General features: G+C 49.0%; 6 protein-coding genes across 10 annotated transcripts in view; 4 read left to right on the plus strand and 2 right to left on the minus strand.

The window, feature by feature from the left end:
• Positions 1–14,030, plus strand: part of LINGO4 (leucine rich repeat and Ig domain containing 4) — a 24,697-nt gene extending 10,667 nt beyond the window's left edge. For both annotated transcript variants that reach the window (XM_080986025.1, XM_080986026.1), the window contains exons 3-4: positions 7,444–7,551; positions 11,743–14,030. In XM_080986025.1, the coding sequence (XP_080842151.1) occupies positions 11,756–13,543 (1,788 nt within the window). In that variant the 5' untranslated portion in view covers positions 7,444–7,551; positions 11,743–11,755 and the 3' untranslated portion in view covers positions 13,544–14,030. The remainder of the gene's footprint in view (positions 1–7,443; positions 7,552–11,742) is intronic.
• A 15,948-nt stretch (positions 14,031–29,978) lies between these two features.
• On the plus strand, positions 29,979–60,618 carry LOC308465785 (semaphorin-7A-like). Of its 2 annotated transcripts, none has more exons than XM_080986019.1 (14): positions 29,979–30,414; positions 39,528–39,667; positions 40,870–40,932; positions 41,952–42,047; positions 42,569–42,677; positions 44,229–44,327; positions 49,123–49,265; positions 50,934–51,112; positions 52,140–52,248; positions 53,808–54,012; positions 54,868–54,983; positions 55,256–55,428; positions 57,287–57,342; positions 58,364–60,618. In XM_080986019.1, exons 1-14 carry the CDS (start codon positions 30,330–30,332, stop codon positions 58,699–58,701), a joined length of 1,911 nt encoding a protein of 636 aa, XP_080842145.1. In that variant the 5' UTR covers positions 29,979–30,329; the 3' UTR covers positions 58,702–60,618. The 2 variants fall into 2 exon arrangements, with proteins under 2 accessions (XP_080842145.1, XP_080842146.1); XM_080986020.1 differs by having other exon boundaries at positions 29,980–30,414; positions 49,126–49,265.
• Positions 60,619–61,255: 637 nt separating this feature from the next.
• TDRKH (tudor and KH domain containing) lies at positions 61,256–87,015 on the plus strand. 3 transcript variants are annotated; one of them, XM_080986008.1, is made up of 14 exons: positions 61,329–61,791; positions 65,096–65,238; positions 67,246–67,352; positions 68,483–68,672; positions 69,390–69,523; positions 70,630–70,942; positions 72,529–72,692; positions 73,499–73,680; positions 76,938–77,002; positions 79,020–79,171; positions 79,757–79,879; positions 81,044–81,140; positions 84,882–84,979; positions 85,330–87,015. In XM_080986008.1, the coding sequence occupies exons 1-13, from the start codon at positions 61,505–61,507 to the stop codon at positions 84,944–84,946; spliced, it is 2,022 nt and encodes a 673-aa protein (XP_080842134.1). In that variant the 5' UTR covers positions 61,329–61,504; the 3' UTR covers positions 84,947–84,979; positions 85,330–87,015. The 3 variants fall into 3 exon arrangements, with proteins under 3 accessions (XP_080842133.1, XP_080842134.1, XP_080842135.1); XM_080986007.1 differs by lacking the exons at positions 84,882–84,979; positions 85,330–87,015 and adding an exon at positions 82,892–84,071 and having other exon boundaries at positions 61,256–61,791; XM_080986009.1 differs by lacking the exons at positions 84,882–84,979; positions 85,330–87,015 and adding an exon at positions 82,892–84,068 and having other exon boundaries at positions 61,647–61,729.
• An 832-nt stretch (positions 87,016–87,847) lies between these two features.
• On the minus strand, positions 87,848–94,759 carry OAZ3 (ornithine decarboxylase antizyme 3; the record flags this gene model as incomplete). Its single annotated transcript, XM_080984363.1, is given in 6 exon segments — positions 87,848–88,112; positions 89,057–89,142; positions 90,343–90,518; positions 93,180–93,254; positions 93,256–93,316; positions 94,740–94,759. Coding segments are annotated over 6 exon segments (627 nt in total). The 3' UTR covers positions 87,848–87,903.
• A 3,299-nt stretch (positions 94,760–98,058) lies between these two features.
• On the plus strand, positions 98,059–108,791 carry MRPL9 (mitochondrial ribosomal protein L9). Its single transcript, XM_080986119.1, has 7 exons — positions 98,059–98,229; positions 101,742–101,901; positions 102,668–102,792; positions 104,029–104,079; positions 105,879–105,980; positions 107,174–107,257; positions 108,347–108,791. The coding sequence occupies exons 1-7, from the start codon at positions 98,137–98,139 to the stop codon at positions 108,464–108,466; spliced, it is 735 nt and encodes a 244-aa protein (XP_080842245.1). The 5' UTR covers positions 98,059–98,136; the 3' UTR covers positions 108,467–108,791.
• Positions 108,792–114,550: 5,759 nt separating this feature from the next.
• On the minus strand, positions 114,551–122,439 carry RIIAD1 (regulatory subunit of type II PKA R-subunit domain containing 1). The gene is made up of 4 exons (XM_080986126.1): positions 122,283–122,439; positions 118,248–118,324; positions 117,609–117,655; positions 114,551–114,903 (listed from the first exon to the last, which is right to left on the minus strand). The coding sequence occupies exons 1-4, from the start codon at positions 122,418–122,420 to the stop codon at positions 114,830–114,832; spliced, it is 336 nt and encodes a 111-aa protein (XP_080842252.1). The 5' UTR covers positions 122,421–122,439; the 3' UTR covers positions 114,551–114,829.
• Between the last annotated feature and the right edge of the window lie 17,330 nt (positions 122,440–139,769).

Genomic DNA, 139,769 nt, shown 5'->3' on the forward strand with positions numbered 1-139,769 from the left:
GCTTGCAATACATGCTGAAGAGGCTCATTTATGTTCTGCAAATGATTCATGCTTTTATGTAGCTGTGCTGTTTTATACTTTCTGCATGCCCCATAATCATATTATTAAGCTGTTGTGTTCTACGTTATAAATCAAGGCTTGTTGGGAGTTGATTCTTTTTGTTTTCCAATGTGTTTCTTATCAATATTAATAATAATAATCAGTTTGGCGCCAGCAAACTTTTGTTCTGAAAGAGAAAAGTTTGACAGCCACTGCTGCAAAGTGTCGTTTTTGCAAATCTAATGAAGCCAAATGTTTGGGAGATCCAGGACAGGCAAAATGAAGTACTGGGGGAACAGTTAAACCAGAGGTCAGCAAACCTTTTCAGCAGGGGGCCGGTCCACTGTGCATCAGACCTTGTGGGGGGGCCAGACTCTATTTTGGAAAAGAAAAAAACAGAACAAATTCCTATGCCCCACAAATAACCCAGAGATGCATTTTAAATAAAAGCACACATTCTACTCATGTAAAAAAACACCAGGCAGGTCCCACAAATAACCCAGAGATGCATTTTAAATAAAAGGACACATTCTATTCATGTAAAAACATGCTGATTCCCGGACCGTCCGTGGGCCAGATTTAGTAGGCGATTGGGCCGGATCCGGCCCCCGGGCCTTAGTTTGCCTACCCATGAGTTAAATCATGGGATCCAATCCCAAAATTGATGCTCAGCAGCCTGAACAACCTTAGAAAGGGTTAGAGAAATTCATGGAGTGGGCGACTTTCCATGGCTGCTAGCCATCAGGGCTGTCTCCTGCCTTCAGGCTCAGGAGCAAGAAGACGTTGTTGTTGTTGTTTAGTCATTTAGTCGTGTCCGCCTCTTCGTGACCCCCTGGACCAGAGCACGCCAGGCCCTCCTGCCTTCCACTGCCTCCCGCAGTTTGGTCAAACTCATGTTTGTAGCTTCAAGAACACTGTCCCACCATCTCGTCCTCTGTCGTCCCCTTCTCCTTGTGCCCTCCATCTTTCCCAACATCAGGGTCTTTTCCAGGGAGTCTTCTCTTCTCATGAGGTGGCCAAAGTCTTGGAGCCTCAGCTTCAGGATCAGGCTAATAAGAACCATTAATTTAGATATTTCTACCTTCCTACCCACAATTCCCGATATTTCTATACCAATCTGATTCCAAAATTCATTAACTAACGGACAATCCCACCACATATGAATAGTAGCCATGTATAGCGCTCTCCTTCTCCGTGAATTTGTCCTTTAAAGCCATCCAGCCTGTTGGTCATCACTGCATCTTGTGGGAAAGAGTTCCACAGTCTTTAACTCTGCGCTGCATGCCAAAACCCGTTTCCCCCCCACCTGTACTGACTCTTCCAATATTCAGCTCCCAGAGATATCTGCGAGTTCTGGCCTCCCCCCCCCCCCCCGGAGAAAGACAAAGATTTCACTTTATTCATTCAATCATTCGTCTCTCTATATATTTTTTCCAATTTTAGATTTTTTTTAAAGACATACAAATCAAATAACTTCCCAATAAACACACAAATATGTATATATACAGAGAGAGAAAGAGGCCCTTTCCTTCATCCCCTTTGAGGTTTCTTATAATGCTAATTTTTAACACCGCATTTCCTATGTTATTCCATTTATTAGCTACTTCCCTGATTTTTACCTTAATCCTGCTAATGAACTTAATTGTGTACATTTTTTTAAAAAATATAACTTTATTGAATAATACAAATTTCCAGATATATCTGCAGAAACACAATTATTTACATATTTGCCAAACATAAACTGCGAAAGAAGATAGAAAATAAGAAAAAACGGGGGGAAAGAAGAAGAAGAAAAAGAAAACGCTGTTTTCCATAAACAGTAATTCCAGAATTACACTTACGTACATTATAAAATATAAATCTTAATTAAAATATAAATCTTAATTAAAATTTCTTAAAAGACTTCCACCACACTTCTTTTGTTATTTAATTCTCCTTTATCTCTGATCTTCACTTCCAGCCCTTTAGATCCCTTAGGATCTTCCAAAATTTGTGGAATACTGTATCTGAATAAAAGAAAATTGTACACAGTACAAAAATACTACAAAAATACTGTCTACAATTTTTTTATTCAGATACAGCATTCCACAAATTTTCGCCAATCGCCCTGAACTGATTCAAACGTTCTAGCCACAGGCTGAAGAAAACGGGAGATGATTTCTCCTTCCGCCATCCTCTGGTCTCAGAGGGGAAGGACAGGATTTTGAGCAGCCTTGCAGGAAGCGCCGCTGCCTGTCCCAAAATGCCTGCGTCCTTTTCCAAACCCACCTCAGCCAGCACCTTATGCCTCTCTCTCGGCCTTTTTTTTTTTTTTTTTTTTTTGCTTATAAATCATCTTTGATCCCTCCCTTTTAATGCATCTTCTGGAGTCGTGCCAAGGGGACACTTAGAATAAATTGAGTTCTGGTTCCCAGGCAGAGACGGCGAGGCTGTGTTGTGCTCCGGCCAGTCAGAGACATGGAGAGCCTTCCAGAGCAAGGAAGGGATGGCTGCAAGATGCTCTGTGGATCCCATCAACGCTAGAGATTTACCGTATTTTTCGCTCTATAGGATGCACTTTTTCCCCTCCAAAAATGAAGGGGAAATGTGTGTGCGTCCTATGGAGCAAATGCAGGCTCCTTGGCTTCAGCGATAGCAACGCGAAGCCTCCGAAGCGCAGAGGGAGCGCTCCCTCCACACTCCGGAGGCTTCGCGTTGCTTTCGCTGAAGCCTGGAGAGTGATAGGGGTTGGTGCGCACCGACCCCTCTCCCTCTCCAGGCTTCAGGAATAGCCACCTGAAGGCTTTGGAGCGCAGCGTGAGTTCCCGCTGCGCTCCGCAGGCTTCGGGTTCCTTTTGCTGAAGCCGAGAGAGCAAGACAAGAAACACAATGGGCAGAGACAAACAGTATGTGCATCGCAATTAGTGTGTCAAGCTAAGTAACCTGGGAGAGCAGAGTTCGAATCTTCACTCAGCCCTGAAGCTCGCTAGGCTCCCAAGATGCTGTGGTTACTATTATTATTATTATTTATTAAATTTGTTAGTTGCTTTATCTTTCCCAAGGCAACCCTTCGGATCCTTCCCATTAGTTTATCAAGTTCCGCATATTCCATTAATTTCATCCTCCATTCTTCCATTGTTGGTAATTCTTCTTGCTTCCATTTTTGGGCCAATAGCATTCTTGCTGCTGTTATTGCATATAAAAAGAGCTTATATTCCTGTAATGGATTTAGGAGTTGCTCGTGCGTAAGTTGCCGCCACTCCTGGCGAGGTTACCTGGTTAAATGCTTTCTGACTGAACAGCTTCCAGCATCGTGACTGTCTCAGTCACTGGCAGAATCCGTCAGTGGGCGTTTCTTAAACTTCTTCCAGCACAAAAGTTCCTTGACGCCTAGTCTCCGCCTAGACTCCCTGCGCGGAAGCCTTCTGCGCAGGGAGGGTGTGGGCAGCAGAGGACCCGTACTCTCTCCGCTGGTCTCCGGCGAGGAGTCTTGGAGCCTCCTCTCTGATTCCCCCATCTGCCCCCCTTCTCTACTGGTGTTACGCTGATTTCCTTCCCCAGCGGACGGGCTGCCTCTCTCCCTACTGGGACCCTCTCCGCCATCCCTCTGGAGCCTTCCCTCTGCCTCTAGCTCCGATGGCAGTTCCCTGACATCCATCTCCCCCCCAGGACCCCCCCCTCGGCGTCAATCTCTAGCCTCATGGGCTTCTCCAGATCAACGTGCAGGAGCTGCTCTTCCGAAGCGAACGCCTTCTTCAGTCTTTCAAAGGATTGCTGGGCACTTTCTGTCCAGGCGAACTTCCTTTTGCTACTGAGACAATCTGTGATGGGCGCTGTCAAGTGGGCGAAGTTCTTGATGAACTTCCTGTAGAAGTTGCTGAACCCTAGGAACCTCTGCACATCCTTCCGGGTTTTGGGGGCTTTCCATTCCAGCACTGCCTGCACCTTGCTTGGGTCCATAGCTAGTCCCTTGTCTGACAACTTGTACCCCAGAAACTCGACTTCCCTGGCGTGAAACTGACATTTTTCCAGCTTGACCCACAACTGGTGCTTCTGCAGCCTCTTTAGCACTTCCCTGACGTCTCTGACATGTTGCTTCTCATTGTCTGAATAGATTAAGACGTCGTCCAAGAAGGCTACGCAGTTCTTGTACAGCAGGAGCCCCAACACGTGGTGCATGAATGCTTGAAAGCAGGCGGAGCCCGATTGTAATCCAAATGGCATGACTAAGTACTCAAAAGCCCCCAGGGGGGTGAACATGGTGGTTTTCCATTCGTCCCCCTCCCTTACCCTGATCAAATTGTACGCTCCCCTGAGGTCCAGCTTGGTAAAAATGTTCCCCTGCCTCACCCGTGTTAAAATGTCGTCAATCCTGGGCATTGGGAAGGTCACGGGTTCTGATACCAGGTTTAACGCCCGGTAATCTACGACTAGACTGGGCTGATTAGTCCCTCTTTTGTCCACAAAGAACACCGGACTGCCCCCCACCGCCTTTGATTCCCTTATGAACCCCCTCTTCAGGTTCTTGTCAATAAACTGCCGTAACTCCTGCATCTCCCGGTCCGACATGGCATACAGCTTACCCACCGGCAGCTGAGCCCCTGGGAGTAAGTTGATTTGGCAGTCAAAGGGCCTATGGGGGGGTAGTCTATCCGCCTCCTTCTCACTGAAGACTTCCTTTAGGTCAGCGTATGGTGGTGGCACCTCTCCCTTTGTTTCCACCGCCAGCCCAGCCACCCTGGCCACTGTCATTCTTGGGGTTCCCCCCCCCATACAGTGTTCCAAACAGTAAGCTGACCCAAAGGTGACTGACCGCTGATGCCATGACACTACTGGATCATGCAGTGCCAGCCAGCTCATCCCCAGTATTATTGGGGGTCCTGCCAGTGTGGCCACGTGAAAGGCAATGGTCTCCATGTGCCTGGAAACCCTCATTCTCATTGGCGGGGTCTGGTGTGTCACTTCCCCTCCCAGAAGTTCCCTGCCATCGATGGTGGTCACTTGCAAGGGAAAATCCAGGGGTAGCAAGTGTATTTGGTGCTCCAAAGCGAAGTCCCTGCTGAAGAAATTGCAGGAGCTGCCCGAATCCAGCAGCCCCTCAACTTTGACTGGGTGCCCATTCGGGAGTTCTAGCACCACTGCTATGGCTATAGCTGCCCTGGGGGGGTCAGGCTGGGGCACTTCTATTGGTTGCTGGCCTGGCTGCTGGCCCCTCTGGTTGGCAGCCAGGCGTTGTCATTTCCCTGCGCCTGCCCTTCCTCCCCCTTCTCCTCACAGCCAGCAGCCCCCACCATCCCTTGCCAGGCCTTTCTTTGAGGGCAGACCCTGGCAAAATGTCCCGGCCATTGGCAGAGGAAACACTTCTTGGTGGTTTTCCAATCCTTCCCCTCCCTCTTGCGACCTTCACTGGAGTTTGAAACCTCTCTCGCGCGCGCGCCATCTATTTCCATTGGCTCAGCCGCCTGGGAAAGCTGTCTCGGTATTTCAGGAATGCGGTAGTCATGGCAACGTTCCCCTCTCACTTCGCGTTTCTCCTGAGCCCGCGCTTCCTGCCGCACTCCAATCGCAAGCACAGCCTTGGTCAGCTGATCCATCGACTGTGGGCGGGGCGCGCGGGACAGCTCGTCCTTCACCGTTGGGGACATCCCCTCCTCAAACAGCATTTGAATAGGTTCAGAGTCCAGATCCCACCCGAGCCGGTGGATCAACATTGCAAAGTGCGACCAGTAGTCTCTAACTGACTGGCTCCCCTGCTTGCACCCCATCAGTTCTCGCCGAGTCACACTTTGCTACACTTCACTGGAATACATCGCATCCATTGCCTGAAAGAATTTCTTAAGGTCCTTCAATGCATGATTTTGCGTCGCCATAAGGGGCCTGATCCATTCCCGTGCCCCATCCTCCAGATGCCCCACAATGTAGGCTACCCTTTGCCCATCGTCAGCAAAGTCATCATGCTGCAGTTCCAAAGCGTACTCTATTTCCGTTCGGAACGCATTGTAGTCCTGGGATTTCCCCCCAAACTTGTGTACCAGCCCCGGTACCTTCCTTGCGATGGGGGTGGGTCTGACCTGAGCATCCTGAGCTCGTCTTTCGTCCAGCTGCGCCGTCAGGAGAGCTACATGCTGTTCCAAGTCTCGGTTTCTCTCTACCAGACCTTGCACCCCAGCTGCTTGCTCCGTCTCTCCGGCTCCTCTGGTCTGGCTCATCGTGCTGCCTCTCTGGAGCTGCGCACAAGCAACGTCGGGGACTGACGGATTGCTGTAATGGATTTAGGGGTTGCTCATGCGTAAGTTGCCGCCACTCCTGGCGAGGTTGCCTGGTTAAACGCTTTCTGACTGAACAGCCTCCAGCATCGTGACTGTCTCAGTCACTGGCAGAATCCGTCAGTGGGCGTTTCTTAAACTTCTTCCAGCACAAAAGTTCCTTGACGCCTAGACTCCGCCTAGACTCCCTGCGCGGAAGCCTTCTGCGCAGGGAGGGTGTGGGCAGCGGAGTACCCGTACTCTCTCCGCTGGTCTCCGGCGAGGAGTCTTGGAGCCTCCTCTCCGATTCCCCCATCTGCCCCCTTCTCTACTGGTGTTACGCTGATTTCCTTCCCCAGCGGACGGGCTGCCTCTCTCCCTACTGGGACCCTCTCTGCCATCCCTCTGGAGCCTTCCCTCTGCCTCTAGCTCCGATGGGAGTTCCCTGACAATTCCTTTCTATTTATATCACTCCCCACAATGCCCAGTAAAAATGCTTCTGGTTTCTTTATAAATGTATATTTCAACATTTTTTTCAATTCATTATATATCATCTCCCAGAAGCATTTCACCTTTTTACATTCCCACCACATGTGATAAAATGTTCCCTCTTTTTCCTTACATTTCCAACATTTGTTACTTACTTTATACATTTTTGCTAACTTTACTGGTGTAATGTACCATCTATACATCATTTTCATCACATTTTCTTTTAGCGCATTACATGCAGTAAATTTTAAACCTTCTTTCCATAATTCTTGCTTCATTATATAAGGGGCAGCCCAATATATAATGCACAAGGTCCTCTAATTCAGGAAATCCCCTAATGCAAACACGTTTGTGCGTTGCTGTGCTGAAGTTTCTGAACTGTCTCCAGAGGCAGCTAAACGCGAGTTCAAGTGTCACAGCAAGATCTTATCCCCATCAATTTTCTCCACATCTGTAGCGGCACATGTTCCTCATCGCCAGCTTCAAAGATTTGTTGTCTTTTTCGAAAGGCACAGGGGAATTTGCAACTGCAGGCCGTGGCTAATTTCGGCCTCGACGGGTTATGCGAGTCCTTTGAGCTAAATGCCACGTTTAATGAGGATCTAACTATATGAAACGATGATTCACCTCAAATTAGGTTCCGCCTGCAGTACAGTACTTTTTCTGTTTGTGCTTTTTTTGTTTCCGAAAGGGGCGGGCGCAGATAAAAACCGTATAAACAGAAATCGGGTGCGTTCGTAGGAACTTAAGAAAAGAGTCGGGCGCCTTTTGAGGACGGTTCTTCTTCGCACAACTATACGTAAGTAAAATCGCAGAGATTCTTTATAAAAAGAAATTGCAAAGTGGGCATGAGTCTGGTTTAGGGCTGGGGGGAGGGGAGAGAAAGAAATTCTATGCAGTTCGCATTTTAATGCAAACTTTCCCTCGTACTCCGTTCCTGAGATAATCTGAGAAACCGATATCCTTTGAAACTCACACCAGGGCAGTTCTTCAGCGAAAATAGGTGTGCAACAATACACATTTTAAGGGTTAGTGTGCATTAAAGTGCATATATATATATATATATATATATATATACACACACACACAGTGGTACCTCGGGTTAAGTACTTAATTCGTTCCGGAGGTCCGTTCTTATCCTGAAACTGTTCTTAACCTGAAGCACCACTTTAGCTAATGGGACCTCCTGCTGCCGCCCTGCCGCCACCACACAATTTCTGTTCTCATCCTGAAGCAAAGTTCTTAACCCGAGGTACTATTTCTGGGTTAGCAGAGTCTGTAACCTGAAACGTATGTAACCCAAGGTACCACTGTGTATATATACACACAAACACACACACACAGTGGTACCTCTACTTACAAACGTGATCCGTTTTGGGGTACAGTTCACACCCTGAAAAGTCCCTAAGTAGAGCGTCGCTACTGTGCATGTGCAAAGTGCGTTCGCAACCTGAAAATCCGCAACATGAAGCGAACGCAAACAGAGGTATGACTATATATAGTTAAGTGTTTGGGGGTCCATTTGGATGAACCCCTGGTTCTATAAGATCTATAAGAGGAAGCCAGCCAAAGTAGCTCCTTTGACAACGTAGCGGCTTTCTCTGGCTAGTTAAGTGCCATGATTTAACATATCCAAAGAAATCGCTCTGCCACAGGAACAATATCTGAGGGAGACTTTGTGGATATTTAAGTTATAATTAGAAAACTCTTAATAATTATTCATAAAGGAAACAGCTTATAAGAAGTAAATAAGGAGGCTAGATACAGGAGAAAGGAAGACTTTTATTTGGTTGTTTGTATTGCTGTATGTTATGCTTATTGTATATTATGTTCACGTTTAATGTGGGTGGATTTCTGTATTGGGGGGGGTTATGTTATGTTGTAAATAAAATTTCCAAATAAACAACAAATGGGTGGGCTCTTCTGTTTGTGGGTTTCCCTAGCTGGCCACTGCGAGAACAGAATGGTGGACTAGATGGGCCACTGTGTAAGCTTGAAGTTGTTCGTTTTAAGCACACAAACTGACGTGGAAATGTGGTTGTCAGGGAACTGCCATCAGTGTCCGAGGGAGAGAGCAAGCTCCAAAGGGAGAGCGTCCCGGGAGTGGGAGAGGCAGCCCGTCTTCTGGGGAAGAGAATCAACGTAGCTCCAGTGGAGAAGGGGGGCAGATGGGGGAATTGGCGAGGCGGTCCCATGTCTCCTTGCCGGGGACCAGCGGGGAGAGTAGAGGTCCTCCGCTGCCTATGCCCTCCTTGCGCAGAAGGCTTCCGTGTAGGGAGAGTAGGAGGAGACATGGCGTCAAAGAGCTTCTTTGCTGGAAGAAGTTTAAGAAACGCCCACTGACGGATTCTGCCAGCGATTGAGACAGCCACGGGCGAGTGGCTGCCCGGACATGAAGACAGGGGGAAATTGAGAAGTCCGTCCCTGATCTGAAGGGTGGTGGAGAAGGGAAGGCAAACCCTCCCTCTGCCAGCCGAGAGGGCGGAGGCCCTTGCCCCTGTTTTCCTCCACGGGCTCCAGGCCCCAAACCATTTCATTTATTTTCCTCTATTCACGTAATATCTTTCTTCGGTTGTGAGACCCAAGATGTACAGTGGTACCTCGGGTTACAGACGCTTCAGGTTACAGACACTTCAGGTTACATACTCCGCTAACCCAGAAATAGTGCTTCAGGTTAAGAACTTTGCTTCAGGATGAGAACAGAAATCGTGCTCCGGCGGCATAGCAGCAGCAGGAGGCCCCATTAGCTAAAGTGGTGCTTCAGGTTAAGAACAGTTTCAGGTTAAGAACGGACCTCCGGAACGAATTAAGTTCTTAACCTGAGGTACCACTGTACCTGAAAGTACTTAACATTTGCTCTCTTCTCATATACAAGATTGGATCCAAAAGCCAACAGAATATGCAGAATTAGACGGTCTAGCAGAAAAAAATAAAGAATAAATCAAAACAGGAATTTGTTTCAAAATGGGAGGTTTTCAAAGGATATTTGAAATATAAATATTGTAGTTTAAACTCGGTTGCAGCATTCGAGGAACTTCAGTAACAGTTGAAAGAATTAAGATATATTAAGGAAAAGTTTAATGATGATAAAGTGTCTACTGGCAATAAGTTATATGGAATAGCCGGGAGGTTCGGTCTTTAGTGTTAAGGCCAATTTACGTCTCATTGTTTGTTAAGAAAATTCAGTATCTATGTTATTCCTGTGTGTAATTTGGTATTTGTGTTTTCTCTTTTTTTCTTTACTTGCAATTAAAAAGGGGGGGGGGAGAAAGTACCATATTTTTTGCTCTATAAGACACACCAGACCACAAGACACACCTAGTTTTTGGAGGAGGAAAACAAGAAAAAAAATATTCTGAGTCTCAGGAGCCAGAACAGCGAGAGGGATCGCTGCGCAGTGAAAGCAGCAATCCCTCTTGCTGTTCTGGCTTCTGGGATAGCTGCGCAGCCTGCATTCGCTCCATAAGACGCACACACATTTCCCCTTACTTTTTAGGAGGGAAAAAGTGAGTCTTATGGAGCAAAAAAATATGGTACTTAACATTTGCATCTTGCTCTTTGTGCAAAGAGTGGCGCAAGGCAGCGCTCTTTCTCTCCCCCATCCTGGTCTAGTTTTCACAGCAACCCTGAGAGGAAAGTTAGGCTGAGAGACCAAAGTCGCCCAGGGAGAGTTTTGAGGCCAAGAGAGGATTTGAAATCAAATCTGCCTAGTCTTAAGTCTGACTTTGCAAACATAGCACCACCACCGGCTCTCTAAGAAGTAGTTTTCGGATTTTGTGGTCAGTGTTTATTCTCTCTCTCTCTCTCTCTCTCTGAGTATCATAGAATTCTCCAAGGGAACCCAACAGCCATCTAGTCCAGCCCCCTCCAATGCAGGAAATCTCTCTCTCTCTCTCTCTCTCTCTCTCTCACACACACACACACACACACACACAACTCCCACACTCTTTTTCTCTCTCTGTCACACATAACACAGAGCTTCTCCATCATAGACATAAAAATACATTTTATTTCTCACATGCTCTCCCTGTTTCACACACACACCTCAAATTATAAGTATTATTCTTTTTTTATAAATTATAATTTAAATTTTATTAGTATTTTCCACACAACACTAAAAATATCGAAAAATAACAATACACAAAACACAAAAACCAGCATACAAAAAAACCCAAATCCATACCTTACAAGTTAATAATGTAAACACTAAAAGGAAAAACAAACATTGACTTCCAACAATCCCACAGCACCTCCTTTACCTCTCATTGTGTCTTCCTGTTTCCCTTATCATCTCTATCCTAGCATCTAGATACAAATCCCTCTTTCTTATCCTTTCACTTCACAAGGTTATTCCAGACTCAGCCAGATTTCTGTCCTCAAACCTCAGCTTTTAAGGTATTCATTTGGACACTCCCGTTCCTTTTTCACTTCACTTTTTGGTTTTGGCTTATTATATCTGTCAATTTGGCTAATTCTAAATATTCTGAAAGCTTACATAACCACTCTCCCCTAGTGGGTAACTGATTCCCTTTCCAATACTTAACCACGAGGATTCTTGCTGCAGACGTCGCGTATAAGAAAACATTAGTTTTGTCTTTTGGGATTATTATTATTATTATACCTCACCCATCTGGCTGGGTTGCCCGAGCCACTCTGGGCAGCTACCGACATATATAACTAACATAATATTACATTAAACTTTTTTTTAAAAAAAATCTTCCCAATACAGGGCTGCCTTCAGATATCTTCTTAACGTCGAATAGTTGTCTATTTCTTTGACATCTGATGGGAGGGCGTACCACAGGGCGGGTGCCACCACCGAGAAGGCCCTCTGCTTCGTTCCCTGCAACCTCAACTTTCACAGTGAGGGAACTGCCAGAAGGCCCTCAAAGGCGGACATGTCTCCACACGATCAGGGAGCTGTGCTTTCTCTCTTTCCAACCCTCTCCCTCTAACCGCAAGGCTCTCTTGCTGTCATTACTATCTTCAGGAAAACAAGCAAGATGGAGGCTTCCCCCGGGACAAAATGGCGGCCCCTGCTGCTGCTGCTCCTTGCCGTCATCCCAGCTACCATCTTGACGGGATCCAGGCACACCTGCCCTTCGCGGTGCAGGTGCTTGTCCCAGGACAAGGTTGTCTTCTGCAATGGCCGCAACCTGACGGCGGTACCGGGCCGGATCCCTCCGGATTCTGAGCTCCTGGACCTGAGCCAGAACGTCCTCCGCACCCTTCAGCAAGGCATGTTCTCCCGCTTGCAGGCTCTGAAAGAGCTGGACCTGAGCTACAACGCCCTCTCCAACATCGAGCCGGGCGCTTTCAACAGCCTGAAGAGGCTGATGACCCTCCGTCTGACCGGCAACAAGCTGAAGATGGTCCCCTCTGGCGTCTTCACGGGGCTTCCCAGCCTCGCCGTCCTGGACATCAGCGAGAACGAGATAGTCCTCTTCCAAGACCACAGCTTCAAGGACCTCTCTAGCCTACGAAAGCTGGAGGCCGGAGACAACCACTTGATCTTCGTGTCATCCCAGGCCTTCAGCGGCCTCCAGAGCTTGCGGCAACTCACTCTGGAGAAGTGCAACTTGACCGGCGTCCCGACGGAAGCCCTCTCACATCTCCGCCATCTTGTGGAGCTGCGGCTCAAGGTCCTGAGCATCGGCTCCGTCCCCGACCACTCCTTCCAGAAACTGCATCGTCTGAAGGTCCTTGAGATCCACCGATGGCCTTCTCTGACGGCACTGACGCCTCACAGCCTCGGGGGCCTGAACCTCACCGCCTTGTCCGTCACCAGGTGCAACCTCCGCGAGGTGCCTTACAAAGCCATCCACCACTTGGTCCACCTCCGGTTCCTCGACCTCTCGCACAACCCGATCACGGTCCTCCGTGGGAAGAAGCTGGCTGAGCTCTCCCGCCTTCAGGAGTTCCACCTCACGGGCGGGCGGCTGGCCACTGTCCAGGCCCACGCCTTCCACGGCCTCGTCCACTTCCGCGTCCTCAACCTCTCGGGCAATGGCTTGCGGACGCTCGAGGAGGGCGCCTTCCACTCGGTGGGGAACCTAGAGGTCCTACGGCTGGACGGAAACCCCCTGGCTTGCGACTGCCGCCTCCTCTGGATCATTCGCAGGCAGCGGAGGCTGAACTTCGAGGCCCGGCAACCCGTCTGCGCCACCAACTCAACGGGCGAGGGGAAGGTCTTCCGCAAATTCTCCGACATCCTTCCCGGGCACATCACCTGCAGGAAGCCCACCATCGAGAAGGAGACCCCTCCTCAGAGACTGAGCGTGGAAGAGGGCGGCCGGGCGATGCTGACCTGCAAAGGCGATGGTGACCCGCCCCCCACCATCTCCTGGGTGTCTCCCCACAACGTCTCCCTGGACGCCAGCCGCAGAGGCCGGCTCGCGGTCCTTCCCAACGGCACGCTGAGGATCCACCATGCCTTCCCTCAAGATGGCGGGGCCTACCTCTGCGTGGCCCGCAACGCCGCCGGCAACGACACCATGTGGGCCCACCTCCGCGTCTTCAGCAACTTCTCCGTCAGGGTCAACGCCAGCGCCCTCAACGCCTCGAGCGCTGCCCTCCCATTCCTCCTTGACATCGGCACCTTGGCGGGGATCCTGGCCATTGGGATTGTGCCCTTTCTCTGCTCGGTGGCCATCTGCTTCGTCTTCATCTCCCTCTGGAACAAGGGCAGGGGGACCACCAAGCACCACATCATCAACGCCGTACCCCGATATTCCCGGGGCTACAAGGCCGTAACGAACAGGCACAAAAGGGTGGCCCAGAAACCCAGATGAGGTACCAGCTCAACGTCTGAAGGACGCCATGTTGGTTCTCTTGGAATGCTAGTGCTTTACGAACCAAAGGAAGACATTTTGATTTTCATAGTTTACACGGAATTTCTCCTGCTTCTTTGGCCCCAGGCAGTGTAAAGTTTGCCAAAGAAAGGTGTAGATTCCCTGCCCCTGCTCCCAGATAATTTTAGAACCAAGATGGATGCTTTTTAGTCAGAGGCAGTGATCATTCTGAATCCCATTTGCTGGAAACCACAGAAAGGGAGAATTGGTCTTGTGTTTGAATCCGGGTATCCGGTTGGCCCCTGGCAGAATAGGATGCTGGACTAGATGGGCCAATGCTCTGATCCAGGAGGCTCTTATTATCATATGAGAATTATTATTACTTTTCTTAACTGCCTATGACCATAAGAACCCAGGGCGGGTCACCACAATTTGAACTACGATATCAGAAACAAATTAAAACAAACTGCAATCGCAAGGCTAGCATGAGTCAAAGGTAAGGAGGGTGCGCCTTCCGCGCACGACGAAAACTGTCTAGTGAAGGTCCCAGGCGCACCTCTGGGGGGACGGAGTTTCATAGCTGAGGGGCCACCACAGAGAAGACCCTCTCCCAGGCTGCCACCCCCGAACCTCTGAGGGGGGAGTAAGAATGAAGGGGGACTCCTCTGGCAGGTTGGCACCTAAGAGGCTTAGTAGGGAAGGCAGTGGTCTTTCAGGTATTTGGGGGCGAAGTCATTTAGGGCTTTAATAATAATAATAATTTATTATTTATACCCTGCCCATCTGGCTGGGCTTCCCCAGCCACTCTGGGAGGCTTCCAACAAAATATTAAAATACAATAATGCATCAAACATTAAAAGCTTCCCTAAACAGGGCTGCCTTCAGATGTCTTCTAAAAGTCTGGTAGTTGTTGTTCTCTTTGACATCTGGTGGGAGGGCGTTCCACAGGGCAGGCACCACCACTGAGAAGGCCCTGTAACATCGCTTCTTGCAGGGAGGGAACCGCCAGAAAGGCCCTCAGAGCTGGATCTCAGTGTCCGGGCAGAACAATGGGGGTGGAGACGCTCCTTCAGGTCTTCTGGACCGAGGCCATTTAGGGCTTTAAAGTTCAGCACCAACACTTTGAATTGTGCTCGGAAACGTACTGGGAGCCAATGTAGGTCTTTCAGGACTGGTGTTATGTGGTCTCGGTGGCTGCTCCCAGTCGCCAGTCTAGCTGCCGCATTCTGGATTAGTTGTAGTTTCCACATCACCTTCAAAGGTAGCCCCACGCAGAGCGCATTGTAGTAGTCCAAGCGAGAGATAACCAGAGCGTGCACCACTCTGGCGAGGCAGTCCGCAGGCAGATAGGGTCTCATCCTGCGTACCAGATGGAACTGCCCTGGATACAGATTTGACCTGTGCCTCCATGGACAGCTAGGAGTCCAAAATGACTCCCAGGCTGCGCACCTGGTCCTTCAGGGGCACAGTTACCCCATTCAGGACCAGGGAGTCCTCCATACCTGCCTGCCTCCTGTCCCCCAAAAACAGTACTTCTGTCTTGTCAGGATTCAGCCTTAATCTGTTAGCCGCCATCCATCCTCCAACCGCCTCCAGGCACTCACACAGGACCTTCACCGCCTTCACTGGTTCTGATTTAAAGGAGAGGTAGAACCCTTTAAACACTAAAGGGTCGTGAATTAGGCCTGAGTAATGAGAATACGACACCTAGAGAGGGAAGTTTAAGCAGCAGGCGGGAATGAAGAATTGAGAGCCCCCCCCCCCAGGCTCAGAGCGGGCTTCCGGTTCTCCCCTAGCTCCTGTGCCTTGAACTTTCCCTCACCTGAGAGGAAACACCTGAGGTCGTGTGATGTGGCTGACGTCACAGGGTGCCCAGTGACTGACAGATGGGCTTCTACCTATCAAAGTGGCCCTGGTTGTAGAGGGCTTGCTCCCTATTTGACCCAAGCCTCTGGCCCAAAATGGTCCCATTCCCCGTACGTTGAGTATTCCAATAAAAAGTAAACAGAGACTATATCTGTCACCAAACCTGATAGCTCAGTGGTTGAGCATCTGCTTTGCATGCATAAGGTCTCTCCTGGGAGGGGGTGTCCCAGGGCTTTTTATCTGCTGCTACCTCCCGTCAAAGTTGGGGTCCCTGTGTTAGAGGGGGCGTCCCTCAGAGGGCATTGCCAAGGCCCCCGATCAATGCTGTAACTGGTTCCATGAAAGCAAATCCACTCTCCTTCTTCTCTCGTACCTGAATCAGCCACCGCTCACTTCTAATGCCAAACCAGGTGGCCAAGTGCCTTTCATTTTTCGAAGTGAAATGGAGCCACCCCCAAAAAGGCCATGTTTTCTCCAGGCTCAGATGTCTCCCCAGGGATGTAAGAGTTATAGGTAAAGGTAAAGGGACCCCTGACCATTTGGTCCAGTCGTGGCCGACTCTGGGGTTGCGGCGCTCATCTCGCTTTATTGGCCGAGGGAGCCGGCGTACAGCTTCCGGGTCATGTGGCCAGCATGACTAAGCCACTTCTGGCGAACCAGAGCAGCGCACGGAAACGCCGTTTACCTTCCCGCCGGAGTGGTACCTATTTATCTACTTGCACTTTGAGGTGCTTTCGAACTGCTAGGTTGGCAGGAGCAGGGACTGAGCAACGGGAGCTCACCCCATCGCGGGGATTCAAATCGCTGACCTTCCGATCGGCAAGCCCTAGGCTCTGTGGTTTAGACCACAGTGCCACACGCGTCCTGTAAAAGTTATACCAGTTGCAAATGGACAACAACAAAAAAGGGCTCGCCCTCTGTCGCTTCCAGGACCTGAGCGCCTGGGTGGGATGAAATTCTGCACTACTATGCATGTTTCCCTGGGAGTAAGCCCCACCGTCTGCCCAGGGGCTGTTTCGGAGGTGAATGGTAGCGGCTGAGGGACCGCCACCTTCACCCCCTGCCTCGCAAGCGTCTGGTTGGCTGCTGGGAGAAGCAAAATGGTGGACTATATGGACTCTTTAGTCACATCCATTGGAAGCTGGCCTATTAGGGGCCAATGGAGCAGGGCCCCAACGACTGTGGGAAAAGCGGGTGGTGGGATGCCATATTTTTCAAAAGTAAAAATGCGGACATCTTGCCTATTTCCGCCCAGACACTGCTTTCGACCACAGTATTCCGGGGAATTCTGGACTTATGGCAACCCTAGTGGAAGAGGCTGTTTTCTGGTGGGATTCGATTCCATGCCAGCAAATTCAGGGTTGCGCGATGAATGCTGGTTTCGCCACGAACATCGCCATTTTTTTGCTTTAAGGAAAGTGACGGTGAAATGCCCTGAGGTGATACTTGCTTGACAGAATGGCACCCAAAAATTCAGAATAAGTGCTCGATAGCAGCATCTATAGCTCGATAGCTCGATAGCACCGCGAACAAATTGGGGCGAATGTTCTTTAAAAGTGTTGTCCGGAGGCAACCAGAGAGAGCTTTCTGTTCCTCTCTCATAACACTGGAATCTGAACGTTGGAAGATTCGGGACGGAGAAAAGGAAGGATTTCTTCCCAGAGTGAAGTGTTAAACTGGGGAACTCCCTGCCACAGGAGACTGCCATCAACCTGGGGGGCGTGAAAAGAGGATTGGACAAATTTGCAGATGAGAAGACCATCAATGGCTTCTTTTATATATATATATACACACATTTTTATTGATTTCTTAACATATCAATTCCAACAGTCATACAACATATCTTCTCATCTTATGCAATGTTTTAGACTTCCGTCAACACCTCTGATGATTTCCCGTTCTTTATCACTTATTCTGCATTTCTTGATTTCTATATTGCATTTAATTGTCCTTAACTAATAATTCTTTTCATAGTCTTTCTTGTAACATTTCAAGATAGCCCACCTTACACAACTTCTTGCAGTTCTACTAGCGTAATCTGTTCATTCCAATTGCTTTTCAAATAGTTCATATATTTACTCCAGTCTTCTGAGAATCTCTGGTCCCACAGGTTTCGAATCCTTCCTGTTAATTTATCTAATTCTGCATAGTCCGTCAACTTCATCCTCCATTCTTCTTTCGTCGGTAATTCTTCTTGCGACCATCAATGGCTTCTAGCCACAACGGATAGGTTTATCAGCTGCCGGAGGCGAGGTGTCTTTGAATCCCAGTTGCTGTTGCTCTCAAGGTCCTGTTTGTGGATTCTTGTTGAGGGATCATCTTTGGTCATTTCCACACGCAGCGCCTTCTGCTCCCTGGAAGTGAGACGGGAATGCCATAAATCCACCTCACAGGATGACGTCAAATTTGGGAGCTGTGCCGAAGAACAGGGTCCACGAGGAAAATGACTTCAGTACAGTACACGGCAATGGTATTGCCTTCAATTCCATAAGCAAGTTTCTTAGGGCGCTCCTCACAGACGAATGTCAGCAGCAAAGATCTCAGCAGTGCTGGGTGCGAATTCTGACGGCTGAGCTCCCTGCAGTGACAGTTGCAGAGGAAGAAGAGGCGTAATAATAATAATAATGTTCTCCTTGGGATCTGAACCCTGCCTTGAGATCCCTTCTGCCTATGATTGGTGCTCAATGATTTCGAATCAGCCTGTACATCTATAAATAAATATGATTCATTTTTTTTGCACATGAAACTCTCCATCTCTGGTGCCTTTTCTGTCTGGACAGAAATGATCCGTGCTGGGTTATTGTAAGAGATTAAAGAAAAAGAAAAACCACTGGTTCCTAAGACTTAAACATCCTAGGATCCTTTAAATAAGTTCTGGGCAAAATTGGCAAAAAGTAGCAAAAGTTTATTGAAAGGAAAACATCATTGCAAGATGGGTGACCAATACAGCGTTATATCCATAGCTGTCAACCGTCCTTTATTTGGCGGGAAAGTCCCTTATCCCAGTGCCGTGTCCCGCTGCTGTCCCTTATTGATGATGTCCCTTAAATTTCCTGGGTTTCAAAGCAAGCAGCTCCTCTCCCTCCTCCCTCCCTGCTGGCCAGGGAGGAGGGAGGCTCCAACTGTGTTGCTTGGCTGCGTTGCTCACCCAGTAAGGAGGCTAAGAACGACTGGGGGGTGGAGCTTGCATGCCTTGTGCCAATCAAATTGGCCGTGTTGCCTGGGGACTCGCCTTTGCTCTGCGCTTCCCAGCAGAGAGGTGATGGTGTTTTTCCTTGCTGCATCCCCTTTGCCGGGTTGCTGCGCTGTGGGAACCACCGCTTGAGGCTTTGTTCGGCTGCTGGCTGGGCTTTCTGCCTTTGGCTCGGAGGGGCTCAGAAGTTGAACATACCTGTGCCCGGAAAATCCCTTATTTTGGCTGCTGATTCCTTATTTTCGAGGCTGCTGGTCCCTTATTTTCAAATCTGTAAGTTGACAGCTATGGTTATATCCTTTTCCCGAGCGCAAAAGTCCCTCCTCTACATGCCCACCTGGAAGGGGCGTGCAAAGTTTACAGCGTATCACGTCCGCCTTATTAACATATGACCACCCCACTTCCCCTGTTAATCATTGTGCAAATATGGTCAAAGCCCCCTTCTATCTGACGTATGCAATATACCGCAATTTGTCCCAGTTATGTGCGGTAACCACATATGCAGGCACAAACTAGTTTCTCATCTGATAAAGCTAAAAGGCAAACCATAATTTGCCTACCAAATGATCCAGCCCCGGGTGCAAGAGGTCTCCATGTCTGGGTCTCTGACCACAAGCTGCGTGTCTTATGAACATTGTAACCACGAGTTCTGCTAAATGTATATATCTGTCACCTTGAAACTGTTTGTGGTCATCTACCAGATATATATGTTCTCAGCTTGTGGTCACCTATCAGTTATACGTTCTCAGCATTTGCAACACTTATCAGATTCTATCTTGGTCCTCAAACTTAATCTGTTCCGGAAGTCCGTTCCAAAACCAAAGCGTTCCAAAACCAAGGTGCTATTTCCCATAGAAAGTCATGCAAAATGGATTAATCCGTTCCCGACTTTTAAAAACAACCCCCAAAACAGCAATTTAACATGAATTTTAATATATAATGAGGCCTTGATCCATAAAATGAAAGCAATAATCAAGGTAAAGGTAAAGGGACCCCTGACCATTAGGTCCAGTCGTGGCCGACTCTGGGGTTGCGGCCTCATCTCGCTTTATTGGCCGAGGGAGCCGGCGTACAACTTCCGGGTCATGTGGCCAGCAGGACTAAGCCGCTTCTGGCGAACCAGAGCAGCGCACGGAAATGCCGATTACCTTCCTGCCAGAGCGGTACCTATTTATCTACTTGCACTTTGACGTGCTTTCGAACTGCTAGGTTGGCAGGAGCAGGGACCGAGCAACGGGAGCTCACCCCCTCACGGGGATTCGAACCGCTGACCTTCTGATCGGCAAGTCCTAGGCTCTGTGGTTTAACCCACAGCGCCACCCACGTCCCATTTATAATCAATGCACTGTACTAGAAAATAAATAAGATGGTACTGTAGATGATAAAAATCAAAATTATTATTTTTTCTTACCTGCACTGATGATAGTCGTTGTTTGGATGGGGGGCTTTTATCTATTTCCGCAGTCACACAATCAATCAATCAGTAGCTGAACTGGGTTCCACACTGTCACAAAAACAAATGAACCGAAAAAGCCTCAAAAACAAAAATGCAAAAGGACCAAACTTAATCCATTCCGGAAGTCCATTTGACTTCTGAAATGTTCAAAAACCAAGGCACAGCTTCTGATTGGTGCAGGCGCCCCGGAAACAATAGCCGACAGCCAGATCAGATGTTTCCGAGAAACGTTCGAAAACTGGAACACTTACTTATGGGTTTTCGGCGTTTGGGAACCAAGGCGTTTGAGAACCAAGGTACCACTGTATAATAAACACATTATAAAATTATAAAAACAATTTCGGTTAATGGGCAAAAATAGGCCATAACTTTATTGGTTACAGATGTGAGTGGTTTGACTTAAGCACTGGGTGAAACCAGACTATATCCCAACTTCTGCCCATCTGCAGGGAGTCTCCTAAGGGTAAACCACTGGAAGGGGGAGCCTTATGATTGAAATAAAAAAATTAAGGTCCTATATATATAATAAATGTTCATAAATGTACCAAGCAAACATGTACATAAATATATAAGCCACATGTCTGAAGCAGCACAGAAAAAAAGAGCCCAAAAACCATTTTGACTCCCAAACTGAGCAAATGATTTCTCTGCAAGGTGGAAGGAAAATGGAAAGGCCTCCCCATTGTCTTTTCCTTCACAAATCCTGTCTTAAAGGTATGTCTGTGTTTGAATAGGGTGAGCCTGTGACCTGGCTCAGGAACTAAGTATTTGTCATTACAAAAGACTGGCCAGGCTCCCCAGGGTATCCAATCAAGTGAGCATTAACAGGTAACTTGCCAGACAGAAGGTAAACAACGCACTCAGATTTCTGTTGTAGACCGCCCTTTCTGTGATGTAGGTATGATGTTTCTGGGGGCAGTCTTGGGCTCCAGGGTGGGCAATTTAAAATGTCTACATATAAGGGCAGGCACACCTTTGTTCTGGGTCCTCCTCCTTTCCTGCGTGTGAAGGGAGCACCCTATTGCAACAGATCAATAAAGATCAGGCTTACTAGCTGCTTTGCTACTCAATATTTTCTGGTTGGCCTCTGTTCTTTTCTCCGACCAATGGAGAACCTACAAAGGACTCTATAAGGGCTCTTGTGTCCCCCATAAAGGAATAAGGGCAGATTTTCATTTATTACATGATATACATCAAATCAGGGTGCCCCCAGGGTCGCCGGTGGGTCATGGCATGGCCCTAGCCCTTGACCCGGCTTTGGACAGGATCCACACCCCCTTTAACGGGATAGGAGCAGGCTACCATCCCCCCTCCCATCACAAAGGCTTACCTAACTGCACAAAGTTGTGACGATTGCTACAAGCAAGGCAAAAACCAAATGGCTGGTGCCAATTTGCCAGGTGGGAAAAATTCCTACCTGGACTCACCAATATGGCGGCCGACATATGTCCATAGAAAGGTCGAGTCGTTTTGTTGTTTAGTCGTGTCCGACTCTTCATGACCCCCTGGACCAGAGCACGCCAGGCACTCCTGTCTTCCACTGCCTCCCGCAGTTTGGTCAAACTCATACTGGTAGCTTCGAGAACACTATCCAACCATCTCATCCTCTGTCATCCCCTTCTCCTTGTGCCCTCCATCTTTCCCAACATCAGGGTCTTTTCCAGGGAGTCTTCTCTTCTCCTGAGGTGGCCAAAGTATTGGCGTTTCAGCTTCAGGATCTGTCCTTCCAGTGAGCACTCAGGGCTGATTTCCTGAAGAATGGAGAGGTTTGATCTTCTTGCAGTCCATGGGACTCTCCAGAGTCTCCTCCAGCACCAGAATCCAAAAGCATCCATTCTTCGGCGATCAGCCTTCTTTGTGGTCCAGCTCTCACTTCCATACATCACGACTGGGAAAACCAGAGCTTTAACTATACGGACCTTTGTTTCTGGAGGAGGAACCGGCAAGCCACTCCAGTATCCCTGCCAAGAAAACTCCATGGACAAAGACAACAGGTTGAGTCATACTGAAGCTTAAAAAGAGGGTGGGTGGGCTGGGAGATCCGGCGAGGAGGCAAAAGGAGGCCGCGCCGCAGTTTAAATGTCCTGTGGCCACGCCCCCGGCCACCCCAATTGGTCAGCTAGGGGCGAGATGCGGTCAGGAATCTTGGTGACATTGGCGGCAGTCCTCCGCCCCCAATCCAGGTCACTGGGGGTCCCAGATGCCAGTTTGCAACACAGCCCCCCCAGGGAAGGGGAACAGATTTTGCAACTCCTGTCAAATTCTACACACACACACACTATTGTCCTACAGACAATTGCTTAAGAACATCCTTGTTGCTTGAAAACATCCTTTAAAATGGCAGAGCTATGGATTGTGGTCTTCAGACCTGCTTTTATGGGAAAGCATTACTAAAAGCATCCTTAAAATTATAAAAACATGGAAAGGCAACATATATCTCACAGTTGTCATCCCCTGAATGTCCCAATTGCGCAGCCTTAGTTAGTACAACCTTGTGCTTGGCATCTTCCCTTAATACTCCAAATATTAGCTAAATAATAACATTTACTAATTAAAGAATTTAGGGGGATCTGCCCACTCACCCCACAAACTTATAACAGTCACCTTTGAGTTCTTCTGTGATTTCTAGACTCTAGGCCTTTAAGAGCATAAGTATAAGAAGGAAATAAACTGAGTCATTTACATTCCACTGCTGTGTGTGTTTTGATGTTTTCTTAGCATTCTTAAGTCTATTTCATAGTTCAGCAGAACAGCTTGCAATGCTTTGAATGCTGGAAAGATATTTAGCCCAGAGGCATTTGAGAGGAGCTCAAATTGAACTAGGAACTTAACTAGTCTGTTTCATAAAGGGTCAAACATGAACTGGGATAAGTTCCTTTTGGGGGCAAGTTGGACTTGAACTGGGATTTCCTAGCTGTTCCAGAGACCTTGTGTGTAGGATGGCAAAATGCAAAGAGTGTTGGGACCCCCGGTGCCAGAATAAAGGGGATTTTCACAAGCTTCCTTTGGAGATAGGAGAGAGGCTGCTCAAGCACTAAAATCAGGCATAACCCTTTGCCAGTCTTCCAGCGTGAACTTTGAGTCACCAGGTGTCATAGGGGCCCTGCCCATCTGTTTTTTTTTTTTAAAAAAGAAGACTCACAGTAGGTGGACTGGTTTTGGATCTGGCCCTCAGGTTAAAAGAAGTTCCCCAACTCTGATTTTTTTCTTTTTAAGGCACAGCACAAAAGGAAAATGGATTGGGAGGGAAGAGAAAGAAAGCAAACTCAAGGTTCTTACCTGCAATAAATTTATATATGTAGATTTGTCTCTTTTTAGGACTTCTGTGGGGGCATACTAAAAGGAGTCAGGGACCACCTGTTTGGGACTCCAACTACCGCACAATTACACTCATTTCACACACTAGCAAGGCTATGCTTAAAATTCTACAAGGCAGGCTTAAGCAGTATGTGGACCGAGAACTCCCAGAAGTGCAAGCTGGATTTCGAAGGGGCAGAGGAACCAGAGACCAAATTGCAAACATGCGCTGGATTATGGAGAAAGCTAGAGAGTTCCAGAAAGACATCTACTTTTGCTTCATTGACTATGCAAAAGCCTTTGACTGTGTCGACCACAGCAAACTATGGCAAGTTCTTAAAGAAATGGGAGTGCCTGATCACCTCATCTGTCTCCTGAGAGATCTCTATGTGGGACAAGAACCTACAGTTAGAACTGGATATGGAACAACTGATTGGTTCAAAATTGGGAAAGGAGTACGGCAAGGCTGTATATTGTCTCCCTGCTTATTTAACTTATATGCAGAATTCATCATGCGAAAGGCTGGGCTGGATGAATCCCAAGCCGGAATTAAGATTGCCGGAAGAAATATCAACAACCTCAGATATGCAGATGACACAACCTTGATGGCAGAAAGTGAGGAGGAATTAAAGAACCTATTAATGAGGGTGAAAGAGGAGAGCGCAAAATATGGTCTGAAGCTCAATATCAAAAAAACAAAGATCATGGCTACTGGTCCCATCACCTCCTGGCAAATAGAAGGGGAAGAAATGGAGGCAGTGAGACATTTTACCTTCTTGGGCTCCATGATCACTGCAGATGGTGACAGCAGTCATGAAATTAAAAGACGCCTGCTTCTTGGGAGAAAAGCAATGACAAACCTAGACAGCATCTTAAAAAGCAGAAACATCACCTTGCCAACAAAGGTCCGTATAGTTAAAGCTATGGTTTTCCCAGTAGCAAGAGCTGGACCATAAAGAAGGCTGATTGCCGAAGAATGGATGCTTTTGAATTCTGGTGCTGGAGGAGACTCTTGAGAGTCCCATGGACTGCAAGAAGATCAAACCTCTCCATTCGGAAGGAAATCAGCCCTGAGTGCTCCCTGGAAGGACAGATCCTGAAGCTGAGGCTCCAAGACTTTGGCCACCTCATGAGAAGAGAAGACTCCCTGGAAAAGACCCTGATGTTGGGAAAGATGGAGGGCACAAGGAGAAGGGGAGGACAGAGGACGAGATGGTTGGACAGTGTTCTTGAAGCTACCAGCATGAGTCTGATCAAACTGCGGGAGGCAGTGGAAGACAGGAGTGCCTGGCGTGCTCTGGTCCAGGGGGTCACGAAGAGGCGGACACCACTAAACGACTCAACAACAAAATTTGTGGGGACATACTAAAAGGAGTCAAGGAACACCTATGTGGGACGCTTTAAGCCCAGAGTGATTGGGCTGTTCTCCCAAAGAAATAACACCCATCTGGGCTGAAGCAATGTAGCTCAGCAACAGATCCGCCTTGCCCTCTGTCGTTTTGTGGGGAAATTTATTCCAAGTACCCATAGCGACCAGAAATCAAAAGGAATTCGGGTGCCAAAAATGGCAGATCCCTGTTGACTGAAAGCCGTGCTGATGTAACATTGCTCATAATTTTCAGGCATTTCTGTAAATCACTCCAGCAAACGCTTTGCAAAATTATGGGGTTGTGTTATCTGACATTAATTCCACTCAGAGCAAACTACATAACTCTGGTCCATCCATTTCAATGGGTCTCCTCTGAGTAGCTTTTGCCCTGAGCACAGCCCACGCTGTTTAAGAGAGGAGAGAGGGGCAGCTTAATTCTGAATACAACCTAATACATTTTGTTCTAAAAACGACATGTTAATAGGCTTAGATTAAAAAATGTAAGCAATAACCAAACAAAGAAAGAAAGAAGGAAAAATCAGAATTTAACAGAAATAATTTATTATCGAATGCAAGGGGGGAAAGGTAGAAAGAAATATAAAGAAGTCAAATTGCTGTGGAGGGAAGTAGAGGGTAGGAGGTGGGTTTTATATTTAAGTGTATAATTATGCAGCTGTTGTAATTTAGATATTATATTTTATGTGAGGGAATCTTTAGGAATTCTGGTTATTATGTATATATGTTAAGTTTCAATAAAGATCTTTGGGAAAAAAATTAAAATCTGAATACAACGTGCATATTTTTGCATAGTCACACACACCCGCGCGCAAAAAACCCGGACATGACTTAGATCCATTCATTTCAATGGGTCTACTCTGAGCACTAGCGCTTACCTGCCCACCTTATTGCTGGGGAGGGCGGCGAAGATGGGCAGTTTGATTTCGGATACAAAACCCCCTTTTTACGCACGCGTTAAGGAAATAAATAAAAGAAGCGCTTCCCCCCTTCCGGCTCCCTTTAAAGATGCGTGACACAGCAACGTGGGATTTTATTTCTTCATTTTGGGTGCGCCAGGCGGCTGCAGTGCCCAGGCGTGACCAGAAGAGGGCGCCGCATCCGAGACGGTGGTGCTGATGTTGGTACCCAACCTGCTGTTCCCAGAAGCGATTAAGGCTTCAGGCACCAGGAATAGAGATGCTTTGGGAGGAGGAGAAAGAGGAGGCCGGAGGCTTTCTGCTTGTGATGGGCAATACTAAATGGATGTCCTGCCGGCTCCACTTGATCCCTCCTCACCAGCGCTGCCTCCTGTTTCCCACGCCCTCCCCAATTGATCTGAAAGTGCTTTCCCTTTTTAGTTCAAGCTGTGCCAGAAGAGCATCTTCGTTCCCCAACTGGTGCGATGCTCCCTCTCCTCTGGCGAGACTCCAGCAGGCAGAGAGAGAGAGATCAGGTCCGGCTTCCCGCAGTGCAGGGGCGGGGTTGGGATGGATGACCTCAGGGGTTCCCTTCCAGTCCTGCGATTCCTTTGGAAGGAGAGCTCGTCTAAGGCTTGATTTTGCCTCCGGCGGGGAATTCGACCCACAGGATCAAGGGGGTGGAGCGTCTCCCCTGTGAGTAAAAGCCTCTGGGATTTTTTTTTTTTAGTTTGGAGGAAAAGCAATTTATTTATTTTTTGCACTTGATTTATTTATTATTAATGTTGCAATACATATATGAAATCTTTACATATTGACACATATACATTATATTCGTAAATTCACACTTTCACATTTCATTATGTACCAACATTTATCCATTTCTTATTTCTTGCCCTGTGTCTTCACCCGACCTTGTTATTATTTTGTAACTTTATTATTGAGATTGTAATTTTGTATCTTAATAATTGAACATTCAATCTTAATATATCTGCTTAGCTTAACTTAACTTTGTGAAATCAGTCTATACATATCAATAAATTCTTGTTGGAGCATCTTTTGGTCATGTATTCTTCTACACATAGGAAAAGCAATTTTTTAAATAAAAAAAAACATCATGGGAGTTTTAAAAATTATGCTTGACCTGGTGGAAGCGGGCAGAGGAAAGCTCTTCCTCCTCTCTCGTAAGACTAGGGAATGTGGACATTCACCGAAGCGAAGATCCAGCACAGTCCTTCATAGCTGGACTATGGAACTCCCTGACACATGAGGCGGTGATGGCTTTAAAAGAGGATTCTTGGTGGCATTGTAGGAGATGATATTAACAGACAGGACTGTAAGCTGTTTTTATATGCAATGACAGCAGCAAGAATATTATTGGCACAAAAATGGAAGCAAGAACTACCGACAAAAAAAGAAGAATGGAGGATGAGGTTGATGGACTATGCAGAATTAGATAAATTAACAGGAAGGATTCGAAACCTGTGGGACCAGAGATTCTTAGAGGACTGGAGTAAATATATGAACTATCTGAAAAGTAATTGTGATGAACAGATTACGCTAGTAGGACTGCAAGAAGTTGTGTAAGGTGGGTTATCTTGAAATATTACAAGAAATACTATGAAAAGAATTATTAGTTAAGGACCATTAAATGCAATAAAGAAATCAAGAAATGCAGAATAAGTGATAAAGAATGGGAAATCATCAGGGGTGTTGACGGAAGTCTAAAACATTGTATAAGATGAGAAGATATGTTGTATGACTGTTGGAATTGATATGTTAAAAAATCAATAAAAATGTATAAAAAAATATAAAAAAGAGGATTATTGGGGAAGAGGGCTTTTTATGGCATGATAGCTGTTCAGCCTCCGCAGGTGCAGGCAGAAATGCTTTTGAATATTGTTGTTGTTGTTGTTTAGTCTTTTAGTCGTGTCCGCCTCTTCGTGACCCCCTGGACCAGAGCACGCCAGACTGTCTTCCACTGCCTCCCACGGTTTGGTCAAACTCGTGCAAACTGTCCCACCATCTCGTCCTCTGTCGTCCCCTTCTCCTTGTGCCCTCCATCTTTCCCAACATCAGGGTCTTTTCCAGGGAGTCTTCTCTTCTCAGGAGGTGGCCAAAGTCTTGGAGCCTCAGCTTCAGGATCTGTCCTTCCAGTGAGCACTCAGGGCTGATTTCCTTCAGAATGAGAGGTTTGATCTTCTTGCAGTCCATGGGACTCTCAAGAGTCTCCTCCAGCATTCTGAATATTGGTTGCTGGAACCCACAGGAGGGGAGGGAGAAATCTTGTCCTGGGGTGCTGCTAGCAGGCTTTCCGTGGAGGAATCTGTTTTGAGAAAAGGATAATGCACTCTGGGAGCCTGCCTTTGATCTGACTGAACGGCCAGACGCTCCTTATGTTCACTCAGTGCTTTTTTTTCTTGTGGGGACGCAGGGGTACACACACCCCTAAACATTTTGTGAATCTAAGTTTGGCCTAATCGGGGGGCAGTATTACAATATGAGTAGGAAAGTGAGAGTACCCCTAAACATTTTTTGAGGGGAGAAAAAAAAGCACTGTGTTCACTTATGCAATTACTGTAGAAAGCTCCCTACTTGCCCTGCGTGGGAAATTTTTATTATCTTGTTCTGAGCCAGTACATGCCAATCGTTGGTGTCCTGGGAGCACTTATACCTGTGCTAACGGAACAGAGTGTCCATGTTTTATTTATTTATTTCATAAAGTTTATATGCTGCTAGGTTGTTTATATATAAAAAAAACCTCAATGCAAAAAAAAAAGATAAAGCAATAAGATTTGCCGCTAGGGAAAATTAACAGCAGGAGTGAAAGCCCTTAGGAAATAACAATAGATTTAAAAGCAGGTGAAGACCTGCATTAACTTTCTAAATGTCTGGGTAGGCAGATTTCCTTGGCTTCAGTTGCCCATGCTCTGATGACCTCCTGCCTGGACTGCTGTAATGTGCTGTCTGTGGGGCTACCCTGGAAGACTGTCCAGAGGCTGAAGCTCATATGGGACTCGGCTGCTGGGCTGTTAAAGGGCAGGTGCATGCTCTCCAAAGTAAGGCTTTCCAAAGTAAGCATGAAGGTTTCCAGAGAGATTGCTGCCATTGCAGTCCAGGCAAAACACTCAAGGCTTCTTCTTAAGTTTCCAGCTCATGGTTTGCCTAGAGGAGACAAACCATGAACCTGGGTTGAGATGACACACTAAATCATGGCATGCTCAGAGCAGCAGCAGCAGCACCAGAGAAGGACAGCTGTCAGTTTTCTCTCCAGGAACTCTCTAAGGCATGGTTTGGCTTAGTGTCATGTCAACCAGCTCACTCCAAGTAATAATAATAATAATAATAATAATTTATTATTTATACCCCGCCCATCTGGCTGGGTTTCCCCAGCCACTCTGGGCGGCTTCCAAAAGAATATTAAAATACAATGATACATCAAACATTAAAAGCTTCCCTAAACAGGGCTGCCTTCAGATGTCTTCTAAAAGTCTGGTAGTTGTTGTTCTCTTTGACATCTGGTGGGAGGGCGTTCCACAGGGAGGGCGCCACTACCGAGAAGGCCCTCTGCCTGGTTCCCTGTAACTTGGCTTCTCGTAGTGAGGGAACCGCCAGAAGGCCCTCGGTGCTGGACCTCAGTGTCCGGGTAGTAACTGATATATAAAGGTAAAGGTAAAGGGACCCCTGACCATGAGGTCCAGTCGTGGCCGACTCTGGGGTTGAGACACTCATCTCGCTTTACTGGCCGAGGGAGCCGGCGTACAGCTTCTGTGTCATGTGGCCAGCAGGACTAAGCCGCTTCTGGCGAACCAGAGCAGCGCACGGAAACGCCGTTTACCTTCCTGCCGGAGCGGTACCTATTTATCTACTTGCACTTTGACATGCTTTCGAACTGCTAGCTTGGCAGGAGCAGGGACCGAGCAACAGGAGCTCACCCCGTGGCGGGGATTCGAACCGCCAACCTTCCGATCGGAAAGTCCTAGGCTCTGTGGTTTAACCCACAGCGTCACTGATATATAAACTGATATATGAACGAGCATTTATCCCATGAACACAACCCCTTCACTCTTCCCCCTTTGTGTCATTAAAGCAGGGATTCTTTAATTAACCATCATTGAAAATAGCCAGGATATTGTACATTGCGGCAGCCTTTGGCTATGTGCAATAAAACTGACCGACTGACTGACAATGTGTCCATCGTAACCCAGGAACTAAGGGCCACCTCTGCCCATCACTCAACAACAGAGCCGGCTCTGAAAGCATCCCACCCCTTTCTGGGCTGGCCATTTTCCCGCAGGGACATTCCCCGAGCGACCAAATTGGATTTCTCCCCATTTTCCTTCCGCCACCTTGCAAATCTCTTTGCTGTGCGGTTCTCTTTCGCCTGCGACTTAAAACAAGGGGCAGGGCAGACAGTGATGGTTGGTCATGGTCCACCCCACCCTCCTCGAGGAAGCTATGCTGACGTTTGTTTCTCCTCTGCCGGGTTGGTGGGGATGTAGTTATTTATTTATTTCGAAGGGGCTATAAATTAGGATAGCGAGAGCTGGGAGGAGAAGTGCACTCAGCTCTTGACAGAAGCCGGAGGAAAAACAGCGCCTGTGGAGTTTTCCTTGCTGCAGACATCCATCCTTGGGAAGCAGACATTCTCTCTTCCTCCCCACACAGACACCCCCCCCCCAAAAAAAGAGATGAGAGGCCTCCGTTTTTACCTGCTCTCCATCCTCTGCCTCGCCTCCTCCCAAAAGGTGCCCAGGCTGAAGCTCAATCTGCAAGGTTTGTGAGAGAACTATTTTTTTTATTATAATAGTGCCTGCAATTTCTTTTTTTTTAAAAAAAGCCAATCTTGCATTCATCTTAGATGATCTAACCAGAAACATTCCCTCCCCTCCAAAAAAAAGGGGGGTGTATATACGATAGCTTTTAACTTTATTTAATGCATGGTAGTTGCAGGAGATTGGTAATAAGAACAGGTTAGAATTACCTCTGTTCAGCTTTCTGCATGAGAAACTATTTGCAGATTTGTGTTCAGGACATCCTAGGTGGTCGTTCTGCGTTTGTTGGGGAGTCAGGAGGGGCTCACCCCACCAGCCTGAAAATTGGGGGTCTGCTAATCCTTTCATGGTCAGGGTCCATTTGTGGGTGTCGTCCCCCACCCCAGCTTTGAGATACTCGGTAGAAAAACAGATATATAACCTAAGATGTTATGCATTCCTTTTGCACAGAGGCATGTTGGATGAGGAGGAGGAGGCGGTTGCCACGGAAACCTGTTTATCATTAAGCACATTTTAGAGAGGACCGGGTCTGGCTCAGTCACTCTGAGCCGACCAAGCTGCTTGTTTTCATCTCTCGATCTCAAGTCTGACAGGGAGAGATTTCACTTGTGGGCAGGATGGGCAGCCCCATCTGCTCAGAGTAGACCCATTGAAAGGATTGGTTTCGTTGGGTCCACTCTGAGGACGCCTAGCACCAGAGACAACATATGAGAAGCTGCCTTTTACCAAGACAGACTCATTGGTCTCTGGAGCACAGCATTCCCAACACTGACTGGCAGCTGCTCTCCCGGGTTCCAGACCAGAAGTCTTTCCCAGCCCTGCCTGGGGATGATGCCTCTGGGGATTGCATGCCTTCTGCATTCAAGGCATGTGTCCTGCCAATAAGCCAAGTCAGAACTTCGATATCCCCTGCCCCATTGCCAGACAAAAGTCTGTTTTGGATGAAGCCAGTTTGCAACTTCCAAGGAAAGCAGTCAGGTCACAGGGTGGGGCAGCAAAGGCAGTTATTATTATTATTATTATTATTATTATTATTATTATTATTATCCTTTTGCTGGCTACAGCCTGACACAGCAAAGTGCATTCGAAGCGCACCCCTCCCATCTGCCCGTTCCTTTGGGTCAAGACGTTTTGTTTTGCCAGACCCGGCGGTGCACATCTTTCTTGCTGGAACCAAATCTTGCTTGCAGTGCGATGCAGATGTCTGGGGAGAGGGACAGATGTGGCTTCCAGACAGATAATTCCACTGCCAGATCAGAGATGAAAGGCAGGCGATGTCCCTGTGTCACTAGACAGCATTGGGGGGGGGGTTTCCTTTATCTATTTGCACCAGAGCTTCCTGAGCAGGCGCAGTCTATCTGAGCAGCTAGAATCCTGATTTTCCGAAGCAGTGCAGAGAGGGAGGCCCAACAGGCTTCAAATATTGTTGTTGTTGTTGTTTAGTCGTTTAGTCATGTCCGCCTCTTCGTGACCCCCTGGACCAGAGCACACCAGGCACTCCTGTATTCCACTGCCTCCCTCACGCTGGTCTCTTTGAGAACACTGTCCAACCATCTCGTCCTCTGTCGTCCCCTTCTCCTTGTGCCCTCCATCTTTCCCAACATCAGGGTCTTTTCCAGGGAGTCTTCTCTTCTCAGGAGGTGGCCAAAGTCTTGGAGCCTCAGCTTCAGGATCTGTCCTTCCAGTGAGCACTCAGGGCTGATTTCCTTCAGAATGGAGAGGTTTGATCTTCTTGCAGTCCATGGGACTCTCAAGAGTCTCCTCCAGCACCAGAATTCAAAAGCATCCATTCTTCGGGGGTCAGCCTTCTTTATGGTCCAGCTCTCACTTCCATACATGCTTCAAATATTACATAAGATAATGACAGGTTTTTTAAAAACATATCTAGGGTTGGTTGGAAGATTTGGAACACACGCCTTCCTTAAATCACTTTCCCAGCTTTCAGGTGTGGTCCTTGCTAGTCTGCAACAGGGAAGGCACATTACTTGGTGGTAGGGAATCTGCCTGGCTTGCAGAAGGTCCCGGGTTCAAGTCCTGGCATCTCTAGGTAGGGCTTGGAAAGATCCCACCCCCACCCCCGCCTGAAACCCTGGAGAGCTGCTGCCAGTCAGTGTAGGCACTTCTGAGCTAGGTGAAGCTCTGTCTGGGTGTGAGGCAGCTTCCTCTGATCCTATACTGAGCCACGAGCTCAGTGGCAAAAGGATCCTGAACATCATAAGGTGTCGTAGTGATGAGTGCTTTGAACTCTGTAAATCGGTGGTGATAGGCAATCAGGGATGCTGCGGTGCAAACAATTAGGGACCAAACTCATTTGTGAGCTTCTCTGAGTGATCCTAGGATTAAGCCTCACCATCGCGTGGGACGAAGTCGACCTCCACACCCTAAATTTAAATCACATGACTTCCCACCAGTCGGGAATCCTGGGAACTGTAGTTGACTGCCCACCAAACTGCAATTCCCTGCACCCATGAACTACAGTTCCCAGCATTGGGTTTTAAATATAGGGTGTGTCCGAAGCCGAATTGTTTGTCTATGAAATGCCATCGTCGCCTTTCAAGAGGCATACGCCTTCCTAATGTACTGTGCATTTTATAATTGTGAAAACACCCATATTCGCAGTTAAAATCATTTGAACTTCAGAGGCAGGAGTCTCTTTCATTTCAGAGAATGGAGAGGGCTGTGTCATCGTGAGAGCGGCTTCCACTTCTGCGGAATGATTTCGGCAGAACTTGCTGGGGAAACCGTAGTTCAGGGGTAGAGCATTTGCAGAAGAGTCCAGGTTCCGTCCCCGGAATTTAAAAATAAAAATAAAAATCAGATTAGCAGAGGAAAGTGGATTTTGTTTCCCCCCCGGCCTCAGATCCTGGAAAGATGCTGTGACTCAGAACCGACAAGCCTGCTCCAGACAGACAAATAGCCTGATCTGGTAGGAGCTGGGTTTCCTACATCCCTAATCCAAGACCCCCACAATTTTTCCTGGACCCATAGACATCTGGGGCGGATGGCAAAAGGCCTCTTGGCTTATCTCACCCTTGTGGTTCACAGATACGTGATTTGGAGAGGCGAATGCATCTTCTAGCTGCAGATCAAGGAATTTCCATCTTGATGATGTTGGGCAGAGCAGCAGCTCTGGGGCAGAACACCTGCTTGGCCCCACTTTCAATCTCCGCCCCTCTCCCTCTGAGAACCCAAAGAGCTGCTGTCAGTCAGTGCAGGGAATACTGAACTGGATGGAGCCTGGCTTGCACAAAGCGGCTCTCTGCGTTCCTCTTTAAATAAACATGAGGACTAGGAACTTGGTTGTTTTTAGAGGAAGGAAGCAGCCCAGCTCAGAGGCTAGAGAGATCTGCTTCACTTGCAGACGGTCCCGGGTTTAATCGCTGGGAGAGACCCTCCGTCTGAAACCCCGGAGAGGCACTGCCAATCTGTGCGGACAATACTGAGCTAGATTGACCAAGGGCATAAGGCCAGCTTCCTGAGGGCCTCGTGCCACTAAATAGGCCATTTCAGCAGCGAATGAATCAGCGTAAAGGTAAAGGGACCCCTGACCATTAGATCCAGTCGCGGATGACTCTGGGGTTGCGGCGCTCATCTCACTTTACTGGCCGAGGGAGCCAGCGTTCAGCTTCCGGGTCATGTAGCCAGCAGGACTAAGCAGCTTCTGGCGAACCAGAGCAGCGCAAGGAAATGCTGTTTACCTTCCCGCTGGAGTGGTACCTATTTATCTATTTGCACTGGTGTGCTTTCAAACTGCTAGGTTGGCAGGAGCAGGGACCAAGCAACGGGAGCTCACCCCATTGCGGGGATTCGAACCGCCGACCTTCTGATCGGCAAGTCCTAGGCTCTGTGGTTTAACCCACAGCGCCACCCACATCCCATGAATCAGCTTAGCAACCCTTTAATAGAGGGGCGAGGCAAATTCATGGAGGAGAAGCCGATCGTTCGCTACTATCCACCATGGCTATGTTCTCCGTCCTCGGTTGGACTCTGGAGGCCAGTCGCTGAGTACCACAAACGGACAGGGGAGTTCTTGCACTCGGATCCTGCTGGAGGGCTTCTCATTGGGGTACCGGGTTGACTGTTGTGAGAACACGATGCTGGACTAGATGGGCCCCTCTGTGCCTGATCCAGCAACCGGGCTCTTCTGAGATTCTTGTGGAACCTCCAGGTCCAGAGGCAGTCTATCTGGACTTCTAGGTAACTGGGGGCATTTGGCTGCTGCGAAAGCAGGGAGGCTGGACATTGGGCCTGCCCAACATTTTCACTCCGGCTGGGTTGTTGTTTTGTTTTACTCTGGGGCTAAGGCCTCAAATGCACAAATGCTTTGGCTTTTATTTATTTCTTGCTATTGCGTTTATGTTCCACCTTTTTCTTCTACGGAGCTCAAAGCGACGCACACGGTTCTCCTCCTCATTTAATGCCCACAACAGCCCTGTGAGGTAGGATAGGCTGAGAGGCAGTGACTGGCCCCCAAGTGGGCGAGTGCAGATTTGAACCCTGGACTCTCCCAGGTCCTAGTCTGACACTCTAGCGACTACACCACATGGGGTCTTTTGGGGGGACGGGGATGGACATAAGGACAGCCCCGATGTTTCAGACCAAGGGAAGCCCACGCATGAGGTCTGAAACCACCAGCTCTCTTCCTTAATGCTGGATGGCGAGGCTCTCCCTGTGTCCTAATGAAGGGGGTAGACTGCCTTTGTAAATGGGGGTTCCATTCTGAACGACCATGGCTAGCAGGAAGAACCCTCTGGAGCGGGGTCCATCTGAGGGGGTCTGGCCTAGACAAGTTCCCCGCAATGGCCATTCAGATGCTCCTGTGAAGCCCTCCGGTAGGCCACCATGGCAACAGCCTTCTCCTGCTGCATTGCTACAGGTAGACTGCCTCTGCATCTGGAGGCTCCATGGGGGTCTTCATGGCTAACTACAGCCATTAAAACCCCCTATGCAGCCCCTCTCCATCAGTTTTCCTGCCTTTTGCCAAATCATGGCTCCAAATTCCATAGCCATCTAGGAACTGGCACAACTGGGGTCTAGACCCCACCCCAGTCCTTTCCCCTAGGTTCTGAGCAATGTCTAGTAAGTAGGAATAAATGGCCTTTGAGGAGGCCAAGCAGGTGTTTGTCCCCTTTACTGCAGAAAGATGCACTCTGCACATCCTCAGAGAATCTCTGCACATCGGGTTTTTCTCAACGCTTTGTGGAAGGTAGGAAAGGCACTCTGCACCTCCTCAGGGGATCCCTGCACACTCGGAGGTTTCCCAGACCAGATAGTGCTGCTTTCAGGCATATCTGAGACCTGGGCATGACTTTCCCCTTGGCACCAGAGGCAGTGCCACACCTGAGATTGGATTGCAGGGCCTGGCTGGGAGCCAGCAAGACAGCCGCTCTCTTCCAGAAACAGGAGGCTTTTTTTTGCAGAGAAACAGAGGAGGAGGAGATTTTATAGACTGGGTCAGGCTAGACTTGGCACTCTCTGCAGTGCGGATAAAAAGAGAGCTGCGAGCTCCAAGAGGAGGGGAGGCAGGGAACACAAAAACAACGCCCCAGATTCGTTCTCCGATACGCAGTTGCCACCCGCAGGGCTCGCCCTCGCAGACCCAAACTGCACGCTGCTCCTCATCAGAGAAGACAGCCTGTGGGTTGAACCAGCATTTCTGCAACGAGAGAGAGAGAGAGAGAGAGAGAGAGAGAGAGAGAGTCTCTCAGGGACCAGGTGGGATGCTCTGGTTTCCTGCCCTTTGAATTCCCATTCTGGCTTCCCAGTTCAACGCCCCCATTTGCGGATGACGGACAGTTTCTAGCCAAGAGTGACCTTAGGGGAATTTCCCCATAAATGCTCTCCCCGCTCCTCAACCCCACTGCAATGTTGTTGTCTAGTCATTTAGTCATGTCCGCCTCTTCGTGACCCCCTGGACCAGAGCACGCCAGGCCCTCCTGTCTTCCACTGCCTCCCGCAGTTTGGTCAAACTCATGCTGGTAGCTTCGAGAACACTGTCCAACCATCTCGTCCTCTGTCATCCCCTTCTCCTTGTACCCTCCATCTTTCCCAACATCAGGGTCTTTTCCAGGGAGTCTTCTCTTCTCATGAGGTGGCCAAAGTCTTGGAGCCTCAGCTTCAGGATCTGTCCTTCCAGTGAGCACTCAGGGCTGATTTCCTTCAGAATGGAGAGGTTTGTTCTTCTTGTAGTCCGTGGGACTCTCAAGAGTCTCTGCAATGTTAGCACAGGGCAAAGGAGCTAGGGAAGTTTGAAGCATAGGATTGCAGAATCGCAGACCTGGAAAGGATCCAGAAGGATCTAGTCCAAACCACGGCATTGCAAGAATCAGTGGTCCCCTAACCTTTGCTCCATAAGGTAAAAAGGTAAAGGGACCCCTGACCATTAGGTCCAGTCATGGCCGACTCTGGGGTTGGAGCGCTCATCTCACTTTATTGGCCGAGGGAGCCGGCGTACAGCTTCCAGGTCATGTGGCCAGCATGACTAAGCCGCTTCTGGCGAACCAGAGCAGTGCACGGAAACACCGTTTACCTTCCTGCCGGAGTGGTACCTATTTATCTACTTGCACTTTGATGTGCTTTCGAACTGCTAGGTTGGCAGGAGCAGGGACCGAGCAACGGGAGCTCACCCCGTCATTGCGGGGATTCAAACCGCCGACCTTCTGATCGGCAAGCCCTAGGCTCTGTGGTTTAACCCACAGCGCCAACCCACCCCTAATGTCCCTTTCCCCTATAAAAAAGCATTATTCAGAATAGCAGTTTGCACAATAAAAACACGATCACATTCAAAACATTAACGGTTAATTGCAAATGTAACCAAAACTGTTCAGATAAATTAATTCAATGAACCTGTTCTGGTGATGCCAGCTTTTCGGAGTCTGGTGGTCATTTACACCCCCAGTGGCCCCCCACCGCCTCTTGGCACCCCCTAGGTAATTTCACCACCCTCCAGGGGGCGCTACCACTCACTTTGGGGAACCCCTCATTTAAACGTTGAGCAAGGCAGTTTGCTAGGGACTTGGAAGGGATGTTCTGGGTCTGCCAGTGAAGAGGTTGGCCCATCAGGGTGAATGGGGCAGGGCCCCACTGGCCTCACTCTGCTCCCAGGCAGCTCCCTACCAGCCGGCCGGCTCACAACCAGTCCGGGGGAAGGAACCATTAGTGGGCTTCCTCCTCCTCCTCCTCATCTTCCCCAGCATTGCACTTTTCAGAAGGAGGAGGAGAGATGCAAAACTAGAATTAGTGAGTTCCTGCCTGCCATTGGCTCTCTGGCGCCACCTACTGCTGGGCTCCCTGCCTGCCACCCAACCTGCCCCAATGGGCACCATATATCAGGCATCCCCAAACTCGACCCTCCAGCTGTTTGGGGACTACAACTCCCATCATCCCTAGCAAACAGGACCAGTGGTCAGGGATGATGGGAATTGTAGTCCCAAAACAGCTGGAGGGCCGAGTTTGGGGATGCCTGGAGTAGTATTTTGCACATACAAGACAACGGCAAGAATCCACCAACAGCGTACGAATCAATATGGCTAACCTGATCCAAAACACCCACCCCACTCACATATGAAAATAAAATTTGCCACAGCCAATCACAAACAAACAACCACACCCTAGGGCAGGCATAGGCAAACTCGGCCCTCCAGATGTTTTGGGACTACAACTCCCATCATCCCTAGCTAACAGGACCAGTAGTCAGGGATGATGGGAGTTGTAGTCCCAAAACAGCTGGAGGGCCGCATTTGGGGGATGAGTGCCACAGATGGATGGATAAGATATAAGATCAATCCATGATGAGGAATTTCAGGTTCAGAGCCAAGGGTGGCCTTCCAACCCTGTTTCTCCAGCCCTGCTCATGGGGTGTAATTAAAACAGGGCAGGTTTATTTTTAATTGTATATTTTTGTAAAGAGCCCACCGCCGCTCTTGGTTTCTGTGCCGCCATGTTCAGTGTTCTCCTCTGCCCTTTCTCTGCCTGATTTTATTTTTTAAGCCCATGTATTATGCATTAACCGCATTAATATCGCCGCCCTGGAAGAGGAGTTCTCTGGACAGATGAGGCAGCAGAATGGAGCTTGTTCCATTGTACTCGAGCTTAAGTGGAAGCCGGTTATAATAATAATAATAATAATTTATTATTTATACCCCGCCCATCTGCCTGGGTTTCCCCAGCCACTCTGGGCGGCTTCCAAAAGAATATTAAAATACTATGATACATCAAACATTAAAAGCTTCCCTAAACAGGGCTGCCTCCAAAGAGAGAAAGCAGAATCTTTTTTCCAGTCTGAGGGCCACAATCCCTTCTGGGCAGCCTATCTGGGGGCCACAGAGGTGGCAGACCAACAAATGCAAATCTTCCCTCTGTGTAATCAGACAGCTCCTCTACACGCCTGCCCCCTTCCTCCAAGGAGACCTCAGGTCCCAGATCCATTCAGGCTCCAAACCGCCGTGCTGGTGCGGACAGGACGTTAACATTTCGAAAGACGGCTTTATCCCTTGCACGCCCAGGAGATCGCTGAGGTTCGTGGGAGAGTCTCTCCTGCAAGTCGCAAAGATCTCCGAAGCCTGCTCTGTAGGAACTCTGAAACCAAATAAACAGAAATCTTATAAATCTCTGAAAGTCGCTAAATAATAACTTTATGACCACTCACACCTCCACCACATATGTACAGTGGTACCTCAGGTTAAGTACTTAATTCGGTTAAGAACAGTTTCAGGTTAAGAACAGACCTCCAGAACGAATTAAGTTCTTAACCCGAGGTACCACTGTAATTATACAACCTTTAGAAGACATCTGAAAGCAGCCCTATACAGTGGTACCTTGGGTTAAGTACTTAATTCGTTCTGGAGGTCCGTTCTTAACCTGAAACTGTTCTTAACTTGAAGCACCACTTTAGCTAATGGGGCCTCCCACTGCCGCTGCGCCGCCAGAGCACAATTTCTGTTCTCATCCTGAAGCAAAGTTCTTAACCCGAGGTACTATTTCTGGGTTAGCAGAGTCTGTAACCTGAAGCGTATGTAACCTGAAGCGTATGTAACCTGAGGTACCACTGTATTGTTGTTCCTATTTCTCCACCGCATCTCCAACAATGACCAATATGACCCCCTCTCCTTTCAGATGCCCAGAGGTTCAATTTCAGTGAACGTGAGAGACCGGCGGCCATGTTCCACGAGCCCGGCTCCAACCAGGTCCTCATCGGAGGCCGGGGGAAGCTGTTCCTCTTGACGTTTACGGACTCCGAAGTCACTCCGAAAGAGGTACAGAGCTTCAGGTGGCGCAGTTAATCTGTGGAACTCGCTTCCACCGGAGGAACAGATTGCCAGCAATCGGAATGGTTTTAAAAGAGGGTTACACAAATTCATGGAGGAGAGGCGCATTGGTGGCTGCTAGGCCTGATCGCTGGGCTCTGGAAGCAGTGATGTTTCTAATGCCAGTTGCTGGAAAACTGCAGCTAGGGAAGAGTTGCTCTTGAGTTCGAATCCTGGTTTCCCTTTGGGGCAGCTGGCTGGCCACTGTGAGAACAGGATGCTGGACGAGACGGGCCATTGGCCTGATCCACCAAAGCTCTGTATGTTCTGAGGTCAAGGCTCAGAAAGGCTTGGGTTACTAGGGAGCACGTTTCTCCCTAGGAGGTGTCTGTGGTGCTGAAATGAACAACCAGGGAAGGGATGTACTGGTAGCTCAACTGTAGAGTTCTTGCTTTGGTTGCAGAACGTCACAAGTTCAATCCCTGGCTTCCCCAGGCAGGGCTGGGAATCTCCCTTTTCCGAAACCCTGGAGAGATGTTCCCAGTCATTGTAGATAATTATTTATTTATTTTTATTTATTATTTATACCCCGCCCATCTGCCTGGGTTTCCCCAGCCACTCTGGGTGGCTTCCAACAAAAGATTAAAAATACATGAAAACATCAGTCATTAAAAACTTCCCTAAACAGGGCTGCCTTCAGATGTATTCTAAACATCAGATAGTTGTTTATTTCCTTGACATCTGATGGGAGGGAGTTCCACAGGGAGAGCGCCACCACCAAGAAGGCCCTCTGCCTGGTTCCCTAGAACCTAACTTCTCGCAGTGAGGGAACCACCAGAAGGCCCTCGGCACTGGATCTCAGTGTCCGGGCAGAACGATGGGGATGGAGACGCTTCTTCAGGTATACTGGACTGAGGCCGTTTAGGGCTTTCAAGGTCAGCACCAACACTTTGAATTGCACTTGGAAACATACTGGGAGCCAATGTAGGTCTTTCGGGTGTTATGTGGTCTCGGTGGCCGCTCCCAGTCACCAGTCTAACAAAACTTCTGACTCAGTAGAAGGCAAATTCCTGGGTTCCAATCCTGATGTCCTCTTTCTCTTGAGCTGCATCCCGGGACCAGCATGGGGCGAAATAGCCTCCTAGTTTTCGCGGGGGGCGTAGGGTTGGCGTCCCCCAGTTTCCTCACCAGGGTCTCTCTCCTTGCTCCAGGTCCCCCTGAAGGCTGATGAGAAGGCGGAAAAGGACTGTAAAAGCAAGCCCGGAGCAGCGTGGGTAAGGAGTTGTGGGGACCTGGATCAGTGAACTACAAAATGTTTCCTAAGTAAAAGGAGACAATGGTGGGGGGCGTGTCTCAACTTCCTGCCCCACTTGTGCTGCAGCGCCACCAGTGGCTGGAGGGGGTACTGCAGCGCCAGCAGGGATCACGTGGCGACGCAAGGAGCCAATAGGATCCTAGCTGGCCCTATTACGCTACCGCTACCGCTGACTCGGGTCTCAGTCTGCGCAATGCATCTTTTAGGGGCCACCCTGGCAGAACTCCCGGCCTCCATGTTTGTTGAGGACCCTTCACAGATGTTAAGCCACCAGCAGGCGCAGACCATTGTGTAAATCTCCTGGGATCAGCACCTCCACAGCCAATCTGGGCGCCTGTTTTGGGATGCATTTTGCATTTTGCTGTATAACCCACCCAACCCTTAGGGCTAGAAAGGCTGCATTAAATTAAATAGTTGGCGCCCCCTAGTGGCAAGGAGGGCATGGTTCATCAACTCATGCTTGCTAGAAATATGTTATTTTACATACACACCCATATATATATATATATACACACACACACCTCTATTTCTTCTCTGTTTTCTGTATCCTCCTCCCCTATTTCCTAGAAGAAAGTTTTTGCTGTTTTGTTTTTTTAAAAAAAATGCATTTATTGCACTGAAAATGTTAAATGTAAATATTTCAAGAGTGTGCATGCAAAATGCAAACTCATGTTTTCCAGCAGCATGAGGTTATCAATGGCAAGGGGAGGGTGGCTTGAGGAGAAAAGGGTATTTCCCTACAACTTCCCTCCAAGAGATAACTTTTTAACAGAGTAGAACTGTCCCCTGCTCTAACAAATATACATTGCTGCTTTTATTGAGGTTTGTGGGGTTTTTTGTTGTTGTTTTACAAATATCGATGGATCGGTTTTATTGAAGCCACCTTGAAGGATGCCATGGAAGTGTGGGTCATAAATGTTAAAATAAATCAATACGCTTGTGTTTTTCCTCTGCCCTCCCCATCACCTTTCCTCATAGGACGACTGCGATAATTTCATCCAAGTGATCGAGAAGCTGGACAACAAAATGATGGTCTGTGGAACCAACGCAGCTTCTCCCAAGTGCTGGTTTCTGGTGAGCTTGAGAAATATCAGAGTGGTGGATGGAATCTGCAGGTGTTTTGCCTATTTTCATTTCATAAAAATTACCGTATTTTTCACTCTATACGACACACCAGACCACAAGACGCACCTAGTTTTTGGAGGAGGAAAACAAGAAAAAAAATATTCTGAGTCCCAGAAGCCAGAACAGCAAGAGGGATCGCTGCGCAGTGAAAGCAGCAATCCCTCTTGCTGTTCTGGCTTCTGGGATAGCTGCGCAGCCTGCATTCGCTCCATAAGATGCACACACATTTCCCCTTACTTTTTAGGAGGGCAAAAGTGAGTCTTATAGAGCAAAAAATACGGTATATGTTGTTTGATTGGAGGTGGGGAAATCTACCCTCAGAGCAGTTTTAAAAAGAATAAAGCAATGAAATTATCTTTAAAAACAATTTTAAAAAACGTGGCAGGAAGTCACATGAAAATCGAGAGGCCGCGAGTTCAGTTGATATATCAAAATGCATTCATTTTTCTTTTTTGTCTCTTTACTCCAAGGTCAACACCACGACCTTCCAAACGGACAAGCAAGGCCGGAATATCACCGCCTCAGGGGAAAACATCTCACCAGCATCACCATCCCAGAACGCTGTGGTCATCACTGTAGGTACGGAGTAAGGAAAGGCGCAGAGGGAATCTTCCTGGCTGGTTTTGTTCTGCTCAGATTTTGGGTTTCGAATGTTCAAACGGCAAAATGTCTTTGTTAAGTTGTGGGTGAACGTATCAGACGACACAGCGATTCTTCAAACAGCTCTTGTTTGTTCACAGGCTAGAACAGAACTGAACTGAAGGGTTCAGCCAGCCTGCTTATATAGAGCTCCACTAGAACGCAACAGTAACCATTTTCTGTAACTATCCAATCACTGAATGTCACTTTCAATCCCTTATTTGCATATGTGGACCTGAGTGAAAACTATCTACAGTATCCCCCTGCTGGCCCAGGGTGAGAACTTCAGTACATAACAGTCTTGGTTCACAAAGGCAGGGCCCGATTTAGGTTTGATGAGGCCCTAAGCTACCGAAGGTAACGGGGCCCTTTATATGTCCAGCTGTCCTTTGTCCACAACAAATTGTCACTGTTTTTTGTGTTGAATATATGCTACAGTCATACCTCGGGTTGAAGTAGCTTCGGGATAAGTATTTTTGGGTTGCGCGCTGCGGCGACCCAGATGTAACGGAGCATGTTACTTCTGGGTTTCGCCGCTCGCGCATGCGCAGACGGTCAAAATGACATCACGCGCATGCGCGGAAGTGGCGAATCGCGACCTGTGCACGCGCAGACGCAGATTGTGTTTGCTTCTGGATGCGAATGGGGCTCCGGAATGGATCCCGTTCGCATCCAGAGGTACCACTGTATATGGTAATTGATGGATCTCATAGGTATCGAAATCCATTTGCACATGTTGCCAGGCAGTCACTCCATGAAGAATGTAGGCACCCTATATATAGAAAGGAGCAAACCAGTGATATTTTAGGGAGCAGGCGGGGCCCATGACTTACATCCTAGGAGCCTACACAACACAAAACACTGTTGCTGTATGTAGGTTTTATTTTATTTGCTTTTTATCTTATATTTTGCAAATGTACATCCAGGTATTTTTTTCCCTTTAAATTTTTTGGGGGCCCCCACGAAGTGAAGAAGAAGAATTTGGATTTGATATCCCTTTTTATCACTACCCTAAGGAGTCTCAAAGTGGCTCACATTCTCCTTTCCCTTCCTCCCCCACAACAAACACTCTGTGAGGTGAGTGAGGCTGAGAGACTTCAGAGAAGTGTGACTGGCCCAAGGTCACCCAGCAGCTGCATGTGGAGGAGCGGAGACGCGAACCCAGTTCACCAGATTACGAGACTATTGCTCTTAACCACTACACCACACTGGCTCCCAAGAGAGTGGGGCCCTAAGCTATAGCTTGTTTAGCTTATACGTGAATCCGGCACTGTACAAAGGGCTCTTGTCTGTCCCACTAATTCTTCATGGAGTCAGTTGCACTGATGTAAAATTCTAGTCCACATGGTGGAAGAAATATGTAAGTTTGTTAGTGTGATCACAAGCATCAGGAGTCAGGAAGAAGGCAAGTCTATGTTTCGGCTCTCATAATTTCGAAGTTTGCAATGGGCGACTCACATTTTTTTCTTCCCCGGCATGTTCCAATTTCAGAAGACACCCTTTACTCTGCATTGTCTGGGGGGAAAAGCAGCATCCAGAGAAGCTATGGGAAGAAGAAGGGGCTGAAGACAGAAAACAGCTGGCTGCCCCGTAAGAAACTCTCTCTCCCTCTCCCATCCCTTTGTATATGTCTTAAAACTCCTGGTTTTTATTTATATTTTGGTTGGTTTTGGATCAACCAGGGGCAGCTTACAGACCATGCATTTAAGGCATGTGACTTCCCCCAAAGAATTCTGGGAATTGTAATATGTTAAGGGTGCTGGGAAGCATAGCTCTGTGAGGGGCAAACTATAGTTCTCACGACTCTTCTGCATGGGAGAAGCTATGTGCGTCAAATGGCTTGTTTTTGAACATTTGCTTTCACTGGCATTTTTAGGAATATTTTAGATAAACGGCTCGGAGGTTTTGGGTCATTGGGCAGTATGGAAAACCTGTGAAATAAATACATTAAAATAAATAGAACATCGTCTGCAAGTAACAAAGGCTGGGAGTGGATAAGGAAAACACCATTGGGGTCCCTGGCCTTTTGTAATTCTGAGGAAGTGCTGCAAGTGCAAAACACAAAATGGTTGCCGTGGAGTCTCGACGTAGCACAAAATGGCTGCCCTGTTTAAGAGGGCAGGAAATGGGCATGGCCACAAAATGGCACCCATCAATCACCCTGTAATAAACAAAAATCTGCCCTTATTCCCTTATGGGGAACACAAGAGCCCTTATAGAGTCCTTTGCAGGTTCTCCATCGGTCGGAGAAAAGAACAGAGGCCAACCAGAAAATATTGAGAAGCAAAGCAGCTCGTAAGCCTGATCTTTATTGATCTGTTGCAACATGGTGCTCCCCTCACATGCAGGAGAAGGAGGAGGACCCAGAACAAAGGTGTGCCAGCCCTTATATAGTGTGATGGGACGATGAGCTGCTTGTGTGTAAAATGCCACACAATTCTTGTAAAGCAAAGGCCCCAGGACGTGGTTCATAAACGATTGAAAGCACGCGGAGCCTGCTTGTAAGCCGAAGGGCATAACTAAATATTCAAATGCCCCCAAAGGGGTGAACATGGTGGTTTTCCATTCATCCCCCTTCCTTATTCGTATCAGGTTGTACGCCCCCCTCAGGTCCAGTTTAGTAAAAATCTTTCCCTTCCTGACCCTTGTCAAAATGTCATCAATTCTGGGCATCGGGAAAGTCACTGGTTCTGACACTGCATTTAAGGCCCTGAAGTCCACTACAAGCCTGGGTTTGTCCGTGTTTTTTTTATCCACAAAAAACACTGGGCTGCCCCCCACCGCCCTGGACTCTCTGATGAACCCTCTCTTCAGGTTCTTGTCAATGAACTCCCTTAGCTCCTGCATCTCTCTGTCTGACATGGCGTACAGCTTGCCTACAGGGAGCTGTGCCCCAGGGAGTAAATTGATTTGACAGTCAAAGGGTCTATGTGGGGGTAGTTTGTTTGCCTCCCTCTCGCTGAAGACGTTGCTCAGGTCGGCCCTTCTCCGTTACTTCCGTCCCTGCTAGAGTGGCTCTGGCCCCTCCTTGAGCCTCCCGCTCTTTGCAGTGTTCTAGACAATGTGCTGACCCAAAGGAGACCACTCTCTGATGCCAGCCCACTAGCGGATCATGTAACGCTAGCCAGCTCATCCCCAAAATAATGGGAGCTCCTCCCAAGGTAGCCACATTAAACGCTATTAGCTCAGTGTGTCTTGCTACCCTCATTATCATTGGGACGGTCTGCTGGCTGACTTCTCCTCCCAGCAGCTCCCTTCCATCGATCGTGGTCACCTGCAAAGGGTTACTTAAAGGCATAGTCTGTATCTGGTGCTCAGCAGCAAACTCCTTACTCATGAAATTGCAGGAGCTGCCTGAGTCCAATAGCGCCTTTATCTTTAGTGGGTGTCCGTTAGGCAGCTCTAGTAACACCTCTATCACTAGGGCGGGTTTAGGAGGTTCCGGCGTGGGCACTTTCACTGCTCTTTGGCCTGGCTGCTGTGCCCTGACGGTGGCAGCCAGGCGTTGGCTTTTACTTGCTCCGGTACCTTTTCCTCCCTCTCCCCAACAGCTCCCGCCATTCCTTGCCATTCCTTTCTTTGGGGGTAGACTCTGGCAAAATGACCTGGCTGTTGGCAGAGATAACATTTCTTGGCGCCCTTCCCCTCCTTCTTCCGCTCTTCACTGGGCTTTGAAACTGCGCGCGCGCGCGCTGTTCCAATTTCCATCGGCTCTCCCGGCGGGAACAGTGGCTCTGGAATCTCTGGAATGCGAAGCTCCCTCCAACGTTCCCCCTTCCCTTCCCGCCTCTCCAAGGCTCTCGCCTCTTGGCGCGCTCCTATGGTCAGCGCTGATTTGGTCAGCTGGTCCATAGACTCCGCCCTGGGCGCCCGGGAAAGTTCATCTTTCACAGCCGAAGAAAGCCCTTCTTCAAAGAGCATTTGAATGGGTTCCGCCGATAGATCCCACCCCAATTTATGGATCAACATGGTAAACTCAGTCCAGTACTCATGAACAGATCGGCTCCCCTGTTTGCACGCCCTTAACTGTCTGCGTACCACTCCCTGCTCAATATCGCTGGAAAACATCAGATCCATGGCACGAAAAAACTTCCTCGTGTCCTTCAGGATGTCATTATTCGTTGCCATCAGGGGCCTCACCCAGTCTTTCGCCCCCTTTTCGAGATGCCCAATCACAAAAGCCACCCGCGATTCCTCGTCGGGAAAGTCATCAAACTGCAGATTAAGGGCATATTGCATCTCTGTCCTAAAGGCATGATAGTCCTTGGGCTCCCCCCCAAACTTCTGTACCAATCCTGGCAACTTTCTGGCGAGCGGGGTGGTTTTCCCCTTCTCTGCATCTTGAGCCCTCCTCTCCTTGAGCCTCGCCGTCTGCAGCGCTAGCTGGACCTCCAACGCCCGGTACCTTTCTTCCAGGCTTGGACCCGCTCCAGCTCCTGCTTCTCCGGTTCCGGCTGGGTTGCTCATGATGCCTTCTCCTGCACAAGCTGCTCACGGAGTCTGTCGGAATGCTGTGATGGGACGATGAGCTGCTTGTGTGTAAAATCCAAGTCCCTCAGAGTTTGGTCAAGTTTGCAAACCTCTGTCTGTAACGGAGCCCCTTAAACATGGCTCCGTCAGTCGCTGGCAGATTCCGACAGTGGTTGCTTTCGGAATCGCTTCCAACATAAAAGCTCCTTAACGGAAACACGTCTTCTGGACTCTCTGCGTGACAGTTTCCGGCGAGGAGTGGGTGTCCCTACAGGAGGTCCTGAAACCTCCCCACTGTTTTCGCTGGAAGTGTCTCTGAGCCATCCCTCCAGCTCACTTTCCCTCCGCTCACCTCCTCTCCCCCTACTGGTTCCCTCTTCAGCTGCTGAGTCTCTCCCAACCTGTGTGAGCCCTTTCACCTCCCTTCCTTCCGATGGCAGTTCCCTGACATATAGACATTTTAAATTGCCCGCACTGGAGCTCAAGACCACCCCCTCCACCAGAAACATCATACCTACATCACAGAAAGGGCGGTCTGCAACAGAAATCTGAGTGTGTTGTTTACCTCCTGTCTGGCAGGTTACCTGTTAATGGTCACTTGATTGGATACCCTGGGGAGCCTGGCCAGTCTTTTGTAATGATAAATACTTAGTTCCTGAGCCAGGTCATAGGCTCACCCTATTCATACACAGACAAACCCTTCAGGCAGGATTTGTGAAGGAAAAGACAATGGGGAGGTTTTTCCATTTGCCTTCAACCTTGCAGAGAAAACATTTGGTCAGTTTGGGAATCAAAATGGTTTCTGGGCTCTTTTCCTGTGCTGCTTCAGACATGTGGTTTATATATTTATGTACATGTTTGCTTGGTACATTTATGAACGTTTCTTATATATATAAGACCTTAATTTTTTTATTTCAGCCCATCAATGGGGGAAAGGCACCCACATCAGCCACCGGCCGTGATTGCTCATAAAGCTAATGTCTTTGCAGCTCTCCTCTGAAATGCTTCTTCCCCCGCCATTTTGAGAGCCACATTTGTTTGCAGGCATATGTCCTGGCCCAAGGACAAACATGGATGGTACCACCCTTTTCCCATCTCTCTGTCTCTCTTCCTAACACCTCCTTTTTGCTAGTCTGTTCCTTCCTGTCCCACTGGCTCTTAGGGGAAGTACAGTGGTACCTTGGTTTACAACCATAATCCATTCCGGAGGTCCATTTGTAAACCAAAACAGGTTGTAACTGTTAAGTTGTGGGTGAACATATCAGACGACACAGCAATTCTAAAACAGCTCTTGTCTATTCACAGGCCAGAACAGAACTGAACTGAAGGGTTCAGCCAGCCTGCTTATATAGAGCTCCACTACAACGCAACAGTAACCATTTTCTGTAACTATCCAATCACTGAACGTCACTTTCGATCCCTTATTTGCATATGTGGACCTGAACTATCTACAGTATCCCCCTGCTGGCCCAGGGTGAGAACTTCAGTACATAACAGTAACCCAAGGCCCGCTTTCGCCAATGGGGCCTCCAAAAAAAAAATTGTTCGTAATCCAAAAAAAAAAGGGTTGTAATCCCAAAAAAGTTTGCAAACCGGGACATGCATTTCCGGGTGTGACGTGTTTGTAATCCAAAACATATGCAAACCAGACTGTTTGCAAACCAAGGTACCACTGTAGTGATTGCTCTTGCTTATGAACGGAGAGCTTGCAGAGGACTTTTGGAATCTGGTTAGATACATGGTCAACAGGAATAATCGCTCGCAATACATGGCTGCCCATCAGCTGTTGACTGCAATAATGGGGCCTCCATGTGTAGATCCAGTCTATCCCTTGAGAAGGGCTCCTCTCATGTGTGTTTTTCCGAGCACAGGTCCTAAATACCAGTCGTACCATTTCAATTCTCTCCCGCCCCAGCAGGTGCGGAGTTTGTTGGCGCCGCCCTGCTGGCGGAGAAAGACCAGAGCAAAGACGAAATCTTCTTCTTCTACAATGAGGTCAACCAGTCGGCCGGGCTGGACGAGGAGCCTTACAAAGCTGGGCTCGGGCGTGTCTGCAAGGTTAGAGCAAGGCTGTGATGTCTGGGAAGAGGTTTCCACCTGGAGGGATGGGGCGCGGACCAGTTACATGGCCCGTGGGCAGGGGCTAGGGGGAGCTGTGGTCCCAGCAGCACCCGGAAGGCCGCTTAGACAAGTGCCGAGAGCAGGTCAGTAATAACTCACGGTGTTGGTAAAGCTCTTTATTCAAAGAGACAAGGCAGCTCAGGAAGCCAGGCCTAGTGAGCACAGCAACTTGTCACAGTAGAACTTGCCCCTATGAGGCAGTTGCGAGGACTAAAGGTCCCTAAAAGGTAAAGGTAATGGACCCCTGACAGTTAAGTCCAGTCGCGGATGACTCTGGGGTTGCGGCGCTCATCTCGTTTTACTGGCCGAGGGAGCCGGTGTTTGTCCGCGGACAGTTTTTCCGGGTCATGTGGCCAGCATGACTAAGCCGCTTCTGGCGAACCAGAGCAGCGCACAGAAATGCCGTTTACCTTCCCGCCGGAGCGGTACCTATTTATCTACTTGCACTTTGACATGCTTTCGAACTGCTAGGTTGGCAGGAGCAGGGACCGAGCAACGGGAGCTCACCCCGTTGCAGGGATTCGAACCGCCGACCTTTCGATCGGCAAGCCCTAGGCTCAGTGGTTTAGACCACAGCGCCACCCGCGTCCCAACTAAAGATCCCTGCCTTCCCACAATTGCATAAGTCTGTTCCTACCCCTGGGTCCTTCCCAAGCAATCTGAGACTTCCTTGCCTTGTCTGTCTCTGCTCCACTTCATCCCTCTTCTGGGAGAACTGGTCACAGCAGGAGGGGGAGAGTCCTTGGCATACCCTCCAAACATTTCTCCGATGAAAATGGAGACATTCTATTCCATACCCTCCAGCATTTTTCTGATGAAAATGGGGACAGTCTTTTCCATACTCTCCAACATTTCTCTGATGAAAACAGGGAACCAAACAGAGGGTCTTCTCGGTGGTGGCACCCGCCCTGTGGAATGCCCTCCCATCAGATGTCAAGGAAATAAGCAGCTAACCTATTTTTAAAAGACATCTGAAGGCAGCCCTGTTTAGGGAAGTTTTTAATATCTAATGCTGTATTTTTTTTAACACTCGATTGGGAGCCGCCCAGAGTGGCTGGGGAAACTCAGCCAGGTGGGCGGGGTATAAATATATTATTATTATTATTATTATTATTATTATTATTATTATTATTATTTCCTCTTCCATACCTTACAACATTTCTCCGATGAAAATAGGGGTGTCCTATTCCATAGCCTCCAACATCTCTCCAATGAAAATAGGCATTTCCTAAGGAAAAACTGGACATTACAGGATCAAATCAGAAACCAGGATTCTGTAAATCTCGGATTGTCCCTGGAAGATAGAGACACTTGGAGGGTCTGCCCTTGCTTCTTCACCAGCTGGGCTCCTCTCTGTCTCCTGGCCCCACTCCCCTCCAGCCTCCACTTCTGCCTCGGAGTCTGGGCTGCTCTCTGCCACAGCCTCCTCCTGCTCACCAAACCCTGTTACCTCGTCCACCTCCTCCCAGTCTGCTCCCTGTGACCACCCGTTGTTGTTCCATCACCACTCCCTGAGCTCTGAGTCTTCTTCTCCAGCTGGTGCCTCCCTCCTCTCCTCTGAATGCATCCAGCCCGCCCATGACATCAGGTCTTCTGCCCTTCCAGGTGGACCAAGGCGGCAGGCCTGTCATGGCGGATTCCTGGAGCACCTTCCTCAAGGCGAGGTTGGTGTGTGGACACCCCACCGAGCCCATGCGCTTCCACCGCCTCCAGGACGCCTTCGTCTCCAGGAAGGAGGGCGGTAAGGGCGAGACGGTGCTGTATGGCGTCTTCTCCAGTGCATGGTGAGTTAAGGGCAGGGCAGGATTCAACCCAGCTCCCATATCAAGGCCAGCCTACCTTAGTCGCATTAAGTGCACTACAGTCATACCTCATGTTACGTCCGCTTCATGTTACGTTTTTTTGGGTTACATCCCACGGCGACCCAGAAGTACTGGAAAGGGTTACTTCCAGGTTTCACCACTCACGTGTGCGCAGATGCACAAAATGACATCACGCGCATGCACAGAAGCGTTGAATCGCAACCCGCGCGTGCGCAGACGTGCCGCTGCAGGTTGCGCTCTTTTCGTGTTGCGAACGGGCCTCCAGAACGGATCCTGTTCGCAACCAGAGGAACCACTGTATAAGGTTTCTACCCTCCGAGATCCTGTGCAACAGAGTTGGCAAAGTTCCCTTTTAAAGCCAGGAAGACAGGTAATAAAAATTTCAATAATACATCTAACTTGTTATAACTTGTTATAAGATGTTTGTTTCTTCAGCTTGTAAACCGCCTTGAGTATTGTAAGATAGAAAGGCGGTATACAAATTAAAAATGATGATGATGAAGATGATGATGATAAAGGCAAGGGCATGCAAAACCTAAACATACTGAATGATAACACCCAATCTAAAATCATGACATCCATATTTCTGTAGCCAGCATAGGGGATACACCTGTACATCTGAAACTAAACTATACGGAATAAAATACCACCACAACTGGGTAAAAATGGCCTGAATCTTCCTGTCCTTTAGAGACCCATAATTCGTGTGCTACTTTTTCCTGAAATAAATAAATTCCAGATTTCTTTTAATGCCACAATAATTGAGTCTGATTTTTTAATGCCATTTCCACTGTTGTGCTTCAGCCAGCAGCATCTATGTCAGAAGCTGCTTTTGACAAAATGTCTTCGTCGTATCATTCACAAACGTGCTAGGAGTATTCACTGCAGAGAAAAGCCGATTTTGAGTTTGTGATTTTGTGCTTCCTGGAATGGTCAGTCGGCTGTAAGAATGACATCACACCAGTGTTTTTGGTTTTTCCCCCTTTAGGGGTTCATCTGCTGTCTGTTCATACTCGATGAACCGGATCAGCAACGTTTTCAAGACTTCGAAGTTCAAAGGAGTCACCGGCCCCATCCCTGTGCCCAGACCCGGCATGGTAAGGTCATTACTGGCCCTCTGGGGTTTTTAAAAAGCAGAAACCTTACTAAACATCTTCCAAGACTATAATGTCCACTTGCACCACAAAGAACTCATAACCCACATGTTAAGTTGTGGGTGAACATATCAGACGACACAGCGATTCTTCAAACAGCTCTTGTTTATTCACAGGCCAGAACTGAACTGAACTGAAGGGTTCAGCCAGCCTGCTTATATAGAGCTCCACTAGAACACAACAGTAACCATTTTCTGTAACTATCCAATCACCAAACGTCACTTTCAATCCCTTATTTGCATATGTGGACCTGAGTGAAAACTATCTACTGTATCCCCCTGCTGGCCCAGGGTGAGAACTTCAGTACATAACAGTAACCCAAGACACTGGAGAGACCTGTCAGGAGTAAGCATGGACCAATGGTACCAAATAGTATGGGAAACAGCCTTACTAGAAAAATTAACCGATAAACTGAAACTGACACGGGGACAAATAGAAGAAGACGCCTTCACCCCGGTATGGCTCCCTTTTATCACATACACAGCCCAACACGACAATGACAAAAATCCACCAACAGCATATGAATCAATATGGCTAACCTGATCCAAAACACCCACCCACCTCACTCACACACGAAAACAAAGACCACCACAGCCAACCACAAATGAATAACCACACCCTAGGCCAACCACACCCTAGGCCAACCCCAACCTCTCTCACCACCAAAGGAACACAAGTGAACAGCAAAGAACGTGCACAAGCAACGCTGACACCAAACCCTACATATAGTAAGTGAAATAGAAACATCGCCACCCGACCCCACCCATCTTTCCCCCTTTTCTTCCCAATGTCTCAACACATGAAACTGATTTGTAAAAAATGTTACACGGGGGGAAATCATAGAATAGAATCATAGAATCATAGAGCTGGAAGAGACCACAAGGGCCATCGAGTCCAACCCCCTGCCAAGCGGGAAACACCATCAGAGCACTCCTGACATATGGTTGTCAAGCCTCTGCTTAAAGACCTCCAAAGAAGGAGACTCCACCACACTCCTTGGCAGCAAATTCCACTGTCGAACAGCTCTTACTGTCAGGAAGTTCTTCCTAATGTTGAGGTGGAATCTTCTTTCTTGTAGTTTGGATCCATTGCTCCGTGTCCGCTTCTCTGGAGCAGCAGAAAACAACCTTTCTCCCTCCTCTATGTGACATCCTTTTATATATTTGAACATGGCTATCATATCACCCCTTAACCTCCTCTTCTCCAGGCTAAACATGCCCAGCTCCCTTAGCCGTTCCTCATAAGGCATCGTTTCCAGGCCTTTGACCATTTTGGTTGCCCTCCTCTGGACACGTTCCAGTTTGTCAGTGTCCTTCTTGAACAGTGTCCTTCTTGAATACAAGAGAGAGACATTGCACACACTTTTGTAAATCAAGAAAATCTTTAATAAAAATAAACAACCAAAAAGCAGGAATCTTTATTTATTTATTTTGTACAAAATGTTCATTTCTCCTACACACGCGCTGACTTATCCCCGTCTACCTTTCTCTCCTCCTGCTCAGTGTGTGCCACCAGATGGTCACCCTCCGTTGCCCAAATCTACCCTGACCTTCATTAAGGACCACCCCGAAATCGACTCGGTCATCTACCCAGATGAAGAGCACCCCCTCTACATCCTCCAGAACAACGACACGTACACCCAGGTGGTGGTGGATAGTGTGCAGGATGCTGCTGGCATCTCCCGCGATGTCCTTTTCCTGGGAACAGGTGAGCTTGGCTGGCGGCCACGGAGGGGAGACCAGGCTTCCGGCACCACACTCTTGCTCTGTGGAACTGCTTGTCCATGGGGATCATCGTGCTATAAGAAAAAAAACTTCTCCCTTTCCCTTATGGGGTGTTGTAAAAAAAAAAATACTGCTCTTTTTCCCCTTATGGGTACCCAAGAGCCCATATAGAGTTCCCTATTGGTAGGAGAAAATAACAGAGGCCAACCAGAGAATACTGAGAAGCAAAGCAGCTAGTAAGCCTGATATTTATTAACTGTTGCAACAGGGTCCTCACTCACCACACGAAGGAGTGAGGAGGAACCCATAACAAAAGTGTTCCTGCCCTTATACAGTGGTACCTCGGGTTACATACGCTTCAGGTTACAGACTCCACTAACCCAGAAATAGTACCTCGGGTACTAGAACTTAGCTTCAGGATGAGAACAGAAATCGTACTCCGGCGGTGCGGCGGCAGCAGGAGGCCCCATTAAAGTGGTGCTTCAGGTTAAGAACAGTTTCAGGTTAAGAACAGACCTCCAGAACGAATTAAGTACTTAACCTGAGGTACCACTGTACAGTATTGCAGTGCTTTAAATGCACAGAGTGAATGTGGTCTAATGCTGAGGAAGAGGAAACCGACAACTCCCAGTGGTGAAGCCTGATGTGTTAAGGTCCCAAATTCAATCCCTGGCATTTCCAGGTAAGGCAGGGAGAAATTCCTGCCAGGAAACCGCAGAGGGCCACATTGCTGGTCAATGTGGACAGGACTGAGGTAGATGGAACAATGATCTGACTCGATATTTAAGGCAGCTTCCTATGAACACAACTTCCGCCTCTCCTTCTCTCGGTGCCGCAGCAAAAGGGAAGATCCACAAGGTGCTGAGAAGCAAAGACCAGACGGTGATTGTTGCTGAGCTGAGTCCCTTCAAGAAGGAAGCCCCTGTCTCTTCTATGATCTTGGACGACGATTCGGTAAGAGTGCAGATAAGTGGCACAGTTGGGCAAGTGCAAGAATATTTTCTCCCCTCCTTACTCCCCAAAACTCAAAGAACAGACAGGCAGAGTTGCTTTTTCCAAAAAAAGAAAATTTTAAAAATCCCTTTCTCAGCGATCCATCTCAGTTTCCCAAACTAGGGGGGCATCTTACGGTCCTCTCTTCCTTGCAATGGGTGGGGTCCCCTTCAGGCAGCTCTTTCCCCTTTCTTTCTCCGGCCATTGGCTCTAATCCGTCTTCTGTCCGGCAGGGCCACCTGTACGCCAGCACTGAGTTCGAGGTGGTGCGCCTGCTGCTGGCCGACTGCGACCAGTACAAGGAAAACTGCTGGAAGTGTATACTGGCCCGTGACCCATATTGTGGCTGGGACGGGGAACAGAAGACCTGCTCCGCCGTCTCCCAGGACACTAACTCCACTGGCAGGTCTGGCCCAGAATCAAAAGGGGAAAGGAAATTTGGGGTGGCTGATCCTGATAAATCGACTTTCCAAAGCACCTCCTCCCCATCGTCCGCATGTCGTTCAGTCTAATTGCTGCATTTTCCTGTGATGTTGTATACAATTGGACGCGGGTGGCGCTGTGGGTTAAACCACAGAGCCTAGGGCTTGCCGATCGGAAGGTCAGCGGTTCAAATCCCCGCCACAGGGTGAGCTCCTGTTGCTCGGTCCCTGCTCCTGCCAACCCAGCAGTTCAAAAGCATATCAAAGTGCAAGTAGATAGATAGGTACCGCTCCAGCAGGAAGGTAAACGGCGTTTCCATGCGCTGCTCTGGTTCGCCAGAAGTGGCTTAGTTATGCTGTATGCAGTGGCGTAGCGTGGGTTGTCAGCACCCGGGGCAAGGCAAGTAATTTGCGCCCCCTAACCCTGGATTTTAGCACTGATTTTAGCACTGCGAGTGCGAGCGCGCCCCCCCCCCGATGTTGCGCCCGGTGCGGCCGGCCCCCCCTACACCCCCCACACTACGCCACTGGCTGTACGCCAGCTCCCTCGGCTAATAAAGCGAGATGAGCGTGGCAACCCCAGAGTCGGCCACGACTGGACCTAATGGTCAGGGGTCCCTTTACCTTTACCGTTACCTTTACCTGCATCCAATTAAGTGATACTCAAAGTTGATCTATTGAAACTGATGGCCCCTCCAGACTAGTGGGAGGTGGGGAGGGTGTTTGCAAGGGTGTTTGGCAAAATTGCATCCCAAAAACGTGTACATTAGGAAGAATTTGCACTGAAACCCTGCTAAATTTTCATGAGGACTTTTTTTAAGAAAAGCACAAGCTGATATGGAAATGTGGAGAGCTGAACTACGGCGTGGAAAAGGGAGATATGAAAACAAAATTGACATATTTATCCATTCTAGCTGCTGGTCCATTTGCACCTCTGAGTACCTGGTGCTTGGGACTAAGGAAACCCCAAAACACAAGGGTGGAGCTGTCGCCTTCACGTGCTGCTTTTATACTTCTTTGAAACATCTCTTTGGCCACTGTGGGGAACAGGATAATAGAAATCATAGAATTGTAGAGTTGGGGTGGATCTACACACAGGAAAAACCCACTATAAATACATCAAAAATTAGACCATTATAACAAGGGGGGGGGGGACGCTATGTTAGATTTATTTATTTTTTGCTGTCCAGCACCATCAGGGCTAGATCTAAACACATCAAAGAACTGTTTCAGTTAAACGCATTGCAAACTTTGTATGAGAAATCAGGTTGGCAAAAACAGGACTCCACAGCGCCATCTGGCGTCTCAGTGTTAGAATGCATAAACAAAACATATACAGTGGTGCCTCGCAAGACGAAATTAATTCGTTCCGCGAGTTTTGTCGTCTTGCGATTTTTTTCGTCTTGCGAAGCACGGTGTCGGGAAAGTTTTGGAAAAGCTTCAAAAATCACCAAAGTCTTTAAAAACCTCAAAAAAGGCTACCACACCGCGTTCTATGAGTTGCTCCTCGAAGTCAAGTCGCAACTGTATTAACGGTGTTAAGAAAAAGGAAACAAACTTGCAAGACATTTCCGTCTTGCGAAGCGAGCCCATAGAGAAAATCGTCTTGCGAAGCAGCTCAAAAAACAAAAAACCCTTTCGTCTAACGAGTTTTTTGTCTTGCGAGGTACCACTGTAAAACGTTTTTTCTTTGCCAATGTAGCTGAGTCCCTGGTCTTTCATGTTTATGATGCATTCAAGGCGTTGTTTTTTGACTAACGTAGCTGAGTCCCTGGGACCCAGTCCAACCCATTGGTTTGTTCCGGCTGGGCTCTTCTTACACCCGTATGTTTCCTTCAACAGCTTGCTTCAGAACCTAGATTCATCGAGTACCGCTTCCATGTGTGAAAACGCTGAAGGTAAGACGATGCCACATAGAAACCTTTCAGGCCTGTGGATGCGAACGGCTGGGTTGGGTTGTCTTTAAGGGTCACAGATGATGGGGAAATGAAAAGCATGGGTTTCTTTTTACTTGAGGCTTCTTCCAACCCTCATCTCCCTGAACCCTCAGATAATTCCAGCACAGTTTGATTGGGCCAAGTACTGAAACAATTAACTACCAAAGACTTCTGTCTGCTGCTGATTCCAAAGGGCAGGACTAGACCTAGGCTGTATTCAGAGGGGGAGAATATTGCATTAGTTTTCCTGATTATAATGCTAGTATTTGTGTCCCGTTTTCTAATGTTCCTTGCGCAGAGCATTCAGTGCAAGGTGTTCGACTAAATTACCTTTCAGGTTTCTTTCAACTCTGCAGTTCTGTGATTCTACACAGTACCTGTTGCGTTATGGAACCGTGGCTTATTGACCAATATACCAGCATTTTATGCTAAATTGCATTCACACCAGTGGGCGTGATATGATACAATGAATGCCACTGAACAACACTATTGCATCCTTTCTGTTTCTCCATGGAAACCTCAGGAAAGAACGGAGTGCTAACATACTGCCCCACATTTGGTCACTTTACTCCTGCAATCTTCTGGGTCCAGTGGGTTGCAAAATGAGCTTTTTCTGGAATTAGAAAACAAGGAAATGAATGCTGAGCACGTGCTATATTCCATTAGGTTTCCATTAAGTGGCTTTTACATCACATGAAAGCTCAAATATAATGGGGAAATGGAATAAACTGCTGTTTCAATGCAAGTCCATTGGCCTTAAGTGATGCGAGGCTTGGTTTCTGTTAAATGTCTTGATGGTAAGTGAAGTTCTACATGGGTGCCAATTCTCTAGAACAGGGATTGGGAACCTTTATCCAACTGAAGGCTGCCTTTCTGAGGGCCTTCTGGAGGAGGAGCCTTAGTTGAACCTGCAAACAAACCTAAAATTGGTTTCTCCTCTGTTTTTTTCTCTTTCTCTCTCTTTAAATGTTGACCCTTGAAGAAAAGTTAGCCCAGGAGGCTCTCAAGAAAGTGAGTGTAGATCCCACTGGCTACATCTACCTGCCGTGCCCTCTGCGGTCTCACCACGCCATCTACACCTGGGTCAAAGATGACAAGACGTACCCATGCTCCATGGACGAACAGTCCTGCACCCTCCGTTTCGGGGAGAGCACCCCGATGGACCAAGGGGTCTTTAAGTGCACCTCCAGGGAAGAAGGTTACCAAGAGGAAATCACAGCCTTCAAAGTCACCCTCAACAGCGGCCGGATCCCAGAGGTCTCCGTGGCTGTCATGGCTATGGGCATATTGTTCCTCACCATAACGATTCTCTTGCTATAGACCAGGCTGCAGATCTCTTCACACACTGCCAACTAATTGTCTGTCTGTCTGTCTGTCTGTCTGTCTTTGAAAACGAAACAAGGGGCACCAAATTATCCCGACCCACCTGCCCAGTCCTGAGCATTGGGCAAATCGCACCCAATTCAGCAAAAATGGATCCATCATCCATCAACTTTCTCCAAGTCCACCATTTCATCCCACACACACAAAAAGAGAATTAATTCCACGGCTCCCAATTCCAGATTTACTAGGAAATACTGAGAGTCAGAGGCGAATCAAGGAAGGCAAGACTTGTCATTGATTGTTTGATTTTTCCATTCCAGTATGATTACCAATGAAAGAATGTTTCTTGAGCCATCCTGGACTAAACTCTGGCTCAATCCAACCCTGCAAACCATTTTGTTTTCCCAATGGCCCTTCCCAACTTGGGTAGAGTTTACCCAGAGTTTATTTCCTTTTTTTAAGCAAACCATTTTCCAGTAATGAAAAGAAATGCACTCCACACTTTATTGTTACATTTCTGTTCTAGATTCTGGACACACGTAATAACCCAAGGCTTTGTCTTGTTGCATGAGCTACACAGTCTGCGAAATCTTTACTGCTAGAAGGCATGGGATTGATTTGGGTTCCATGCCCAACTCTTAAGAATTGGGACTTCTATGTAGCGAAACAGCTTCTGGGCCTCGGCTGCCATTTTGGAGCAAATGTTGGCCAAACTTCTGCCTTACTTCATAAGCTGGATGCCAAAACAGCTGTCAACATCTGCCAGAACTCAACTGCCTGTGTGTTTGAATTCACCCGGAAGCGGATTATCTCAAAAAGATCAAAATTGGACGCTTTTTGCCGTCGTACCCTCACGCCAATGATTCCTAGCTTCTTTTTCCAGTTTGTCAGTGTGCAACGCCCAGGCTATATAATGTTTACAATCCTAACAGTGCATGCAGTTAGTGCATTTTATATATATATAAAAATCAGTGGGAAGGTTCTGCAAAGGAGCAAAAGGAAGAATCCAGTTATGAAGGAACGCAACCGTAGGTTGATGACCAGCTGAAAGTGGAGAAGGGGTTTTGGGTTTCATAATGCATAATGAACTGAACCCAACACAAGAGGGGCGAAGCCTGCATTTGGGCGGTGTTGATCATGGCATGCTGTTTCCCAAAAAAACTTGGGAACTGAAAGAGAGGAACCAGGAAACTTCTAAGATAACTGCGCCTCTGCCACAGCGGTGGATCGTATGCCCACGATGCCCGGGGCAGGTGCATGGGGTGCGCCCCCTTCACAAAATTGCAACTGGGGCGACAGACCCCACAGACCCTCCACGCTACGCCTCTGCTCTGCCCACAAGTTACTGGGAAAATTGGCTTTTAAAAGAGATTCAGCAATTTCTGGACAATTCCTATGGTGGGGTTCATATTTTAGGTTGAGAGGCGCCATGTCTCTGAATGTCAGCTGCTGGGGAGATGGGCAAGGAGAGTCCTGTTTTTGGGCTCCCCAGAGGGATCTGGTCGGTTCACTGTGGGAAAAGGGCGTGGACGATGGTGTTAGGACAGACGCCAGGGATGCTATTTATTTTATTTAGCAAAATGTATCCGCCGCTTGATTGTAAATAGAACCTCTTAAGCGGTTTGCAGAAAAAAATAAAGCGTTTAATATTGTCAATAAAGTGCAAAGTTTGGAAACAGTTTTTTTGAACAAAACAAACAAATGTTCCTATGTTCCCAGGGTGGGTGCAGTGGTTAGAGCGTCAGGAAAGACCCAAGGTTCGAAGCATGCTTCAGCGAATGATGTTCACTGGGTGTGACATGGGGTGCCCACCTCACAGGGTCGATGCAAGGGGGAGAGAACCACAAACGCCACCTTGGGAGGGGAAAAAGGGGGGCTATAGATTTGATGAGTAAATAAATTGATTTAACACTTGCTGTGGTTTTAACTCTTTATTTTTATTCTACGCTTGGGCATCCAGCCACACTACTCAGAAAAGACCTATTGAAATGAATGGGACCTTTAATTGCAAGGGGAATTTTACGTGTTGGGCACAATCCTAATAATACTGATGAGCTCATATCCTGCTCACACACCCTAATTCCAAAACCATTTGCTTTGTATATTCAGGTAGGTAGCCATGTTGGTCTGAGGTAGTCAAAATAAAAAAAAATAAAATATTGTCCAATAGCACCTTAGTTGGTCTCTAAGGTGCTACTGGACAATTTTTTAATTTATTAATTTCACATGCTATGTGTGTAACCATGGCAACCCCGTAGGCCCAATTTTTCCCCGCAGTGCATTATGGGCAGCCAGCAACGGCAGCCTCCTATGGGCGCAGCGCATCATGGGACCACTTCTGAGCCACCTGTGATGCCTAAACAGTTACACCTGCGCGAGAGGACGACGGTTAAGGCTCTCTTCCCGCCCCTCTCCCCCTCCCACCCTCGGGATTGGCTGCCGTCTGGACTTCTCCTTTGCCTATTGGTCGGCTTTTATATTCTCCCTCCTCAGGCACCTATCCCCACCCTCGCTCACACCTCTACCCCTCGGGCGCTTTGCTTCTTCCTAATTGGCTGCTGCCCCCTTTCTCCCTCCGCCCCCGTAGTAACTACGACCCCTCCTCCTGTTGCCTCAGAAACTCAGCACCGCTCTGCCTATTGGTCGAGGACTCGTTGGGAAGCTTGTGGGCGGGGCTTCTCCTCGCAACGCCCTCCGGCCCCTGGTGCCCAATGAAAATCTCCTCTCCTCCGCAATCGCCCAATTAGAATGGACTCCTCTCTTTACCCCCCTCCCTCTCTGAGGGTAGCGTCGAATTAGAATGGTTCGTCCGTCCCGCCTCTCCCTCCCAGCATCTCGCCCAATGACAACTGTTTCTCCGCCCTACTGCTTGTGGCCGCTCCCCTCGGCCAATGAAGGGCAAGGGGCGCGGCTAAGCAGCTGCTACGTAAGCGGGAGGGAGGAGCAGCCTGCGCTGGGCGTCGTCATTCTCATTTGTATTCCGGCGCGGAGGAGAGCGGAGGGCTGCGGGGAGGCGCTCTGGAAGGTCTCTGGGGGGTGTCGTCGTGGGGAGGCCAGGGCCTCTGGTTTTGCTCACTTCACTGCCAGGTTTAATGTATTTTAACTAAAGGCAACGGGGAGGGCAAGCCTTGCATTGCATTATTTACATGCACAGCTTTTAATTTACATTTTCATTCATTTTTCCTACCAGGCTTCTATGATCTTCTCAGAGCACAGGATTCTGCGTGGGCTTTATACATTTTATTACCTTAAAAAAACCCAAATGAGAGATTAGGATTCTCTGCAGATGTGATTTTTTATATATAGCAAGCTAATGGGTTTTGCTTGGAGAAATTTGAAAGGGCAAGGTTTTCCATCTATATCTTATTCTTTATTTACTTGCTAATAGGTCAGCTGGGAGAAATGGGAACGAACCAGGATTCTGCTCGAATTTCATTTACGTTTTTCCGTTTTATTACCAGGTTTAGATTATTATCTCGGATTAAAACCGGAGAGCAGGATTCTGTATGGGAGTATTCATTTCATTTTATTGTCAGGTTTATATGTCTTAACTGAGAGAAATAAGGAGGACAGGGTTATCTTTGTGGGCTTTTATTTACTTTTTCGCTCGTTTTCTTGTCGGGTTCATAGGATTTTCTCAGATAAAAACAGGTAGGCCAGGATTCTGTGTGAGTGTTACTTGCAGGTTGATAAATTTTAAATGGAGAGAGGGAACCAAGGCCTTGTTTACATGTACTTTCAGTGTGTCTACTCTGAGTATTTCCTTCATCGCCTATCACACTAAGAATAGCAGAGGAACACATCATATATTTAAAGCACATGACTTCTTCCAAAGAATCCTGGGAACTGTAGTTTTCTTTTGACATAGTAAACCGCTCTTAACAAACTAAGGTTCCCAGCAGTCCTTGCTGAAACTCAGGTGCTTTGTATAGTGTCAATATCCCCACGTGTGGGGTGGCTAAGATTCTGTGTGCATGTTGTCTATGATTTTAATTAATTTTATTGCCAAGTTAATATGTTTTACAGCAGATACCTATTGATTCGCAGAAGGGAGCCTGTTCCATAGGCTTTACAGAAAGGCCCGCTGTCCATTGCTGGGAGATGACTCTCTAGGCTGAGTGTAATTAATAGGTGCTATAAATTTTTTAAGTGTTTCGGGATACAAGCAACGTATCAGACATTTTGAATAAAGTGGGACGCAAATATTTTCTAACCTATGAAAAAGATGGCATCATTTTTCTTAAAAGCCCTACATTTTAATAATTACTTGCACCTAATTTTCTCCTCCATCAGAATACCCCTTTCCAAGAAGCTCCCCAAATAGCTACATTGAGGGGGTTTACCAAAGCCCTCACAGGCTGTGGCTGAGAAGGGCTCTGTGTGGGGTTGGGGGAAAAGTTGTGTGTTGCTGAGCAAAGAGCAAATTTCAGAAGGATAGAGATGTATGTCATGTATCTTGTGATTTCAGCAAACGTTCCAAATGTTGGACCATGGCTTTTGCGTTGTTTTCAATCCCTCAGCTCTGGGGTCCTTAAAATAAAAAAGCAACAGCAGGCATTTGGGTTAATGTCCGCTGTTTGCACAGAGGTTCAGAGCAATGGTGAGGCAGCAGCTGCAACCAGATGTTGCGGGGTTGCACCTCTCATCTGCAACTGATAGGAGCTGTGTCACCAGTATATGGAGTTCCCAAAGGCCCACCCCCTTTTGTGATGCAGGGGCTTGCATGTAAAAAAAAAAAAAACCTTCCTTGCCTTGCTAAAACATTTCAGGGTGTTGGTAGTGACTCAGGGACACTGGTGGGCAGAAGGTTTGGAGCATATAGAAGAAAACGGGCTGCTGTGTAGGGTGTGTCCTGAGCTGTGGAACTCACTGCCACCAGATGTCGCGAGTGCCACAGACTTGGATGGCTTTAAAAGGCCATCAAGCCAATTCACTGTGGAGGGGAAATAATCAAGACATTGGTCATGAAGGCTAGGCAAAATGTCCACGTTCAGAGTGCTCGCTATGTGAATTCCACTTGCTGGAATGAGGGGCAAAAACGGGGCTGTGCTTCACGCATTGCTTTTGCAGTTCCCAGGGTTATGTGGCCTGGCCATTGTGGGAGACAGAATTCAGTCCTTCATTCCAACCCTGCAGGGCTCTTTTGGTCTTTATGCTAGTTAGGAGTGGAACCTCCAGATAGTGAGGCAGTATACCTGAGTGTTAGATGCTGGGGACATAGGAAGGAAGAAAGGAAGGCAATCCTCAACCCGTGTGTGTGTGTGTGTGTGTGTGTGTGTGTGTGAAGCTTCATGGGAACATGCTGCTGTGGGCGGGGAAAACCCGTGTTTCACCCTGAGGGCCACATTCCCCCTTCGGAAACCTTCCAAGGGCCGCTTGCCAGTGGTGGGCAAGAACTGGGTACGGGAACTGATGTAACTGGTTTCTGCACCCACTCAAGATGCCGCAATCCTTCATCCAGAGGCATGCTCAAGAGTTCAAGGGAACTTTAAAGTAAAGGTAAAGGGACCCCTGACCATTAGGTCCAGTCGTGGCCGACTCTGGGGTTGTGGCGCTCATCTCGCTTTACTGGCCGAGGGAGATGGCGTTCAGCTTCCGGGTCATGTGGCCAGCAGGACTAAGCCACTTCTGGCGAACCAGAGCAGCGCACGGAAACGCCGTTTACCTTCCTGCCGGAGTGGTACCTATTTATCTACCTGCACTTTGACATGCTTTCGAACTGCTAGGTTGGCAGGAGCAGGGACCGAGCAGCAGGAGCTCACCCCGTCACAGGGATTCGAACCGCCGACCTTCTGATCGGCAAGCCCTAGGCTCTGTGGTGTAACCCACAGTGCCACCCGCGTCCCTTCAAACTTTACAGCCAGGCAAAAAGCAGAAAACCCTGGGTGCAAAACAGGGCCATAGAAGGGTATGGCTTGGGGGAATTGATGAGGGCCGGATGCAGGGGTCCAGAGGGCTGCATTGGGTTCCCCAGGCCTGGTTAAATGGACTCTTGGCCTGTTCTGCCAGGAGTGGGTGGTGGAAGTCAGCCCTGAAAGTGCCTTTCTGAAACCACATTGATTCACACACCCCCTGGCTTGGCTCGGCCATCCTCTTTGAAACACAATACCTGGCACCTTCTCCGTTTCTTCCCTTCTCCGAGGTGGGGAGGGGAAACCTCCGCCCGGGACAGCAAGGTTGGCTGCAGGCGGCTCCAGGCAGCCGTCCAAACCCTTGAGAAGCAAAGTCATCTCTCAGGCGTCTGGCCGGGTTGCTTCCACCGTGGAGCTGCGGTCCCTGTCTGGCGGATCCCGTCTGCTGCTTTGCTGCTGCTTCCCTGCGGGGCGATGTACTTGGTCGGCCTCTCCCGAGGGGAGATGCAGCTGAGGAAATTTTTCCCCTTCCCGTTTAGGGCACCTCCGGCAGGGGCCATGGCATCCGAGAAGGGCTCCTGGAGCAGTCTGACCACGCTGCAGAAGGTGGCCCTGGCGCTCGGGGTCCCCGCCAGCGGGGCGATTCTGTACATCCTGTACCGCCGCTACCGGGAGAGCCAAGGTGGGTGTGCACCCTGGGCCGGAGGGAAGCGCGGCTGTGCGGCCGGCATCTGCTGCGTGGGTGGCACTGGGCTGTGAACAATCGATCGCGCCTGCCTGCTGTACTCCTCTCCTGTCTGTGTGCGCTGCTCGTTCTGGGAAAGCTTCCAGAGCCGCTTCTGCGCTCGCTTGACACTTGCTGTCATTTCGTACGCGCATCCCATATTGACATCTTTCCGCCCTTGGGCTCGGGTGGAGGGCCAGGTCGTTGGTGAAACCAGATGGGTGGCAAATGCAGCTTTTAAGTGCTTTCATTTTTTTGTTGTTGTTGACATCTAAAACGCATACATATACATTTACACAATACACGTAAACGACACACTACTTTCATAACATAAAACATACCTACATTACTCTAGATAATACCTACCTATACTATACATATCAACACACTTACCCCACACAGACACCCACCAAGTGACTTGACTTCCAGCCGTTCTTTTTATGCTACTTTATTTTTCCAACTAGCTTAAACGCATTTCATTATTTCTTTAATCTCTTCTTTTATCTTAACTTTACTCTCCTTTCACTCTAATCATTTTCTGGATTCACTCAGTATCTGTCAGAAATTCTGCTTTTTCCACATAAATTTTGATGTATTCCTTAAAGATAACCCACTCCTTATTCACTTTTTGTACCATATCTCCTCTTATCTTCCCTGTTAGTTCGGCAATATGGAAGTATTCCATCATTTTAGATAACCAGTCTGTTTTAGTTGGGACGCTGCTGCTTTTCCAATTTTTGGCAATGGATAACCTTGCCGCCGTAGTTGCATACAGAAATATTTATGTAAACTTTTAAGTGCTTTTAGCCTATTCTTGCTTGGAAGTTGAGTCCAGGTGTGTTCGGTGGAGCCTCCTGACTCGCCACATGGCACGTGTTGGGTCAGAACCAGGAATTCAAGGACCCCTTTTGAAATCCCGGAGAGAGCGCGGGCTGCTTGGGTGCTTGCTCTCTGCTCTTCCAACTTACTGGTCTCCTCTTCCCTCATCCCAGCAAGGAAAGTGCTGGGTCTCTATAGACAGGTTCATACAGAATTGGAGAGCTGGAAGGAACCCAAAGAGTCATTGCAATGCGTAAGAGTTTGTTTTCTCATCTCGAAAAGCACTATGCTGTGTCAAGGAGATGCTGTGATGGCTTGCAACAGAGGGAAAGCGCAGCCGCCGTGTGAATTATTAACAGTACTGTACTAATAAAAATTGGCCGGGTTCACCATTCCCCATCCTTATTTTCTAGCCTGCTCCATGGGGGTAACAGTGTTGGTCAAGAATATTACGGGAGCCTTTAATAATAATATTTTTTTATTTATACCCCGCCCTCCCCGGCCAGAGCCGGGCTCAGGGCGGCTAACACCAGTAAAATTACAATCAAAACATAATAGGGGGGGAAAGCAAATTTAAAATACAGGTGGATCAGGCCCATCTAGCCCACATCACAAGGGCCAACCTATAAACAGGCCCTCAAAAGCAAGAGCAATCCCCCGCCGTGGTTTATGACCATCGGTATTCAGGGGCCTTGCTGCTTCCAACCGTGGAGAACAGAGTATAACAGCCATGGCCAGCAGCCATTGATAGGGAATTCCTCTGGTTCTATAATATCTTGAGAAGATCAGGCCAAAGGGAGCCCTTCTGACCACGCATCCTGTTCTCACACCGGCCGGCCAGATGCCCCCAAGGGAAACCCCCAAGCGGGACCCCCAGTACAGCAGCATATCTCCCCACTTGCTGTTCCCGGCAACGGGCATTCAGTGGCACCGTGCCTCCCGCAGCGGAGGTGGCACAGAGCCTTTGTGGCTAGTAGATGGGCAGGTCCCTGAGCTCTTGAGTGGGCAGGGAGGCCGGCCACCATCTCTTCCCTGGGGCGATGGCCTCACGGCTGCCGAGGAGAAACAGCTGCCTCAAAAATGGGATGTTTTGGGTCCTCATCGCCCTGTGTGTCTGTTGTCTTTCTCCCTGGCTGGGGCTTCCAGAGGAGCGGGTGACGTTTGTGGGCGAGGAGGAGCTCCAGGTGGAGATGAAGGTCCCGAAGGATGCCGTGAAGCTGCTCATCGGGCGCCACGGAGCCAACGTCAAGCAGGTAGGTTTGCTGACTCCTGGAGCCGTGTGAATTCGGCGCTGCCCTCAGCCCAACAGGGAGGGAGAAAACGGCGCCTAGGGATTGACCCCAACACCTCTGAATTAAGGCCAGGAGTCCCCAACCTGCTGCCCATGGGCAGGAAGTGGCCCATGGAGGCCGTTTAACTGGCCCACGAGCCACCCCCCAACCGAGCTGCCCGCTTGGCGAGTCCCTGCGTACTGTGCTAAACCGGCGGGGCAGGGACTCTCTTCCGCGGCCCCAGAAATCACTTCTGCACATGCCCAGACACCGGAAATCGTGTCTGCACATGTGTGCGGTGCCGAAAATCGCTTCTGCGTAAGCGCGATTTTCAGCATCTGGGCATGCGCAGGTGCGATTTCCGGCGCTGCGCTGGTCCGGACCACAGAGGATCTCCGTGGTAGTGATCCAGCCCATGCCCAGTAAGCCTTGCTGACCCCTGGTTAAGGCCCTCGCCGGGTTACTGTTCCCCAGAGTTCCCCACAAAGGGGGGGTCTGTAGTGGCAGGAAAGGGTAGCTATATGAGGGGAGCAGAGGGGGTTTCCTAACAGCTTGCTTAACTAACTGCAGCCCCCAGGATTCTTCTGAGGTAAGGCACGACTCCTTAAATTGGTATTGTGGTGCTTTAAATGTTTGGTGTAAATGCAGCCTTCGTTTCTGCATCTCCTTGCAGAAATCAGCAGGGAAGAGGATATCGGGACCAGGCTAGAATTATTTATTAAGGCTAGAATTAAAAGAATTCTGGGAGCTGTAGTTTCAGGGTGCTGAGGGAAGTCAGGAGGTGCCCTATTACACCTTCACAGAGCTGCAGTTCCCAGGGCTTTAAAAACCCCTCCGTCTTCTGGGAATCGTAGCTCTGGGAGGGAAATGGAGGGGTGTCCCCTAACAACTCATACCACTCTGAACAACCAACAGCTCCCAGAATCCTTTGAGGGAAGTGGCGACCGTTTAATCCTCACGCTGGTGTGATTGGGGCCTCTGCCGCCGTCTATAAAATTGGATGAGGCCCCCACCATAGAGGCTGCTGGGAACCGGGCACGCTGCAACCCAGCCCGGCCATCACTGTTTTGGAGATTGCTGAGGCTGAAGTGCCCCGTCCCCTCTCTCCGCAGCTGCGGAAGGAGACCCAGGCCCGCATTGACGTCGACGTGGAGGATTCTGGCGAGGAGCGCCTGATCCGCATCTGTGGCTCCGCTGTCCAGGTGTGCAAGGCCAAAGCCGCCATCCACCAGATCCTGGAGGAGAACATGGCTGTGACGGAAAAGATCCTTGTGCCCCAGCGTGCCGTGGGGCGCATCATTGGTAATCTCTGTTCTGCGTCCTCTAAATCCCTCAAAACTTTCTTGCGCTTTGCTTTTTTTTTTTTAATATGCTTTTAATTAAGTTTTCATTTCATATACACAAACAAAATACACTGATATTTCATATCCTTTTATATCTATTTTTCTTTTCGCTCTACAGAGCACTGACTTCCCTCCCTCCCTTCCGTAGGTTTTCTTATTCCAATCTCTGATCTGCAGTTCCTTAGTAATATCTAAACCATGTCATAAGGTTTATTTCCCTGCTAACGTCTTCAAATTTCTACAGTTCTCACTTATATAGTTAACAGGGCAAATATTTTGCAGCCTGTAGATTAGCTTCTTTGGGCCTATATAGTTTGTTGTTATTTATTTGGAGCATTTGGTGCCCTCCGCTTCAGGCATAAAGGCTCCAGGAGTGGTTTACATATGGTCAAAAGAAGACAATCCCTACCTCTGAGCTTGTGATCTTTTTTTTTTTTTTTAAGGACAGCACACAAGGAAAGAGGAACTGGGAGGGTAGAGGAAAACAAAAGCCAACGCTCAGGCACCGATTTCTAAACAGCTGCTCCAATAACCAAATGGGCCTCCGGCGAAGCTGATGGAGGGAGCCTTCCTCTTCCAGTCTCTCCCAGTGCTGCAATGGAGGTCCCCTCAAGGGACGGTGGAGGGGACAGGACACGATCCTTGCAGTTTCTGCTAACCTTTTCTCGTCCCCCAGGCAGGGGCGGGGAGACAGTGCGAGCCATCCACCAGAGCACAGGGGCCAAGATCGATTGCGACCGCGAAGGGAGTTTTTCGCTCACCCGCCAGATCACGCTCTCTGGGACTCGCAAGGAGGTGCTGGCAGCTAAGGTGAGCTCCCTGCCCTGCTCCCCAGCTGCTGGCGTCATTCTGTGAGGTTGTGGTGGGCGGCCCCAATTCAATCTTGCCATGTGCTGGGATCCTGGCCCCGAGGAGGCCTGCCTTACACCCTATGAAACCGCAGGCATAACCTCCTTTCTAAGCAGGGGGCCCAACCCCCCTTCCAAAGAATCCTGGGAAGTGCAGTTTAAGGGTGCTGGGAGTTGTAGTTCTGTGAGGATTAAACTACAGTTTGGGGATTCTAGAGGTAAATATGTGGTGTCTATGCCAGTTCTGTTTCAGAAAGTGGCGCTGTTGGGTTTTTCATTTTTATTGGGGGCGAGAAGCTTCTGTGTGAAACTCATTTCCTTTTTTATAATTATTTTTATTAGTTTTCAATTTTATTAGTTTTTCAGTTGTAATTGTAATTAAGTGCAAGTTATTTCCAAGGCTGGGTTTTATGGTTGAGGATGGCTGCTACTATACTGGGCTCCTTGTTCCTTTTTTAAAGATTTTTGGTTCCTTGTATGGCAGAGGTGAGGAAGTTTCATTCATTCCTCTCTCTCTCTCTCTCTCTCTCTCTCTCTCTCACACACACACACACACACACACACATCATCATCATCATAATAATAAGAATAAGAATAAGAATAATTTATTATTTATACCCCACCCATCTGGCTGGGTTTCCCCAGCCACTCTGGGCGGCTTCCAACAAAAGATTAAAAATACATTAAAACCTCAGTCATTTAAAACTTCCCTAAACAGGGCTGCCTTCAGATGTCTTCTAAAAGTCTGGTAGTTGTTTTTGTCTTTGACATCTGGTGGGAGGGCGTTCCACAGGGTGGGTGCCACCACCAAGAAGGCCCTCTGCCTGGTTCCCTGTAACCTTGCTTCTCACAGGGAGGGAACCGCCAGAAGGCCCTCGGAGCTGGACATTCTGATCGGCAAGTCCTAGGCCTCTGCAGGGGTGCGATTCCTTGGCCAGCCAGGCTGCAAGCTGAATCGGGACCCCTGAAATACGTTGGGAGCCAGTTCCGACTGCAGCCTGCCCTAGACAAAGGGAACTCGCACCCGGCCCATCAGCATCATTTGCTACTCTTCCAAATCTCCCGTAGAAACAGATCGCGGAGAAGGTTTTGGAGGATGAGGCCTTCCACAAGAAACTCTCGCACGCGGCTTTGGCCCGGTCCCAGCGGAAGCAGCCTTTGGGCACGAGGAAGGAGGACGCTGGCGGCAGCGGCGATCGAAGGGGAGATCTTCCTTGCACCGGAGAAGCTTTCCATCAGCCGCTGGGGACCCCACGCCAGGAAGGAGCCGCTGGGAAGTTCCCAGAATATCCCCCCGAGGAGCCACAGGAGCTGAGGAGCGAAGGCGGCTCCTCCGAGGAGTCCTTATCAGAAACCTCTTGCCTGAGCTATGCTTTTGAAGGTAAGTGGAACGAGGCAGCCTTTATATCTCTCTTTAAAATAATAATTTCCCCTTCCCCTCCTTTGCTGTTGTCCAGCAAGCCCATTCAGAGGTGGGCTGCCTCTGGAGATGGAGGTTCCATTTAATTTTCAACTGTTGGTCGGCTTCTCTGTCAGCTTCTCTGATCTCTTCCTTGACGCTTTAGAAGCCATCTTAAGATGGTGGGCAGCCCCATACCTAGTAGCGCTGAGTTCATTCAGTTGTGAGGACTAGAAACCTTCCCCACACACAATATAATTTTTATTGCGTTTCCTTTTTTTTTTTTTTTTTTTTTTTTTGGCAAAGTAGCTTCAAATTAAAGAATCAGAAATCAGGAAGACCTAAATTTTAATAAGGAATGGGGGGAATTTATAACTTATCTCAAAGACCATTGTAAACAGTTGAAATCGTTGGATTGGAATATCGCTTGCAGTTTAATGGTGAATTTTGGATGCAATGGAGAGACAAAAGATTTGGATTATAGTCGTGCCTTGGAAGCCGAACGGAATCCATTCCGGAAGTCCGTTCGACTTCCAAAACGTTCGGGAACCAAGGCGTGGCTTCTCATTGGCTGCAGGAAGCTCCTGCAGCCAATCAGAAGCCCTGTTGGACGTCCGGCTTCCAAAAGAACGTTGGAAAACCTGGAACACTCACTTCCGGGTTTGGGAGCCAAAATGTTTGAGACGCAAGGCATTTGAACAACTTCCGAGGTACAACTCTATTATAAAAGATGCAGGAGAAAATTAACAATATGACCCACAAAGGGGAGGAGGGAATTCCAGAGATTCCTTTGAATCTTGTTTTTATGTTGTATGCTGGACATGTGACTAAAATTTTAATCTGAAAAACCAAATAATTTTTTAAAAGAAAATTATATTGTTTCATGTATTGACTTCCCACCTAGGGATGATGATTATGATGATGATGATTTTATTTCTATAACTGCCTAGTCCAGGCATAGGCAAAGTTGGCCCTCCAGACGTTTTGGGACTACAACTCCCATCATCCCTAGCTAACAGGACCAGTGGTCAGGGATGATGGGAACTGTAGTCTCAACATCTGGAGGGTCGAGTTTGCCTATGCCTGGCCTAGTTGTTAGATTGGTGCGCGTAGATGTATACAGCTGTAGAAGCGACTGTTACCTTTGACAATAAATAGTTGAGACTCTGCCGTGTACTAACCCTCTTCCAGAAGGTAATCATGAGGACTAGTGCCTTTTTTTTGGTAGAATAGGTTGAAATAGATTTCCCACAGCTGCAATCTTACCTGATGCTGGGGCTCCTGCGGAGGTGCCATCTTTGGGGTGTTGTCTAGGGAGGAAGAGATGGGGGGAGGGAAGCTATGAGTTAGACCCTGACCGCTCCAGCCATCCGCTTAGACTCGCAGCGGTTCTCAACCTGTGGGTCCCCAGATGTTGTCGGACTACAACTCCCATCATCCCTGAGCTCTGGCCTTGCTAGCTAGGGGTGATGGGAGTTGTAGTCCAACAACATCTGGGGACCCACAGGAAAGGCTGGTTTAGAAAGAGGGCCGGTCTTCTCCTTACTTTCTGCCTCCCGGGTCTTCAGTCCCCAGCCCGGATTTCAGCTTCCACGCCAATGAGCACCTGGAGGTCTACGTCTCGGCCTCCGAGAGCCCGAACCACTTCTGGATCCAGATTATCGGCTCGCGCACCTTCCAGCTGGACAAGCTCACCCGCGAAATGACTCAGTACTACGACAGCGGCCTTTCGGTGAGGATTTGTGCGGCGGGGGAGGCCCCTGGCGTGGGGGAGAGGAGGGCACCCCCTTCGTTCCCTCGCCCACCCGGTCTGAACTCCGGGTCCTTTTGCAGTGCTAGTGTGTGGGTGTGCGAGGGTCCCCTCCTAGTGCCTCTGTCCCTCATGTAGCCGCCTTAGACTTTACCGACTGGTGGGGTCTGCGTTGCTCCCGGGAGGGAGAAAGGAAGTCAAATGACACTGAGGTTGATTCAGAGAAAGAGTTTATTCTGCTCTCCAGATAGCAGAAGGCACTTGCGCGGTCAGTCCACAGCAAGTCCAAAGAAATGAGAGATTCCATTCAGTATATATATCTTCCAGGCACCCTCTCCCCCCTTCCCCAGGAATCCAGCCACGTAAGCTTATACACGTAAGTTGACTTCACAGATGTTCCTGTACTCTTAACCATAAAAGGGTGTTCCTGTTCCTGTATTCCTTATCTTGGGGTAAGAAGGGCACCAACTCTAAGAGCACTCCCGGAGCCGTTCCCGGGTGGCTGACAAGGTCTGTGCGTCAGTGTGGTCAGGATGTAAGATAAGACCCAGATGTGTCATCCCAGCTCCACTTTGGAACTGACAAGGCCATTCATCAGGCGTCACGGACTGATAGAGGAGAGAGCTCTGTTTATACAGCTGGGTTCCTGTTATACATTTGCTCAAGAGCTCAAGTTAATGGTGTTTAGCTCATGCACCCTTGGAGAAGGGAGAATGGGATTTTGGGGCCCGTTTCAGACTGACTGCACAGTCAGATTTTAGATTTGGGAAACCCATTTCTTCACTCAGGCTCCCCAGCCGGAACCCCTGAAGGTGAATGTGGGGGACATCGTGGCCGCCCCGTACCCCGAAGACCGCGCCTGGTACAGGGCCAGAGTCCTCGGCACCTTGGGCAATGGAAACATGGACCTCTACTACGTGGACTTTGGTGACAACGGAGAGGCTCCTTTGGAGAAGCTGCAGCCGTTACGGTGAGGGAGGAAAGAGGATGACACCTCTAATCTGCGTCCCGATTGCTGGGTGTTCGGATGCTCCTTTTAAAAAAGAGGATTTACCGTAATTTTCGCTCCATGACACGCAGTTTTTTCCTCCTAGAAAGTAAGGGGAAATGTCTCTGCGTGTTATGGAGCGAATGCCTACGGATGGCGGGGGAATCTGCTGCAGTTGTGAGCAGTCCGTGGCTCGCTTTGAAACAGCAAAGCGGGTGTAAGTGGCTCCTATCAGTTAGCGGAGCCGGGGAGGAGGGAGAGAAGCAGAGCGGGGTTGGCTGCTTTAAAACAACCCCGTGCTCTCTGTCCCTGCCTGCAGTTTTTTGCTGTCCGATTTTGGATTAGCCACTGTAGGGGCTGTGTGTGTGTGTGTGCTTGAGCTATCGTTCTCCTCCTCCTGCTTCCCGTTCACTCTCCCAGCGCCCCTGCGCTCTCCTACGACTTTAGGATTGATACTCTGTGTGTCTGTGTGTGTGAGAGGGATTTCTCCTTCTCTTGCTTCCCCTTCACTCTCCCAGTGCCCCAGCGCCCCTGCGACTTTAGGATTGATACTCTGTGTGTCTCTGTGTGTGTGAGGCATCGTTCTCCTTCTCTTGCTTCCCCTTCACTCTCCCAGTGCCCCAGCGCCCCTGCGACTTTAGGATTGATACTCTGTGTGTCTCTGTGTGTGTGAGGCATCGTTCTCCTTCTCTTGCTTCCCATTCACTCCCCCAGCGCCCCTGCGACTTTAGGGCGACTTTAGCATGGATCCACATGGATCCTCAGGATTTTTGCATTGGGCTACCCCAAACTCACCGTCAGATCACATGTCTGTGGCCACAGCATGAACCACAAAAATCATACATCCACTGTTTCGTTTAGAATATTTTTTTCTTGTTTTCCTCCTCTAAAAACTACGTGCGTGTTATGGTCTGGTGCGTGTTAGAGCGAAAAATACGGTAATCAACTAACCTGTTGGATATTAAGAGGTGCATTCATTTCTGTGGCTTCATTCATTCATTTCAGGCTTCCTTAACCTCAGCCCTCCAGATGTTTTTGGCTTACAACTCTGATGATCCCTAGCTAGCAGGACCAGTGGTCAGGGATGATGGGAATTGTAGTCTCAAAAGATCTGGAGGGCCGAGGCTGAGGAAGCCGTGGTGTAAGACATTGTTATCCTCCTGTTTAGGCTCCCCAGAGCAGGTTGTGAAAACCCGACCGCAAGAGACATCCGCCCCGCGCATTTAGCGCACCCTTGCACCACTTTGAACATGAAATTTATTACGGTCAGAGACCAGCTTGAGAAACACAAATGGAACTACAATCCCAATAGCAAAACAAACATTTAAAACAATCTACAACAATGGATTTTAAGTTTAAAAGTGGGATAGGCATATCAAAAAAGACCCCTGACCATTAGGTCCAGTCGTGGCCGACTCTGGGGTTGCAGCGTTCATCTCACTTTACTGGATGAGGGAGCCGACGTACAGCTTCCGGGTCATGTGGCCAGCAGGACTAAGCCACTTCTGGCGAACCAGAGCAGTGCACGGAAACGCCGTTTACCTTCCCACCAGAGCGGTACCTATTTATCTACCTGCACTTTGACGTGCTTTCGAACTGCTAGGTTGGCAGGAGCAGGGACCGAGCAACGGGAGCTCACCCCGTCGCGGGGATTCAAACTGCTGACCTTCTGATCGGCAAGTCCTAGGCTCTGTGGTTTAACCCACAGTGCCACCCGTGTCCCAGCGATAGGCATAAAAACTTTAAAATAGAATACCTTAGAGAAATGACCCAAAGTCGCCCGTGGATCCGGGTTTGGGAATTTTCTTAACAAACTAGATTGAACTGGGGGGTGGTCTGCACCTACAAATCTGTGTGCAGAATCTGGCGACAATTCGGGTCGTCTTGTGGCCTTTGCCTAATAGGAGAAGATCAAATTTTTGCTTTACCGGGAGGTCAGCAAGCCTCACCAGCAGGGGGTCAATGGTTTCTCTACGTGTCTCAACCCTTGCACCACTTTTAAGAATTGTGCCTTTCCCCCTAAGGAACCTGGGGACTGTAGCTTGTTAAAGGTGTTGTTCTGTGTTGGGGTCCCCCTAACGACACTGGGCACCCTTTGCAAACCGCAGTTCCCGGGAGGAACCGGGATGGGTCTGGAGAGCACTTTAAACATCTGCGGCCAGACATCTGTAGTCTGAAAAGGAGGAGATATGGAAGGGGAGGGAAGAGGAAGAAGGCAAGCTCAGACCCCGGTTCTTAAGGGGAAACGATTCCAGGTAGCCTGATGGAACGGCTGCTGCCAGGTGACTGGTCTGTCTGTGTCAAAAGCCAGATTGGCATCTCTTGGGAGCCGAGCGGGGAGGAATTTCTCCTCCCCTAGTGCCAGCAGTGGCAATTTTAATCTGAAATCTTAGCCGCAGTGCTTCACCCGGAGCTTAGAAACTGCTCGCGCTAATGGAATTCCCTGGTGGCTAAGTATTGGAAAGGGAATCAGTTACCCACTAGGGGAGAGTAGTTATGTAAGCTTTCAGAATATTTAGAATTAGCCGAATTGACAGATATAATAAGACAAAAACCAAAAAGTGAAGTGAAAAAGGAACGGGAGGGTCTAAATGAATACCTTAAAAGCAAAGGTTCAAGGACAGAAATCTGGCTGAGTCTGGAATAACCTTGTGAAGTGAAAGGATAAGAAAGAGGGATTTGTATCTAGATGCTAGGATAGACATGATAAGGGAAACAGGAAGACACAAGGAGAGGTAAAGGAGGTGCTGTGGGATTGGTGGAAGTCAATGTTTGTTTTTCCTTTTAGTGTTTATATTACGAACTTGTAAGATGGATTTGTGTTTTTTTGAATGTTGGTTTTTGTGTTTTGTGTACTGTTATTTTTCGATATTTTTCCTGTTGTGGTTGTTGTTTGGAAAATACTAATAAAATTTATAATAATTTTTTTTTATTTTTAAAAAAGTGGAATTCCCTGTTGCAAAATGCGCCTGGAGCACTGGGAGTTTCGACCGCTGCCTTTGTGGTGGCGGCGGCCAGTCCTTTGGCAGGCTGTGCGTTTAGCCCCCCCCCCCCGGCACCCCCAAAGCAAGAGAAATTGGTCCCCTTCTGAAGGTTTAAGTCCCTTCGCCGCTTCTGTTGGCTCTTTTGAAACCGTGCACCAAGGCATCTGGGAGGGTTCTTGTTCCCTGGAAGTAAGCATAAGCCCCTGTTTAAGGCCATGGTGGTGAAGACCTATTCCCCATCTTCTCTTCTCCCAGGAGTGACTTCCTCAGCCTCCCCTTCCAAGCGATAGAGTGTGGCCTTGCCGGAATCGCTCCAGTGGGTGAGTTGCATGCTCAGGAAACACCAGCTTGATTCTTCGTAGGCTCAGACACATCCACAGAGGATAAAGAAACCCAGAATCTCCAGTGGGTACAGAATGCTCCTTACGGAGTCCTTGCCACGGGATCACATTCATCCAGTACTTTACCAACTGCACTGGCTCCCGGTGGAGTACAGGGTCAGGTTTAAGGTGCTGGTTTTGACCTTTAAAGCCCTATGCGGCCTAGGACCCTCGTACCTACGGGACCGCCTCTCCTGGTATGCCCCGCGGAGGACCTTAAGGTACACAAATGACAACACTTTGGAGGTCCCAGGTCGCAAGATGGTTAGATTGGTCTCAACTAGGGCCAGGGCCTTTTCAGTACTGGCCCCAACTTGGTGGAACACTCTGCCCCAAGAGACCAGGGCCCTGCGGGACTTGACATCTTTCCTCAGGGCCTGCAAGACAGAGCTGTTCCACCTGGCCTTCGGTTTAGACTCAGTCTGACCCTTATGTTGCCCTCCCCTTATGGTCTTGATCTATCGGCTACTTTTAAAATGAGGTTGCATTTTAAATTGCATTTTAATCTGTATTTTAAATTGGTCCCCCCCCTTCCCCCCCCCCCAATATGTTTTTACTGTGCTTTTACTGGTGTTAGCCGCCCTGAGCCCGGCTCTGGCTGGGGAGGGCGGGGTATAAATAAAATTTATTATTATCATCATCATCATCATTATTATTATTGAAGGCCACCAAAGCCTGCTAGCCGCAATGTTCTCCCTCCACTCTCAGAGGTGAATCGCTTCTGAAAACCAGATGCTGGGAATCGCAAGTGGGGAGCGTTGCTGCCACGCTTGGGTCCTGTTTGCGGGATTCCCAGAAGAGGCATCTGTTTGGCTGCTGTAAGAACAGGGTGCTGGATTGGGTGGGCCTGATCCAGCTCAGATGCTCTTATGTTCTTAACCAAGTCGCCCTGCAAAGCAGGCCATGGAACCAGGATATACAGGTGAAACTCAAAAAATTAGAATATCGTGGTAATATATGAGATAGACTCATGACATGCAAAGCGAGATATGTCAAGCCTTTAATTGTTATAATTGTGATGATTATGGCATACAGCTGATGAAAACCCCAAATTAACAATCTCAAAAATTTAGAAAATTAAATGAAATCAGCAAATTGCAAATAGAGCAATATTGGACCTCTGAGAAGTAGAAGCACGCATATGTACTCAGTACTTGGTTTGGGCCCCTTTTGCATCAATTACTGCCTCAGTGCGGCGTGGCATAGATGCTATCAGCCTGTGGCACTGCTGAGGTGTTATGGAAGACCAGGATGCTTCAATAGCAGCTTTTAAGCTGAATTACTGAAATAAATAAACTTTTCCACGATGTTCTAATTTTTTGAGTTTCAGCAGCAACATGCTGTTGATAAAGACAAGTCCAGTCCACCCTACTAAAAGGTGTCGCTGCCCCTAGGAAGTGACAGTCAAACTTTTAGCCGATAAAGATCTACAAATTACATGCCTGGTAGTCAAATTTGCTCTGGCAGCTAAGAGGCTCCATTCCAGCTCCGTTGATGCTTTTTTCCATTCTGTTGATGCTTTCTAATTTTAAAACTCTATGCTGCGAATTTTTAATGCTGTAAAATTTCATAGGCTATGCTGTGTGATTTCAGAAGAAAGCCTTGCTCTTGCCCTCTGCTGTTTGTTGTAAAGGCCTCAGGCTATACACATTTTTAAGCCAATAAAAACAGTAAAAGTTGAGCAGCGCGGGAGAAGGAAACTTGATTGCCAAAGGCCTGAGTTAAAAGGCCGCAGACTGGCAAGGACGGTGCCAGGTACATCTGCCCGAGCAGAGCATTCCTAGGGCGCAAGGGTCCCACCACCAATAATGCCCCGTTCTCGTGTTGCCACCCTCCAGGCACCGCTTGATTTGGGGGTGCACAGTTTTAATCTGGCAGGGATCCCCCTTCCAGGGGAGACGCGCTTAGGATGGGGCTGCTTGACCTTGATGTCTTTTTGCTTCCGTGTCTTGAACAGGAGAGTCTTGGTCCGAAACTGCGTTGGACGAGTTTGACCGCCTCACACACTGCGCCAAGTGGAAGCCGGTGCTGGCGAAGATCTCCAGCTACCTGCCTGCCGGGAGCAGCACCTGGCCTCACGTCAGATTGTACAATACCACCAGCGGGCAGGTAAGGCACGGTTTGTGTGGTGCCGTTCCGTGGTTTGAGCGTTAAGATCTTAAAAAGGTAAAGGGACCCCTGACCATTAGGTCCAGTTGTAACCGACTCTGGGGTTGCGGCACTCATCTCGCTCTATAGGCTGAGGGAACCGGCGTTTGTCCGCAGACAGCTTCCAGGTCATGTGGCCAGCATGACTAAACCGCTTCTTGCGCAATGGGACACCAGAGCACATGGAAACACTGTTTACCTTCCCGCCGGAGTGGTACCTATTTATCTACTTGCACTCTGACGTGCTTTTGAACTGCTAGGTTGGTAGGAGCAGGGACTGAGCAACTGGAGCTCACCCCGTCATTGCGGGGATTCGAACTGCCGACCTTCCGATCAGCAAGTCCTAGGCTCTGTGGTTTATCCCACAGCGCCACCCGCATCCCTGTTAAGAACTTACAACAACTAAAAATCTCGGCCCAATATGGATGTACAGCCCAGGTTCGCTAGCACCCTATTTAACGGGCAAGGAGAATCGAGTTTGTTCAGAGGTGGGGAACTGGGTCCTTCGCACCAACCGTGAGACCCTCTTTCCTCTTCCGATTTCAGGACATTGACGTCGGTGCAGAGCTGGTGCGGCTGGGCTACGCGGTGCAGTGCCCGCAGGATGGAGACGGCGGGGCTGGAGATGGACCCGATCCGTTGGACAGAGGTGCCCAGCACAGAAGCCTGGTGAGTAATGGGGTCGGTTGATGTGTCCTCCCTTGCTTTGAATAGGTTGGGCCAGTGGCCCTGGGCTGTGGCCCGGCTCCAAATACTGGGAAACAAGATCCTAGTCCTCATGATTGCAGCCGAAAGTTTTGCTGTTGGGCTCTGGGTTCCAGGCAGGCTACCAAGTGATAAGACCACAAGATTTTAGTCCTTAGGATGGCAGCTGAAACTCTTGCTTGAAACGGGGAGTGGGTGGGTGGGGCAGGACATTGGGGGGTGACGTTTGCTGCGTCCCAAAGTCTTTTCTCTCTCTTTTTTTAAAAAAAATTATTGGTTTTCACATATTACGTTACAATACAGATGTACCAAAGCCAACACCATTTCCTCTTCATCTCCCCGTACATTTACATTTCTTCAATCCATCATATTATTCTTTTCTCTTTCCTCCCACTTCCCTCCACCTCCACTCGATTTCCTCCACGTTATACAATTTACAATAATCTTTGCATTTTACGGTCTTCTCAAATCATCTATATATTCTCATTATCTTTCCTTACTAATTTTTCTTCCATCCAGTATTTCACATTTTAATCTAGGCATATTAGCATATCTTTTTTTTAGCAATATTTTGCCATATATTCATCAAAACATTTCCACTCCTTTTTTAAATTTTTGATTCAACTAATTTCTTATTAGGGCAGTTAATTTTGCCAAAAGTAAATATTCCTTTTGTTTACAAATCCATTCCTCCTTTGTGGGTATAGTTTGTGACTTCCACCTATGCTGCATCCCAGAGTCTTGGCTTTGTCCATCCACGATGGCCGTGCTCTGCCTTCACGTTCAGAGGCAGAAACCCTTCTGAATACTGGTTGGTGGAGGGGGCAGAGGGTTCTTGCATTCTCGTTCTGCTCGCAAAGAGGTGTCTCATCGGCCACTGTGAGAACAGGATGCCGGACTCAGGAGCCTCATCCAGCAGGCTGTTTTTACGAGACGTTTTGGCACCGCAGGGGCCTAGATGGCCGGCTGGGTCCCTTCCAGTTCTCCAATTCTATATAGCTTTATGAATCTGGAAGAAGCATCAAACTTTGTAAGCCATATTTCCAGAGGGGAGAGAGGAAGAAGCTGCCAGGGCCAAACGTTTTCTCATTCTGCATGTGCCTTGACAGCCCTTGTTTCGTCCCCTAGGGAGACACGACGGGGGTGTCCCTGGAGAGCCTTCTCTCAGACACGCAGAAGACCCCCGACGAGATGCCCCTCACTTTGTCCTGCCTCAGCCTTTCCGGTAAGCTCCTCTGTCCTACCACGTGGGTGTGTACACCAGTGTGCCCTGGTCACTTCCAAAAACAGGAACACGAGGACACCGGAAGCTGCCTAAAACTGACTTCTGGGCGCTTGTTCTGTGACTCCCATACAGGCTTTCCAAGTACACACACAGCTCTTTCCGTCCCTGCTTTTGCACTCAAGCCTCATAAGTTCCCAAACAAAACCATTTTCAGCAGGTGCGGAAAAGAGCACAGTGAAGGTGCCTCAATAGGCAGGGAGTTCCCATGATGGATTCTTACAAACGTAGAGCGGGGGCTTTATTTTATTGACTAAAAATAGCACCTTGAACCTGGCCAGGTAGCAAATCAGCAACCGGTGTATTCGCTACTGACATTTATATCCAAGTTTCTCAAAATGACATTCAACGTTCTTCCTCTATCCTTTTTATTCCCACAACAAGGTAGCTTTGTCCGAGAGACAGTGACACCCAGCCAAATTTCTATCCCTAGTGGGGATGTGAGCCCTGGCTTAACCCACTAACCGTTAAGCCACACTTCCATTATATATAAATAAATCACAGCACCATATTTTTTTTGGTCATGGCCGAATTTAGTATGAACATCTTTGGACGGTAGTTTTCCTGTCAAATCTTCTGCACTATGGGGAGAGTCATTTATATTTTGCTCAGTATTCAGCTCAATAATTGCGCTAATACAGGGGTCAGTGTGACTCCCCTTCCCCTCTCTCCCCAAAAATGTGTGTCTCTAGTTGCCCCCAAATCTGCTCCAGCAGTTTGGGGGGAACTCAGGACCGTTTAGGAAAGAGCAAGAACGTTCCTGGAACTATTTTATTAGTGCTGCATTGAATACAACCCCTTCTCTATCCTGCACCTTGAATAACTCCTGACACAGTGTAAATGGAGTGTGTTTGGGGGTTTTTTTACAGAGGGAATTAAAGCAAGAGACAGGCTTTGGACCCTTAGAAAGTGTCCTGTCTCCATCTTTGAGTCTTAGTAGCCCTTTGCGAAGGACGGCTGCTTCCGGTGCATGTTTAACGGTGCCAGGTTCAAGGAGTTACTACTAGTGAATAAAGCCCTTAACAACTCGGGACCAGTCTACCCACGAGATAGCCTTACCCCATGGGTGCCCTGGCAGAATCGGCACTTCTACAAGTGTCATCTACCACCAATTCTGCCCTTCTAAGAACTCAACATTTTAGCATGGCAGCAGCTGCACTTTGGAACTCCCTGCCAATTGAGAAGCGAAGCACCTTTGCTGTACTCTTTTTTTGCCACCTGCTTAAAAACACGTGCGTTTAGACAAGCTCTTGTTTTTACTATGTATTTTGTGGGTTTTTTATATTGTATTTTTATGTTGTGAACCGCCCTGAGATCCACGGGTGTAGGGCAGTACGCAAGTTATTATTTTTTATTATTTTTTATTGAATTTAAATACCGCCCTTTACCAGGGCAGTTCACAGAATAAAACCAAGATAGAAAACCACAAAATACATAAAAATAAAACCAGTAGCCCCCCCCCAATATTTTATACTTATTTTATGAATATTAAAAATAATAAGCATACTGGGAAGTTGATGCAAGTTTTCATCTGTCTTTAAGTCTATTTTTAAAAAAAGCTTTTCGGAATTCTTAAGATTGTTTCATACCAGTAATTTTTATTTTTTATTTTTTTTTGTAAACCGCATTGAGGTTTTTTGCAACCAGGCAGTGTATGTCTTTTTTGTGTGTGAAATGAACTCAGCCCTTTTCAGATGAGCCTGTTGAAGGACCTCGGGACGAGACGGAGCCCCCCCACTGCTTGGCATCCACCCTGGAAGGTCTCCCCCCCTCGCTGGAGTCCCTGCTGCTCTCCCTCCCCTTTGCCACCCCCTCGGAGGGTTTCCCCTCCACCCCTCATCCCTGTGAAACAGGGGGCGGCAGTGGGCGCTCCAATTCGAACCCGCCTCCAGAAACGCCCACTCAGGCAGAGGCGGCGATGGAGTTGACCCCTCTGCCGGACGTTGAGCTGTGGGCGGCCAAAGCGGATCAGGCGTCCACCCCCAGTGGTCTTGGCCAACCCGGAGAGGGGGCCTCATCCCCCTGGCTCTCGAGCGAAGGCTCCCCCGGCGTGGAGGACCTGTCAATCAGCCAGGCAGACAGCAGCACCTACTCTCCCCGGGGCTACTTCTACTACCTCTCCTCGTCCGGGGACACTTGCGATTCCTCGGTCTTCTACTGCAAAGGGTCCCCCTCTCTCGACGACGAGTCTAGTGGCACGTCCTGCAGCCCCTGCAGCCCCGTTTCTGAAGGCAGCGGGAGGGAAGGTACGGTCCTCTCCGCTTGAAGCGGCACTCCTGGAGGTGTCGAAGGGGGAGCACTGCGCTTGAGCCGGGGGCCACTGGACACACTGCCTGTCACACACGGGATGCCAGCTTTGGTTGCCTTGATCACCTCTGCTTTGGGACGGCGGTTGTGTTCTGGAGAGCTCTGGGGGTGGAGGGGAAACATCCCTAGGTAGGAGACTGTGGGGCCCCCACCAGACCTCAAGTATCAACCCTTTTATTCAGAACCATGAGGACTGGGACCTTAGGTATTTGGGGAAAAGCCGCTACTTTTTATGCGTAGATTAATCGACTTTCATTTAAGTTGGTTGACCCCTGAAGGCTAATGGGAGCCATCGAGACTGGAAGTTGACACACGACCTCCTGTTGGGTTTCTTGCTCTGTGTTTGCAGTCATGGGATTGTTTTCTATCACATGACAGTGTATGTTTTCATTCCACAGTGTGGGAAGTGATGGAGACAGGATGTTTTGGTATTACTGTGTTCCGTGAAGTGGGACTGTTGTCCTTTGTTCTTCTCTTTGCTGTCTGATGAGAAAGAGGAAGGAGCTAAGGCAGAATGCCCCAAGTGTATTATATATAAATAAAGTAGATTAGCCAAAATGCTGAGTTGCTGAGATCTGTTATGCAATTGCGCAAACTCTGCAGATCCCTTATTGTTGTTAGCCGCCCTGAGCCCGGCTTCGGCTGGGGAGGGCGGGATATAAATAATAACAATAATAATTATTATTTATTATTATTTATTTTTTATATTATTATTATTATTATTATTATTATTATTATTATTATGTGTGCCGGTGTCTGTTGGAATCGGTCGCTGTGATGTTCGGGCTGAAGAAAGCTTTTGAAGCTCCCGAACGACGACCAAGAGGGAGAGAACGTGCCAGTCGGGCATATGTCTCTGCCAGGGTCCTACACGCGAGTAGCACGATCCCAACACCTCCTTCAGGTTTTCCTGGATCTACCGTACTCCGTGAAAGGGACCTTTCCGCAGGCTGTAGCTTTCTTTCATGATTTGCTGAGCTATTGCCTTGTCCTCAGCATCTTGGAAAAGCCGCCCGTTTTATATGTGATCAGCTAAAAATGACAAGTGTGGTTGCCTGCCGTCTTTGTTGCCCATTGCAGCAGCACCCACTCAGACCTTTGGGGGCCGCTTTGCTGAAAGATCTCCCATCCTCTGGTAGCACTGGGCACAATAAGACTTAACAGCACGGGTCTCCAAGTTGGTGGTTGTCGGGCTCAAATCCCGGGTTTCATCCCGTGCTTCTTGTGGGGTTTAACACACTCGCTTGAAGGGGCTTGCCCTCCTGGTGTACTTTCTGAGCACATCTACACTCCCTGTGGCACACTGTCGCTGTTAACGGTAGCGCGAAACCCCCCAGCAAACCTTGTCCTAACACTCACTTTTTCTCAACTCTGCAGAGGTTGCCTCCGTCTCAGAGGCTGGTGAGCTCCTTCCATTGGACAGTGGCTCCTTGACCCCTTGAGCTGCGCAGGTGGGGAGCCCCGCTGTGAAGCCGGTGAGTTCCTGGGGTGCTGAGTCTCTGGGGGGCCCTTCCTGAGAGAGGAAGGATCGTGAGCGAGCAAGAAGCTCGGTGCCCAGTCGATTGGCCTGATCCAACAGGCTCTTCTCAAGTTCTTGCCTGCTCACTTTTGAGGGGTTTTAAATTTGCAGACTTAACATTTCTGCGTACCTGGCAAGTCTCCCAAACGTGGAGAAACCATTTGGGGAGAAATGGGCAGCTGCTGTGCTGGGAAAAGGCTTGGCACGAAGGCAGCCGATTTGGTTATTAGAAGGAATGGGTGGCAGCTGTTTGTAAATCACGGGGAATTTGATCTCTCCTTCTATTGTCCCCACTTTTGCTTCCAGGTTTTCTGCCTGGAATTGAGCAGCACAGGGAATCAATCGCCTGTCCCTCCAGCTTCACTCAGTGACTCGGGAACATCCCGACTTCTTGACCGGCCAGGGGAAGTTGACGCTTTTGGCATGTCGCCATGTCCAAGGGGAAGTGGATGCCTGTTGGCTGTAGCCGCGAAGAGCCTTACTTTTTTTTAAAAAAAGACTTTCTCAAAGCTTGCAAAATTTTAAGACTTCAGCAGGCCCAGAGCTGTGTTCTGTTCCGCGTGGTCATGGCTTTCCCAAAGGGATTTCCGAGAAGGATCCGCATGTGCTGCTGTTGTTTATTTGCAGAGTTTTGTTAGCACCATTGCAGTGAAGGGTCAAGCATTCCGTTGAGGATCTTGCCAACGCACAGATGCCCAGCTGTGGGTTGAGACTCTGTCCTCTTGATCCTCAACCGGTACTAGCAGCTGGGAGACGAGCACAGCTACTAGAGTCTTCGTCTTTTTTTCTGCGGGTCAGCTGGCCTCGGCAGAGGAACGTTGCATCCTTATTCTAAGTTCTGTTGGCTTTGCTAACTGCGCCTCTTTCCTCTGCCGCAGGGTGGGCAGGGAACCAACTGCAGCGACCTTCATTCATCCGGTCTCTGTGGGTCACGTGTTTCCAGGGCCGTACCATTTTTCGGCTTGCCGGGGGGGGGGGGGACGGTGCGAATGCTCCCACCACACCCAGTCCAAATTCAATGCCTCCTTATCATATTGCGGAGCGGGCAGAGGAGTTCTCTCCTAGCGTTGTTGTTGCATTTGAAATGGAGGGGATTGTCCGCAAAGGGCTCTCCTGTCCCCCAGCCATATCCTTAAATAGTACAGTCTGGCAGGATTGCATCGGGTGACTTTTGTTGCATGTGCTGATGGGCTGCAAGACCATCGATTAGGCCAAGCTCAAAGGAGGCAAACCATCGTTAAGATGACAGGCTGAATGACAGCTGTCATCTCACAAGGGTGAGCCGCTGAGGTGGTTGTAAATGGCAGTGGCAGTGGGAAGCTTGACATTTCAGATACGGAAAGGGGCCAGGGAGGGAGGCTGAGTCCAGCTTAGAGCAGGGCAGGGGGGACCTTTGTGTATCCACATGTTCCCAGACTACAACACCCATCATCCATGGCCACTGGCCTGGATGATGGGAATTGTAGTCCGGCAACCTCTAGAGGCACAGAGGTGCCCCATGCCTGATCTAGAGGGTTGTTAGGAGCGGCAACCTGCCTCGGGCCATTTTGGCCCGGGGGGTGGTGGTGAGAGAAGGGGCGCCCTCAACATCTAGCCCTACTGTGACACAAGTCTTAAAAACCTTAGGTTGAGCCCCATTCTTTTGTTGTTAAAAGGGGGTTGGCCTTTTCTCCGAAGCAAGAAGATTGAGTTGTCCAAAAGAGACCTCATTGCCTCCTGCTCCCAATAGGTGAGGGGGGTTTGCCCATTATTATTTTTAAAAAGCATCCTAGTTTTGGACATGGTGGGAGTTTTCATGTGTACGTCGGGGGGGGGGGGGACAGACAAGACTGGGCGTCACACGTAAAAGTTGGAATCTCCTTTGGCGCTGTGTCCACCTTGTCCCCCCACAAACAAAATGCAGTGTTTGAACTCAATGTGCGTTACATGCATTATTACATTGATTCTTGTTTTCCTCTTTAAATAAAGGCTCGTTTTTGGATTGTTCTCAAATTCTTGTCAGGAAGAAACCATTGCTGAGCACGGCGCATAGGTAAACCATGGGATTGCCTCACAAGCAGGGGGTATGGAGGGCTTTAAAAGAGGTTTAGACAAATGGATGGAGGATAGTAGTAGTAGTAGTAATAATAATAATAATAATAATAATAATAATAATAATAATAATAATTAATAATATAATAATAATATTTATACCCCACCCATCTGGCTGGGTTTCCCCAGCCACTCTGGGCGGCTTCCAACAGAATATTAAAATACAATAACCTATTAAACATTAAGAGCTTCCCTAAACAGGGCTGCCTTCAGATGTCTTCTAAAAGTCTGGTAGTTGTTGTTCTCTTTGACATCTGGTGGGAGGGCGTTCCACAGGGAGGGTGCCACCACTGAGAAGGCCCTCTGCCTGGTTCCCTGTAACTCCGCTTCTTGCAGTGAGGGAACCGCCAGAAGGCCCTCGGCCCTGGACCTCAACTGACCCTCCTCATACAGATGTGGTACCATGACCAGAGGAACAAAGGACAGCTGTTCCGTCTTAACATAACAGGGATTTACGAGATGGGGAGGGGGAAGAGGGAGACCCAAACCACGCTTGGCATTAGCTGACTTAGGAACTAGTCGCTGGTTGGGGGCCCTGCAGGAAAGTAAACGGTGTTTCCGTGCGTTGCTCCGGTTCGCCAGGAGCGGCTTAGTCATGCTGGCCACATGACCCGGAAGCTGTACGCCGGCTCTCTTGGCCAGTAAAGTGAGATGAGCGCCGCAACCCCAGAGTCGGCCACGACTGGACCTAATGGTCAGGGGTCCCTTTACCTTTAAACAAAGAAACAAACAGGTGAGCTGTGGTGCCAGTTTAATGCCACCCTCTGGGGGAATCGGTGACCTGCTCATTCAGGGAGCCTGTCCGCCAAGAACAGCCCCATCCTGCCTCCCAAATGGGTCTGGTTTCAGGGTCCTCCACTTCTCATCCTCCGCCGCTTGGCAAAGTTCTCGTTCCACAGGGTAAGCCATGAAGATGACGTCCTCCCAGGGAGGAAGGGAAGGGTGATCCGGCCGCAGGAGCGTGAAACCCAAGAAGCCAAAGGCTCGTAGCAAGTCTCCTTCGAGCGAGGGGAGAAAAAGAAGAGGATTAGGAAACCAGGGGCAAGAATAGCTTTCCTCATCTTTCCTCTGGTTTATCCCATTTATCCGCATGTTTGTCAAGCCATAAAAATGCAGTGTATATACGCGCTTCCCTTAAGAGCAGTAGAAACATCAATCGGTGCTGGCTGGTAAAAAGAAAACTGCATGGCAGAGCCCTGTCAGATTAACAGGCATCGAAAGCAAGGCAGGGATTATTCCTGCCCAACCTCTAGTGGCAAGGAGTTCCGCAGGGCACAGACCCACAAGGAGTGGAAAGGAGTTCTGCAGGGGCACAGAGCTGACTGAACCTCAAGAGGTGCGCGAGCAACCTCTGAAAGCGCCCCGCCAGAAGATCGTGGCGGAGCGTAAAGGATCAGGCAGTGTTTGGACACAAAGCTGTTACAGGGATTTGTGAATGAACATAACTGGTCCAGTAGCAAACTGGTTTCACTCTGCCTTCCACCTCACACTCTAAAGAAAGGTAGATTCCGGCCCTATCTGGAGAGGCCGTTGGGCATTGAACCTGGGACCCCCTTGGAGTAAAGTAAAGGTTCCAGTCCTCATGGTTCTGAAAAAAACGTGGCTTTGAATCGGAACATAGGAAGCTGCCTTAGAGTGAGCCAGACCACTAGTCCAGCTAAGTCTGTCTTCACTGACCGGCAGCATCTCTGCGGTTTCAGGCAAGGTTCTCTCTTGGACCTACCTGGTGACCGAATTGGATGACGCTCGACCAAAATGTTCTGGCCCTTTTTAATGCTTTTTTAGGGTGGTTTTTTTCTGGCCTAATAAAAGCCCAAATTTGGAATTGGGATTCCCCCCCCCCCTTTGCCCTTTTCTATATCATTTCCAGATTTCTGGCATGTGGAATTCAGGACCCAAAACCCAGATTCTGTTAGCAAGGGGAATCTTTTTCTTTCCTTACCCCTGTCCCGTCGAGTCTTGTGGAAGTTAACAAGCACCTGGTCTGCCTCTGTATTTTCTTCCACGTATTCCAGCGTTGCAGTCAGGCTAGGAGCAGAAACAGCCACAGGGTCCACATTGAGTGTTTATTATTACTAAGGGTGCTGTTCTCTCAGTAAGGTGTTCAGGTTATATGTGACCCGTACCACTAAAATGTGGGTGAGAGCTCCCATGAGTGAATTCCTCCAAAAAATTCCCTGGACCTAGAAAACCAGACTGTCACAGAAAAGCCTATTCTTCTCCTTGACATGCTAGATTTCTACACACAGGGAAAGGTGTGTGTGTTTTTGCCCCCATTTTAAATTGGAGGTCCAGCCATAAGCGCCCCAGTCTGACCCCACTCCCTTTGCATGCACCCCACAATCATTTACGGAGCCAAAGCATAGTGCCAAGTTTGCTAGCGGTTCAATCGGCCATTTTGGGAGGTGGAAATCTATTGATGTTAGCTGCAGCAAAAAAATGCAGCGCAAGGAGCTCTTGTTGAAGATACTGTATTTTTCGCTCTATAAGATGCACCAGACCACAAGACTCACCTAGTTTTTGGAGGAGGAAAACAAGAAAAAAAATATTCTGAATCTCAGAAGCCAGAACAGCAAGAGGGATCGCTGCGCAGTGAAAGCAGCAATCCCTCTTGCTGTTCTGGCTTCTGGGATAGCTGCGCAGCCTGCATTCGCTCCATAAGACGCACACACATTTCCCCTTACTTTTTAGGAGGGAAAAAGTGAGTCTTATAGAGCAAAAAATACAGCACTCTATTCCATTTCCTCCCTCCCTCTGGCTCTTCCATTACACATACAAACATTAGTACCCCATTATCACTGAGCATGCTCAGAACACTCTGGGCTGTTTCCGAAGTTCCACCCCAACCCATCAACTATTTTCCTACTTCTGTAAATCTTAGGTTCCCACAGTCAGGTGCGGGCGACAGCACCAAGAGCATCTCTGCCCATAAATAAATCCTCAGTGCCTTGGGTTTGGGCTTGGGTTTGAGTTCCATTGGTTCTGAACTATTGCCTCCCTCTCTTTGCTTCTAATATTTCCCCCCACGAGAGCTGGGGTGGGGGTGAGCGGTGGTCTCTAAATTGCTGGAAAAACGCTGGGCTGTTTCCAACATTAGTCCTACTCAGAGCAGACATCTTGAAAAAGAACGGGCACGGCCAACGTAGGGACATTCAGTGGGTCTACTCCGCGCGCAGTGACAAAGCCACCCACTTCTGACACCCAGTTGCAGCGGAGAACCGCTCTCACCTTTCGCGGCTGTTGCAGTCCAGGGCAAGGTGAGGCGTGTCGAGGAAGACCGTGCGTGCCTGGAGGAGGCCGTGCCAGTGGCTGACCCCCTGGCTGCCGCGGGCAAAATGGAAGTCCAACTGAACCGGCTGGTCGGGACGTTGGCGCTCGCCGGCGAAAACAGTGAGATTCCCAGCCTGGGCAGTTATTGGGTGAAACGTTTGCAACTACTGGTTAGAAAACACCTTAGCAGAATCCCCCTTCTTTCAGGTGAAGAGTGCCAGTGATTGATTGATTGATTGATTTGCTAAAATGCCTCCATCCCTGCGCAAGAGGGAGATGTCAGCTGGTTTGCACAAGTGCTGAGTTATGGCAACATTTCGTTAGAAAATTGTAGACTTTGGAAGGAGACCCCAGAGGGTATATATCGCCCAATCCCATGCAATATATTTAAACCAGTCGAAGGAAGGAAACTAGCAAAACAATGAGTCCACAACCTTTCCCCCCCCCCCCAACTCAGTTTGTGAAATCAACACTCTTTGGAGAGACCTGCTGGCGACTCCTTTGAAGCTGAAAGTATCTATTTGCAAAGCATCTTTAATCCAATATCCGCTGAGGGATGATATTCCCACCCAACTACTGAGATGGTTTCAGACTATTTAGTTGAGATTTTTTCAAAGTCTCATTTAAAACTACTTAATGGTGGCTACTGAGTCTTTTATATAATAATAATAATAATAATAATAATAAATTTTATTTATATCCCGCCCTCCCCAGCCGAAGCCGGGCTCAGGGCGGCTAACAACAATCAAATAATCAAAAAATCAAATAATCACACAATCTAAAAATATTTCATTATAAAATTAATTAAATCAAATTGATGGCAACCAATTAAGCAAAGTTCTGTGCAGGTTGCCAGAGGAGGGAGTCAGGCTGCGCCCTGATCAAAGGCCTGGCGGAACAACTCTGTCTTGCAGGCCCTGCGGAAAGATGTCAAGTCCCGCAGGGCCCTAGTCTCTTGTGACAGAGCATTCCACCAGATTGGAGCCGCAGCCGAGAAGGCCCTGGCTCTAGTTGAGGCCAGCCTAACCTCTCTGAGGCCTGGGACCTTGAGGATGTTATTATTTGCAGACCGTAGGTTTCTCTGTGGGGCATACCAGGAGAGGCGGTCCCGTAGGTACGAGGGTCCTAGGCCGTATAGGGCTTTAAAGGTTAAAACCAGCACCTTAAACCTGATCCTGTACTCCACCGGGAGCCAGTGCAGCTGGTATAGTACCGGATGAATGTGATCTCGCAGCGAAGACCCCATAAGGAGTCTCGCCGCGGCATTCTGCACCCGCTGGAGTTTCTGGGTCAGTCTCAAGGGCAGCCCCACGTAGAGCGAGTTACAATAATCCAGTCTGGAGGTGACCGTCGCATGGATCACAGTGGCTAGGTCAGGGCGAGAGAGATGTTTTATATGTGTTCAATAGGTCTGTATTGCAAATATTTTATGTGATTTTTATTGTCTAAATTGTGTCAGTAAAGGCTGAATGAATATTCTCCCCGGAGAAATCTGCCTTGTGTTGAGCCAGACCATGAGTCCATCAAACCCAGTGTTGTCTACACGAACTGGCAGCAGCTGTTCAGGACTTCAGGCAGAGGATATTTCCCTGAGGTTGGACGGTAGGGGCAAACTGTGTATGCTATCTTCAGCTCCTTGGAGAAAAAAGGTGGGGTAGATATATAATGGGGGGGGGAGCCCTGTTGTCAAATTTCAGATTGTAAGCTCATTGGGGCTGGGACCCTTTCTGTGCACTTTTGTACAGCATCGTGCAAGCAGATGGTGGTCTATTATAACACAAAGGGCGGCAAATATGTTCCAGCAGCCTTAAGGGTTTTCAAGGCAGAATCCATTTCCCAACTCCTGTACGCCGCAAATGTCTGGCATAATGGGGACCAGCCTAAGCTAGATGCCTTTCAGGCAAAATTTCTCCGATCTCTGCTGCAGGTACCCACCTGTGTCCCCAACTCCATACTTCTGTTAGAAGCTGGCGAATGCCCAATTTCAATTAAAGCGTGGTGGGCTGGCCTAAAACATTGGCTCAGGATTTCAGTGTTTGATCTAGGGAAGGGTTTGTACCAACACCTGACCAATGAGGAGTTTGTCAGCAAATGGCAGAAAACCATGGCTAGAAAAGCTACCTCTATTGGTCTGTCACCCCCCCCACCTCTATTACCTGGGTTATGAAGGTGCCATAAAGACGTTAAAGCAAAGATTATGGGATAATGCACACAGTGACTTGCGATCTCGATCACACGCAGTCTGTAGTCCACTGGCAGTAGGAGTACAATATGGGCATGTCTTTAAGTTAACACCTTACATTAAAAACCTGACAGTACCAAATTATTGAACGTTATTCACCAAAGCCAGACTAAACGCTTTTCCTTCTGCAGTGTTGGATGGCAGGTTGAGAGGAGTTCCCTACCAGGACAGACTTTGCTCGCGTGCTCAAGACATCAATTCCATAAAGCATATTTTGCTGCACTGTGCGAAGTATGAGCAAGCCAGGGCTGAACTGATATTACCTTTGCTGGTACCTTTCTCGGGAAAATCGGAGGCTCACTATGTCAGGTTCCTATTGGAAGACTGGACAAACACTAGAACACTAGCAGTGGTAAAGTTTTTATTGGTGGTTGCAAGAACCAATGATCCCTATCTTTTGAACAAAATGCTTGTTTAACCTGGAGGTAGGCTGTCTGAATTGTGCATTGCTTTGTAAGGATTTGTTGGGTCCCTGGATCGTAATAAAATTTCTAATAATAATAATTACTGATCCGATGCAAGGCCGGAAAGGCCCGAGGCAGAAGAAGCCTACCTTATATACCTCTTTAAGGCTCGCTTGGTCTCCTTCGAGGCTCCTTCTCCTGTCTGGGCAGCCGCCCACGAACTCAGGAACACTGCGGGCAGTAGCGGGGCCGGATACTCAAGCTCTCACGTTGGGTAAGGGTTGAGCTGTGCCGCAGAACGGAGACAAGGAAATAGACGGCATGGATAAGCCCGGGAAGCAGGTTCTGAAATCGGCAAGTGCTTTGAACACAAGGGGCTGGAAACTTGACATTTGGCCCCATAATTCTGAATAATAATGTGTAAAGTATAATGGCTCAATTCACACTGAAATGAAAAATGCCCGAAGGCTTTAACATGGGAGATTTTCCTCTGAGCTTCTCAGTGGGTTGGAAATTAACTGTTACTGTTATCTGGTAGTTCTGACAATGTGTTTAACTTTAGATCACATGGGAAGTATTGGGTTGCAAATCAACTCTTCTTGAAAGGGAGATGCCTTTACAGCGGTACCTCTGGATGCGAACGGGATCCATTCCAGAGCCCTGTTTGCATCCTGAGTAAAACATAAGACGTGACTGCGAGTGTGCAAATCGTGTTTTGCAGCTTCCGCGCATGCGCGTGACGTCATTTTGAGCGTCTGCGCATGCACGAGTGGCGAAACCCAGAAGTAATGCACTACGTTACTTCCGGGTTGCCGTGGAGCGTAACTTGAAAACGCTCAACCTCAAGCACATCTAACCCGAGGTATGACTGTAGTCTTTTGATCCCAGCCGGAGTGGAAGCAAGTTGCGATAAGGAAGCTCTCCAGGAGCCCGCAGTCTCGGGCTGGAATGGGGGACAGACAAGAGTTTTGATCTCAATCCTGTTCAAAGTTATTTTTAAGAAGTTGAGCCTGTGCTAGCCACGCTCAAGATAAGTTCATGGAATTATCTGGATGTATCTCTGATGTTTTTGTTCTGTTTTGAAGAAAGTTTTGCAAGTAAAGCTCAAATCAAACCTATGGGTCTGGTCAACAAGGAGTCAGTTTGTATGCTTCCAATTGCTGTGCAATATTAATATCTGCAGTATAATGGGCTGACTTAAATAGGGAAATAGGAAGCAAGCGGATTGAAGCGGAGTCAGACCATTGGTCCATCTTGCTCAATATTGTCTACACAGGTTGGCAGCAGCGTAACAGCATTTCAGAGAGGAGTCTCCTCCAGCCCTACCTGGAAATGGTGGGGGCACTGAACCTGGGACCTTCTGCTTGCAAGGCAGATGCTCTACCACTGAGATTTAAAAATGAAGCAAGATCCTAGTCCTCTTCATTCTGAAAACATGTCTCTGACACAGCTCTGCCTGGAGATGCCAGGCCTTGAACCCGAGGCCTTCTGTATGACAAGCAGCTGTGCCACCACTGAACTATGGTGCTTCTTCATCTCCAGGCAGCTGTCCCAACAAAATCTGGGGGTCCAAAAGTTCCCAGTCCTGGGATAGGGGACATGCAGCCGCTCCCATAGTCTCTGATCCTTGGCCGTACGCGCTATATGTGCCTAGCAATATATGGGTGGCACGTCCTCCAAGGTGGCACCCATGCGTAGCCACCTCTTACCTCTTGCCACTGGGCGTCATTTTCCGCCGATATCTAAGGCGGCGCTTGCTGATGGCGCAGAAAGAGGGGCTGGAGAATGATAGCGGATAAAGGCAGTTCCGTATCCCCCCCTTCTTGGTCCAAGAAAGGGTGTTTGTGGGTGCCCGGTTCCGCCGCGTTTTGCTGGGCAGTGCCTCCCGGCCCCGGGCAAAGTGGGTCCTAGGTGGCAGGGCCCCCGCCTTAAGTACCCGAGGGACCCCTATTGTGACCTGCGTGAGCTTCTGCCCCATGGCAACTGGGCTGTGTCACAAGCATCATTGTGAGGCCACGCCCCCTCCTGGCCACACCCAGGCGAAGCTCCTCCCACTCCTGGGTACCACAGCATCCTCTCCCTCCTAAGGACACCTGGCTCTGGGTCTGCACCAAATGGGATGCATTTAAAGCACATCCAACACACACATATCCGGCACACGGCTTCCCCAGGAGGCTCATGGGAGCTGTAGTTTCCCTCGCTCGCAGAATCCCTGGCAAACTACCGTTCCCAGCATTCCTTGGGGGATGCCATGTGTTTGAAATGTGCATGGGTGTGCTTTAAATCTATGGTTCGGGGCTGCCCATAGTATTGTCCACACTGACTGGCAGCTGCTCTCCAGGGTTTCAGGCAGGGGTCTAAGAGATGCTGGAGACCAACCCTGGGACCTTCTGCATTAATAATAATAATAATAATAATAATAATAATAATAATTTATTTATATCCCGCCCTCCCCAGCCGAAGCGGCTAACAACATTAAAATGGTACAACATTCTAAAATCATTTCATTTTTTTCTATGCATTTCTTTAAAAAAAACAGTGAATTATCTTCAGGGGCGCACTCTGCACACGCTCAGAGGCACGTTGCTCTTCCTTTTTGAAGAGCCTCTGTTCTGTGGGGGTTGTTGGTGAGAGAAAGACACAGCGTGCTTGTTCTGGGTCACTTTGTCCTTACGACTTTTTAAATAAATTTAAAAATCACCTTTATGCTGTACTTGCAGAAAGGAAAGGAGAAACACACTCGGTGCATGCTCAGAGGCCATTGAGAGCACCCTGCTAATTTGGAGGATGAAATTAATGGACTGTGCAGAACTGGACAAACTAACAGGAAGGATTCGAAATCGGCGGGACCAGAGATTCACAGGAGACTGGAGTAAATTTACGGATTATTTGAAAAGTATTTGTGAAGATCAGACGATGTTTGTAGGTTTGCAAGAAGTTTTGTGAGGAGTATTATTGGAACTATTGCAAAAATGGATAAGGGGGAGGATGATTAGTTAAGAAATTTAAAGGTAAAATAAAGTTAAGAAATGCATAAGAAGTGATTAAAACGGTGGATCATCAGAGGTGCTGATGGAAGTCCAAAAAGATTATATAAGTGATAAAGTTTTGTGGTACGTATTATAATTTATATGTTAAAATCAATAAAAAGTATTATAAAAAGAAGAGAGCACACTGCTAATTTGTGACTTTTGTGACGTCCTGCTCCACCAACGTGGACGGATGCAGTCCAGACTTTGGGATGCATCAAACAGCGCCCCCCCCCCCAACATCCTGCCCCCCACCCACTCCCCGTTTCAAGCAAGAGCTGCTATCCTAAGGACTAGAATCTTGTGTTCTTATCGCTTGCTAGCCTGCCTGGAGCCCAGAGCCCAAGAGCAAAGCTTTCAGCTGCAGTCATGAGGACTAGGATCTTGTTTCCCAGTATTTGGAGCCGGCCCACAGCCCAGAGCCACTGGTCCAGCCTATTCAAAGCAAGGGAGGGCACATCAACCGACCCCATTACTACCAGGCTTCTCTGCTGGGCACCTCTGTCCAACGGATCAGGTCCATCTCCAGCCCCGCCGTCTCCAGCCTGCGGGCGCTGCACCGCGTAGCCCGACCGCACCAGCTCTGCACCGACGTCAATGTCCTGAAATCGGAAGAGGAAAGAGGGGCTCACAGTTGGTGCGAAGGACCCAGTTCCCCACCTCTGAACAAACTCAATCCTCCTTGCCCGTTAAATAGGGCGCTAGCGAACCTGGGCTGTACATCCATATTGGGCCGAGATTTTTAGTTATTGTAAGATCTTCACAGGGATGCGGGTGGCGCTGTGGGTTAAACCACAGAGCCTAGGACTTGCCGATCTGAAGGTCGGCGGTTCGAATCCCCGTGACGGGGTGAGCTCCCGTTGCTCGGTCCCTGCTCCTGCCAACCTAGCAGTTCGAAAGCACATCAAAGTGCAAGTAGATAAATAGGTACCGCTCCGGCGGGAAGGTAAATGGCGTTTCCGTGCGCTGCTCTGGTTCGCCAGAAGCAGCTTAGTCATGCTGTCCACACGACCCAGAAGCTCTCTGCAGACAAACCTGCCTGGCGCCCAGAGCCCAACAGCAAAGCTTTCGGCTGCAATCATGAGGACTAGGATCTTGTTTCCCAGTATTTGGAGCCGGCCCACAGCCCAGAGCCACTGGTCCAGCCTATTCAAACCAAGGGAGATCATTACCCCATTACTCACCAGGCTTCCGCACTGCGCCCCAGTTGCTGCCCCCTTTGCCCATCCTGCCCAACCACACCAGCGTCGAGGGCGTCAATAAATAAATTTAATGATGATCATGGTGGCACTAGAAATATGAATAATAATAATATTAATAAATTTTATTTATACCCCGCCCTCCCCAGCCAAGACCGGGTGGCTAACACCAGGTATGAAAACAATGGATTAAGACATTGACTTCCAAGACATTGAATGTCTTGTTGTTGGTTGTTGTTGTTTTAGTGTTTATAATCTTAACTTGTAAAATATGGATTTGTTTGTTTGTTTTGTTTTGGGGGGTTTTTTTGTTTAGTTTTCGAATGTTGATTTTTGTGTGTTGTGTAGTTATTTTTTGATATCTTTCGTGTTGTTGTTGTTGTGTGGAAAATACTAATAAAATTCATTTAAAAATTGGATTAAAATACAATTTAAGATTAAAACACAACATTAAGATGCAGCCTCATTTCAGCAGAAACTGAAATCAAAAACTTTCTGGGGATAACAACTAGTGAATGTAAATCGATTACTCCGCCTTAACCCTTGGCGGGTTGCAGCAAAGGACTCCTCTTCGCAAAAAAATAATAATAATTTTTGCACTCTGCGTATGCTCAGTGGCACTCTTGACATGCTTTTATTTGGGGGGGAGGTGGGTTTTTGCTACCGTGTCAAGATAGGCAAGAGAGAGAGAAAAAGGAGTAAATAAATCCTGAGGGAAGAAAGCGTGCCGGTTGTGTGTCCCCCCCCCCCGCCACGCCGGCTCCTCCCTCCCGCTCTGCCCGCCCCGCGGTCGACCCACCCCGGCGGGCGGAGCCAGGCGAGGCCGAGGCTTCTCCGGGGCCTGCGCGAGGCGAGGCGCGTGAGGGGAGTTCTGGGCGATGCTGGCGGCGGCGGCGAGGGGCCTGATCCTGGCAGGGGCCTCCCTGGGGGTCCCGCTCGTATGTAGGGGGCTTCGCCTCTCGGCCCCCCTGGTGAGGAAGGAGGGGGTGAAATGTATGGGGGGGGGTGGGGGGTCTTTGGGGAGAAAGATTTTAAAATATTCGATTTGGGGAGAAATATAGGGGGTGGGGGGTCTTTGGGGAGACTGCTAAGGGGGCAGGAATGTGATGCCTATCTAAATGGAGGCCTTTAAAACGAGGCTCTTTTTTGTGGGGGACGGAGGTTGGGGGTCATTTCAGAGTCGCTTTGGGGGCCCCTCCGAAAGAGAGAAATATTTTAAAATATTAGATTTGGGGAGAAATATAGGGGGTGGGGGGGTCTTTGGGGAGACTGCTAAGGGGGCGAGAAGAGAGAAATATTTTAAAATATTCGATTTGGGGAGAAATATAGGGGGTGGGGGGGTCTTTGGGGAGACTGCTAAGGGGGCGAGAAGAGAGAAATATTTTAAAATATTCGATTTGGGGAGAAATATAGGGGGTGGGGGGTCTTTGGGGAGACTGCTAAGGGGGCGAGAAGAGAGAAATATTTTAAAATATTAGATTTGGGGAGAAATATAGGGGGTGGGGGGGTCTTTGGGGAGACTGCTAAGGGGGCAGGAATGTGATGCCTATCTAAATGGAGGCTCTTTTTGGGGGACACGGAGGTTGGGGGTCATTTCAGAGAAATTACAGGGCGGGGGGGTGTCTCCGGGGGTCGCTTTTTGGGGAGTCTCTTTTTTTAAAAAAATACATTTTTATTAATTTTAAGATACAAATTATAAAGCATACCACACTGATTATTACAAATGCAATCTTATTGGACTTCCATCAGCACCTCTGATGATCTTCCGTCTTAACCACTTCTTTACGCATTACTTAATTTTATATTGTCTTTACCTCTCTTTAACATATCATCTCCCCTTCTTCGTTTTTACAATATTTCCAACATTACTCCTCACAGAACTTCTTGCAAACCTACAAACGTCGTCTGATCACCACAAATACTTTTCATATAATTCGTAAATTTACTCCAGTCTTCGGTGAATTTCTGGTTCCTCCGGTTTCGCATCCTTCCTGTTAGTTTCTCTAATTCTGTATAGTCCATTAACTTCATCCTCCGCTTTTTGGGGAGTCTCAGGGGGCAGGTGTGGGGCTGCATTAATCTGCATTTAAATCTATGCCTTTGCTGCCTCTATGCCTATATATTATTATTATTATTATTATTATTATTATTATTATATTTATTTATACCCCGCCCATCTGGCTGAGTTTCTTGGGGGGGGGGAGATAGTAGACACAAAATATAGGAGGCAGCCTATTATTAATAATAATAATAATAATAACAACAACAATAATATTAATTTATACCCTGCCCATCTGGCTGAGTTTCTTTTGTGGGGGGGGGGGAGGTAGTAGACACAAAATATAGGGGGCAGTGCAGATGGAGAGGGGGCCCTGGGATTTCTTTTTTGGGGGGGTGGGAGCTGAGAGAGACTGTAAAAGGGGGCATTCAATGTACTCTGTGCATTTATGTCTTTACAGTCCAGGTATGTCTGCGCTGCTTTCCGATTTCCCAGGGGGTGTAAGTTTAGACAAAGGAGATGGGGGAGAGCAAAGATATTTTGGGGGGGGGTCCTCCTGGGTTGCTTTTGGCGCACAAGATAAGCACGTGTTTTGCTATGTGTTTAAATCTAGGCAAATGCTGCCTTTAAGAGTAGACTCTTCTTTCGGTTAGGGGATGCGAGAGAAAATGCAGAAGGGAGAATGCAGTTGGGGGGCTCTGGAGTGGGGTGACTAGGGGGAAATTCAGAGAGACTGCAAGGTGGGAACAGTGTCCGGGAAGTGTGCATCTCTCTCTCTCATTCAGATATATATATATATATATATATACACACACACACACACACACACACACACACACAGTCACACCTTGGGTTGAATGTGCTTCGGATTGAGCGTGTTTGAGTTGCGCTCCGCGGCAACCCGGAAGTAACGGAGCATGTTACTTCCGGGTTTTGCCGCTTGCGCATGCGCTGACGCTCAAAATGACGTCACGTGCATGCGCAGAAGCGGCGAAAAGCAATGAGTGCATGCGCAGATGTGCCGTCGCTAGTTACATTTGCTTCTAGATGTGAACGGGGCTACGGAACGGATCCCATTCATATTTAGAGGTACCATTGTGTGTGTGTATACACACACACATACAGTGGTACCTTGGGTTACATACGCTTCAGGTTACAGACTCCGCTAACCCAGAAATAGTACCTCAGGTTAAGAACTTTGCTTCAGGATGAGAACAGAAATCGTGCTCCGGCAACGCAGCGGCAGCAGGAGGCCCCATTAGCTAAAGTGGTGCTTCAGGTTAAGAACAGTTTCAGGTTAAGAACGGACCTCCGGAATGAATTAAGTACTTAACCCGAGGTACCACTGTATATGTATATGCATATGCATATGCATACGTATGTATATGTATATGTGTGTGCGTCCTCAGTGCTTTTCTTCTAAAAAAATGTTTAGGGGTACTCTCATTTCTCCTCAAGAAAATCACCATTTTATAGTTCAAATCAGGGAAAATAAATACAGTAAATGGACAAAAGTACAGAGGTTCACAAAATGTTTAGGGGTATGCATCCCCCACAGGAAAAAAGCACTGTATATATTTAAATATATGTCCATGCTACCTTTCAGAATAGAGCTACAGCCCTTTGAAAATAAAGCAAGTTTCCAGTCCTCATCATTCTGGCTATCCGGGGTTCCAGGCAAGGGGACATTCCCAGATGTACCTGGAGATGCCGAGGATTGAAGCTGGAACCTTCCACGTGCATTCAGATCCTGTCCCATTGAGAGAGGGCCCTTCCCTCCCCCCCCAAAAAATTGCTCAGTGACAGAGCATGTGCTTTGCATGCAGGAAATCCTGGGTTCGATTCCTGACATCTCCAGGTGCTTGTGGGAGAGCTGCTGCCAGCCAGTGCAGGCAGTCCTGAGCTAGATGGACCAAAGGATCAGGCTTTGAAAAAAAATCAGGAGAGAATTAGAGGTCTTTACAAATTATATGAAGGAAGTTGGTTCCCAAAATTATGATTGGCTTAGCCTAGGCTAAATATTTCACAGGTAAACAAATTGCCTATTCACAAAGTAAGAAATGATTACAGACAACCAAATTATGAGATTAGAGAACCTGTATAGTGGTTGAAGGAAGTAAACCTTTTTTCTTTTCTTCTTGTATATGTTTATTATTTTTATTTTATTTTTCCACTTTATATTTCTGGAATTTTTGTATGGTTTTGGGTTTTTTTGTATTTTTGGAATTTTAATTTTATAATTTATGTAATTTTATTCCTTTTTGTATGTATGTAATAAGTATATAGCAAATAATTTTTTTAAAAAAAGGAACTGGCTTTCGGCTCAAGGCAGCTCCCTGTGCTTGTCTTTGAACCATGAGGACTAGAATTTTGTTTTTAGAGAGGGGGCCTCCTAACAGGGAGTGGCGAGGAGGCAGTCCGAGCGGCTGTGTCAGAGCGGAGGTGTTGGTGGCTTATCCCGAGTTCTCTGTCTCCGCTGCTCAGGAAACGTGCATTGTGGAGCGTTGGTGGAAGGTGCCTTTGAGCAAGGTGGGCCGGGAGCCTCGGATTAAGCACCGCCGGTATAAGATCTACCGCTTGGTGGAGGATACCAAACACAAGCCTAAGGAGCCTCTGGAGCTTATCCTCACCCAAACCGTGGACGGTACGTAGCTCCCCATCTTACTTGCACATCCGGTGCCGTTCTGCAGAAGATGCAGAAGCCCATGCTAATCCGAATTTACCGTATTTTTCGCTCCGTAAGACTCACCTAGTTTTTAGAGGAGCAAAACAAGAAAAAAAATATCCTGAACGAAACAGTGGATGTATGGTTTTTGTGGTGCAGGCTGTAGCCCATGGACATGCTGTATGACCTGATGGTGAATTTGGGGTGACCCAATGCAAAAATCCTGAGGATCCATGGGCTTTTACCTCCCAGGCAGCCTCCTTTATCTCTAGGCTCCCTTATCTCCCTCCCTGATCGCGTGCCGATCAGCTGGTTCCTTTCAACACCCACTTCCCTCTTTCACAAAAAAAAAAAAAAAAGCATGATCTGCTTTTCGCCTCTGGGCAATTCGGCTCCAGGGACCACGCATTTATTTCTTCATGTTCTCTAAATTGCATCTTCATCCAAACATAGATGCTAGGATAGTGCAGTTAAATATATATGCAAGTATCTTTAGTAGGGGGTCGTCCGAAACCTATTTGGAGAGCATCAGGTTAGGAACTGTTGTGATACAGACTGGAAACTTCTCTCCTGCCTTAATTTTTATTTTAAAATTGAGCTGGGATTTCCAGGAAGGAACTATACACCGGGTGTGTTTTGTAAAGGGAGCATATTCTCTCTCTCTCTGTTGCCCTGTGTTTTGGGAGAGCGCTTTAGTTCCTACCCCGCTTTGCAGGCGAAAACATTCCACGTTTCTCGTTGGCAGATGTGGGGAGCCGAGGCGACACGGTCCTGGTGCCCAAATCTTTCGGCCGCAGCCGTCTCCTCAACCAGAACAAAGCCGTTTACGCCTCTCCGGAAAACAAGAAGATATTTGAGGAGGAAAACCGGGTGAGTGCTGTAAGAACACTGGAAAACCTTGGCTGCTGGATCAGGCTGGGGGAGGGGCTCATTATAGTCCAGCATCCTGTTTTCACAGCAGCCAACCAGGTGCCCCACAAGCACAACAGCATCATCTCCTGCAGTTTCTGACAGTGACAGCAGAGCAGAGCCATTGATAGGCTTCTCCTCTATGGATTTGTCCAATTCTCTCCTGAAGCCTTCCAGGTTTGGGGCCTTTGATGCCTCTCGTGGGATTGAGCATCACAATTTAACCACACTGTGTGAAGAGATCTTTCCCTTTGCCTGGACTGAATCTCTGAAGCTCAGTGCGTTTCCGAGCACAATTCAAAGTGTTGGTGCTGACCTTTACAGCCCTAAAAGGCCTCGGTCCAGTATATCTGAAGGAGCGTCTCCACCCCCATCGTTCAGCCCGGACACTGAGGTCCAGCTCCGAGGGCCTTCTGGTGGTTCCCTCCCTGCAAGAAGTGAGGTTACAGGGAACCAGGCAGAGGGACTTCTCGGTGGTGGCGCCCACCCTATGGAATGCCCTCCCATCAGATGTCAAGGCAATAAACAACTATTTTACTTTTAAAAGACACCTGAAGGCGGCCCTGTTTAGGGAAGTTTTTAATGTCTGACAGCGCTGTATTGTTTTTGATATTTGGTTGGAGGCCGCCCAGAGTGGCCGGGAAGACCCAGCCAGATGGGCAGGGCATAAATAATTTTTTATTATTATTATTATTATTATTATTATTATTATTATTATTATCATTATCATCATCATCATCATTGGATGTCCCCAACTTCTAGTTATGATGAGAGAGTGAGAGAAACCTATTCATGTCTCTACAGCTTGCAAAAACAAAACAAAAAATGCCTATTGGCCAGAATTGTGTACAAAAAGGTGGATTTGAGGATGATTCATTCCTGCGAAGCTAACAAAATCAGTGGACATCAACATACTCTCTGTGGCAGCATCATTTAATTATTTGCTGTATGAAAAAGTGCATTGCTCTGCCCTGAATCTTCAGTTATCTGGCTTCATTGCACGGCCCCGTGCTCTCGTATTATATGCGAGGGAGAAAAGATTATCTGCTTTCTCCTGAAAGTGCATGATTTTATTTTACACCCCTCCTCAATATTGATATGGGTATGCCTGTAGCCTCGGTCCACCTGGGCTGAGTGGGACAATATGGAAGCTGTCTCGCTCGTCCTTGACTTCTCTTCTGTTTTTCTGCCCCTTAGTTACGTCAGGAAGGGAAACTGCCGAGGCTGCAGACCCACACTGGTGAAAAGGTAAACTGATCCAGATCTGCGGCGTGTGTCTAAATGCAGTTTTCCGGTAGGACAGTGCTCTAGTGGGAAACCTGAAAGCAGGAAGTGAGCACAAAAATCTAATTCTGGGAAGTGAAGTTTACTAAAACTCTTCCAAGTTCCCTACCTGGCACAACAGGGAGAACCTGGCAGTACCAGATCAATGGCAACATGTGTGGCCGAGTGCTTGCCACTTTCGTGAATGTTGCAAATCTTGTGAGAGTTCCTAAATCATGGATTCCTGGGGAGGGGTGGGACACACGCCACTTCCGTCGCCCAGCTTGCGCAGAGGGGTGAAACGCAAAGAGGGGAGGAGGGGGCTTGGGGTGCCCAAGTTCTTATGTTGGGGAAGAAACTGGAAGGGGCCACTCCCAGATTCTGCAAGTGACTGAGACTGACATGAACTTTGTGGATCTGCACTGTAAATAGTTTGCACAATGAAACCTGTAAAAGACAGGTCGGAGTCCTGCTTGGTTACTCACGAGCAACCACCCCAAGCATCTGACAGGTAGCGTTGTATATTCTCCCTTGCAGTTCTCTCTTTGGGGGGGGGGGGGCGGCAGCAGGCCATCTCTCCCTCTCCCCTCCCTGGCCAGGAAACCCCACCACGCATTTGAATATGCAGAAGCCCCATCAAATGGCACCTTCAGCTACAAGCAGGAGGACCCAACGCTATGAGGAACAGGGAAAGCGGCTTTTTACAGAGTCAAGACTGCCTGTGCACCTAGTTCAGTCTCGTCTACTCTGTTTGACAGTGGCTCTCCAGGGGTTCAGACAGTGGGGAGTCTCCCCTAGCCCTATCTAGAGTTGTTGGGGATTACGATACAATACGATACGATGTCTTTATTGTCATTGTCCCACACAGAACAATGAAATGGAAAAATCTACATAAGACATTCCAAAACCCCTAAAAACTCTGAAACCCCATCTTAAAATACAATATACTATAGAGACTCCTTATACTGCGTTTAAAACCAGAATTGCATTTGGGTAGAAACTGTTTCTCAGGCGGCTAGTCCTGGTCTTTATAACCCTGGACCTTCTTCCAGAAGGCAGAAGCTGAAAGAGATCATTTCCAGGGTGCGTACTATCCTGCATGCTATTTCTGCCGCTTTTTTATGGCACCTGGAAGCATAGATTTGATCCAAGGTGGGAAGAGTGCACCCAATTATTCTCTCCACAGTCTTTACAACCCTGGACAGCACTGTTTTTCCCCTGGCCGTGCAGCTCCCAAACCACACACACAGACCATAAGTTAATACACTCTCCACAGTACAATGATAAAATGCCATCAACAGGTCCTCTGAGAGATTGTTTTCCCGGAGGATTCTCAGAAAATATAACCTCTGCTGTGCTCTCTTCACCAGGTCTTTGCTGTTTTCTCCCCAGGTTAGGTCATCTCTCAACTCCATTCCCATTCTCCATTGAACCAGGCCCCTTCTGCTCTGTCCGCTAAGCTAAGCCTTTCCCCTGAAAGAAAAGCAGGAGTCTAGTCCTCATTGTTCTGAATGAAGGGCTGATAAATAGGAACAGAGGAAGTTGCCTTACACGAGCCAGAACACTGGCCTATCCAGCTCACCATTTACACTGATGGGCAGAAGCTCTCCAGGGGTTTGATTTTTTGGGGGGGTCTCCCCCAGCCCCAGATGCTGGGATTGAACTTGGGACCTTCTGCATGCAAAGCAGGTGTTCTGCCATAGGCGAAAGACGATCTTCCGGGTGTAGTTTTTTGGAGGGCTTCTTTTCTTAAGGCTTTCTGTTGTTCCTCTCCCGGTTTTCAGACCGTCCGGTTCCTGCGCAAGTGCACCCTGGAAGTCGGAGTGAACGACTGCGAGCAGTTTGAGCTGACCCACGAGATCGTGGCACGGCACTTCCTGAGAAACGTGAGCCCCGCCTGCGCGGCCGTTGGCGTCCTGCCTTCCTGGCGTGGGGAACAGAGGGGATCTGACACAGTCCTGGGCTGGCTGATGGGAGCCGTAGTAAAAAAAATGGCCGTCCTGGCAGGGGCTGGTGGGAATCATCGGCCAAAATGACCATGCTGCCCATTAGATTTGTTCATTAAGCACACAAGATGTAACCGGCTGTACGTTTGAAAAAATAATACGTTCTGATATTTGATTACATTTTTGTATGAGTTGCATTACTGTTTATATGTATATGGATTAAGTTTGTTTTACTTCTGCTGTGCCATATGGGTCACTTTAAGAAAGAAATTTTATATCTGTTGATTGCGAACACCTGTCACTCGAATCAATATTGGGCTTGTCCATATAACGCCACTCTGTAAAAGTTGCTGCTTACATCAGCTACTACTATGCTATAAGATGCACTGTCCTGTGATATCATATATGGTATGTATGGTTGTTGACGGTTTTTATATTATTTTTGCTGTAAAAATGTGTGAGATTACGATACTGTATTTATTTGCATTACCTAGAGTTTGTACTACTGATGAAGCCTATGACGGTGAAACAAGGCTAATATTCTGGAAATCCTTGTCTTTGTGAAAGGATTCTGTGGAACTGCAACAACCTTTCGTGTGGATTGTTGGACTCTTTGAACAGACAGGTGGAATAGACACTTTCACATATATGGACCTTATGCATAAACTGATTAGAGAATGAACTGATCCACTGGGTCTTTTTTCTTTGAACTTTGAGCTACTTCTGTTGAAATCTACAATTCAACACAATGAATAGTGCATATTATTTTTTCAAATGTACAGCCAGTTACATTATGTCTTGTGTGCTTGTTGAATGTTTCACTTAGCCAGAGGTTTGTTGTTTTGCCCATTAGATTTGTGACAGCGTTTTTCCATTTGCAAAAAAAGAAAGGCAAGGATGTTTGGGTGAGAGCCCCAATGAGTTACGGGGTGGTGGGGTTTGGCAACGGAGGGTTTTAAGAGCATATCGTTGAGTTGATCTCTTCCTGATTAGGGTGGGCTCTCGGCGGCATAGATCCTTGGGGTTGAGGGGAGAGGAGGTGTTTTCATAGGGGATGCGGAGGTCTCAGACAACGTGCCCCTGCCCCTCTTGAAGTGGGTTGCTCTGATAACGCTGTGCCCTGGTCCTTCCAGCTCGGGGTCGTGGTTCTGCCGCATACCTTGAAGCTTCCGGACGAGCCCATCACGGAATTGGGGGAATATTGGTGCGAAGTTACGGTAAGTTTGCCTCCTGTACATTGGCGCAGGTCAATGTTTGGGATATTTGTAATAGGAAAATTGTGCCCTCTTTTTCTCCAAAATGCCAGGGTAGATGATGCATGTATTGTGTAAAATACATTCGTTTGTTTCTTTGTTTATTCGGGGGGTTTTGCCCACTCTTCACCACAAGGTCCCAGCAATTTAAGAAGTACAATATGAAAGCCAGTTCAAAACAAGTTATGGGAGCAAGATTAGGGCGGATCTTAAAAAAACATATCTCAGGTATCAGAGGAAAGAGGCGTGTCTTCTGCATACAACAGAAGCTCTATATTGAAGGTGCCAGAAGAGGAAATTTCACAGGTTAGGGGGTTGCCACAGAGAAGACCCCCTCCCCAGACTGAGGCACACTCCCCAAAATTTCTGAGGGTGTTGGAACTGCCAAGAGGGACCTCTCGACTGATCCTAGCACCCGAGAGTGTCTGCGGGGTACAGGGAGATGATATTTCAAATATTTGGGGCCCAAGTCATTTAGGGCTTTCAAACTCTAAAGTGAGCACCTTGATTTGGGCCTGCAAACAAACCGGCAGCCCAGGCAGCTGTTTTAAAACGGTGGTGTCATATGAGACTTAAGATATTAATTAAGATTAAATTAGGACTAAGAGAGCTGAGTGGGGGGGTGCTCGTGTAATCTCACTGTATACAAGTTGTACAAGTGACAAGAAAGTATTTCATTTCATCTAAATGGAACCCCAGCCAGTAACGTGGGCACTGTGTTTGGGGCCTGTTGAAGTTTCTGAATTATCTCCAAGGGCAGCCCCACATAGAGCGCATGGCAGTAATTATGAAAGTTTAAGAAGTGTCCGCTGGATCAGGCCATTACTGCCTCCTGCAGGGATGATAATCCAGCCTGGATGTTAGAGTCCTGTGGCCGAGCCGTCTGCCTGAAAGGGACCGTAGCTGGCCAGCTGGCCAGGGATGGGGAAAGGCAGTCCTAGTCTCAGCAGGGAAGCTTTAACGTCCTCCCCATCTCCTCTTTCGATTGACCATCGTCTTGGCTCTGGGGGACACACCTGGGCCCCCTGTCCCACTTCTGCCCTCTTTTTGCAGGTGAACGACCTCGACACCGTCCGGGTCCCTCTTTCCGTGGTGCGGTTTGCAGAACCCAAGCCCGAAAGCTACAGGGTCTGGCTGGCTCAGCCGGAAGACGCTCCTCAGCAATATCACTGAAGTCCGCCCCACCCCAGGAGGAGAAGGGAGCAGCGGGGGCTCTCAAAACAAGCGATGGAAACTGGGGGGGCACCCAGCTTGCCTGCACAGCTCAGGAGGTCCAGGGACCTTCGTCAGATCGGGTTTGGACAAGATCTTCGTCAGATTGGTGGGAGGTTTTTTGGGAGGTGTACTCCTGTCCTAAACGTTCAAAGGCATCTCTTGACAGACGAGTTTCTCTCGAGTAAGAGGATAACACCAAGTAGAGTTCTATGATTTCTCTCCTCTCCTGAGGAGCAACAGAATGTCGAGTCTCTTACGAATAAAAACATTTCAAAATCAGAAATTCTTCCTGGTTGCAGTGAGTAAGCTCAGTCAAGATCCCCGTTCTGTGGACCGGGAGGGAGAGTCGCAGGGAGAATGGCCACTGAGGCAATCTGCGTCTCTCCTCTCTTAATGTCGGAGGGCATCTGGATAGTAAAGCACTGAAAGGGTTTTGTGATGGTGATGGAGGACTTGGCCTCCACTGATTGCCTCGGTCGCGAGGTGTGGAGACGGAAGGGAGTCACTGATCTGCCATTGGCCAAGCCTTGCTTTGACCCTGTAGGTTACAGATTTGCCTTTGGCCGTTCTTGCCCTGACGTTGCGGCAGTTGTCAATTGCCATTGGCTGAGTTTCCCCCGGTTTCCTCTAGAGGGGCAGGGCTGGCAGAATATCCCAGCAAAGAGGTGGAAGAAGGCTTGAACGGGAAGGTTTGAAGAGGGAGAGGTCCCAGGGAAAACAGGGAGACGGTCAGGAGGAGGAGGAGTTGCGAGGGCAGAAACCCAGGAAAAGGAGCAGGCTAGAGGAGTGGCGCTGTGGTCTAAACCACAGAGCCTAGGGCTTGCCAATCAGAAGGTCAGTGGTTCGAATCCCCGTGACAGGGTGAGCTCTCGTTGCTCGGTCCCTGCTCCTGCCAACCTAGCAGTTTGAAAGCACACCAGTGCAAGTAGATAAATAGGTACCGCTCCGGCGGGAAGGTAAACGGCGTTTCCGTGCACTGCTCTGGTTCGCCAGAAGCGGCTTAGTCATGCTGGCCACATGACCCAGAAAAACTGTCTGCAGACAAATGCTGGCTCCCTCGGCCAGTAAAGCGAAATGAGCACGCAACCCCAGAGTCGTTGGCGACTGGACTTAACTGTCAGGGGTCCCTTTACATTTTGGAGGAGAGGCGCTTATGGGTTGGAGAAACCCATGCACCATCAGAATCATGTTTCCAGAGTTGTGAGAATTGCTTTATTTTTAAAGGAAGTATTGTAGCTCAGTGCATACAGAAGGTGCTAGGGTCATTGTGTCATGATACCTCCCGATAGGGCTGGGATTCTTGTCCAAGACGCTGGAGAGCTCCTGGCAGTCAGCGTGGGTTGAGCTGTGCCCCAGCTGAAGTTTCGAACCTTTCGAGAACAGAACTCTTGGAAGGACTTTCGGCAGCGACCCATCTTCCTCTGCAGTGTGTCCCGCCACCAAGGGGACTTTGCCGCCTTGGCGACCCCTTCCCCGGGTCGTGCAAAAGGAGACGGAACCGATGGCTCCATCCTGGATGACACCTGGCAGCCCAGCCTGTGGACTTTTGCCCGTTCGGGTCTGCATCTCTCCTCCTCCACAGCTATTAATTACAGCATTGCGCACCTTCGGCATGAACAATGGCATTTGAAGCGCGCCCTGGAATAATTCACGCCTGGGGCGGTGTGCCTTTGGAGCCAGCCCTTCAGATGATGGATGGGGCCCTCTGCCTCTTCCTTTTTAAAAAAACCACCCTCCCTCCCGAGAGGGGAAGCACGAGCTTTCGCTCACTTTAGCCGCGAAGCGCTTGGAGCGGCCCGGGCAGGAAGAAAGTGTGGGCGTGCTGCTGCGTCCTCCCCGCGGGGAAGATAGCCGGGAAAGCTTTTTATTTCGTCCTCCCCTCCTCCCTTTTAAAAGCAAAGCAGGGGAAGCTGCCAAAAGTGTCATTAAGCCCCTTACGTGGGCCGGCAGAGGGGCTCTCTCTGCCGGTGGGAGACGGAACACAGCCATGAATATTCACAGAGGCGCTCGGCCCTTTGCCGCAGAAGGCCCATCAGTTATGGCGAGGCTGACGTCCCGCCTTGTCAAGGTGACTCCCGAGATAATGTCAGAGGATGATTCTTCCAAGCTAGGGAGGGGAAGGCGGCTCAGAGGACGGGGGGGCTGGTGGAGGGAGAGGGTGTGGTGCGCTGACCCCCGTCTCTTCCTTTAATGGGATGGATGTGGGAAGTTGATCTCCCAGCTGGGATGCAAATATCTGGCCACCCGCTAGCAAGTCTGTAAAGACACACACACACACTGGTTTTGCTGCGAAGCGCAGTCGGTCAGCGTGGTGCCATCCAGATGTGGTTGGACCCCCAGTTCCGTCGCTCTTGCTGGGAGTTGGGAATCCCAACAGCACCTGAAAGGTCATAGAATGGTAGAGTTGGGAGGTGTGATGGACTCGGAGCCAGAGGAGTCTCAGTCCGCACCGGACCCTTTGCCTCAGGCGGCATCTGAACCTAGTCTGGGGCCTGATCCTGAAGAGCCCCAGTCTGCACAGGTTCCTTTGCAACAAGCACCAGCTGGGCTGAGTCAGGGGCCTGAGCCTGCCCTGGCTCCAGACGTGGGGATTCCCTCGTTGCTTCCAGCTGGGCCATCACTTACAGCTGCTCCACTACTGGTTGGGTCAGGAGAGGCTGAGGCGGCCCCTGGGTCTAGTAACCCACCGACGTCTCCCGAGCTGCAGAGACTGAAGTCTGAGAGAAGGAAAGACCTGAGTACTCGCAGGAGGAGTGCTCGCCTTCGGGCGAGACAGGGAGGTGAGTCGCCAGGGGATCAGGACCAGCCACTACCCTAACAAAGATAAAAGGCTGTTGGACCCCACCCCAGGTTGCGGGAGCAACATTGCTGTATGCCAAATCCTGCCTGAGATCCGGTGCCTGACCTTGCCTGGTTTCCTGCCTTGGCCCTGCCGGACTGACTCCTCGCGGAACCCTTGGATTCGGGACCGGACCTGGACCGCGTTACCCGGGTTACCCCTGGGCCCAGCACAGGAGGGACCGCAGGGGTCATCCAGTCCAACCCCCTCGCAGCCCAAGAATCCCTGACAGACGGCCATCCAGCCTTTGCTGAAAAACGTCCAGCGAAGGAGAGTCCGCTGCCTTCTGAGAGAGTCCGTTCCACAGTCTAGACACCCGTCCTCAGCTAGCTCAGGGGTGCCTTAACCCTCGGTCCTCTACATCTTGCCGGACTCCCATCGCGTAGGAACACAGGAGGAGCCTTCATGGATCAGGCCAATGGCCCATCTGGTCCACCTCCTGTTTTCACAGTGGCCAACCAGTCGCCCCAAAGGAAAGCGTGCAAACTGTCTCCCTTCCTGTGGTTTCCAGCAACCAATTTTCCGAAGCCTCCGATTGTAGAGAAAGCGCACAGCCATTGTGGCTAGCAGCATCCCCGGCCATTGGCAACAATATCTGGAAGAAGCCATGCTAGCTATCCCTGCAGTGTGCTGCCATTGTGTGGCCTACTGCCTCTTCCCCATCCCCTGTAGATACTTCCCAGCCATTTAGCATTTATTTATTGAATTTCTTCCATATCTTTTTTTTCTCCAAGGAGCTCAAGGCGGCATATGCAGGGCTCTCCCCCTTCTCTGTAGTGCCCCCAATAACCCTGCAAGGTAGGTCAGGCTGAGACGAAGTGATAATAATAATAATTTATTATTTATAACCCACCCATCTGGCTGGGCTTCTCCAGCCACTCTGGGCGGCCTCCAACAAAACATTAAAGGCGCTGTGGGTTAAACCACAGAGCCTAGGACTTCCTGATCAGAAGGTCAGCGGTTCGAATCCCCGTGACGGGGTGAGCTCCCGTTGCTTAGTCCCTGCTGCTGCCAACCTAGCAGTTCGAAAGCACGTCCAAGTGCAAGTAGATAAATAGGTACCGCTCCGGTGGGAAGGTAAACGGCGTTTCTGTGTGCTGCTCTGGTTCGCCAGAAGTGGCTTAATCATGCTGGCCACATGACCCGGAAGCTGTACGCCGGCTCCCTCGGCCAATAAAGCGAGAGCGCCGCAACCCCAGAGTCGGTCCCGACTGGACCTAATGGTCAGGGGTCCCTTTACCTTTACCTTTTTAATGCATCAAACATTCAGATGTCTTCTAAAAGTCTGGTAGTTGTTGTTCTCTTTGACATCTGGTGGGAGGGCGTTCCACAGGGTGGGCGCCACCACCGAGAAGGCCCTCTGCCTGGTTCCCTGTAACTTGGCTTCTCGCAGTGAGGGAACCATCAGAAGGCCCTCGGCGCTGGACCGCAGTGTCCGGGCAGAACGATGGAGGTGGAGACGCTCCTTCAGATAGGGCCAAAGGCTTGCACCCAGTGAACTTCATGGCCAAGTGTAGATTTGAACCCTCGTCGCTCAGAGTCCTGGCCTGGCATTGCTACACTGCTACACCGGCTCTTCCAGAGGTTGACCAGTGGAACCAGAGGGGTGGCCACCAGTTCTTGGTCACCATTGCCCTCTCCCCTTTCTTAAATTCTGAGCAGCTTTGTTCCAATAGGAAAGCAGGATATACTGTATTTTTTGCTCTATAAGATGCACCAGACCACAAGACTCACCTAGTTTTTGGAGGAGGAAAACAAGAAAAAAAATATATTCTGAATCTCAGAAGCCAGAACAGCAAGAGGGATCGCTGCGCAGCGAAAGCAGCAATCCCTCTTGCTGTTCTGGCTTCTGGGATAGCTGCGCAGCCTGCATTCGCTCCATAAGACGCACACACATTTCCCCTTACTTTTTAGGAGGGCAAAAGTGAGTCTTATAGAGCAAAAAATACGGTAAATAATGAAACAAATGCCATCTGGGACCCTAGTGAGAGCTCAGGGCCTAGACACAAGAGTAGCTAGGGCAACCCAGCCAAATGGGGTATAAGTAATAAAATTATTATTATTATTATTATTATTATTATTATTATTATTATTTTCTTAGGAGTCTTGGGGAGCTGTGAGCAGAGGGGAAGCGCAATCTGCACTAATGAAGCAGAGATTCACCTCCCCCTTTTTGTTGGTGTCTACCTCCCTGCAGTTTGGCTGCTATTTTTATTCATTTTACAGCCCTGACAACGTAAATCCCCCCCCCTTCCTGTTTGGCACCACCAGGTGGCAGCCGAACCACACCTCTGGGTGATTTACGAGGGCGTTCCCCTGTCTTGTCCGCGCTCATCCTGCCCTCGACTCCTCGAACCGCTAAGCGAATTCTGTCTCTCGCCACCCATTTCCCCAAACTACCTTGTTTTCATAACTAACGTCCTTGTGGAGCAGGTATCCTGCAGGTATCCTAAAGGCCCTGCCCTCCCTGCCCATCTCTGGGCTGTCCCTTGAGTCTGCTATCAAAGCACATCCCTCAAAGAACATGCGTCACAAATAGCAGAGGGTTCATGGGGTATCCAGGCACCAGCTAGATGAACCAAAGAGGAAACAAGAGGGGTTTTTTTTTTAACTCCGGATCCACGCTGGGCGAGAGTGAACTGAGCAGGGAACCAGCATGTAGCTTCGTTCTACAATTCCCAGAGTAGTTCTGGGAGTTGTAGCTCCGTGAGGTGAACTGGGGTCTCTGACTAGGGTGCAAAAGCAGCTCCTGGAATTTTTTGGGGGGTAGCCATGGCAGTGGTATTGCTGTTTAAAGTGAATGTGGCCTTACTCCTGAGGAAGGCTACTTAGGATGGCATACTTCCTTTTACAAAGGTATACCTTCTAACCCATGGGTAGGCAAACTAAGGCCCGGGGGCTGGATCCGGCCCAATCACCTTCTAAATCCGGCCTGTGGACGGTCCGGGAATCAGCGTGTTTTTACATGAGTAGAATGTGTGCTTTTATTTAAAATGCATCTCTGGGTTATTTGTGGGGCATAGGAATTCGTTTATTTTTTCCCCTTCAAAATATAGTCTGGCCCCCCACAAGGTCTGAGGGACAGTGAACTGGCCCCCTGCTGAAAAAGTTTGCTGACTCCTGTTCTAACCGTTCTACTCTCTGCCTTACACCTTTAATCCCCAAGCAAATAATTGTCGTGGCAAATGAAGTCAACATCACCCTTGTTTTGGAAGTCCAGTTTTATTCTCTCCCCTCCGGACCCGGAGGAGAAGAGGTTAAATTAAAACACCAAAGAGTAAGAGAGTTGGGTTGTCCGCTCCACACTCCTGCTCTGAGGAGACCCACTGAAGTTGGTGGACGTTGGTTTCAGAGGTTCTCTTGAGCAGAAGCGAGTCGCAAACAACCCATTTCCAGGGGAAGGTCTGTTCATTTGTGATGGGAAGTCCAAAGGCAAAGAGTTTGCGTTCTCCTCCGAGAGGGGCCCGAGTGCGAGGCGTCGCTTAGACAGCCTCGTTGAGTTTCTCCATCATCTGCTGCTTGATCTTCTTGGGGAGTTCCGGGTTGGTGAAGTAGTCTGGGAGGAGAGAGCGAAGGAAGACGAGAGGGTTAGCCAAAGGGAGAGGGAAGCTAGGGCCGCTAATAGATTTATTGCATCTCCGAGGTGCACCGAGGACCTTCAAGGCGTCCTCAAGAATTCAAGGGCATATCCCAGCCAAGCAAAAGCACACCGGTCTCGTGTGGCTGTGGAAGGGAAGCGTTGCCTGGGGAGACTCTTGGAGGCCAGACGGAGAGGTCTGGAGGGCCGCATCTGGCTCCTGACGTTCCCCACCCTTGGCCCTAGAGGGCACATCCCAGCCAGAGAAAAACACGCAAGGAATCTGTGGGGCAGGGCTGGTGGGGGACGTGGCCTGGCAAGAGCTCCCCGAGGGCCAGGGAGAGTGGTTTGGGGGCCGCATGGAGCCCCTAGGCACACCTGGTGCTGATCTGCCTGCCTCATCCATTCATGCTCCTCCATAAAAGCTCCAGGGCGCAGAGTAGAAATGGACAGAAAGGCCTCGGCTTCCTGTTCTCTTCCCACCCACCCCGGCCATGATTGAATGACCCCATCTGTACGGGGTGTTCTCTTTGTCACAGACCCAACAGCAAAGACTATTACATGCACTGGCCATTCCTGAGCTCCACTCCCAGTGCCAGAGCATCAGCTGTGGTGGCCTGGGATTCGGACTCGGATGCTGGACCTGAGGGATCCCAGCCTGCACAGGATTCCCCGCCTCCAGAACCAGCTGAGCCGGGGCTGGGGCATGAGCCTGAAGGGTCCTCACCTGTGCTGGGTCCTCAGGTGCAGGCATCAGCTGAGTCTGCTCTGGCCCCTGAGGTGATGGAGGACCCATTGCCTGCAGGTGCTCCACTCTCAGCCCCGTCAGGGGAAAAGGAGGTTGCCTCTGGGTCCGGTACCCCTCCAGCCTCTCCTGAGCTGCAGAGGCTCAGGGCAGAGAGGCGGAGGGAACTAAGTTCCCGCAGGAGGAGTGCTCGCCTCCAGGCCAGGAGAGGCGAGTCACCTGTGGACCAGGGCTGCCCTGTGCCTCGGGGCAGATAAAAGTCAGCCAGCTCCAGTCCCAAGTTGTGGGAGCAATGTTGTTGGTAGCCAGTTCCTGCCTGCACCCTGTCCTGCCGGATCTCCTGACCTCACCCGACTCCCTGCCTTGGACCCAGCTTCAGCTTTGACGGACGGCCTCAATACTGCAGCCTCGACCGTGGACTGGACTCGGACCACGCCTCACGGAAACCCAGGGGACCAGCCCATCAGTCCTTGTTGGAATGACTTCGGTTTATATTCCTTCTGCAAGCTGTGTCTCTCTCCTGATCTCTGTTTTCTGACAAAGCTGGAGTTGGGCACACTTTATGCTTTGAGAGCCCCCTTCCTCTTTTAAAAAACTTAATTTTTCAGGTGGGTCCTGCATCGTCGTGAGGGAAAGGCACTCCAGGGGAAGCCGTGGCCCTTGACCTGTTCTTGGGACTACAGTTCCCATCATTCCTGTGGTTGGGGCTGGTGGGAACTGGGAATCCAGCAGCCTTCAGAAGGCCACAGGTCGGGTTCCCTGAAGGAGAACAGTGCTGGTCACTCTTGGCTAAATTTGGACCGGACGTTCTCGAAAGGGAAAAACGGGGACGCTGATTTACAAGGGACGGGAATCAGGAAGGTGGGACCCTTCTTGGTACACGGCAGTAGCTCAAGTGCACATCGTCTCTGCGCAGAAACTGGTGCGCTGTTCATTCAGGTGCGCTTGGTTCTTGTCAGGTGTGTGTGCAGGAGCCAGGTCCTGTGACCAGGACTGGGGCCTTCCTAAGTTTGTTCTGGAGAGGCAAGGTGCAGCCTCACAGGTGAGGCTGCTTGGTAACTCACAGCACCTGGTGGCAAGAGCCGGGAAAGGATATAAGGTCAGCATTTCCCTTTGGCTCTTTGCCACAGCAACACATTCCCTGCCTTGTTGTGTTTGGTTCCTTGACTCCTTGCTCCTCGGACCCTTGACTTGTCACTCCTTGCTTCTCAATCCTCGGACCCCTGACTTCGTGACTCCTTGCTTCTCGACCCTCGGACCCCTGACTTCGTGACCCCTTGCTTCCTGACCCTCGGACCCTTGACTTCGTGACTCCTTGCTTCCTGACCCTTGGACCCCTGACTTCGTGACTCCCGGCTCTCTGACCCTCGGACTCTTGGCTTCTGGACTCCCGTTCCTGCTCCCACCCCGCCATCTTGCCCCCGGTCCCGATGTCCCCAGCTGGGACTTCGATCGCCCGTGAACTGGACCGTGACAGTTCTCTCCCCTGCACAGTTGAAATGTCTGTGGGCGTTCCGTGACGCCCAGTGCCATCTCGCAGAAGCTGGTCATGCCAGCTGTGGAGGTAATGGCCAGGGACGGACTCCACAATCTTTTGCACGGGTGTTGCACGCATGAGGCCAGGGATGGGCAGAGGACACCTATGGGTGCCCAAGGATGAGGGGATGCTGGGAGTCCCAACAGCCTCCAGAGGGCTGCAGGTACCCCATCGCCAGACGCTGCTGTGCTACCTGCTCTTAATAGCATAGGAAGCATTCGCTGGATCAGGCCATCGGCCCTTCCAGTCGAACATCCTGTTCTCACAGAGTGCAACCAGATGCCTGCGGAAAACCTATGTGATTCGAGCACAAGAACATACTCCCCTCCAGTTCCTTCCAACAACTGGTATGTGAAAAAGTAAAATATTTCAATATGTAAGGCTAGTAAAGGAAACTCTTACCAGCAGCAAACTCTCGTATATTATTTGGTCTTTGCAGCAGAACTTCCCTGGAAACATGGAGGAGGGGGAGAGAGGTGGACAGGAAAAAAAGACTTTTAAAAGGGAGTTTTTTAAGCAGTTGATTGTGTCCCCCCCCCCCTTTCTCCTCACTGTTGATTTTGTAAGTCCTTGTCAAAGGTACGCAAGACAAATTGGTAAATCACTCTTTCCTTATTGGGAATCGATAAGCCAATTAGCAACCGGGGAGAAACGTTTAATTTACATCTGCATTCACCTTTGGGGAGGTGCGTGTGTGATGGAGTTTTATATTAAAAACAAGGAACAAGAACGTACAACTGTCACAGGGCCGAGGAAATATTTATAACAATTAAGAAGACCTCTTCGTAATTACAACGGTTCCTTCATTGGGAATCGATAAAGCAATTAGCAAGGCAGCTAGGAAAGCGAGGTGGGTGGGGGGAAATTGCCAAACTTTTTTTTCCGTGAGGGTGAACTGCAGCCTCGCAAGAAATACCCTGGGCACCTTGTAAATTAAAATAACTTTTTCAGTGAAATGGTGGGTCACCAGCTGATTCTTCCAAGGCTGATTCTCCGCCCCCCCCCCCCGTGGCCGCCAATCATAGAAGTCGAAAAACTTACCTGAGAAATCCTGACAGCAGCATTTCCACTTCCTTGTGTGCACGAAGGTATTTCTCATTAGCGATCCTGGTGTTTATCTGGGGGAAGGAAAGGGTCGTGAAGAAGCTAAGATCTGAGCATCTAAGCACATTTGTCCTGACTTGGAGGCGAGGTTTTTCCCCAGTTCCAAATCTTATTGCAGGCTATGGCGAAAAACCTGGTAGCTGTGGGAGGAGAATGTTCACACCCATTTCTTAACAGCTTGGTGGCAGGGACTGCCAGCAATCGAATGTGAACAAGCAGCGCTCGGTCTTTGAGGGAAGTGGAAGGTCATTTTGGCTGGGGAGGAAAAATGCTAAACAAGGTCTAGCGATGGGGAAAATAATAATAATAATAATTTATTATTTGTACCCCGCCCATCTGGCTGGGTTTCTCCAGTCACTCTGGGCGGCTTCCAACAAAGATTAAAAATACATTAAGATGTCTTCTGAATGTCAGGTAGTTGTTTCTCTCTTTGACATCTGCTGGGAGGGCGTTCCACAGGGCGGGTGCCACCACCGAGAAAGCCCTCTGCCTGGTTCCCTGTAACTTCACTTCTCGCAGTGAGGGAACCACCAGAAGGCCCTCGGCGCTGGACCTCAGTGTCCAGGCAGAATGATGGGGGTGGAGACGCTCCTTCAGGTCTATTGGGCCGAGGCCATTTAGGGCTTTCAAGGTCAGCACCAACACTTCAAATTGTGCTCGGAAATGTACCAGGAGCCAATGTAGGTCTTTCAAGACCGGTGTTATGTGGTCTCAGTGGCCGCTCCCAGTCACCAGTCTGGCTGCCGCATTCTGGATTAGTTGTAGTTTCCAGGTCACCTTAAAAGGTAGCCCCACATAGAGCGCATTGCAGTAGTCCAAGTGGGAGATAACCAGAGTATGCACCACTCTGGCGAGACAGTCCAGGGGCAGGTAGGGTCTCACCCTGCATACCAGATGGAGCTGGTAGTCAGCTGCCCTGGACACAGAATTGACCTGCACCTCCATGGACAGCTGTGAGTCCAAAATGACTCCCAGGCTGCGCACCTGGTCCTTCAGGGGCACAGGTACCCCATTCAGGGCCAGGGAGTCCTCCACACCTGCCCACCTCCTGTCCCCAGTACTTCTGTCTTGTCAGGATTCAGCCTCAAAAGCACATTGTGGGGAAAGTGAGATGAGCGCCGCAACCCCAGAGTCGGCCAAGACTGGACCTAATGGTCAGGGGTCCCTTTACCTTTACCTTCTGAGTAGGGTATGTAGCAGCCCGGTCAGCCCCAAGCATGGCTAGCAGCCAAGCAGGGGTGGGAATTACAGTTCAGCAATGTTCTCTGACTCCGATGCCTATCAGCCCTAGCCAGCACAGCCAATGGTCAGGGATGATGGTGCTTGTAGTCCACACGAGCCATTTTAGTAAGACATTCCTCAAAGGGGAAAATATGTTGTCTTCTTTGGCGGTCACTCATAGCCGAGTCTTCCATAAACACGGTTTTAACAGTGAGTCCGTAATTGACTGTGGAGGCCAATTCTGGATCCCCACTTCCTTCCACAGTGGGGACATTGGTTTCCGGGCAGGAGTTGATCATGGTGAGGGTTTGCCAAGCGTGCCTTCCTCTTAGCACCTTTCTCCCTTGCGTCCTGAGTTCGAGTGTCTTCAAAGCCCATGACACCTTTGGTCAAGGCTGTTCTCCAATTGGAGCGCTCGCAGGCCAGTGTTTCCCAGTTGTCAGTGTTTATACTACATTTTTTAAGATTTGCCTTGGGAGAGTCTTTGAACCTCTTTTGTTGACCACCAGCATTACGCTTTCCATTTTTAAATTGGGAATAGAGTAGTTGCTTTGGAAGACGATCATCAGGCCTACGCATAACATGACCAGTCCAACAAAGTTGGTCTTGAAGAATCAGTGGGAGGTAACTTATTACAGCCCCACCAGCCCCAAGCACGGCTAGCGGCCAATGGGGTGTGAATTATAGTTCAGCAATCTTCTCTGACTCTGATGCCCATCAGCCCCAGCCAGCACAGCCAATGGTCAGGGATGATGGTGTTTGTAGTCTGCATGAGCCATTTTAGTAAGACATTCCTTAAAGGGGAAAATAAGGGCAGGGGATAGACTACCCAGAAAATCAGGACCACAGGGCTCCTTCCAACCCACTCCGATAATAATATAGACACCTTTAGCTTGCAGAGAGGCCCATTAAAATGTACAACAAAGATCCATGTGGCACCTTTAAAGACTAGCAGATTTATTGTGGCATAAACGTTCGCGGACTGGATGCGCCTGATGTGCTGGGCTCCAGTCCATGAAACCGTCTGCCACAATAAATCTGTTTTGTCTTGATGGTGCCATGGCGCTCCTCTTTTCCCCTGCGTTGGCTGTATTGAGACGCAACTCCAGGCTACCCTCTCCGGAACGTGTCACAGTTAAAATACGGCCTCGGTTAGCTTTTATGGTGGTTGTGGTTGTTTTGTTTTATTTTATTAAATTTATATCCCACCCTTCCTCCCAGAGGAGCCCAGGGCAGCAACTGCACAAACGAGAAAGCAATTAAAATATCTCAAAACAATCCCGATGCAGATGCAAACCGGGGAGGGCGTCTACTTAAAAGGATGGCGATGATTTATTAATTTACGAATCTGCTTTTACATTTATGTCTCAAGGCGATTTGCCTTCGTATCGTTAAAAAAGAGAGAGAGAGAGAGAGAGAGAGAGAGAGAGAGAGAGAGAGTTTTGAAGATGGTAAGCAAAGAAAAGCCAAAGCTGAGATCTTTTTATTCAGTTTGGAAATAAAATAAAAATGTATTCAATTGTTTCCGGAAAGTACAGGTAACAGCTGCCTGTCATATCTCAGCAGTAGCCATGTAGCAGCACAGCCCAACCGGTAAAGATCACCACTAATTGCAGGAAAGTGTTTTGAGTGCAAAATAAGCATCCTGGAGCATGTGTAGAGTGCTGATGAGCACTTGCAGCCCCCCCCCCCCGAGAGCTGTGTCCTCTGTGAGCAGGCCTAGTCTTCTTTAAAAGCCATCCAAGTTTGCAGCCATCGCTAACGCCAGCCCCAGAGGCTTGCCCAAAATGGACAAATACCTGAAGCTTTTGCGCTGGAAAAATAAAGTCAATCCCGCTCCAAATTGCGCCATCACATAAAAAAAGACAAAAGATGATAGATGATAGATAGATAGATAGATAGATAGATAGATAGATAGATAGATGAGAGAGAGAGAGATACAGTGGTACCTCAGGTCACATACGCTTCAGGTTACAGACTCTGCTATAACCCAGTAATAGTGCTTCAGGTGAAGAACTTTGCTTCAGGATAAGAACAGAAATCGGGCTCCAGCAGTGCAGCAGCAGCAGCAGCAGGAGGAGGAGGCCCCATTAGCTAAAGTGGTGCTTCAGGTTAAGAACAGTTTCAGGTTAAGAACGGACCTCCGGAACGAATTAAGTACTTAACCCGAGGTACCACTGTATTAGACATTAGACAGACAGACAGATAGATAAGATAGATAAGGCAGAGAGATGATAGATTAGATGAGAGATGATAGATAGATAGATAGATAGATAGATAGATAGATAGATGATAGATAGATAGATAGATAGATAGATAGATAGATAGATAGATAGATAGATATTAGACAGAGAGAGAGAGAGAACAACAAAAAGAAGCCAACGCGAAGCAGGCAGTTATTTAAAACTTTGTTCTGAAAGAAACAGGTTTAATCATAGTAATCATAATCATAATCACAATGTGATTATGCTAAGCGACTTCTCCAGGGGCTGTGACTTCTGCACACCCCAAAACTCAACCACCCATTTCCCCGTGCTCCCCATCTTCGCGCCTTTCATCCGCTTTATCGCCATTTCTTGCCCATCCTCTCCAAACCTGCTTTGCCCCTCCCGAACCACGAGAGAAGCCCCTTTGCGGGGAGCGTGAACCAGACTCCCAGCATGCCTTGGGAAAGCGGAGCCACAGCTTTGTGGGTCTTTTCTAAGGGACCCCCCCGGACCCCCCCTTCCTCCTCGCCTCCCCTTGACCCACCTTGAAGTGGGAGAGCTTGATCTGCTGCTCTGGGTTGAGGGCCCCCCAGTCCTGGCCTTGCAGGCCGGAGTCCAAGTCCACCATGTCACGGAGCGCCATGCTCAGGCAGGCAGGCAGGCAGGCGGCTGGCGTTGCCATGGGGACAGAGACACACAGAGACGCATGCCAGGATCCCCGCCAGATTCCTCGGGAAGCAGGCACTCTCTCTCTCTCTCTCTCTCTCTCTCTCTCTCTCTCTCTCTCTCTCCTTCTCCTCCTTCTCCTTCCTTTCTTCCTTCCATCTCTCTCTCTCTCCCCTTCTCCTTTCTTTCTTCCTTCCATCTCTCTCTCTCTCTCCCCTTCTCCTTCTCCTTTCTTTCTTCCTTCCATCTCTCTCTCTCTCTCCCCTTCTCCTTCTCCTTTCTTTCTTCCTTCCATCTCTCTCTCTCTCTCCCCTTCTCCTTCTCCTTTCTTCCATCTCTCTCTCTCTCTCCCCCCTTCTCCTTCTCCTTTCTTCCTTCCTTCAGGGTATGCGCTGTTTATACCTCAGGCAGTAAATGCAGTTTCTTTTCTTTTCTTTTTTTTAAATGATATTTATTAAAGTTTCAGAAAAAAGAATTACATAAAAACAAGAAAAACAAAAATAAAAGACATAAGTAAAAATACAAGAAAAATACAAAATACAAAATACAGAATAGAAGAATAAAAACACTTAAAAAGGAAAAAAAAAGATCAATCTTTCCATGCCTTACATTCATATCCTTGTTTCCCTGACCTCCTCATACCTCCCTTTTTTGTATTCCAATTCAATTAGTTAATTCAGCAATTTCTTTCCCTTTTTATTTCTCTTATCCTTTAACTTAATATAGTATAACTTTAAATTTTCACCTGTTATCAATCCATTTTTACATACACCTTTATAGCATTACTGCTTAAACCACTTAACTTCATTCTAACATTCTAACATTCATTAATTTTACAATATTTCTGTAGATAGTCTTTAAATTTCTTCCAATCTTCTTTCACCAACTCTTCTCCCTGGTCTCGGATTTCTGCCAGTCATTTCCGCCAATTCCATGTAGTCCATCACCTTCATCTGCCATTCTTCCAGAATGGGTAGGTCCTTGTGTCTTCCAATACTTTGCAATAAGTATTCTTGCGGCTGTTGTAGCATACATAAAGAAAGTTCTACAGTAAATGCAGTTTCAATAATATACCCTCTCTATATGGGAGAATTCACAAAAGAAAACCTAGAGAGAGAAAAATCCTAGACCCCAGATTTCCTGGGCTTCTTAACCACCAATTGATTGCAGACCGGGGAAATTATTCTTTATTTAGTAATATTTACCGTATTTTCGCTCCATAAGACACACTTTTTTCTTCCTAAAAGTAAGGGGAAGTGTCTGTGCGTCTTATGGAGCGAATGCGTGGTCCCTGGAGCCGAATTGCCCAGGGCAAAAAGGAGATCATGCTCTCTTTTTTGAAAGAGGGAAGTGGGTGTTGAAACAAAGCCGCTGATTGGCAAGCGATTGGGAGCGAGATAAGGGACGCTAGGAATAAAGGAGGCTGCCTGGGAGGGGGGAGGTAAAGACAGCAAACTTGCAAAGGGGAAAACAGGAAGACTAAAGCAATGAGGAGAGAAATTAGAAGAAAAGGAGGAGCAAAAAACTGCTCCAGCTAAGGAAAAGACACTAAGGCAAACAAGGAGGGAAGGGAGTGTTGAAAGGAAGTAGCTGATCGGTAAGTGATCGGGGGGGGAGAGAGAGAGATAAGGGATGCTAGCGATAAAGGAGGCTGCCTGGGAGGGGGAGGTAAAAGCCCATGGATCCTCAGGATTTTTGCATTGGGTCACCCCAAATTCACCATCAGATCACATAGCATGGTCCATGGTTACAGCCTGCACCAAAAAAATCACTAATCCGCTGTTGCGTGGGGCCGCAATGGCGCAAAAACATGGTTACAAATCACGGATCCACATGGATTCTCGGGATTTTTGCATTGGGCTACCCCAAACTCACCGTCAAATCACATGTCTGTGGCCACAGCATGAACTACAAAAGTCATACATCCACTGTTTCGTTCAGAATACTTTTTTTTCTTGTTTTCCTCCTCTAAAAACTAGGAGCGTCTTATGGTCAGGTGCGTCTTATGGAGCGAAAAAATAAGGGATTTCATTTATATCCCACCTTTCTTCCAAGGAGCTCAAAGGTGTGCCATACCTGGCTGTCTCTCCCACTTCCTTGCCCATTCTGCATTCACACAACAGCCCTGTGAGGCAGGTGAGGCTGAGAGATGACGAAGGGTAAGAAAGCCGACAAATAAATAAGGTGAAGAACTAAACACAATCAGCAGAGCTGGCACAAGCGCTGTGCCTTTAACACAGGCAGGAATTCTTCAGGTGCAGTTGTGGGGGGAGAACTTCACCAGTTGGATTTCTGCCTGACTGCGCAGCTGGGAAAGGCACGTGAGCCCTGCTGGGTGTTGGGCAGGCACTGGCAGTTAGTGTTTTGACCCGTGAGTTTATCTTAAGTCTCCCCAGCCCTCAGGGCCTTGGCAGCCTCCCAGTCCTATCTGAAGCCTCTTTCGTTTCGCTGTGCGGTTGTATAAATAGATTTATTTATTTTCTCCGAGCGACCGCAAGTCCTCCCTTGAAAATGGCCAAGGAGCGGGAGTGCGGGGTGGAGGCAAAATGAGAAGAGAAACTTGCAGCAAAATGGTTTGATGGCGGCGGAAAAGGTTAAAACCAACCTTCCAAAGTTCTCTCCCCCCATCAAGGGCACGAAAATTGAACGGGATATCAGCGTTGGTTAATTAAGGAAAACAAAAAAGAGTGAGCACGGTATTGTGGTGCAGGCCAACCCAGCAACTCATTTTTGCCCTTTGGCGAGGTAGGCACTCTGTCCATGCTCAGAAGCTTCCCTTCTCTATCGCATCACATCTTCCGACAGGCTTTTTGTTGGGGTTCATCATTCCCCAACAGGGGTTCGCTCCAAGGCCCTGCCACCTACTCGCCCTCTGCCCCTGAGCTGCCTAACTGCCCAGAGCAGAGACCGCAAGGGAAACTGAGGCTGCGTTCTTGCAGTGCTCCAAGCGGGGCAGGTAAAGAGGTAAGGACAGCACCAAGGCACTGCAGTAATAATAATAATAATAATAATAATAATAATAATAATAATAATTTGTTTTTTAAAAAATAATTTTTATTAAGTTTCCCATTTTAACAATCCAATCAAATCACATTGAATGTTATAAATACATATCAAATAGTCCAAATATTCTGCCCAAATTATAATTTTTTTGTTGGGACTTCCCATGCTTCAAGTTCGGGGAATTAGGGTTAATATAATAATAATAATAATTAATAATAATTTATTATTTGTACCCCGCCCATCTGGCTGGGCTTCCCCAGCCACGCTGGGTGGCTTCCAACAAAGATTAAAAATACATTGAAACATCAGTCATTAAAAAATTTCCCTGAACAGGGCTGCCTTCAGATGTCTTCTAAATGTCAGGTAGTTGTTTATCTCTTTGACATCTGGTGGGAGGGCGTTCACAGGGAGGGTGCCACCACCAAGAAGGCCCTCTGCCTGGTTCCTGTAGCAAGGCCAGGAGCTGCCCCTGGAGCGTCATGGGGTTTGCCAACGGTGTGTAAGCAAGGCCTCCATCTAGAGAATTTTCAAGAAGAAATTCTCACGAACCAGCCAGCATCTCTGGGCAGGTGGGGGGGGGGCGGTTGGCCTTAGCAAGCATTGCAAACTCCTCTCCTGATATATTAACCCCCCTCCCTTGTGGTTGTTTTTTTTTTTTTTTTAACCTGTAGGGAAGATTTTCTTTCAAGTGAATGTCAGATGGAGGAATGGGGAAGGGAGTAGAGGAGGGATGGAGAGAGGCGTCCGTCCCCCCCCCCCCCCGCCCCAGGTTCTAATTAAAAGAGGGAAAGTGGGAAATGAGGAGGGCCCGAAATAGCTGCCTGCAAGAAGGCCACACACTCCAGAGTCGATATTTTGCGCCAAGATGACTTTTGGTTTGAGATTTCTGGGTAGAGCAGCGACCTTTGGAAAAGAGGAAAGGAGAAACTGGCAGAGAGAGAGATGGAGAGAGATGCTTTGAGTGCCAAGAGATGTGCTTTGTTGCACAAAGGACTAGTGGCAATGACTTGTGAGAACAGGATGCTGTGCTAGATGGGGAGCCTCTGGCCTGATTCAGCCAGGGTTGTTTTATAAAACCTCCAGCTCCAGGGGGAGTCTATCTAGATTCCTACATTTTTAGGGATATTTGGCCACTGTAGGACCAGGTTGCTGGACTAGATGGGCCTTTGGTCTAATCCAGGGGTCAGCAAACTTTTTCACTGTCCCTCAGACCTTGTGGGGGGCCGGACTATATTTTGAAGAAGAAAAATAATGAACGAATTCCTGTGCCCCACAAATAACCCAGAGATGCATTTTAAATAAAAGGACACATTCTACTGACGAAAAAGCACACTGATTCCCGGACCACCCGCAGGCCGGATTGAGAAGGTAAGTGGGCCAGATCCGGCCCCCAGGCCTTAGTTTGCCTACCCCTGGTCTAATGTAACAGGCTCCACTAATGTTCTCATGAGTATGAAAACTGGAAACTGATCTGCAGGCTGCCTCGGTGCAAATTAAGCCCTGCCAATTGAGAGGACGGGCTCTCCTCTCCTCGCCGCCTCCCATCACTTCACAGAGGCTGCTGCGCACGGCGCTGCCAGTGGTGGGAAGCTGGCCTGGCAGGATAATTACAATTATCTCCTGACGAGCGGAGGCGGCCGTGGCATCGCTAAACACAGTCGTTTGCACATTTGCTCCTTGAAGGGCAATCAGCAGCCCACGGGCCTCTTTCTGCAACCTGGCAAAGCACCGGGCAATCGATCTGATGTTACACACACACACACACACACACACACACACACACACACCCTTTTTGGCTGGATTTGATTGTTTACAATGTCCCTTATGTGGGGCTGCCCTTGAAGACTGCTCAGGAACCTCAGCTGGTCCAAAATGCAGCAGGCAGCTTTCCGGGCTTGGGTCCTTCCAAATCTCATATTGTTGTTGTTTAGTCGTGTCCGACTCTTTGTGACCCCCTGGACCAGAGCACGCCAGGCCCTCCTGTCTTCCACTGCCTCCCGCAGTTTGGTCAAACTCATGCTGGTAGCATCGAGAACACTGTCCCACCATCTCGTCCTCTGTCGTCCCCTTCTCCTTGTGCCCTCCATCTGTCCCAACATCAGGGTCTTTTCCAGGGAGTCTTCTCTTCTCATGAGGTGGCCAAAGTCTTGGAGCCTCAGCTTCAGGATCTGTCCTTCCAGTGAGCACTCAGGGCTGATTTCCTTCTGAATGGAGAGGTTTGATCTTCTTGCAGTCCATGGGACTCTCAAGAGTCTCCTCCAAATGTAGGGGTCAGCAAACTTTTTCATGAAACCAAGCCGAAGAAGCAAGTCTACAAGCCTATGAATAGGCCCAACTGCATAACTGCCAGTTGTAGCTCAAAGTCTCCTATCACCCCATATGACCTCACGCCTCAAAATATAGTTTTGGGTGGGGTGTCAATCCCCATATTCAGCTGCCAGTCAAGAAGGATCACTACTAAGCATTACTTACTCTGTTTCTTAAACATTTAAAATTCGGTATTAAAAACACATTGAAACACATCATAGTCACAAGAACAGGGCAGGGTCCTACAAATATAGATCTTCCAGCATCAGAGGCCAGAGCAAGGAGATGCGTCTTCAGCCCATGACATAAATTATACAATGAAGGTGCCAGGCACACCCCTGCAAGAAGGGAATTTCACATGCTGGGGGGATGACACTAAGAAGGCCCTCTCTCGGGCCAGTACCATACCATCCAACATTTCAGACCCAAAACTGGGATGCTCGTCTTCTGGGTGACTCACGTGACCAACACCTCCAAGACTTTGGCCACCTCATGAGAAGAGGAGACTCCCTGGAAAAGACCCTGATGTTGGGAAAGATGGAGGGTGCAAGGAGAAGGGGACGATAGAGGACGAGATGGTTGGACGGTGTTCGTGAAGCTACCAGCATGAGGGAGGCAGTGGAAGACAGGAGGGCCTGGCGTGCTCTGGTCCATGGAGTCACGAAGAGGCGGACACAACTAAACGACTAAACAACAACAACAACATTTAGACAATATCTCAGGTTCAATCCCCAGCATCTCCTGGCAGAACTGGGAGGGGGGATGGAGGCGGGGGACACTCCTGCCTGAAACCCTGGAGAGCGGCTACCAGTCAGTACGCTGGGCTTCGATGGACCAGTGGCCTGACTCGATTCTCAATTGAAATCCAACCCTTTCTTCAGAACCATGAGGACTGGAATGTTACGAAAATTTTAAAAATCAGTGCAGTTTGGAAAGGTCTGTTATGCCATATTGGTTCAACAATATCTGAAGCTAGGTCGCACCCACACCGTGCTCTTAAACCACTATTGTGCTGTTTCAAACAGTCATGGCATCCCCCAAGGAATCCTGGGAAATGTAGGCTGCCAAGGGTGCTGAGAGTTCTTAGGAGCCCCCCCCCTCACAGAGCTACCCTTTCCCAGTGCCATTAACAGTTCTTCCATCCCTGTTCTAAGGTCTGCCCACCTTGCCCACCTTGCATGCAGAGGGTTGGCCCCTGGCAACTCCAGGCAGGGCTGGGGAAGCCCCCCAGGTAAGGCTGAGAGGCAGTGGCTGGCCAAAGTCACACCAGGGAGCTCCATGGCTGTGCGAGGATTCGAACCCCAGCCTCCCAGGTCCTAGTCCAACACTCTACCCATTAGGCCATGCTGCCTCTTATATAGTCACTTGCTCTGTTGCTGTGAAGGCAACCAGGCAGCAGGAGGGTGAGGAGGGGCGGGCACAGGCATATTGGGAAACGGGAGCCCTGTGTCCGCCTTTAGAAAGGAGCCGGTTCTGCTGTCCACAGAGCCGTCTTTTCCACTGGTCTTAGTGGTGTGTTGCGCCAGGGCGCCGGCCGCTCAGGGGCACCCCAGCGAGAGGGGAAGCTGCGCGGCTTTGCTGGCAGACTCCCCTTTCCCTACATGCCCAACAGCTGCACCCCGCCAACTATATGGCCAGCGGGCGTGCAGCTTCCTTCCCAAGCCTCCTCGGGAGGAGAGCAATCCCCTCAGAGGCCTCTGCATCTGCTAAAGACGGCCCTGATCCCAGTCGTCGTCGTCGTCCTGCTTCCTGGTGAAAGGCGGCGTGCAGCCTTCCTGGGTGCCCTGACGCCGGACAGGATGTCCGCCAGCACGTTTTCCTGCTCAATCGTCGCCGCCACACCAGGGATCGGGGCGGTGGGGGAGGCAGAGGACATTTTCCAAAACCCCTTGTTTTGGAGTTGCCAGGGGGGCGCGTCGGAGGGATCTTTGCACCACGGCGCCGGATAAGCTTACGACGGCCCAGGCCTTCCCAGAAGTCACTGGAGCTGAATCGGCCCGGTTCCCTTTCTGCAAGAGATGATGTGTTCAGGGCCCCCCGCTGGGAAGACAGCATCTCCCATCCACCCCCATCCACTCCGCAGCTTTTCAGACAGGTCCCTTCTGTAGCCCCGCCTCTGTGCCCCCCCCTTCTCCTCCTTCCTCCCCTCTCTCTGTGGGGAGCAGATAATAGACGTGAAGAAAGCCGCTTCCCGCGGTCCTTCCATGTTTTGCCGTAGGAGGTGCCCCAGCTGCTCTCCCTCATCCCAGCAGGAGGGAAGGAGGCAGCTGGCAAGAGCACTCCAGATCAGGCCGAGATTGGCAAGGGAGGCATTGGTTAGGGGTGCAAAGTCAGAAGGGGGCGGGTCGTGGTTTTTTCCATTTTCTTGGTTGGAAAGGCAAAGCCAGTGGCTGAATGCGACCGTCAAGTCCTCTCTCTAAAAGCCCAGGCTGGAGTGTTTTTGCCTGGTCGGATTCGGCCCTCGGACTCCAGCCATGCTCCTTCCTTCCTTGGATAGAGAGGAGCACGTGTAGAAATCTGGCTGGGGTTGTTGCCAGTGTTAGTCTTACTCTGAGTAGACCCATTAAGATTAAGGGATTTGGCTAACTTGGGCCCATTGTCTGGAATGTGGCCCTCAAGCTGGAAATGGTTCTTCCTCAACCCTGAGCTCAGCTGTTTACCGTATTTTTCGCTCCATAAGACGCCCCTAGCTTTTAGAGGAGGAAAACAAGGGGGGGGAAATATTCTGAACGCAACAGTGGATGTATGGTTTCTGTGGTTCATGCTGTGGCCACAGTCATGTGATCTGATGGTGAATTTGGGATGACCCAATAGAAAAATCCTGAGGATCCATGAGCTTTTACCTCCCCCCTCCCAGACAGCCTCCTTTATCTCTAGCGTCCCTTATCTCTCTCCTTGATTGTCAAATGATCAGCTGCTTCCTTTCAACACCCCCTTCTCTCTTTAAAAAAAAACACATGATATAACAAATCGAAAGCACGTCAAAGTGCAAGTAGATAAATAGGTACTGCTCCGGTGGGAAGGTAAAAGGCATTTCCGTGCACTGCTCTGGTTCACCAGAAGCAGCTTAGTCATGCTGGCCACATGACCCGGAAGCTGTACGCCGGCTCCCTCGGCCAGTAAAGCGAGATGAGCGATGCAACCCCAGAGTTGGTCATGACTGAACCTAATGGTCAACGGTCCCTTTACCTCTATAGGCCGAGGGAGCTTGTGTTTGTCCACAGACAACTTCAGGGTCATGTGGCCAGCATGACTAAGCCGCTTCTGGCGAACCAGAGCAGCGCATGGAAACGCCGTTTACCTTCCCGCCAGAGCGGTACCTATTGATCTACTTGCACTTTGATGTGCTTTCGAACTGCTAGGTTGGCAGGAGCAGCGACCGAGCAACGGGAGCTCACCCCGTTGTGGGGATTCGAACCGCCGACCTTCTGATCGGCAAGTCCTAGGCTCTGTGGTTTAACCCACAGCGCCATCTGCATCCCCTTTGGGACAGGATAAGGATGAGCAAATACAGTCAATTCCAGTTTCTCATTTTTCCACAATCTTAAGTTCCGTTCAACACATTCTCCATCAGTTTGTACATTTTTGTTGTTTAAAAAGTCCATGCAAAATATATTCAGTGGTTTAGTGCAAATTACTCCCAATATACACGTTTTTGTATGCTGTCTGGCCCAGCGTACACACATATATTTTTTTGCAAATCAACTTTCCCTAATATATATGTTTATATGCATACTTGTATCCCAGTACACTATATGCGTTTTTGTGCACGTAACTTGGCTGGAGATCTGCATCGCAAAATTTGTAGAAAGTGAGGATTTCAGTATGAGGATTTGCAGTTTCCTCTAATTTATTTTGGCAGGTTGTTCTCACTAATATATGTGTCCTTATGCACGCTTTACCCTAGTAATATAAGCATTTCTGTACACTTTTGTTGTTGCTGGAGAACAGCGTCACAACATTTAAATAAGTACAAATCTCAAGGGATAGGCGCATATTGTCTCAGAAGGTGCAATTTCTCATCTCCATCCCAATCCCCCTGGGTCATCCTTGCATTTGAGGTTTCCCTGGAATTAACTGGAGATACTGCTGAAATTTGAATTTCTTTCTGGGTTTCGGCTCCCAGCTCTTCCAAACAGCAGAAACAGACCTTGTCTTAACTTTGGGAGCAAAATCCTGTGTGAACTGGGGCACTGTGGTACCAAATAGTATGGGAAACAGCCCTACTAGAAAAATTAACCAATAAACTGAAACTGTAAAGGTAAAGGGATCCCTATTAGGTCCAGTTGTGGCCGACTCTGGAGTTGTGGCGCTCATCTCGCTTTACTGGCCGAGGGAGCCGGCATACAGCTTCCGGGTCATGTGACCAGCTTGACTAAGCCGCTTCTGGCGAACCAGAGCAGCACATGGAAACGCCGTTTACCTTCCCGCTGGAGCGGTACCTATTTATCTACTTGCACTTTGACGTGCTTTCGAGGTTGGCAGGAGCTGGGACGGAGCAACGGGAGCTCACCCCTTCCTGGGAATTTGAACCACCAACCTTCTGATCAGCAAGTCCTAGGCTCTGTGGTTTAACCCACAGCGCCACCCGCGTCCCAAAAACTGAAACTGACACAGGGACAAATAGAAGAAGACACCTTCACCCCAGTATGGCTCCCCTTTATCACATACACGCCTGTTTTGCACACTCAAGCTTCCAGGTTCAACCCTCAACATCTCCCAGTTGTTGTTGTTTAGTCATTTAGTCGTGTTCGACTCTTCATGACCCCCTGGACCAGAGCACACCAGGCACTTCTGTCTTCCACTGCCTCCCGCAGTTTGGTCAGACTCATGCTGGTAGCTTTGAGAACACTGTCCCACCATCTCGTCCTCTGTCGTCCCCTTCTCCTTGTGCCCTCCATCTTTCCCAGCATCAGGGTCTTTTCCAGGAAGTCTTCTCTTCTCATGAGGTGGCCAAATCTTGGAGCCTCAGCTTCAGGATCTGTCCTTCCAGTGAGATCTCCCAATACAAGGCCAAGAAAGACCTGAAACCCCGAACAGCTTCTGCCAGTCAGTGTCTGCAGCACTAAGCTAGATGGACGTATGGCCTAACCGAACACAAGCCAGTTCCCTGTGTTCCCTGTTATCTGTATAAAAGCTGGTTTAAGTCTTGGGGTGCAGATACGTCTGTCACCCCTCACAGTCAGAAATCAGCTGGGGGAAACCTGTCAGCTCATCCAGGACAGGGCAGGCCATTCCCAGCAGCTCTCCCCCCCCCAACTCTAGCCAAGACTCACCTTGGCAGGTCTCCAAATCAGGATGGAGGGACACCCCCTCCGCTCTCGCCCCTCCGCCGCCGAACCTGCCTTTTGCCCTCCTCCGTCTCCAGCAGCTGCTCCGTCTCTCTAAGCCACGGGCTGCCTCCTGACCCACTTTCTCTGCTCCTTCCCCTCCACCCCCTGGCATGGAGGGCTCAAGCTGTTCAGGCTCGCCTTGACGCCCCCCCCCCCCAGTGCATGTTCCTTCCATCCAACCAGCTGACTGATAACAAAGCTGTCGAGGAAAGCACATTCTGCACCCCTTCCCAGGTATAAACGGGCTCTCAAAACCAAAATTATTATAGCAGGTTTTTGGGGATGTGGCCCCCAGCCCTGTCTTTCTGGCCCTTAGGATTCTCCCCAGCCCAGATTAGCCCACATTCATTTTGTTACTATCATCCCTAGCTAGAATGGGTCTTTAATAATAATAACTACAACTACAACTAATCCAGAATGCGGCAGCTAGACTGGGGACTGGTGCTGACCTTTAAAACCCTAAACGGCCTTGGTCCAGTATACCTGAAGGAGCGTCTCCACGCCCATCGTCCAGCCCGGACACTGAGGTCCAGCGCCGAGGGTCTTCTGGCGGTTTAGGGGCAAAATCCATCCAATAAACATTAGATGATCACCAGGGCTAGCTGGCTAAATTAGTCCTATTTGGGCCAGCGAGGAGACCAGGGGAGAACTAGCTGTGGGATCCCAAAGTGGGTAATCTTCATAAAAAGGGAAGGAAGGGGAAGAAAAGATCAGGCTAAGTTCAAATTGAAAGCCAGGCGGAATAGCTCTGTCTTACAGGCCCTGCGGAAGGAAGTGAAATCCTGCAGGGCCCTGGTCTCCTGGGACAGAGCATTCCACCAGGTCGGAGCCACCACTGAGAAGGCCCTGGCCCTGGTGGAGGATAGTCTGGCCTCCAAGGCCTGGGACTGATGGGAGCTGGGAGTTCAAAAGCACCTGAAGCCTGGGTAAGGTTACCAGTTCCCCCCCCCCCATGAATCCTGGGACACTTTAAATAAATAAATAAATAAATAAATAAATAAATACTACACACTGAGAAGCAGCCCCATACCAACTCCTACTTGTGTGCAAGCAGGAGGGGGCAGGGATCTCTCAGGCAGCGCGATGCCTCCCTTCCCATCGGAGCAGCCCCAATCCCATTCCTACTTGCGTGCAAGCAGGAGGGGGCAGGGATCCCTCAGCTGGGAAGGGAGGCTTCCCATTGCCTAACTGAGAGATCCCTGGCCCCTCCTGCTTGCACGCAAGCTCTGATTGGCAGCATGAAGCCTCCCTTCACAGCTTAGTTGCTGGGGTGAGGGAAGGTGGAGGCAGCCCGGAAGCTGCGTCTTTGAGCCCCTGCACCACCATCAGATGGGGACTTCCGAGCAGCTCCTGAAGCCAGCCAGAGCCAACTGCTCCGGGCTGCTGAGACTGCCACCGCTGCGTTTCCCAGGGACATTAGATGAAATCCGGGGACATTCCGGGGATGGTATTTGTCCGGGGACTTATTCGCAAATCCGGGGACTGTCCCTGGAAAACGGGGACATCTGGTAACCCTACCTGAAGGGCACCTTTGACCCCTGACTTATAACCTGCTTTTGGACTAAAATGCTCTAGAATTAAAGCATCACCCACCTGAACAAGCTTTGGTCAGACTGCATTGGAGTTAACTGAGCAGCACCAGACTCCACTGCCTTGCCTGGAGAACACTTTTCCTGCAAATCTGATTCTCCCCCACCGAATGGTACACAGCCCTTTTTTGCTTAGAGCTCTCCAGCAATAGACCTTTCTGGTACAGGGCATCACTCCTGGAAAATGTAGCCATGCTTTTGCAAGAGAACAACTGTCCGGGATACTTTAGAGAATCTGTCAGGGATTCTGCAGGGAAGCTTTTAATATGTGACATTTTAATGTATTTTTAATCTTTGTTGGAAGCCACCCAGAGTGGCTGGGGTACAAATAATAAATTATTATTATTATTTAGTTGTGATTCCTGCTTTGCGGGGGGGGGGGGTTGGACTAGATGATCCTTAGGGTCCCTTCCAACTCCGGCTCCCTGGGAGTCTTGAAGGCTGTCCATCTGCCTCCCTTTTCAAGCACACCTTTTCCTGCGCTCTAGATCTACTGCCTCTCCGCTTGATTTGATCCACCGCAATCCAGGTCAAAACGAATTATAGCTGAGCTAAACGCCGTTCGTTTTGAAAAATTAAATACTGGCCTCTGGGAGGGTGGGGAGTATCTCAGAACCAGGCTGCTAGCATAAGACGAATGGTGTGTGTGTGTTACACAGACAGAGGGAAAGAGAGGCAAAGAGGAGAGTTCATTCTTCTGCCACCCCCCCTCCCCAAGCACGAATGAGATCATCGTGGAAACGAGCAAATTCTTAAATCATCTTGTCATCTCCAATATCAACAAACAGTGCACGCTCCTCGACAGATGCCAATATATATTACACGGGTGGGCATCTCGCCCGTCCACACGCCGAGGCGCCGAGGGCCTCTTACGAGAGAGGAGGTTCCGCAAGTCTAACGCTTTGGAGGTGGCGGCGCTGAGGCTATTAGCCATGGGGTGGGGTGGGGGTGAGATGGGAAGGGAATCGCCAGCCTCGGGAGGCAGCAGGGAGCAGCAGCAGTGTGGGGCATTGGCTGAGACCTGCGTGTGGCAGAGGGTCACTGCCCATCTCTTGGGCCTTGTCTGTGCTGTGGCTGCTCCGATTGCTCCTCCTTTGCAACAACAAAAAAGCCCCAAACCCTCCTCTATCCTGCTGGACACTGGTACAGATTAGGCAGAGAGACAGACAGACAGACAGACAGACAGACAGACAGACAGGAGAGAAGGGGGGCTCTTGCTCTGGGGGTGCTCCCCCTCAAACCTAGAGCCATGGCAAAAAGGTGGCATGCACTGGAAAGTATGCTAATAATAATAATAAGCTATGGTTTTCCCAGTCGTGATGTATGGAAGTGAAAGCTGGACCATAAAGAAGGCTGATCACCAAAGAATGGATGCTTTTGAATTCTGGTGCTGGAGGAGACTCTTGAGAGTCCCATGGACTGCAAGAAGATCCAACCTCTCCATTCTGAAGGAAATCAACCCTGAGTGCTCACTGGAAGGACAGATCCTGAAGCTGAGGCTCCAATACTTTGGCCACCTCGTGAGAAGAGAAGACTCCCTGGAAAAGACCCTGATGTTGGGAAAGATGGAGGGCACAAGGAGAAGGGGACGACAGAGGACAAGATGGTGGGACAGTGTTCTCAAAGCTACTAGCATGAGGGAGGCAGTGGAAGACAGGAGGGCCTGGCCTGCTCTGGTCCAGGGGGTCATGAAGAGACGGACACAACTAAACGAAACAACAACAACAAATTTATTATTTGTACCCCACCCATCTGGCTGAGTTTCCCCAGCCACTCTGGGCAGCTCCCAATCGAGTGTTAAAAACAATACAGCATTAAACATTAAAAATTTCCCTAAACAGGGCTGCCTTCAGGTGTCTTTGAAAAATAAAATAGCTGCTTATTTCCTTGACATCTGTTGGGAGGGCATTCCACAGGGCAGGCGCCACCACCAAGAAGGCCCTCTGTCTGGTTCCCTGTAAACTCACTTCTCACAATGAGGGAACCTCCAGAAGGCCCTCGGCGCATCCTGTTCCTCTTGTGGCCTTCCCAGAGATTTTCTGGCTGTCCTCTGCTGGAAGCAGGAAGCTGGTACTGGAGGTGGCTACCTGTTCTGATTAAGCAGGTCTCTCCTTCTTCTCTTATTGGTGTGATATTTAGGAATGGAACACCCATGTATAGGTACAGTGTGCCCCTGAAATTCAAGTGCCGGGGGGCAGCTCAGGCCTTCTGCCCTGCTTGAGGGCTGCCCTAGACTAGAGCCATCTATCTGGCCTCTGTGAGGAATCAGGATGCTAGACATGTCAATCTGAGCTGGCAGGGCTGCTGGCCTGGAATGGGATATAACCATGGAATTGGAAGGGACCCAGGCAGTTATCTAGTTCAACCTCCTGCAACAATGTTCTCAGGCTTGTGGTTGCGATGGCGTGAAAAGTGCTGTTGTGCATAGAGATGGCATAGAGAGTAAAACTGGTTTTCTCCCATCAGAAGCGGGCTAGATTAAGCAGTAGATCTGGGGGGCAGCCACGTACCTAAGGGACCATCTCTCCTGGTCTGCCCCGCGGAGGACCTTAAAGTCCACAAATAACAACACTTTGGAGGTCCCGAGCCTCAAGGAGGTTAGATTGGTCTCAACTAGGGCCAGGGCCTTTTCAGTAGTGGCCCCGATCTGGTGGAATGCTCTGTCCCAAGAGACCAGGGCCCTGCGGATTTGACATCTTTCCACAGGGCCTGCAAGACAGAGCTGATCCACCTGGCCTTTGGTTTGCACTCAGTCGGACCCTTATGTTTCCCTCCCCTTACGGTCTTGATTTATCAGCTACTTTAAAATGAGGCTGCATTTTAAATTGCATTTTAACCTGTATTTTAAATTAGTTTTTTTCCCTCCCCCCCTCTTTCCCCCCTATTATGTTTTTACTGTGATTGTATTGGTGTTAGCTGCCCTGAGCCCAGCTCCGGCCGGGGAGGGCGGGGTATAAATAAAACTTATTATTATTATCATTTACACCAACTGGCCAGGAGACCCCCTAGAGCCTGCCCCACCCCTAGAGCACAGTCAACCTAGATTCTCCTGCACCACCTTCTGTGAACAGAGTAAGAAGTTCAGATGGCTTTAAAAAGGGATTCAGCAAACGTATGGAGGAAGACAGATTTGTCCTTGGCTATTACAGCCAGGAGGGCTGAATGGATCCCATGCAGGCAAGAGCAGTATACCTTTGAGTGCTGGTTGCCAGGAAGGAAAAGCAGCAGCAGGTTAAGTGTGAGCTTTTCCTAGTCATCTGGCTGGCCTCTGATCTAGCTTATCTTTTCCTAAGCCTGATCCATTTTGTGCAGGAGATCTTCTCACTCTCTTTGTGGCCCCATGCCCAGGGAGGCCCAAAACAGCCACAGGACCAAAAATATATTGGGTTCTCTTGTATCTGTATCCCCACCACCACCACCATTGGGGTCCATGTATGGTCAACACTAACTGAAACTTTTCATTCTGTATTTGGGTAGATTTTTTTATTGTTCTAATTCTACTAGAGTTTAATTACTTTATAATTTATATATATATATATATTTGTCTATGCTTTCATCTGTGCAAGCCGCCTTGAGACCCTGTCTGGGGGAAAGGTGGGATATTGTTGTTATTGTTATTGTTATCATCATTTGGCAGCAGCTCTCCTGGGTTTAAGGCAGGGGTCTCTCCCAGCCCTCCCAGATCCCTGAAGAACAAGGCTGGCTGCTTTTTGAAAGCAAGCCTCTCTGCATATGCTCAGAGGCACTCTCTTTGTACATATATCCTGGGGGTGGGGGAAGGTTCCAGGGTGAGCGCAGGGGCCGGTTACGCCCCAAGCCTCGTGCCAGTGCGAATGGGTAGGCTAGAATCGTATGCATATGAGAGAGAAGAGGTGGGTAGAGGTTTGGCTGCTGGCACAGCCTTTTCTCCCCCTCCCTCCGCCCCTCTTTCTTCTTCTCTCCCTCCCTATCTCCCTCCATGGCGAGCGAGGGGGGTGGGTTGCTCCAGCCTCCCTCCCCCCGGTCCATTTCCTGCCCGTTCTCCCCAAGGTAGGCCTTTCTTCTAATTGTGATCTGGCCAGCTGTGTTTCAGCACCGAGGACAGCTCCATAGCCGAACAATGGGGCAGCGCGAGGGAGGTTGGCTTAGGGATGCTCAACAAATTCCTAGCCGGAAGCAAAGGGGAGGAAAACTCCAGGCAAGTCAGTTGCGTTGAATGCAGGGCGGGGTAGAATCTCAGAGAGGGGCGCGCTTTCTCCCTCTTCCTGGCCTGGGTCTGGCTGTTCATGTCCGGGCTTCCTCCAGGGACTGAAGGAAAATGGGCCTTGTGTTGAAGCTTATTTATTATATACCTGCCCACAGACTGCCTCGCCAGAGTAGTGCATGCTCTGGTTATCTCCTGCTTGGACTACTGCAATGCGCTCTATGTGGGGCTACCTTTGAAGGTGACCCAGAAACTGCAACTAATCCAGAATGCGGCAGCTAGACTGGGAACTGGGGGCAGCCACCAAGACCATATAACACTGGTCCTGAAAGACCTACATTGGCTCCCAGTACGTTTCCAAGCACAATTCAAAGTGTTGGTGCTGACCTTGAAAGCCCTAAACAGCCTCAGCCCAGTAGACCTGAAGGAGCGTCTCCACCTCCATCATTCTGCCTGGACACTGAGGTCCAGCGCCGAGGGCCTTCTGGCAGTTCCCTCGTTGCTAGAAGCTAAGCTACAGGGAACCAGGCAGAGGGCCTTCTTGGTAGTGGCGCCTGCCCTGTGGAACGCCCTCCCACCAGATGTCAAAGAGAAAAACAACTACCTGACATTTAGAAGACATCTGAAGGGAAGTTTTTAATGTGTGACATTTTAATGTATTTTAATCTTTGTTGGAAGCCGCCCAGAGTGGCTGGGGAAACCCAGCCAGATGGGTGGGTTACAAATAATAAATTACTTACTTATTATTATTTTTATTTCTAGTCCACCTTTTTCTTCAAGGGGCTTGAGGCGGTGCACATGGTTGTATGCCTACAGAGCATAGTTGAACTCGCTGCCACAGGGAGCAGTTCTACATGGTTCCAAATATCAGAAAACGGCAGGAGTGGAAAGTGTTGCTGTGCTCGAATTCTGCTTGTGGGCTTCCCATGGGGGCATCTGCTTGGACAGTG

Source organism: Podarcis pityusensis (assembly GCF_964106645.2).
Source record: "Podarcis pityusensis genome assembly, chromosome: 16".
In the NCBI taxonomy this organism is placed as follows: Eukaryota; Metazoa; Chordata; class Lepidosauria; order Squamata; family Lacertidae; genus Podarcis; species Podarcis pityusensis.

Excerpts from the sequence above, each read along its gene's own strand:
- LOC308465785 (XM_080986019.1), top strand. The coding sequence starts at position 30,330 with ATGAGAGGCCTCCGTTTTTACCTGCTCTCCATCCTCTGCCTCGCCTCC. Across the intron at positions 42,048-42,568 it reads CTCCCAAGTGCTGGTTTCTG|GTCAACACCACGACCTTCCA; the intron begins GTGAGCTTGAGA and ends CTTTACTCCAAG. Across the intron at positions 54,984-55,255 it reads TGATCTTGGACGACGATTCG|GGCCACCTGTACGCCAGCAC; the intron begins GTAAGAGTGCAG and ends TCTGTCCGGCAG.
- TDRKH (XM_080986007.1), top strand. The coding sequence starts at position 61,505 with ATGGTTCGTCCGTCCCGCCTCTCCCTCCCAGCATCTCGCCCAATGACA. Across the intron at positions 68,673-69,389 it reads TGCCGTGGGGCGCATCATTG|GCAGGGGCGGGGAGACAGTG; the intron begins GTAATCTCTGTT and ends CTCGTCCCCCAG. Across the intron at positions 72,693-73,498 it reads ACTACGACAGCGGCCTTTCG|GCTCCCCAGCCGGAACCCCT; the intron begins GTGAGGATTTGT and ends TTCTTCACTCAG.
- MRPL9 (XM_080986119.1), top strand. The coding sequence starts at position 98,137 with ATGCTGGCGGCGGCGGCGAGGGGCCTGATCCTGGCAGGGGCCTCCCTG. Across the intron at positions 98,230-101,741 it reads TTCGCCTCTCGGCCCCCCTG|GAAACGTGCATTGTGGAGCG; the intron begins GTGAGGAAGGAG and ends TCCGCTGCTCAG. Across the intron at positions 104,080-105,878 it reads AGACCCACACTGGTGAAAAG|ACCGTCCGGTTCCTGCGCAA; the intron begins GTAAACTGATCC and ends CCCGGTTTTCAG.
- RIIAD1 (XM_080986126.1), bottom strand. The coding sequence starts at position 122,420 with ATGGCAACGCCAGCCGCCTGCCTGCCTGCCTGCCTGAGCATGGCGCTC. Across the intron at positions 118,325-122,282 it reads TCAAGCTCTCCCACTTCAAG|ATAAACACCAGGATCGCTAA; the intron begins GTGGGTCAAGGG and ends TCCTTCCCCCAG. Across the intron at positions 117,656-118,247 it reads CTGCTGTCAGGATTTCTCAG|GGAAGTTCTGCTGCAAAGAC; the intron begins GTAAGTTTTTCG and ends CCATGTTTCCAG.